The 144,179-nt window shown below is 39.6% G+C and overlaps 1 long non-coding RNA gene across 1 annotated transcript; it reads right to left on the reverse strand.

Moving 5' to 3' along the window:
- Nucleotides 1-10,307: 10,307 nt before the first annotated feature.
- LOC114549291 (uncharacterized) lies at nt 10,308-47,618 on the reverse strand. The gene is made up of 3 exons (XR_003691524.1): nt 47,331-47,618; nt 46,658-46,805; nt 10,308-10,379 (listed from the first exon to the last, which is right to left on the reverse strand). It is a non-coding gene; the product is annotated as an uncharacterized LOC114549291 (long non-coding RNA).
- Nucleotides 47,619-144,179: the final 96,561 nt, after the last annotated feature.

Here is a 144,179-nt window from a genome sequence, read left to right on the forward strand (position 1 = left end):
CAGGCATTCATTTTCTGTCTTTCCTTTTACTGTGCAAGGTAATAATAGAAGTGTATGGAAATCTCTTGCCAATTGCTTTTTAATTATCTCTTTGCAGAACATTGTGGTTGGTCTCTAGGTTTTGGCTATCTATCTTACACAGCTAATAACTTTCATTATTTGGCACATCAGAACCAGGAGGGCTGTTTCCAATTTCTCACCTGCAAGAAACAGCAGGGTAACGTTAAGTCACAGACACCAATGTTAGTTGCTAAAGCTGAGACAACCGTCACTTCGTCTTAAAGGTCCAATATGTAATATTTGTACTGTAAGAAATCCAAAAATGACACCAATGCCTCATCAGATATTAAGGAAACATGTTAAACTGAAATACTATCTTTTCTGACAACAATGCTAATGTCAGTATTTTTTCTTTTTGAAATTTACATTCCGTGACGGAATTTATGTTTATGTTTTGATCTGTGTGTTGTTATCAACGGCCCAGTTTGACAGGCAGGCCGGGTTGCCAGATATACCTGTAAAAACTTAAACCCAGCACGCTACAGCTGTAACGGTAGTACAGCCATGAAAGCAGCAAACAAACGAACAGGATCACGGAGTTAGATTCTACATGACATAAAAAAAAGAAAACAGCATGTTTCTAACAGTTGCGTGACCAGAGACGTAACAACCCCCTGGTAAATATTGGAGATGTATTTGAAAGATGGAGACAGCTTAGATCCCAAAAGGACGCCGAGTTGGCTTATTTTCTCCTGAACAGGTAAGCATTAGCTTCAGGCTAATTTATCACAGCTACTAGGGATGGGCATTTTTTGTCATTTCAACATGTGTGTACTCACATTGAATTATATAGCTAGAGTACCCGAGTTGGTTACTCGCAAAAACAATTGAGACATAGCCAGTAAAGTGATCCCGACTGGTCCTGGCTAACGCCGCCATGCTAACCCTGCTACTGCTAACGTTATGGCCACGGCTGTTTACAACGTGTAGTTCAGCGGCTGGAGCCGACAACGGTGAGTTATTTTAAGCCACGAGAGGGGGGCTGTAAACCGCAAAGAGAGGACTGTGAGTTTGCAGTGTGTTTAGCAATTGTTGCTGTAATTCTAAGCCAATGAAGTGTGTTCCGTCGGCAAGGTAGTGGTATTTTTAGCATTTCGTATTGTAATTCTAAGCCGAGGAAGTGTGCCTGACTGGCGTGTGGAGAGGACAGTGAGGTTGTTGTGTTTTTAGCGGTTCATACTGTGATTTTAAGCCGAAAAGTTGGTTACAGAGCTCCGCGTGAGCACGGGCTTTTATGACTGTCAATATAGCCAGCATCTACCGTTAGCTACACCGCTGTGCTGTGGAGTAACGTCTGGCTATGTGAGACTAGCATCTACCGTTAGCTACTCCGCTGTGCTGTGGAGTAACGTCTGGCTATGTGAGAAAAGCGTCTAGCAACATTGTTGTGAATGCTGCGGTCTCAGCCTGGCAACCCCCGTGAATTTCGAGTCTGGGGGGGGGGGAAACGACGTATTTTGAATTGGTAGTGCAGTAACTATTTTAACCGTTAGCTGCCAGTATTACATACAATATTACATATTGCACCTTTAAATTACCACCTGCTTACAGAGGAGCATACAGTGAGAACTTTTGCTGTGGACATTCTGATTTAGATTTTCTCCTTAAGGTCACATCAGAGTAAAGTGAGGGTGTTTGTCTTGAGTTCAATTTAATATCTCCTATCAGGGATTACACGAGTCACATTATTACCCCGCTTACCCCTGGGAGAATCCACCTGTTATTGCGAAAGATAATAAAACAAAAAAATATATACTTCAGACTCTCTCTCTCTCTCTCCCATTTATGTACTCTTTCTCCCTTTAATACTCCCTATCATTACCTTAACTGCTTTCTGTCATTTCTCTTTCTCCTGTTCCTTTCTCCTCAGTCCTCACTAATGCGTTTTTGACTTTGTCTCCTTTGTTCCTTTTTATCTGCCTTGCCTTTTCCCTCTCCCCGCTCCCTTTGTCTATTCCTTTGCTTTCAGCTTTATTTCACCTCATTGTACCTGTCTGCTCTTTTCCATCATGCTCTTGGGTTTTGTATTCGTGCAACATTTAATTTCACGCATTAACCATTTTTGTGACGCTTGATAAAGGTGGATAGGAGCTCATACAAGTCAGTTCAGGTTACTCATGGGATCTTAGAGCTCTGCTCAGCTTGGCTCCTGTTTATGGAGTAGTTGCAAGGGGTATGTGCAGCTGAATAAGGGCTAAGTAGGCCATTTTTCTTTTTTATCTGCCAATGATGATGACCCATTTTAGTTAGGAATGAACAAGACACAAGAGCAATGAAGGACAACCTAGTTTTCAGTTGTTTTGAGATAGTGTCATGGTGCCATGCTCAAGTCCAGTAAAAACAACATAGTGCAATCTGTCGCTTGGAGGGGGATTTCTCTCTCACAGCTAACAAATGGCCCTCAGTGGAAAGAGACAGGGCTGAAATTACTCTAGGTATACCTCTGTCAGGTTTTTCTGTTTATCTGGACTCAGATGCAGACTCAGACTCAGTAGCGGAATGTGCAACAAGATTTTAATGAATTTTAATGAATTATGGACACAGAGTAAGTTGTTTGGGTGTTTCTTGTGGTTGGTTCGGTTGGCAGGGTTGAGGGGAATGAGAGGTGGGCTGCAGGAATCCAGAGCTGGTGGGGTGGCGTGGCAGCGGGCAGGTAAGAACTCCAATCCAAAATACACTGTTGTAGAAAAACAAACGAACAATTACTTCAAGGTGCAAGCAAAGAACAAGTAGATCTATACAAGAGACGGCCGCACTGATAGCGGAAAAACAATCTGGCGCTGGGTGTCAGGAGACCAGGAGTCTTTAAGCAGAATTGATTGGATTACCACGCACAGCTGCGCCGAAAGATCCAGGTGCCCCAGGATGACACGCCCACAACCACACACACACTCACAGACCAACACACATGATTCAAACAGAACAGAGAGAAAAACTAACAAAACAATAATTCACTGGCAGACCGTGACATACCTCAGGTCAAAGGAATGGGTCACTAAGAACAAGGGGGGCACATTACATGTGATTGGACCTAGGATTTTGAAGTGGAGGTGGACACTCTTTTAACTCCGCTGTACTTAATACGGCCACAGGCTTCCTGTCATATATCCAGGGGAAACTGATGGATTTTCTTTTGGTCCCGATATTACTGCCTCAGGCCTGGTATCCCTCACCTGCCTGTCTAAAAGCAGGGATAAAGACCAACCTTGAGGGGTGGCCCCATTCCAGCAGCTAGTATGAACTCATATCTGTTGAGGAGGCCAACGGATGTGCTCTTAGCTAGGACTAGGGCTGGCAGCTTAGTGCTCGGCAGTCATTTTTTTCCACATGAAGCCAAGAAATTAGCTCTACGGGTTATTAATCACTCATGCCTCTAATTCTACACATTTATCCTGAGGGCCTGGCACCCGCTAGGATATACATTATTGGATTCTGTAATGGGTTTAAAGTGTATGGATGGGAGTGTGGTAGAAGTCTGTCATCAGAAAAGTGAATATTTCCACTTGTGTGTGCTACAACCCTTAGGCAGATTTCTGTGAAGGTCGGTATCACTAAGTTAGAGCACAACCTCTATCACTTAGGGATAGAGAAAAAAAAAGAGATAGACTGGACTGACCTCCCAGAAATGGCTGGAGGGGATCATATAGGAGCTGCTGTGGGGTTGTGCCAGGCGCTGTGAGGGATGATACAGATGGTGCCTGGTGATGCCACAGGGGAGGACATTTCTGAGCTCCCTGCAGTGCAGATACCAGCAGAAACTGATGTTTGGCAAGGGGAATGGAGGCAAAATGTCAGTGCTGTGTGCATGGGTTATTTTAGACAGACAGAGAGAGGGCTTGTACACAGCACATGTTAAGGTCAGGACAACTTTGATGTTGATTGGATGTTGACACGACAACCTAAGTTAAGAACATTAAATACCTGATCAAATGTACCGCTGTTACGAAAGCTGAAACACTGTGACAGAATGGTTCTAGATTAAAATATATTGTGCTATCTGAATATCATTTTATTTTCCATTACTGAAAGGTAGTGTAATATGTAACAGCTTTCCAGGAGGGGATCGGCACTCCTTTAGAGGTCAACAAACCTGCAGATGCCAGTAATTTGGGACCAAAAGTGTTGCATAGTTTCACAGTGTTGCTTCAGTGCCTACAGGCTACAAATGTTTTAACTGGCTCAGTGTGATAGAGGGAAACTTTGAGTACAATCATGAGGCACGTACGTCTTTATGTGAAAAGACCACGTGTTCTTTGTTTTGAGGCCAAATTAGCCACTTGGGGGATGCACAAGATAAGGATGAGTGGTTAGGTCTCAGGCAGTGCTGAAACAGATGGTCTCAGCATGTCTTACGGGTGAGGAAAAATTATGTTATTTCTATTGAAATGATATTGTCATGGGAGCCATATGTTTGGGGCCTGTGAAACACAGTTTACTGAAGAAGCGCTCCGACTGTTTGCATTCCATTCTCAGTGATACTTGTGAGCTGCTGCTGACGTGGATTTCCTGGGGCTTCTTCTCAGTTTTGTGGTTGATTTTGTGTTTGTTTGTTGTGTGTGTGTGTGTGTGTGTGTGTGTGTGTGTGTGTGTGAAAGAGTGACTTATAGCTGGAAATATAAACAAAAAATCAAACATGTTATATATCATGTTTTGATTAAATACTTGACTCAAATAATGTAACCTTATGATGTGACAAGTGTATGACTAAATAAGATCTTATATATCTTGGTAAATGTGTGTATGAGAGTTGTTGAGTTGTTACAGAGTTTGTTCGTTTCACTGTCTTGTTCAGGTATGTTTCATGAAAAGCCTTGAGTTTGAATTGTCTATGTGTCCCCCAACCTCATTTCTCTCTCTCTTCACACACACACACACACACACACACACACACACACACACACACACACACACACACACACACACACACACACACACACACACACACACACACACACTGTCTATTTCACTTTCCCTGGTGCTCTCTTCTGCCTTCCTACTTCATTCTTCCCTTAAAACACCATTGAGCTTTCTCTCCCTCTCCTTCTCAGTCTGTTGGGTTCTGTGTTGTCTAAACACACGGACCAACAGAAACTCTGACACTGAATCAATCAGTTTAATGAATGAAGTGCCTTCTGACTCTCCACTCCTCTGAGCCATAATTTGCAGAACCCCTCCCGCCCTGTTTGGTCTTTTTCTTCTATATTTCTACTCTATGTTTAACCTGCTCTTGTGAATCCTGCCAATCTAAATTTACCACAACCAAATTCTCTTTCCCTTAGAGTGCACCCCTACTTCCCCTACCTTGGTGGCCAATAAAATATTGACTTATTCTTACTGTAATATCTACACTTGGAATCTCTCATCCCTAATTGACTGAAGGCGCACCTTCAGGGTTCAGTAAGTGCATGTGTTAAAGGAAGATGTTGCTTCTTTCATGTGGAATCCAGAAAATTGATAAATATAATCAACAAAGTTGTGGAAAAAATGACTAAAGTCAAATTATTTATCATTTAAAAGTCATTTAGTGATGATCACAATGTTTGGTATGGAGTACTATTACAGATGATTTTATATTGATTTATTGATAAGAGATTTGAACTGTTTAACCTCAGGATCATTTCAACAATGGAGCACTTTGATGTTGTCTAATGTTGTAAAGCTCCATAATGATATTGTACAAAAAAAAACAACACAAAATGCAAGCTATACGTCCTGAATAACCACTTTACAAGATCTGTGATTTGAGAGGATGTGTCAAAGTGAACCTGGGCAGTCATTTAAAGGGATTGCTGACTCACAAACCTTGACAAATTCAAAGATGTTGATATCTTTTCAGAATGCCTATTTTATCATTATTTTATTCAGTACGATGCCAGCTGTAATTGTGGGGCTCATATATGTACAATAAATAATGTTGCCTGTCTGTTTATGATTATTACACTAAAGTTCTTAGCTGCTACGAACCTTGAGTGACATGTAATTACCCAGAAGCGGGTAACACTGGCTCCTGCATTATGAACAATTCAAATAAAAGAATCAAAGGGAACTCTGACAACAACTCCCCTGACACAGCAATGATGGCCTCCAGGGAGGGCTATTTGTGATTCCCATGTTTCTCTTACCTTCTCTGCTCTCTTTCATTGGTGAAGAGAGCATAAAAGATGCTTATTCTTCTTTTTTTGTCACACTGAATAGAGCGGCGTAATCTCAAGAGATGTTTCTGGGGTTATTTGTGTGTGTGTTTGTGTGTGTGTGTGTGTGTGTGTGTGTGTGTGTGTGTGTGTGTGTGTGTGTGTGTGTGTGTGTGTGTGTGTGTGTGTGTGTTTAGGCAGTCTCTGTGGGATGTTCTTCATACAGGAAGTGTTTGAGAAAAAGAGTGTTACATTTTGCTTACCTTTCAGACCTCACAACACAGTAGCTGCACGGTGAATTTACTGTGAAGAAAACGCCTACATGAGACAGCCGTATGAGGAACGAAAGAAAGTCCACATTTTTCACGAACCTGATAAGAAGGGAAAGACACAAAACACATGATATGGACTTGACCGATTCACTTTTATCACCAGTGTTATGTAGATCAGCCTGCTGAGACTGTGCTTTCTTCACTGTCACATTAGTATCTACTCTGGTTTGGATCTGGGTTACATTGCTTTTATTCAAATAGCTGGGTTCCTTTACTAAAGCAAGCTGATTTTCTGTGGCATAACGGTACCATTTTGATTTCCCTAAATCCAAATCCTCATGCACCGTTGCCCTTTGGGAAGCCTTAAGTAAAAGTAATTGACAGATTTTCAAATGGTTCCAGGTTTTGGATTATATGTATTTCAGAACAGGGGATGGACATATGTCAGTGAGTCTGTTGGCCAATATTCAGAAAGTCCTATGTTTTGATTTGATTTTCTTTTGCCATTTTAGGCTTTTATTTGATAGGACAGTTAAGACATGAAAGGGTAGAAAGAGGGGAATGACATGCAGTAAAGGGGCTGACATGCAGTAAAGGGCTGCAGGTTGGAATTGAACCAACTGCCGCATGGACTGAGCCTCTGTACATGGGGTACACGCCCTACCAGGTGAGCTACCCAGGCACCCCAGAAATTCTTACTTTTTGAAGGCTTTTAAAAACTGATAGGTTTTTAGAGTGTATTCTTCTTTGCAGCTGTAGCATGCTGCACACTCACACTTGCTATCATCTAGTCATAGGTAGTTCAAATACTGAACAGACTTTTACTAATGGAACTTGAGTGGAGAAGATGAGGGTCAAGTGCCTTGCCCAAAGCCACTCTTTAAATCATACCTTTTCATGTGGGATAAAGAAATGCTTTTCCTCTTCCACTGTCCAGATTTCCACAGCTTGTCCAGGGATTCAAACTGGTAATCTTCTGGTCCCAAACTCGGGTCCCTAATCTTCTGGTTAGTGCTGCCTAAATTTATGTGGAAAGGGTATCAGGGTAAAGAGCGGGGACCTTTGAAATCCTCTGGCTTCAGCACCACGGAGAACTTGTGACAGAACAGCAATGTAATAACTTTGCTCTTCATAAAATATGTCCTTAGGCCTTGGCTTTAATCTTCGATCAGTATGTGCTCCCACAGATGGAGCTTTAAACTTGGCGAGGTATGAGTTGGAGAGACTTTTGAGCTTAGTTTAGGAGGTGCCTGTGATGACATGGGATTGAGTCTCAGCTGCTGTGTGCTGCCTTAAATCTGCATCCTCTCCAAATTACTTTTTTACCGACACTTCCACTCTGTCTAAAAAAAATATTATGCCAAAAATATATTGGATGTGGCTTCCCTGCCGAATAAAAAATAGTGCCAGAGACAGAAACTAAGAGCAAAAGAGAAGACTTTTTGTGCCTCAAGTCTGTTGTCATTCAAAACAAGGTGCTTAAGATGCAAACAATGAACAGCTGTTTTCTTTTTCTTTTTCAGCCAAACAATGTCTGCATACTTTGTTAACATGACTAAAGAGGAAATGCGTTGTTTTATTAGACATCAACACATTTAGTTAGTATAAGTTCAGCAAGCAAATCACTCATTACTGTGTCCCTGTCTCAGCACACACACACACACACACACACATATATTTTGAATTGCCCAACATCTGGAATAAAGGTGTTTTACAAGATGCATTAAAGATGCACTTTTTCAAAAACAAGTGTACTGTCAATAAAACCAAACAGTTGTCTGTCCACTCTCTACTATACACACTCACACTCAGCAAACCAACACATACTTGAATCTCAAATCTGTAGCTGTTAAAGTAGGATAATAAGGTTATTGCTTCTTCCACTTGATAAATAGGAGCTCTGGATTAAGTCAGCGCTCTGTGATGACATCATTACAATGAGCGGAGGATTATTTGGGTTTAGTAAGTGTGTTTGCACGAGAGACTCTTGTCTCATCATCAGCAGGGGAAAGTAATTCAAATTTGCTTTTGGTTTGGTGTAATTTCTGACTGGATTGGTCCATTTCAGGTCTGTAAATAAAAAGCATTACGAAGTCTACTTCAGTAAGGAAACAACAGGTGTTTGAAAGAGAAAATACATTGTTGTGTAAGTAAAACCTGAAGGTAAGAAGGAGATTATTAACAGGAGTTTCTTACAGCTATATTAGTTGTCAAAAATATACACTGACGAAAATGGGTCATTAAAATTTTGCATCAGTGCCTAGCGGCTTTACTAAGGACCAGGCCAGGGAGATTAGCCCTCTTTAAACATACTTACGTTACTTTATTTTTGCCTTCATTAGATAGGACAGCTGAAGGGAGGAAAGGGGGAGAAAAAGGGGGAAAGCCATGCAGCAAAGTGCCAGAGGTTGGAATTGAACCTATAGCCGCTGTGATGAGGGCTGAGCCTCCTTCTCTTCCTCTGTATATGGGGTGCATGCTTAACCAGGTGAGCTAACCAGGAACCCCAAGATTTACTTTTGGGATCTTATATTAGAGCTTGTCTCAGAGATTGTTTCAAGGTTTATTGTGTATTTCACAGTCTCTTTTATAGTATATCGTTTTTAATGAGACTTTAAAATGCAGCTCATCTTAGCAAGAGTCAGAGGGAGTGAAGGAACAAACCAGGCAGAAAGTGAAAAAAAATTAAAAGAGGAAGGAACAAAGGAAGGAAAGGAAGAAGAGAAGAAAAATATTTCTTTTGTCAGACAGAGTAGAATAGATTACCCTGCTGTTGGGGCTGGATTTAACCTACAAGCAATCTTCCTGGAGAGTGCCACATGTATGTATATGTGTGTGTGTCTGTGTATGTGTGTGTGTGTGTGTGTGTGTGTGTGTGTGTGTGTGTGTGTGTGTGTGTGTGTGTGTGTGTGTGTGTGTGTGTGTGTGTGTGTGTGTTGTACTCTCTTGGGACAGCTCTTTTATCCCTCAGCACAACATACCACACACAGTCTTCTCTCCATCCTTTTCCTTTTCTCTCTTGTATGCTTTCTATCTCACAAACACTCACACACTTACACCCACATCCACTCTGCCTCTTAAGTTCTCACGTTGCACTTTCTTACACAAACTATGCTGTGCTCTGTTTCCCTCGCAGACACATTGCATTTGGCAGAATAAGACCTCAAGGGTCATGTAATATATTCAGATTTTATGTGTATTGCAGTCTTTGACTTTGTAGATTGGGAGAATAGTCACAGAGAATCTCATTTAACTTCCATCCAAAAATGTTCTCATAACGCAATTGAAGAAATCAGATTATCAGATTAACCAAAAACATGCTTTTGAACTAGTACTGTGTCTTCAGCAATTTTCATATTTTGCCAATAGACTTTGCAGGGTCATTTCTCCAACAGAGGATAGTGGGGAAGAAGTGCAACAGGGTTCAGTATTCTAGTTTTTTAGAATCCAGAAATCTCCTTGCTGTTTATTTTCAATAGGCCTATTTGATATATAAGTAAACATTTGATGAAAATACAAAAATGCACATGCAAACTGGATTATTAAAATACAATTTGCAATGTTAGTACACAGTACTTTCACTGTTATAGGAAAGGTTGAGATGAGAAGATTGATACTACCCTCATGTCTGTGAATATGAAGCTAGCAGCCGGTTGTCTTACAGTAGCTAAACACAAAGATCAGAAACACGGGGAAAACAGCTAGCCTGGCTCTGTCCAGTGGTGACCAAACTACCAAGGTTTTAGTTAAAGATGGACCTCAAAACAAAGGAATGGAACTGGTTGGTAAGTGTAAAAAGTTTATTAATAAAGAAGCAGTGGTGGCAGGGAGCTGGCTGGCTTGGCGTTGATCCACAGAGGAAGGGTGAAAAACCTGACGTTGAAGCACAGGAGAGCAGTGAGGCACACAAGAAGACCTGTGCACACAAAAAACCACAGGTGAGTCTACAAAAAGAGCTGGAGGTCTGAAGCAATAATACATACAATGGATTGCAGGAGCAGGAGCACGAGGGAACAGAAACACAGCACACTACCGAACATGACAGAATTATCTGGTAGAGTAGTGGTGTGAGGACTGGGCTTTTATGGAGTGGGTTGATGAGGTGAGTGGAAGCAGGTGTGCCTTATCTAAGCCCGGGCTACTTGGCTACTAGTAACTGCGGTAAGAAAAACATCACTTGTAAGAAAAACATTACTTGTTTTTCTTACTGTACTTTGAGGGACTTTGATGAGAAACTTGTTTATGTCTTTGTCTCCATTTTGCTTCCACCTCCTGTTGCTAAAATCATATTCTGAGCTGTTCTCACCAATAAGACCAAGTTTACTACATATTTTCATACATTACAGCTGTAAACACGATAATGCCTGATGTGTTAGGAAACTGTGATGCCGTGGGAATAATCTGGGTATTTTCAATTGAGAATCAATAAAAACGGAAACACTAAGCCGTACATAATAAGAATTGATGTCATTATTGTTGACTTTACTTAAAGGTCCCATGGCACGTCCCATTTCACTTTATGATGTTTTTTAACGTTAATATGAGTTCCCCCAGACTGCCTATGGCCCCCCCAGTGGCTAGAAATGGCGATAGGTGTAAACCGAGCCCTGGGTATCCTCCTCTGCCTTTGAGAAAATGAAAGCTCAGATGGGCCGATCTGGAATCTTCCCTTTATGACGTCATAAGGAGCAAGGTTACCTCCCCTTTCTCTGCTTTGCCCGCTCAGAGAATTTGGCCCACCCATGAGAGAGAGACATCATGGCTTGCAAACAAGCGAAGCATGGCAGTTGGTCAAGGCCACACCCCGACCCTCCACCTTGCCCCCCTCTCTCCTCCTCAATAGCATTTAAAGCTACATAAATGGCACATACTAAGGAAAGCTCATTGTGGGACTGGCTCTAGTGGCTGTAATTCTGCACCAAGGCTGAATTTTGGGAAAGAGACTTCAGATACAGTATTAGGGAACCACTAAGGCATATATAAAAGCATCCAAAAAGCAGCATGTCCTGGGTCCTTTAACTATGTATCTAACTACCAATTTATTTTTCTCTCCACCCCCTAAAGTATAGTTTTTCATTCCTATCTCTCCACTTGGCTGGCTATCCCTGTGACTGAGGCGACAATGTCAAATCCTCTTTATTGTAGAAATCTAAGAAAACTTAGATTTATATACAAACTTTTAGGAGTTTTTAGCAGGATAGTTAAACCCCGTCAAAAGTGTTTTCTGGCTCTTACTTCCTGCTTGAAAGTGTAATGGAAAATTTGGCAGGTCAGTAGTTAAATGTGCAGTATATGCTGAATTACAATTACTTCTTTCCATGTGTTCAATAACAGTTCAATGCTTGTTTCGTGATTCTGCCCTGAAGGTATTTAGAACAACATAACACACACAAACACACATTATAATCACTCAGCGTTTTCTCTCCGGTAGTACACCAGATGTTTTTTTTCATGTCTTTGATATATGATATTAATTAGGAAAACAATGATGCAAGGAAATGCTTGACTGACTGTTTGGTTTTTTAATTCATAATGTACTGTAGCTGACTGACTAGCTTGCAGGGGGAAAGCTTTGTTGGCTGTCTTGATTGACAGACTTGCCTGCATTGCTGACTGTCCGGCTGCTTAGGTAACGCACCAGCAGCTAAAGAATTACAAAATCCTGTACCAGAGAAAAAATCAATAGCTATTGAGGATTCTGTAAATAAAAAGCAGCTTTTAAAGTATGGATTGCTTTTTCTCTCGAGCCATGTTCTAAACAAAATACATGATAGAGGGTAATAAAAAATGTTTACTGAAGCAGCATGAGAACATGGTAATGAAGTATTAAAGCAAAGTACTTGGCAGGGATCAGACGCAAAACTATGAGCTCAATTATCCAAAGCACTACTATGCCAACAAAAGGATTCTTTAGCAGAGTGACGGAGTGACTCATTTTCCAGGGTTACAAAAGGCTAATATCAAAACTAAGGTGATCTGAACAAGTAGTATCATTAAAAAAATGAATGAGGTTGAACCTAAAAGAGTCTGACACAGTAAGGTGTCAGATATTCTGTTTAAGGATTTCCTTAAACCAGGAAATCCAACAGCTGTGAGGCTCTTGTTGGTGTGTTTTTATCTGTCAGTGGGCTGCTGGACCGTCAGCTGTGATAGAGCTTTAAGGCTATAGCTCATTGTTTAATTGAGTGAATAAATTAATTTAGTTCCCAAATGGTTGGTCATGTAGCATACTCTAGAATACAGATTCAAACCAATGCAGTGTGTTGGTGAATCAGCTCATTTTTTCAGGTCCATTCTCATCTTTCTGCATTGCCATACATTTGAAAATAAATAGCCAGAGTCTTGGATGAGATGGTATATAGAGGGTCAGATATAAATGCCAGATTTAATGGAAGGTGAGCAATTATATTGTCTTACATCACAGCTGCTGTGGCTTTTGGATGTAATGTCATGTTTGCCAGTCACCAATGGAATATTTTGACAGTGACCAGTGGAAAGTACAATATTCATTGTACTTGTCAGCCTGTCCTGCACTGAACCTTCTCTACTGGCTCCATTTCTGACCTGGAGATGGATCATCAACACAGGTCACTGGACACGGGTCAACTCTTCGAAAAAGACTACTGACCTGATGCAGGTCAAGAGCTTGGTGTAAAAAACTCTAATAGAATGTTTTTATTGGACCTGCCATTCCAGCTGGATGATTGGCTGGCTGGTTTGCAAGCTGACCAGCTGGCAGTTCAGTTACTTCATCAGTACAGGAAACACACTGTATTGCTCAAAAGCAGAAGTCTGAAAATCAGTTTCTTTCCCCACACCTGGATGTCAAGTGTCAGAAGCTTTACACAACGTATCCCTCCCATGGAGGTTTCAATCAACATGACAGCATTCTTGTAAAAAAAAAGAAAAAAAAAAGACATTTTTTAAAAATTATATATTTTAGAAAAAGAGAGCATATTTGGCGGAATGACCATGCCAAATCATTGCTGTCTTGCTCTCATGTGGAAAGTAAAGATTATTGAATGCTCCTGGGGTTGAACAATTTGGCCTCATCATCCAGAATTCCTCAGCTGGCCCGCCAGTAAGTCTGCCTGCCAGCTATTATTGATTCTTTCCAGTTTAGGAGCATGGCAGCAGCACAGGCTAATAATACAAGTAAGTGAATGAGAGTGAATGTTTATCTGTTTGTTTTAGTGTGCACACAAACCAGTGTAAAGAAGGGGGGGGGAGGGAATTATACAAAAAAAGAGACTTGGAGAGAGTTAGATTCCTTGGGTTCAATTCAAAAGAGCAATATCTCCGCATGTGAGGCTCCATCAATTTTGTCTCTCTGCAATTGTACAGTTTGCTCATTGCCAACTACTGAGATATTGACTCCCCACAGACTTACACACACAAAATTATCTTTTCTACGGTGTATAATTTACTTAGGGTTTTTGCATCACTGCAAGGCTCTAAACTTGATATGCATCATCATCATTGCCCATGCAGGAAAGAAGTGTGAGATCATAAGAATATTGGGAAGATGAAAGATAAAAACACAGAAGGATTGCTCTCTCCTGACTCCTGACATATGGAGAAAAAAGATGCAATATGCAAGTATAGAGAAAAAAAAATGCAATATGCAAGCATAGAGGTAGAATATGCAAGTATTATTTGTTCAAAGCATGAAGCATTGCCACTGCCAGTAAGTGCTATATTTATATCATGCTACAATTGGGTATATGCTGAGAAGAAGAAAATATAAAATAAATATATATCATATTGACATTGATGCCCTTCTCCCCACAGCTTCACAAGTTTGTTTCACACATAGTGAAAGATTTTGCTCACATATCCAAAAAATTGGGCCCATAACACATGCATGGCATATTGAGAGCGCTCAGGCAATAACAGGTGCCAGATCTGCATTTATCAGATGCAAAAGAGGGAAGTGAAAGCCGGAAAGTAAAAGGTGGAAAGTAAGCAAGTGTAGGGGGAAATAAAATGAGACAAGTCTTGATGTGGTAATATTCAGCAGACCATGTGCATGTGATCCCAGGGATAATGGTATCGGCTCATGTCACAGGAAACCTCTAATTCCAATCTTAATGAGATATCTCATCCTGGAGAATACCATGTATATGAACCAGTGCCCCTCACTGCAAAATAAAGAGTCAGAAGGATTTCTGTCTCAGCAGAAGAAATACTATTACTTTCTGCAAGTGTCACGAAAAATAATAGATAGATAGATGGATGAATGGATGAATACATGCATGGATTGATCGATTGATGAAAGATAGATAGATATATAGACATATAGATAGATTATAGATAGATAGATATAACAGGGTGAAGGCTGTTCTAAAGAGATGGGTTTTGAGAAGTGATTTGAATGTGTCCAGGTCAGTACAGTCACGGATGTGTATGGGTAGAGAGTTCCTAAAGGGAGGGGGCTGCGATGGTGAAAGGTCTGTCACCTCAGGTACGGTGTTTGGTTCTTAGTGGTGTGGAGACAAGGTTTGTGTCGGAGGAGTGGAGGTAAAACTGGATTCTGGAGAACCGGTGTGATGTGGTCGCAGGAGCGGGTGTAAGGCTTTTGCAGATAAACCATAGAGGATGCTGTTGCAGTTGTCGATTCTGGAAGTGATGAAAACGTGAATCAGATAGATAGATAGATAGATAGATAGATAGATAAATAGATACAGTCATGTATCTATCTAGAGATATACCTAGAGATTGGCATGGGGTACTTTCCATAAAATCATCTCTCAATGCAAATCAAACCAGCTATAGGCTAACTGAAATAAAACCATGCCTATCTCTAGGTATGGTGAAGGGTATGTGATGATGTGGGGGGGCTATTTTAATTCCAAAGGCCAAGGGAACTTTATCAGGATGCATAGTATCCTGGATCCATGAAATAACTGGCCTTTAAAAATCTAAATCTGCCTGCCTCTATGGAAATTTAACATAGGGGTGTACTTACTTATGCCCCATGTATTTTAAGGAAGAACATTTATTTATTTACAATACATCATTCATTCACAAAGAAAATTGGTGTCCTTAAATATTGGATTTTTTCCTCAATTTTTTAATTAAAGCATTAAGATCAATTTCCAAAAGATGATTTTTTTATTCCTCTGTTTAATCAACTTTAGCATGGGTGTCCTAATTGTTTCACATGACTGTAGATAGATAGATAGATAGATAGATAGATAGATAGATAGATAGATAGATAGATAGATAGATAGATAGATAGATAGATAGATAGATTGATAGATTAGATAGATCTTGAACTTTTTGTCCGCTGCCATACCCTATTTGTAGAGCAACATTCTTTTTCAGGTCTTTTAGGGCAATTATTGAGTTGGATGTTCAAGTAACTAACTGTAGACTGTCTGTTACTCATCTCTGTGAGTATCTACCTCCTTTGAACTCTTCCATTAAGGAGCCATTTCTGACCAGTCCTGCTGTGTGCCACATGTCTTTTGGGAGGCGGACCAATCTAGATACACACAGGACAGTGCTGAGCTTAAAAAGCCCAGCAGTGTTGCAGTTCTTTACACACTCACAACAAAGCCTGTGAATTTCTATCATACCCTGTTCAAAGGCACATGAATCTTATTTAGTTCATTCTCTCTTATTTTACAAAGTACATACAGTATAACTACCTATTTTCTCCCATTGAGTTAATATACAGAATATTATGATAGAAATATCAACATATAATGCTGTAAATAAAAATGTGAAAAGAAAGGAGCTTTTAATAAATCTTTTTAAAGTGCGTGAATAAATCCAACCGCCCCATGTCAGATTTCAGACAAAGAAGATCTACAGTGTGTTTGCACTTTCAAATAGTAAAAGATGATCCAAAGTAAGATGCAAGTTGTGGGCCACCGGCCCATACAAGAGCACAGCCGTGATGCAGTGTGCAGCGGAGCCCACGTCATGATCCATCCGCCCCAATGATCACCAAATCCTGAACACAAAACCAGCAAGCCGCGGCAATATATATGCACCGAGGCAACGGTTGAGTTTGTGGCAGAAAAACAATATGACAAGAGGATTGTAAAAAGAAGTATAGTATAGAGCTTCAACACTTCAACACTTGACATATTGTTTTATCATACAGCTGACATATACTTACAATAAAAAACAACATAAACAAAGTGATATGTAGTCAGACCGAAGCACATCACACAGCCACAATCTATTGCTCATCTTTCACAAATAGTGACAAGAGCAACCTACACACAACCCAGCCAGCAAAAGTATGCTCAAATTGGGAGAGCATGTACACAAATCCAGAAGCGCACACATCCAGTAAGCAACCACATTTAACCAGAAACGCCAAAGCCAGCAGAGTAACCATCAGACTGACAGTAAAAAGACGAGGGCCTACTATGATAACGGCTTTGTCAAAATAACCCCCAGCTGCGCACACAGTATCCTCATACACACACAAACACAATCACAAAAAATAAAATAAATCTTAAACATTATAGCAAATGTTCTGCAGGTTAAACCAGTAATAACAGTGTTTCGCAGTAATGTTGCTACTTTGAACATTTTAAATCCCTTGTAATAGCAAAAACTATTTCTCTTTTCAACTTAAGCATATAAGTCAGTTAAATTGTTTTGCTTTGGGGCATTCAATGACAGTATAGCAACATGGCATCAATCACAAAGTGCTTCAAATCTTTTTTATGAACAGAACAAATGCATATTTAAGAATTTGCCAATACCTATAGTAGTGATTAATAGATTTTGTTCATACCCCCTACATTTTTTCATATCCTACATGGCTCATGATTTGTATTGATTTCCATTTTGCCTTATGGATTAAACTCTCTTGGGAATTGTGGCCTTAAACTGCAACAATAGATTGATTCAAACACTGATGGCGACCACAAACATTTCACAAACATTAAATTGCCAACAGAACGGGCGGTTTAAGTTGAAGCTCGCATACACCCACATACACATACATTGTGGATGGGCAGGTTAAACAGAATGAAATGAGAAAGAGGCTGGGTACTTTTAAAATCCCATCTGGGATTCAGTCAAGCAGTCATGACACCAAATTAGCATTTACGGCGAGGAGCAATTACCTAGAGAAAAGCTAACTGCGCTCAGCGTTCTGCAACTGTACCTGCCTTTAATACCGGGGACAGCGTCTCTTTCTGTCACACACAAAGACCCTTGCTCTCTTTCTCTCTCTCTCTCTCTCTCTCACACACACACACACACACACACACACACACACACATATACATTTGTTCTATTGCTCTTTGACTCCTTCCTTATCAGATCAACAAAATTCCTAATTTATCACCACTTTCTTTATATGCACACATGCACATACCCATGATCCTGCCATGACATCAATTTCATGAGTTCTTCAACCAAAAGCAAAGTGAACAAGAGCAAGATATGGAAGGAGGGCAGAGAGGCGGGGAGGGAGGAATTAGAGTGAATAAGTAGCAAACGAGTAGATATGTGAGAAATTCATTTTATGCATTACGCGCTAAGCCAAGGCTCCTCATCCACGGGTTTTCTTTTTGGTCCCTTATGCATTTGGAACAATATAGGGTCACCCTCCCAGAGACATTAAGCCCCTGCTGCTTTTGTCTGTCCACTGCTGAGACAGCATATAGCCCTCCACTAGGAAATGGCAGAGTATTAAAAAGTATTAAGAAAGAGTCAGAGTGGGAATGGGAAGCGATAAGAAATGAAAGTTTACATACAGCACAGCTATCTTTGAGGTTTTCCATTGAGAAAGGGTTTAGTGAACGAGTGGGTGGCACATGTATCAAAACTGAGAAGATAAAACTGACTTATACAGTCATACAGATTTATGATAAAATTAAGCTAATCATGCTTCATCAGGGTTTAGTTTGTGCAAATGAAATGTATGAAAGCGAGCAAGACTTGAAATTGGGCTCCAAAATGTTTTCCATCAAACTGTCACAACTTGAAGTGAAGTTGAATTTGTAAGAGCCTCTTATCATCTCAAAGCAGAAGAGACAGGAAGTGCAGCAGCCGACGAGGTCCATCATAAACTCACCATTACATGGAGTGTAGGATGCAGTCATATCTTAATGCCATATGTTCTTAAACAAACTCATATGCACATAGAGTATTTTCACATACATTTGTAGTCAAAAGGTCATTTTTGCAGCCGTCACAGCAATAATACATTCTAAGGGTTTCTAATCAGGGACAGATAACATGACCAGAGCTGTGATTAGCACATGCTCAGCCATGAGTCGCCCCCTCCTTGCCATCCAGCGCTGACCACAGACTCTCTCTATTAGCAATCACCTGTGTTTGCTGTGTTTACAAGGACAAAATCTGATGCATCTGGTCATTTACATGCTTTTCACACCTTTAACTTCTGCATATATATGAGCCCATTTCCTTGCCTCAGCCCTCAATGAGTGCTCTTAGGCAGAGTTATAACTCGCCTGAGTGAATGGCAATTGGCACGCCAAAAATCTAAATCAGGACTTGGCGTTGCGGAAGTGGAGTGCTGAAGAAGTTTGCTGGCAAACTTTAGATGGGAGGGATCAAGCTTGTTTATCATTGTCAATGTTTCCAATGACAAAAAAAATTAAATGAAAAAATAAATTGCAAATTTCCTTAAGATCTGTTATTTTAGCCTTTACAAAACAATATTTAAAGTTCATACAATAATAAGCTATTAAAATAATTGTTGATGTTAATGTTAAACATGTATGTGGCACAGTGAATCCTTAAGCTTAAAGGAGAATTCCGGTCGATTTCGACCCGTAGCTCTGTTGTTTGTAAATCAGGAGTACTGTCAGTAGCGAGAAAAACGAAAACAAACGGTGCCGCCTACACCGAGTTATCCTCCTGCTAGATTTTGCACCCAACAGTCTTAAACAAGGCTTAAACAGGGCAAGTTTTAAACGCGTTTTTAGCCTCTAAACGTGTGTCGAAATGCCATTACTAGTGCTTAGCCATGTGCAGTTATTCCTTACGAGGGAACACAGCGAATTTGACGGCAGTAGATGTGACAGAAAGGCATAAAAGTTGTGTTAATCCTTACCTCTGTTTATGTACTGCTTTCCGGTCAAGTCCTCAACAATCGAGTGCCGATACAATACAATCCAATACAATCCAATATTCCAAAATGTATTTTTTCCACAAAAAATCGATTTGCCGTGGTCCTGTCCATAGTAATGAGCATGTATCAACAGGCTGTAACCTGACACCGCAGTGAAGCAGCGCTGACCTACAGTTCAAGAGTTCAGGAGCTCATTTGCATAGGTAACCTAGCAACGGCGGAGCCTGCCTGTCGGCAGAAGCAGGGAGGAGCTCACAGAGCTGACAGACGGAGCTTGGAGTTAGATCAGGACTAATATGAGAAAATGCTTCGAGTCCCCCCCCCCCCCCCAGCCAATGCAGACTCGTGGCCTACCGGGTGATTCTGGAGTGGGTTCTGAGAGGAGAGCGCCTTGGCTGTAGCACCAGAAGAACATTGCCTACCTGTGTTATAGCAGCAATCAGACAAGAGTACCCCTCCCCAACTGGAAGTTACACAGGATTCAAAGAGGCAGAGGACATTTTCTGAGTCAAAAACTATCATTTCTAGTAATACTTGGTATGGCCATTACTAGGAATAAACTAAGTAAATTGTAAGAATCAATAAATTGTAAGAATAAGTACATTGTACAGTTCTATACTTCACCTGTCTGTTACAGTGGTTTTATAATATAACAATACACATCACATTTGTGCTTTTGTGTCTTTACTTCAACAAAAAGGAAATAACAATATCACAACATTTAGTGTTTTTTTTTTTTTTTTCAAGAATTCACCAACACCGTGAAACATTTCTTCACAGAAAAAATAGTGAGAATTACAATAGCCTTGGAAAGTATAAATCATAAAGACGTTACCTCCAATTTGTCTGCAGCTGGTCTTTTCGCTTTAGGAATGGCATTTTCCTTCAGATACCGGGACTTGACGCTCTTTTCGGTGAAGTCAATGTTCGCTACAAACACTGTAATCTACGGTGGCCGAGAAGGGTCACAACACATACAAACGCCACAACAACTGCATATTCAGAAAACACCTCCAAATTCAGCAAAACACATGCAAACGCTGCCACAACAACTGCATATACAGAAAACACCTCCAAATTCAGAAAACACATACAAACGCCACAACAACTACATATTCAGAAAACACATACAAACGCCAAAACAACTACATATTCAGAAAACACCTACAAACGCCACAACAACTACATATTCAGAAAACACCACCAAATTCTGAAAACAACTTTGTCAAATTCATATCACGTAAGCTGCAAATATTCACACGACAAGTAAATAGGGAAATGAACTGCAAGCTGCAAAGACGACAACGGAAATTTTTCCAGGGGGGCAATAATCAGTGACGGACCCGCATCCATCCGGGGTGCAAAATTACGAATCCAACTATGGCCACGGCGAAATAATAATTTAAATGTAAGTATCTTTAGTGTGTCGTACATGTGTTATCACCGTTAATGTTTTACATCGATGTAATGCTTAACGCTTCAATGCTGGTACAAATTGCTATAGTAATTAGGTAGATACACCCGAGCTAACGTTAAGCTATCGTTAACAGTAGGCTGTTAGCTAGCTAGGTTGCTGTCTTTTTGTACCATTTGCGTTTTTAAAGTTTGTCCGGTGGCATTTTCATCTCTTTTATATAACGTTAGCCGAGATTTAGAAATGTGTGTTTATCAGTTGTAGCTGCATGATTTAAGGTAACGCTACACCTTATTTACTTCACTATCAACATTACATGAAGGCTAAAATATATGAGTAGTATCCCATGTAACAAGTATAACGTTGCATATAACGTTACGTTATGGAATTCATAATGGTAAACATATTTTTCTTGTGTTTGCTGTCTTTTAACAGGGACAAATGGAGGTGGTCGCTGATGATGGGAAAGCAAAAGACAAGCAGGGAGACAGAGGCCAAAGAGAGATGTTGAATAGCTAGATTATTTGCCATTCTGAAAATAAATGCATTAACTTAACTGGTTTGTCTTTGTCATTTCGTTTTTGGGTGTGTATATAATATAAACGTTTTTCAATTTCTATTTCTAACTGAATAATTATATTCAGATGGTACCTATTTCAATAACTTGTAAGGTATATAAGCTCTAAAAAGACATTAACGAAACGTGTATCTTTATTATAACATTTATTCAAACATTACTAAACTGTACACAAGTATATTCAACATGAAGCGGCGACCAGACTCAGTAGCTGATGATGGGGTTGCTTCAAGACTGCAGACAGAAGGAGAAAGCTTTAGGTTAGTCCAGTAGTTATCCAACCTGTCCTGGTAAGATTAGAATTGTATCACAAATATATTTAAGCATACTGCATATCATACTGCCTGTGGTAGGTCATTAGCTGGTAGTATTTACCTTGTAGATGCTGATCATATTTTGCACTGCATTTGTTTGAAAGCTAGAAGCTACTGGACAATGGGCTAATGTTACATACATTTAGTAAACTACGAGCTAATGTATACTTCTACTGTAAGGATAATGCAATTAAGATTAATGCAATTGCAAACATGAACTCTCACAATTTTTTTTTAATTTACTGACATGGGATAAATAAGAGAAAACGACTATTGCTTACATTAAAGCCTAACAGTGTCGGTAACGTTACCTACCTTAGCACGTTGCGGCAAAGTTGCCGACAGATTATTCTCCTCCTGCAAGCAGACTGACGCTGATTCATATTCTTCATTTCAACAAAAACATTGAACAGCACAGTTCACAGTTCCACATCCATGTCGTCCGGTGTTTTGAAATGCAGCGCGGAAGTGAAGGTGGCGAAACACTTTCAATGACGCAAGCACGAAATGACGTGCACTTGCTAGCCTGTTCCAATGTACATGTTGTCCAAATGTCTGACCTAGCCCTCTGAAGGACCCTTGACAATGAGAAACGGCAGATAGCGAGAAGACAACCAGATGGATGCGGGTCCGTCACTGATTATGGCCCCCCTGGAAACATTTCCGTTGTCGTCTTTGCAGCTTGCAGTTCGTTTCCTTATTTACTCGTGCTGTGATTATTTGCAGTGTACGTGATGTGAAATCGACGAAGTTGTTTTCTGAATTTGTATGTGTTTTCTGAATATGTAGTTGTTGTGGCGTTTGTATGTGTTTTCTGAATTTGGAAGTGTTTTCTGAATATGTAGTTGTTGTGGCGTTTGTATGTGTTTTCTGAATTTGGAGGTGTTTTCTGAATATGTAGTTGTTGTGGCGTCTGCATGTGTTTTCTGAATTTGGAGGTGTTTTCTGAATATGCAGTTGTTGTGGCGGCGTTTGCATGTGTTTTGCTGAATTTGGAGGTGTTTTCTGAATATGCAGTTGTTGTGGCGGCGTTTGCATGTGTTTTGCTGAATTTGGAGGTGTTTTCTGAATATGCAGTTGTTGTGGCGGCGTTTGCATGTGTTTTGCTGAATTTGGAGGTGTTTTCTGAATATGCAGTTGTTGTGGCGTTTGTATGTGTTGTGACCCTTCTCGGCCACCGTAGTAATCTCTCTCATGTAGCTAATGTTATCAAGGGAGCTGAAGTGCAACCAGCCATAACTGTAAAATCTCCCGGCTGAGGAGGTTGTAGACGGTGAAAGCTCAAGCTCAAATATCTCTTCATTTGGTTGCCGTAATTTTGGAAAGGCACAAACTCACTTACCTATGCAAATGAGCTCCTGAACTCTTGAACTGTAGGTCAGCGCTGCTTCACTGCGGTGTCAGGTTACAGCCTGTTGATACATGCTCATTACTATGGACAGGACCACGGCAAATCGATTTTTTGTGGAAAAAATAAATTTTGGATTATTGGATTATATGAGATCGGCACTCGATTGTTGAGGACTTGACCGGAAAGCAGTACATAAACAGAGGTAAGGATTAACACAACTTTTATGCCTTTCTGTCACATCTACTGCCGTCAAATTCGCTGTGTTCCCTCGTAAGGAATAACTGCACATGGCTAAGCACTAGTAATGGCATTTCGAACACGTTTAGAGGCTAAAAACGCGTTTAAAACTTGCCCTGTTTAAGCCTTGTTTAAGACTGTTGGGTGCAAAATCTAGCAGGAGGATAACTCGGTGTAGGCGGCACCGTTTGTTTTCGTTTTTCTCGCTACTGACAGTACTCCTGATTTACAAACAACAGAGCTACGGGTCGAAATCAACCGGAATTCTCCTTTAACTGTATCTGTGGATGGCTACCTTGGTGGCTGACTTACCTATAGGCCAGTGCATGAAGTGGGAAAAAAAAAGGTGCCGGTACTCTCTTGCATTGGCAAATCATTATGACATTTGAGGTTTCTACAGTGAAAATGTAAGTTATTTATTAACAATAATTTATTGTTATTTATTAACAACATAAATTTATGTATTTATTTAAAAAGTTGTGTGTGTGTGTGTGTGTGTGTGTGTGTGTGTGTGTGTGTGTGTGTGTGTGTGATTCTCTTGACAGCTGTTGTAAAATGGGGCTGCAGCTCCTTTAAAGCGCCCATATTATGCCCATTTTCAGGTTCATAACTGTATTTTAAGGTTGTACCAGAATAGGTTTAATTTTCTAAAAACACCATATTTTTGTTGTACTGCACAGCTCTCTCTCACTGCGGCAGATCCTCTTTTCACCTGGTTTCTGTTTTAGCTACAGAGTGAGACCTCTTTTCATCTTCTTCTTCTGTACTACCTTTGATTGCACTCGCACATGCTCAGTAGCTCAGATGTAGTTCATGTCAGCTAGCTAACTCTAGAGACAGTAAAAGAAAGCCTGTTTCTCCAACTTTGGTCAGTTACAAGGCAGGATTAGCTGGGAGACTTCTAAATGAGGGCGCAAATGTAAGTAGTTCTTTTGTAGATTATGGTGAACTTGTGTGTGTTGTAGCAGTGCTTAGCTATTGAGAACGACGTAGCATGCTAGCAACGTTACGAGCTAACGGTTGTGGTTAGCCAGCTCATTTCGGACTGTGACGTCACAGTCCGAGCCGATTTTTGAACAGCTCATTAGGAAACTGAAGGCAGGACACATTCAGAAACCGTATCTTACTAAGAACAGCATGGATGGATTTTTTTCAAAGTTTGTATGTGTGTGGAAGCACCAGAGACACAAAAGAACACCCCAAATCCCAGAAAAAGTGATTTTTTCATAATATGGGCACTTTAAGAGAGCTCAGTGGTGGAATAAGTTTAAGTGTTGTACACAGTGTGTGCGATGTCTGAAACAAACTCAACACACTTCTTTTTAGTTTCTAGGTTTTCAGCAGGGAAAAATCTGTTACGGTCAGGCTGCAGGCATCAGACAGCTTTTCCGAAGTAACGTCCGTGGCTAAGCAAACTTTTGATAGGGTGGGCAGACTGCTTGCCTTTACGTGATTTGTCAAGATCCAAGGTAAATCACGTAGTGCCATCTGGGTAGTGTAGTTTATGTAACGTTAGGGTCAATCTCTCTGACACTGATGCTTTCTCTGTCAGTGGTAGAGTACCGGCTACATGTGAGAAGTAGCGGTACGCGAGAAAAAGTGCAGGTACGCTTAAGTGTAAAATGTAGAAGTGCCGGTACTGCGTACCGAGAAGGCTACCAGCCCACTATAGGCCAGTAAGCCTAAAATCAAGTAATTTTTTTTCTTCCACAAATAGGCTGATTTATCTTTGTTAATAATATGTTGGATTCATGTCAATGTATATATTTCAGACATTAAAATTTTTGAAAGAAAAAAATACCTTCAGAAAAATTATCAAACAACAATTTTGTGGCCCCCCTGCAGTAACTCTGGGGGTCCCGGACATGGACAGTAAAATAAATGGACCAACAGATCCCGTTGCTCTGGACGGAGACCAGTGATATTAGAAGCACTTTTCCGGTGATAGCTGAGCGTTAATCAAAAAGAAGCGTCATCAAAATGAATGGCGGTCAATGGAACGCTAACGGCGGGTGATGGCTTGTTAGCATCAAAATGGCGCCATAGGAGGTACGCGTTGTGGAGAGAGGCTTACCCACTTGGTCCCGGACCCCCTCACGTCAGAGCTTGCCTCACATGCAAGCTCTGATCTTCTTCTACTTCTTCTGTGCTGCTGCTGCTCGTTGCTGGTCGAGGTATGTTGGCTGAGTTGCAGTAGCTACAACGCTGTTTTGTTTGTTTGTTCAGGTCGCTAAAAGTTTTATATACATGTCCTAATGACGTTCATCTCTGCTGGGCGAGCCGGCCCCGTGTTAATTGTTATGTATTATGTTTCCTGCTGGTTTAATCACTTTGTAACTTGCATAATGTTCCCTGGACATAGGTCACCAGGCTTAGAGATTATTTAGCTTGCTTTACTTCAATTATAACTGCTTTAAGTTTATCCATTATACTTTGTTTACCTCGGTGTTTGTCATTTTTGATTTGCTAGCATTTTAATTCTGTTTAACTTAAGATTACATTTTAGCTTTAAATATTTGTTCTTTTAAACTGTTTTTGTCCGGATCATTTTGTGTATTTAATATAGGCTCTAGGCTTATTTATTTATTTAAGTTTTTCTCTGGTTGAATATTTTGTTTCTTTCTCGTTTCTGACATCATTTTAGAACTACTATCTTAAAGGTGTTGTTTGCTCAAACTGTAATTGTAGTAGTCACAGCTGTATTTTTGTGTGCCCTGATTTATAAATCATTGTGGAGCTGAGCGCACAGGCATGAGCCTCATTTCCACTCCCACAGGTAGCTGAATGATGTACATGAATGGATGTACAAACATCTGTTTGCATATCAATAGCCCCATCACTCATTAGATCCGTCAATGAGAAGAACAGCAAAGCAAAAGTGCAATTCACCGACTGTGTCAAGGTCCTCCAACGGAGCAGCTGTCGTTATGCACGGCTGTGGCTATTTGTAATGCCCATTCCACCAATTCATCACGTATCTCCAAAGCATCTTCACCGTAATGTGTCAAACATCATCATTATTATTAAACGTCATAAGGATGATTCATTCATTGCGCTGTTGTTGAAACAGACCTTGCAAAGTGCTTCACAATTCAGGATAAAATCAAATGCTCATTAAAAGGCAGATAATGACTCAAATGTCAACACAAATGATGACATTCATATAATTTAAACGGAAGTTTACAAATGTGCCTTTGATTGACATTTTACAGAACGCTTTGTGGGAAAAGGCGAATGCATTTTTTATACATCTGGCCCCAGAAGTTTCAGTGTTTGTGTCCTCTTTGGTTTGTTTGGAATGCACACACACACACACACACACACACACACACACACACACACACACACACAAGCAATGCCTTGATCTTGTAGACTAGAGGATGACAAAAACTCTAAAACATATTGGTCATTTCAAAAAAAGTTCAGTCTCTTTTAAACTTTCAGTCAGACCCAGATCTGGCAGAGACAGATGCATCATCTGCTTTGTTCAGCAAACCGACGCTCGTCATTGAAAAACAATTAAAAACATTTGCTGCATCCTAAATCCAGACATAAATTCACTCTTTCAGGACTCAATGACTCCATTTCCTTCAAAGGCGCTGCTCTAGACATGTATTCATAGAGAATCCCAAATGGTCTATGTACTGTATAAAGGAAGGCTTTCTACACACCATGACTTTTTTACCCTTTCATATAATGACACCTTACTCAATCAGCCAGTCTACTGATTGTAATGTTTCCTTTGAGCTGTTAACACTCTTTAAGACGAGCTTCTCTGCTCTACAGCTCAAGCACCTTTTTTTTTAAGTGCTTTTTTTCTTTCTGCTGCAAATCCTAGCCACTGCAAGACCTTTACAACCTCAGTAATAGCAGTCCCCTGACTCCAGTCCCTCACTGCTGAGGTTCCCAGTGTGACGACCAGCAACCTTTTAAACCTCACTTTGCCACAGAGCGATTGAGAAGATTTATAACATCTGTCAAATCCAGCCTTTTCTCCCCAGGGATTCAGCTCAAGTCCTTGCCCAAACCCCAGTCATTTCTTGACTAGACCCCCTGTTGGCTCAGCTCCCTGTGGACTTCTGTCTGTGCCGTGCAATTCACCCATTACACCACAGCCCACCTTTCTACATTCCTCCAAGTCACCTCAATGCTGACAGCAATATAAAGGATCCGGCAGTGTGTGTACCCCCTACCTCCAGGCAATGGTTCAACCTTATATTCCAGCTTTGCACTCTGTAGTTAATAGGTGCTCAGCATTCTCTTCCCTGTGGCGACCCGGCTATCACTGCGCTCTGTCTGGACAATTCACCCTCCTGGGTCCTCAGTGGTGAAATGATCCTGCTGTCAGTAGCAAGACAGCAGAATCACTCCTTATCTATTGTGTAATAAAAACTTACACCTCACCCCAGACTTTGTCCAGCCTTCCCTTTTCCTTCTTTTTCCTTTTACACTTCCAGCTAAAACTCAACTAAAATAAATCCTTAGCAATGTTTAACAGGGTTATTTTACCATGTTCCTGAACCACGGTCTTGTCAGTTTTGTTGCTCCTTGCCCTCTTGCCATTGCCAGACTACTTCTGGTCTTTCTAATCAGTACTGCCCATAATGTTTTTGTTTTGCTGAGTTGCTGTAAAGGAAGGGGCTGGCAATTAGGGATATCACCATACCAGAAATCTAGTAGTCGGTACCGATACCACCAAAAGTACACAATACTCGATACCAATGTCAATACCACTGTGAGTAAAAAAGATAAATAATTAAATTTAAAAATAAATTTTTTGTTTAAAAGCGCTAAAGTTAGCTAATGTCAGCCATCGGAGCTAACATTAGGCTGTGACAGACAACGACAGAGAGAAATAGAATTCACTTGCGGTTTGCGAGCTTCAGGTGGAGTGGGGAAAGCCATTGCTAGATTTAATGTTGTAATGTACCTACGGTACTGTAGAAAAACGAGTACCGTCAAGTTTTCAGAATTTTGGTACCGAAGTACTGGGTCTCGTGACATCCCTACTGGCAATATGTTTTATATGTAATTGTATGTACAGTATGACATCATGTGGCCCCCTCTACTTCCCCACCCAACACACAACACCGACACACACCATGCTCCACCAGCTCTCTTGCTATCTCTGCATGGCGTTTGTGAATATGTAAGTGGCAGACAGACTGGCAGGCAGATTCACTGAAGAGTCACACAATGTGTCAGACAGAAGGGGCTCTCTTATCAGCCTGAGCATTTATTATTATTTTATGAGAGCTCCATATGCATTGAAGATGTAGGTCTTTTATTTTATGCACGGTGAATGCGTCTGTATCATGTAGTATGCATATATTATGTATATTTATGTACAGGGTATTATGTCAGTCAAATCTCTGCATATGCAAGCACCAAGACTTACAGTAACTGGAAGGTAAATCATGACAGCGATGTTTGAAAATCAAAAATGTAAAGTGTTGGACTGTTAGTTGATAAATATTTCTCTTCTTCACTTCATGCAATTGTTTTACACCGCAGTAAAGACTGCAGGACAGCTTATTTCCCAAATGTTAGTCAGGATTAGGTTAAGAACTCCCTTGTCATCGTCAAGTCAAAAATATGTATTTGCTTCTATGTGTGTGTGTGTGTGTGTGTGTGTGTGTGTGTGTGTGTGTGTATGTGTGTGTGGTTACTCATGCCACAGGATTAAATAAGAGAAGGCATTCACATCCATCCCAGTCCCTTCCCATCGCTGGAGATGACAGGCAAAATGCTGACATCGCCCTCCTCTCAAATTGAATTTGAGCTATAATATATTCCTGTTTTATTATGAGTGGTAAATCATGTGGGAATAACTGCACTCGATCACTTTTGTGCTCTCTCTCTGTTCTTCTGGATCAGTGGGGTGTGTATGGATGGATGAATGGAGATGTTAAATGTGATTTGATACAAATCTTGCTTTCTTTTTTGTCACATGCAGACCAGCAAACATCAGTACACCGAGAGATACACAGTAAATTCTGTCCAAGCCCATCTCCTGCATACATTACAGCTTGTTTTGGCCCTCCCTGGCTTCATTTGTCTGAGCTCCACTACACTCCATTTAGACATTTAAAAAAAAACTTGCATTCTCTTAAAAGGTTGTTCTTCATCACATCGCAAAGACTAGCCAGCTGACTGCTGCACTTTCTTTGCAGAGAGTTGGACTACAGATGACGGAGGGCGCTGTCATGTCTTTAAGCTAAATAAGAAGCAACAGCCCAGGAGCACTTATCTGGCTAAACGGAGACTACTACTGTTTGGTCCCTATCAAAAATAATCTAGCGCATTACCCCCTTAAAATAGCAGTTTATACCATTTTGTTTTTGTACAAATTTAACAAACAATGCTCAATTAGTGAGCTTTAAAAGTGCTGGAAATCAGATTTTGTTACCTTTGAACAATGTTAGGCTAGCTGTTTCCCCCTGTTGCCAGTCTTTGTGCTAAGTTAGCTGGCTGCTGGCAGTAGCTTCATATTAAGCGTACAGACACAGGAGTGGTAACGCCTTCTCACCTAATTCTTGGCAAGAAACAAATATGTGTATTTCCCAAAATGTAAAACCTTTCCTTTTAACTGTGTATGTGTGACAAAGTTAAGATTGGCTATGTAAATCTTTGCATTTGTGTTGTTCAGTGATTAAGTTGACTGAACAATTAGTCAGACAGCTCCCTCATTGAGTGCCTTTGCCACTTGTTCAACATGCTCAATTGGCATATAAGGTGCAAAATACGATCCAACATGTGCTAACAGTGCCACTGCAAAAACATAGGTATTGGTTGGCCAATGACAATGGCCTAACAGCACCCAATGGCCCACTCTCAGCTCGGTGTGTGAGAGCTAGAACAGCTTAACAGCAAAACCAGGACAGACAGACAACAGCCCTGAGGTGATAATACCTTCTCTGCTGTGCCATCAGTCAAATTGACACCCAAGAGTTTAAAATGGTTTGACTTACTTATTTGCTCAGAATTGGGCTATTTATCACAATTCATATAGGCCACAAAAAGCCATAAATAATTGAGAGTAAAATATAGAAAAGAAAACACAATAAAATGCATATCACAAATGAGGCATTTCCATTCAGCCTTTATGTACTTTTCATGTTCAACGGGGAAATCGGTGAACCTGAGGAGCTTAATAGCAGCATAATGCTTTAAAATTCTAAAATCAATTCATTTGACAGCACATATTAATGTTCTGTACTCCCGAGTCACACTCAGGATGAATGAAAATGACCCCTTTCTGCAATGTGTCGGATTTTAATTCTTACCTCCTGGCAATTGTTTTCCTTTCTTTTTTATATTGGCACTGAATCTAGAGAGCTCAATCATGTACACAAACACTGTATGCACACACACACACACACACACACACACACACACACACACACACACACACACACACACACACACTGCAGAGATGAATTTGAATAATCACACTTGTTCATACATAAAAGCCCCCCAGCTAATGCCCCATAAACACATCAGTGCTGAATTTCTTATGTGTGTTGTGATAATTGCTGAAGGCAGACCGTGTAGTTTAGCAGCGAGTCAGAAATGTGATGTGGCCTGCAGTCTTACCTGCCATTCATTGCTCTCAATAGAGCTTATGGAGACATTAGGCAGAACTCATTAACTACAGCATAGACAAGGGGAAATGGGGAGGGAATCCAACTCACTTACTGAGCTCAGTGCCTGAAATAAAAAGGCACTGGTGCATGAGGAAGTGTCTGTGTTTTCTGTGTGCATGCAAGTGTGTTTTTTAATGTATCTGTGCATGCATATACAGTGGCCACTGTGTGTGCATTTGTACATTAAAGAGGAACGGAGAATGACTTTACTGTATGCTTGCATCTGAAATTTGTATCCATGATTCAAACTATAAAACATCATAAGCTATGTTTTTTTTATGCTCTGATGCCCTGCAGGACAGTGATGAGAACTGTAGGATTCACTTAAAGAAAAAAAAACCCTGCCTGCCCTTGTGCACGCTGACAGCGCTCTACACTTCAACATTCTTTATTCAGTCTTTTAAAATCCAAATAGAGATGGTAGCGTCTCTACACATGTCAACATATGCCAAAAACATTTGCATTTGCTTTCATATTCAAATCTGTCCTCCATGATATGCATTTAAAGGAGAAAAACAGCTGCATAAACAACATGTTGCAGAATATAACAGAGATCTACAGTATGTCCCCGTGTTTACTGTAACCTCTGTTTTCATGGATGTATTTCATTACATTCAAATGTATTGTACCTATCAGTGAGTTGCAGTATTACAACCATTTATATATATATATATATATATATATATATATATATATATATATATATATATATATATGTATATATATATAAGGGTAGAATAAAAACACCCAGTGGTGCAATTCAAAACCTTTCAGTTGCCATCGCTATTTTGCACACTTTTCCCATATGTTAAGCCTGACTTGGTTTTATTCTAAAATAGTTAGAGTATTGGTTAGTTAAATGGTTTTCTTTTTCTGTGTGAGAGTGTGTGTGTGTCTGTGTGTGCATGTGTGTGTCTACCAGTCCAAAATGAGCAAGGCTTAAGAAGCATTTATCATGATTAGTCTTTCATCAGTGGACCAAAAGAGGCCTTTAATATCATTGACAGTCGTTCCCTGCTTTTTCCATCTTCATTTTTTACCACACCCGTCCCTGATTAACTCAAGCTCTGCCTTTCAGAGGCTGTTTTCATCAAAGAAGCTCAATAATCAGCAACCGAAACCCCACCTTCTCCACCCATCACCTCGGGTCTATAGGAGCACTCATTAGCTTGACCTTGCTCGATGTTTGGGCGTAGGGGTGAGGGGTTCTTATTCATAATCTCACATCGCAGAGTCATCTGAGCAAGCTTACATGATACGAAGATCGACAGAGAATTTCTCTCTAAGAATCAAGCTGGGAGTGCAAGACTGGAGGGAAGTCTGTGCAGAAGAGAGGATAACTGCCATGTTTTCTATAAATAACAGCAAACAGTATCAAACTAATGCAAGTTATGAAGATTGTACCTGAAATCACCTATGCTGTAAGATATAAAAATAAACAGAAAAATCTCGACACATTTATTTAATTATCATGAGATGCAGTAGACGAGGGCTGCATCTTTATTTCCATTATGGTATAGTGTTTAAACTAATCGTTTGTCAGAAAACAGTAAAAACTAAAACTGCCACAAATTCCCAGAGACCAAGATGATGTGTTGAAATAGATTGTTTTGACTGCCACAAATCCAAAACCCAAAGAGAAAGACGGTCATTTGATCAACTCAATTACTTACTTCTTTAGCATCAATAAATAAAGAAATTAAAGAGTTATTATCCTAAGACTGGGCACACAATATTGGGTTAAACAACGAAAAACATAACAAAAATCTATATATGAAATATAAATGGTTAAGATCTATAATTTCATCATTGTGAAAATCAGATCAAAACAGTTTCGAGAGCAGACTTTTATTCACCAGATAAGACAAACTGGAAAATCCCACAATGACCTCGTCCAAGGCATTAAAGGAAGCCCACCTTCAATTTATCATCACATCACTAGTTGAGTGAAGTGGCAGGACGGAGCCCTATAAAGCATGGGTCCCTGTTCTCTCTCAGCATTGAACAAGAACAGCAGTAGCTACTAGCACTGAGCCCTTTTATGTGTCTTTTAACTACACCGTATCTGTCTAGTTCACTTTTGATCTCCAGCGAGATAAAGGGGAGGTAGAGAAATGCTAGACAGTCATTTCTTACCTTTCTTGGGGGGCTGAGAAAATCAGGTGCGGTGTTAAATCTGATCCTGTCAGTGCAGTAGACGGTTAAAGGGTACTCTGTAAGAGGCTTTATTTCTGCTGTGGATCTGTTGTCTGTGGGATTTTTCTTTAAAAGTTAAGGGGAAGACAGAAAGTCTTTGAGAGCTCACAGTTTAAACAGAATTCTTTTTTTTCTGTCTGGCAAAAAAATCTTGTTTGATTTTACTTTGTAGTGTTTGGATTATGACAACAAAAGACACTGCATACACTTGCTGCATACGGTATGGGAACAACCTAAACACATGCATACACCCAAAAAAACACACAGAATATGGTATGTTTTTTTTCTCCTTTTGGTTTTGTTTACTGTAAATGTGTCCTATCCTTACAAATATTAAGAATCAGAAAAAAAAAGTATCAGCTCCACTTTAACATTTGATTAATGCAAAAAGTTAAGTGACCATGCCAGCGATCATGCCTACTTATCTTGCTCCACTAGTCTTCAAATTGTTACTAGTTATATCAGAAAATGTTTTACACCATTCTAGGGTTGTCCTGGTGAAGGAATTTTGATCTTTAGAAACAATTTCATTGTTACTCATGCTCATTGTGAATTTAATTAGCATTCAATACATGGCACTGAAGTGTAAAAATAGAAGGGCCTAGCCTCATGAAGAAAAAACAGAAACAAAGGTTGTGGCGGTTGCTTTCCATCCTCTGTGGTTGGCCTGTTAACAGATCGTTATTGCAATATTGCAGTTCTCGACAGCCCTACACCTTTCTCTAAACTACTGCACCTTTTTCAAGCTTTCTTGAATCCTATCTTCAACCAAGAAGAGATAACATACTTGGCAGGGTCACCTGGCTTTATATCTGCATTGCATCTGCTCAGGTTATACTACACTGGCTGGCCAAGCTGGCATGATGACCAACTTCTTCTGGATTCCATGGTCCGCTCAGGTGTCCAACCACCATCATTGTATAACTGGTTCCAGCAGTTTGAACAATAGGCACAAATTTGCAACCCCTCTGGTATGAGAGTGTTCTTTAATCATGGAGGTAGGTGTTACGGCCACAGCAAACAAACACAATTTAAATATGACCGCCAACATCTAATAACACCAAACCCGAGGACAGTTAAAGTAAATTAAGGTTTATTCACAAAATAACTGTTATTGATTAAACCAAAACTATGGGAGTCTGGAGGTCTGGCCAAAAAGAAGAAAAGAAGGGAAGAAGCCTGAGCCAACCCATCAAGGGCCGTCGGACCCAGAACTCCCCCCCCCCTAAACTAAATAGGAGGCTAACTAATAGAAATAAAGCTGCGAAAACTAGACTACCAGACCTCCATCCTCAAAGCAATGAAACACAAAAGAAGATAACAAAGAACAACGATGGTCAGTGCTGCTTCAGTCTCAGCCCCCAGAGGTATGTCTCCCAGCCTCTCTTATATCCAGGGGCGGGGCCACCCTCAATCAGATATCAGGAACACCTGAGATGAACAGAGGAAAAAGACAGCAGGGCAGGGAGCACGTAACAGTAGGCTACCTTGACCTAGGACTCCCTAAAAACTTGGTATTTCGGCCAGGGGCGGTGTCTGGCGTCCTGCATCACACATTGTTGAGTGCCAGATTCACAAACTCGCTTAGGGTTGTCTCGTCACTTTTTGGCAAAGCTAGCAAAACCGTAACCCAAAAAGTTAATTAAACTAATATTTGTCTTAACCCTAGGAATACCTCACACCTAATTGTAACTTCTGACAGATATGATTTTTATTTTTTTTGTGATCATTGATTCACGAAGTTACACTTCCAGAAGTTACACACCAGCAGCAAGGAGATTTTTGCTCCTTGCTGCTGGTACAGCTGCAACCGCGATAAGACTTCCCTGCAGATTTTCAAGACTATAAAACCCCCCAATCTTAATAGATTATTGTTGGACATGTTAGTGATGTTGGTCCATCTAAATGTCAATATGTTTTATCACTATACACACACTTTAGATGTAGCCTACATGTTTTCTAGAGTAACGGTATGATGGTGAATTTGAGAGGTTATCAGCAGTCAGGTAAAAGTCAAGTATCTTGCATCAATGGATGTCCAGCCCAAAATACGGGCTTTTAAAGGAACACGCCGACTTATTGGGAATTTAGCTTATTCACTGTAACCCCCAGAGTTAGACAAGTTGATACATACTAGGGCTGGGCGATATGGTTGAAAACTGTATCACGATATAAGTTTTTCATATTGGTCGATATCGATAATTATTGATATATTTTATGACCTATTTAAAATAAGGACCAGGAGAAAAATATATTAAATTTAAACATGTTTATTTTAAAAACTTAACCCTGCTCTGATTATAATCCCCTCAGTTATAAAAGCAGAAATGTCAACACAACCATGGAAAACACTCAAATAATTCAAATGTAAACAGGTCTAAAATCACAATGAACACTTAACAATTATCTCTTAACATTAAGGTGCAAAATTAAAGAGTAAAAAAGTAAGTAAGAAATGCTTAATAAAGTGTCATAAAATAGTGCAAAGTGTTAGCTAAATATAAGAAACCTGAGAAGAAACTATTTTCTGCAGGTTTAGTGCTAGGTTGGTAACCTGGCTTCTGGACAGTGCTCAGCATGTCTGCCTCCGTTATTTCTTTGTAGCGTTTAGTAAGGCGCTGACTCTCCATGGCGGTCTGCTGCTTGTGCCGTGTTGCAGTTGCAGATGTTGTTGGACGTTGATGGACGAATACGGCTGTGCTCGAAAGTGTGAGCGCGGCTAAAGTGGTAAAACAAGTTTATGGTATTACCAGTGTTGGTGGGGACGACGGTCTGACGACATTTGTCTGACTATGGTCAGACTTATAAAATCCCCAAAACTGCCATACTGACTTTTCCTGTTTTATCAACGATTTCCTCGCTCGCTGCGGCACTCACTTTCCACTCCACGCCGGTTCTGTTATTGAAGAACACGAGACAGCGATGTGGCGCAACCAAACATGATACTGTTACATGATTGGCTGTTAGAGTGTCACTCCCCACGTTGCTAGGTTGCCAGAGAGTGAGGGCCTTTGTTCATGCAACCAAACTTGATTCACAACCTCTGGTTTCTTCTGATGAAGAAAAACAAGTTATCGAACGTTTTATTGACCGCATTTTCTATTGATATTGATTATGTGTCTATCGCGATACATATCGTTATCGTTTTATCGCCCAGCCCTAATACATACCCTTCTCATCTCTGTGCGTGCTGTAATGCTGTCTGACGGCTCCAGCGGCATGAGGCCAGCACAGAACCTGCAGGTAATGGTTCCAGTAATCCTACTGCTCCGAATAAGTGACAAAATAACGCCAACATGTTCCTATTTACATGTTGTGATTTATAGAGTCGCAGTGTGTACAAAAAACAACGTAACATGAGACACAGCCGTCTTCTAACTGTAAACAAACCGAGAACTATATTCTCAGGCGGAAGAATATAGTACTTGGGCGGAGTGATATGCTCGCAGCAAGCCTGTCTGAGAATATAGTTCCCGGTTTGTTTACTGTTAGAAGACGGCTGTGTCTCATGTTACGTTGTTTTTTATGTAAATAGGAACATGTTGGCGTTATTTTGTCACTTTTGTCACAATTCGGAGCAGTAGGCTAGTTGGAACCAGTTACCTGCAGGATCTGTGCTAGGCTAAGCTAATGCTGGAACCGTCAGACAGCGTTACAGCACGCAAGGAGATGAGAAGGGTATGTATCGACTTGTCTTACTCTGGGGGTTACGGTGAATAAGCTAAATTCCCAATAAGTCGGCGTGTTCCTTTAAGGCAGACTATTAGTCTGACACAGTAGGTGTGAGACAAATGATAGGAAAACATGAATGTTCTGTATGCCTTCATACTTGACATGCATCAAATAAACAGATCTCATATTGTATGAGGTTGCCCCAGGCCTTCTGTTTGGTGGAGGCTTGGTGGTCACATGTGTGCGAGTGTGCGTGCATCTCAAGCCTCACTAGGGGGGCCATTACAAGCCGGGTGACAGATTGTCCAGACAATTGCTTTTAACAAGCTGGAGGGAAAGTAGGGCAGAAATACTAATGTCTCGCGTCACCGATCCATTCCACCTCAATATATATTTTCTTTCGCTCTCTATAATTTATAAGTGGAGGCTTCTTCCTCACACACGTACATGCTAAGGTAAACATACATAGACACGGCAAGAGCACAGAGGAGAGCGCGGCAACAGACACACACAGAAGCAGCAGGTATGTGTCTCTGACTGTCTGCTGTCTGTCTTTTTATTTGCATACTATTAAACCCCAGGCCATTGTGACCGTCTAAAGTCTTAGCAGAGTGTGGAAAATGCAGGATAAGATTAGCCAGTGTAGGACAACTAATCAATTAGAAACCAAATGGATTTAATGTCAGCTCCCAGCTGCATGAAATATGGTCAAAAAGGTATGTCAGTCAAATAATGTAATGTATGAGAATGGAGAAAACAAAATAGAAGAAGGAAACGGAGAAGGAAGAAATGCAGTTTCCTGTAACAAGTAGAGTGCCAGGAAGGCTGGGAAAGTATTTTCTCTTGTTTGTTCTACCTGGCAAAACAGGAAAATTAGATATTGACTGCAGGATAAGGTTTTTCATTTCAATGAAAACAGAGGCATGCTGGTAGTGAACATGCTGCTGCTGCCTTAAACCTTTACTAAACACACATTTACACATGTCGGGTGAATACAGTACATGTAAGAAAACATCTGCAAGGACATCAGGTTACCCTTTGGACTGAGGCAAATTGTGACATCTAGCCTACTTATTTAAGAATCCATAGTTGTCTCAATTAGTACTTCAAAAGGTAAAAGGCATTAGAGCTACATGTATTCTAACGTGCTGCTGCTGCAATAAATGAAAATAAATAGTTTGCATACTTTTCCACTATGAGGCATAAAAAAATGTTTTGTTTGGTTCCGGTTTCCGACTGACCCTGTCAATTTATGTGCGACCCAAATTTATGTTATGAGAGTGGGGAAGAAATAATACAAATTAAATAAATACACAAATAAAAAGTTTGAGGCGAACTATAATTATTCATCAGTCGTGCATGAATACCTGCAGCAGTGTTTAACACTGGAAACACACAGCTCAGTTCAGCGTTTACTTGCAGCTCTGCTGCAGTAGCAGATAACCTTTAACGTTACCTGCTGGTCACATCGTCTCTAAACAGTCCGCTCACGGTGAAGTCCTGCACGGATCAACAGAGGTTAGAGTCCGGCGGCTGCTCGCTCTGTTTGTTATAAGACGCACACCGAGCAGATTAATGCGCTCACAGAGCCAATCTTTGCAGATGTTACCGCTCGGTGTTTGGCTAATAAGCCGTTAGCCTGTTAGCTTGAGCTTTGTCTGAAGGCGCCAAGCGACCAGCCAGGCTCCGACACACACCGACACATTCCGCACATCCTCCGCTCAGTTTAACCGCTAATACCCCGGTACCGGTCAGAGAGGCGTGTTTACTTTGTGTCTTGGTCCTCCGGTGCGTCCAGCGACAGGCTCAGGTCAGTTTTTAATTAGCCTACATTAGTAAAGGTTAATTTTTGTGTGTGTGTGTGTGTGTGTGTGTGTGTGTGTGTGTGTGTGTGTGTGTGTGTAACATGCTGGGACACACAAGGTGGTAGAGTACATGTAGTAGGCTACAGGTAGGCAATGTTATGAAAAAATATCATTGTTACTGTAAAGGAAAATAAAAAAAATCCTACCTATCCCTTGCTGCAACTGGGAAAAAATAAAAAATAAAATAAATTCCCTACCGACCCATGACCTCAACTGACAACCAACAGGAACCAAACTCTTTTTTTTTAGGCCTGATATAGCATTCCATACAATTAATACACTGCTCATTAGGTGCATAATACACAATGGTGTGCTAAATAGCATTCAATCCAAAATCACATTAAATTGATAAAGTATTCTTCTCATTTCAATCATGTAGTCATTCATATATTTCTGAGCTTTTCATTGTCCAGCAGCCAATTAGTATTGTAAAGGCTGCTAATGAACACAATCACATAATCATAGCAGAACAGTGGCTTCAGCAGTGACATCAATGGAGTGTATTCAGACTAGCGAAAAAAAAATTTGAAGTAGCTTTTATTAGGGTGCCAATAAAAACTGAAACCCATGGTGGAGCTCATTTGGAGCATTATTGAAATGCATAATTTGACCTATAATTATGCTTATAATTCGTGCTCTTTGCAGAACTCTTGACAATATGCTTGCAGAACTGTTCACTGTGGAGCAATTATCAAGAAGTTATTCTTTGTACGAAGAAAGGGCCAAATTCACTCTGCTGTTGCTAGGAGATTTACGGTAAAAAAGGTGCTGCAGTATAGCCAAATGCAAAATTCATTAATTTTAATACATGATTTATAGAAGGAGCGAGTGATGTTATCTTTGAACTGTCCAGCATGGGGTCATTTGTCAAAATCTCCAGAGTTTTGTTGTTGACTGAAAAAAGTAATTCAAACTACACTTGTTACTTGGGGAAAAATAAACTGTGTAATTGTGGCTACAAGCTCTAAGTGATGAATCTGTTTCTAAATGGGAAAAGAGAAGTATGAGTTACTGGTAACATCCAGCAACATGCACAAATGCTGCTGAGCTCTGGGCCAATGACAGCGCTCTCAGGCCAGTTAATGTGGAGAATATTTGTAAAATCTCACTAGTTTTACTATTTAAAAACAAAACAAAAACGTGTGACGAGCTATTATTATTTCACTCACAAATTTTGACTTCTTCCTTGCATTCGCCAACTTAATTAACAAACAATGGTCATACACTGTAAGAGTTATTCCGGTTAATTAACAATAAGGCAATTGCTTTCTCTCACAATAAAAAAAAAAAGTTTCTTTCAAAAAAAATGACGTTCCATCCAGTCCAGTCCTGCTCATGCAAAGTCTGTTGTGATACATTTGAATATGTATATATTTATAAATATTAATATTTGCTAACCTCGAAGTCCAGTCCTTATCTGTTGCTGTTATGCATCTGTCTCTGCTACCTTCCTCTTTCTCTCTGCCTCTCTCTCTCTGTCCCTGGTGTGCTGTTTTAGCTGAGGCAAAGTATCAATCCGTGCATAAATGATTAGAGAGTTTTGTAACAAAAGGATTATCATTTCTATCCCTCCTGCACAAGTGCCTTTGATCATGTCGTATACAACAACACACACACAGACGCATGGGTATACATTCACACTTTTGAGTTGCAGGGTGTGCACATGCATTGATCTGTGGGACTCTGCTTGCCATTGGTGGTCAAAAGTGTGTGTGTGTGTGTATGTGTGTGTGTGTGTCTGTGTGTCTGTGTGAATGTGTATGTCACAGGATCAAAGGTACTTGTGCGGAGGGGATAGAATAAATAATCCTTCGGTAACAAAACTCTCTAATCATTTATGCATGGATTAAAACTTTTCCTCCTCTAATGTTGCATCCCAGAGAAAGAGACAGAACTCTGACATTATTAATATATGGATTAATTTTAAGCACCACAGCTGCAAACGCTGCTGAGAAGATAACCAACTTCAAAGACTAAGATATTCCCAAATAGGAAGAGTATGGGTCCTTTTCAAAACTCAGACTTTGAGGTTGACAACTATATAGAACTTTAAGATGTGTAATAAAGCACATGCAATTTGGTGGGGGAATTTTAATTCAAAGTACTTTATTGTAAGAGCATGGAAGTAGGTATGGTCAGTAAAGCAATTTGTTTCTTTTTCACTTAAATAGTTAACTTGACATGAAACAAAATGCTCTTATTGCCCTTTTAAACAAAATTTGCATTGGCATTTTCAGACTTATTGCAAACAAATCTACTTATTACCACATTATCTCTGCTCAAACTCTTGCCCTTACTGTTATTGGGCTTTATTGCAAATCAGCAGGCATATGAACAGTAATTTCCTCAAACCTGATTTAATCTGCTCTATAATGGGAGAAAATATCAGTCCATGTGCACGACTTCCACCTGTGCAGAAGTCAAGGATCATTATTGTGTGTGAGAGTATGCAGTATGTCTATGCATGCTTATTCCACAAAAACGGAAAGATCTGTCTTTTGGCATTGTTTTGAACTGCTATATGTTGACACTTTGAAATGCATAGTCACATCCCTGCTTGTAACCATCCATAGACATTTGTGTCAAATCTGGAGTACTCTCTAAGTACTAAGTAAGTTTCTTTTCTCTTTTTTTTATCCAAGATGACAGGTTTACTACAATGAAGCCAGCTAATTTCATCCATTTTTCTTATTTTCCATTTGAGAGAAAATATATTTTAATAATTACACCAGGATCAATTTGAAAATAATTGTATTGCATTGTGGCTAATAACAATGTACCTTCTTGTCCTCCGCAGCTATTAGCAATGTTTCATCACACTTAACTGCACATTATTTAGAGCACAACAGTGTGCAGACCTCCGTTTGTGCCCTGATCTTACTCTAGCTCCAACGATCCACACAATATGGATTTCCACTATTGGGGTTTAGCGCAGCCTTGGGTGGTTGTGATTGGTTTAAAGCCGAGATCTTCAACAGGGGTTTTGGAACCCATAGGGGGTCCTCAGAGTTACTGCAGTTACCAAATTATTGTTAGTTTTTTGAAAGTAAAAAAAAAAAAGAACCTAAAATGTCTTAACACGAATCTAACATATTATTAGCAAATATAAATCAGAATATTTGTGAAATAAACACCCACTGATGATAGGCTTACTGGCCTATAGGTATAAGTAGTCATTAAGGTAGCCATCCACAGATACATTTAATCCTAAGGATTCACTGTGCAACATGTTTAACATTAAAACATGACATGGCAACAATTATTTTAATAGCTTAGTATTCTATGCATTAAAAAGGTATTTGTATAGGCTTTAAACTCTACACGTTACTGTAGGCAAAGTTTAATATGCAACTTAATTAATACAATATGTGTAGTAGGGGGTCCCTGCTCCATCTCTCTTTCATTTAAGGGGTCCTTGGCTTAAAAATGTTGAAAATCTGTTATAAAGAAATACAAACACGCCTGAGTGCTTTTTTCCCCCTATCCCAGAATAGATAAGTGGTGCTAGACCTAACATGCTCACAATGACAATGCTAACATGCTGATCTTTAGCAGATTCATCTTAGTATGTTAGCATTCATGCGGAAATGTCAGGGGATCACCACAGTCACTAGGATCGCTTAGGAGCCATGCATATCTGTACAAAATATTTTGCCAATCCTACAAATACGTTGAGCTGTATTGACTGGCTAAGTGAAGAAGTTGACCTGGTGATCAACAAAGTTACTAGGATTTATTGTTTGGGAACCATGAATATCTGGACCAAATTTAATCACAATCTATCCAATAGTTGTCGAGATATATTTTCAGCATGGACCATAATTGAGGACCAACCAGCCAACAGACAATCACAGAGCCATGGCCGCTAGCATGTGTCCATGGCATGTACACTACTTTGTGAGCTCAATAGCCATTAAGTTTTGAATTCTACTGTGTGGTGTCTAGTTTTCTGTTTCTTTATTAATCATGATGATGAAAGCTCTGTGAAAGCTCCTGCACAGCAAGCTTGAATGATCATTAAATCACGTTTCCCTTTTTTTCTTCGAGAGCACTGAAAACTTGAATCCACTGAGACTATGTCCCTTTGCTGTCAGTATCAGCAGATGAGAGGAAGGGAAGGTGAGCTTTATTATAGTAATACAGAAAACAAGGAGAGCTGCAAACTTGGAACAAGAGATGGAATTTGAATATTAGAGGGAAGAGTTCAGAGTGTAGGATGGGGTGCACAGGAGAACAGAGGTGTGTAAGGATGATAAAAGAGATGCAGGGTAGAGAGTGATTGGAGGGAAGAGAGAGTGAAACCCTGAATAGAGGCCCAAAAATACTGAAGTGCTGACTTAGCACATGACTTAACAGCCAAAAGCTATTCAGTCCCAAACTCAGCATACACAGTTGCTATGCTCCCTGTCCTTGTATGCTCAGATCCACTTACAGTCTGTAAGTGCACTAAAGAAAACTGAAATCTGTGATTTTGTTTTATTGGACCTAATTAATAAAGCAGATGAAATGCTTTTTCCTCCTTCAGCAGTAATATACTGTACATCTTTGTCGTATACTGTAATACTATTCATGCAAAGAATTCTTAATATTCTGGCAGAAATTGATATGTTCTAACATGCACTTGAGATTTACACAATTATGTCTATGAGTGTAGAGATGGGAAGAAGCCTGATGAGATAAAGACACTAAATGTAAGAAGAGGGGAAAAAATGGTGGTGCTGTACCTCTTTTGGTTTTGTTATACTGTTTGTCTGGAACATGAGATAAGTGAAAGAATTGAGGTGTGGCAAATTGCAGACATGTTGCACTCCTGTTATAAGTGTTCACCAGCGCTGGCTAAGCCTGCAATCCAACTGTGTTATTGAACCTTTATATCCACAGCACACACATACTATTTTTGGTACTCCCTTCCACTCAAGAACTAGCTGTATACTTCAATACGTCAATAAAGCGAAGCAATAAAGGTTCATACCTGTGGTTTATACATTTTAGCGTATGATCTACAAATTGTGTATACATTATGTTATAGCTGAGTATTATCCAAACCGTACCGAAAGTTTTTGGTTTCATTTCTGACCCTCCTCGCAGGTTTTTCCGAGGCTGGCAGCTTTCCTTTTAATAAACACGATTGAGTCAATACTTTTTACCTGGCTGTCTCTGGTGGCATTTCTCCCATGGTCTTGGCTACTCTTAGGGGGCATTATAAACTACCCTCTCTGCCTCTATGTGAAGGATATACTGTATAATAGGTTGTGTGCATTTGTATAGATCAGTGAGGAGGGCTTTTTGTATTCTTTGCACACCTCTCCTAACACAGATAACATGCTGTAGACATGGATCAATTCTTAATTTTAATTTGGCCATGTACTGTCCCGGTTGAGCCAATGATTAGTTTATAATGAACTATGAAAAGGCCATAACACCAGCATCAGCAAATTGGAGCAGGAAAGATTTCACTGTGGGCCTTCATGTTGGAATTTTAATCGCACCTTATCATTATTTGGGAAAACACAATTAAATGTGTCCCAGAGCATAAATAAAGTGAAAAGCTACGCCGGAAAATAGTTAGTTTTTTCTCGATGGAATGCTTATTTGAGTTTTGACATGAAGCGATTTTTGTACAAGCTCCACATCAAATCTTTTCAGCCGCTGTGTTCGCAAAGTTGGTCTATGAGTCCGTGTTAATGGAGCAATTTCAGGTTTTAGTCCCTTGGCTTACTTGAGTTTACCCTAAAGGTACTTTAAACATGTTTTTTTATTTATTAATCAGTGCTGAAATTTACTGGATTGAAACCATGACATTAAATGTGATTTTGGATCAGATTTAATGGCTTTAACAGTAAGGTTATGATCTTAAATATTGTAATATTCTAAATACCTGTAGGGGCATATAGGTGTGCAAAAAGACAATTTCACATTTCAAATGACTTGACTTTGACTTGATTTGAAGCTTACATAAAAGTGAATAGTCTATGGACCTTCACACGTAATTTCCTTGCATGTCAAACAGGTGCTTTTGTAATTTGGAAAGTTGCACTGTTTGCATCTGTGTATTGGTGTCAAAAATGTTGGCCTTCTTGTGCGCGTGTATACACTCTGTTTGTGTGTGAGCAGATGTGTCTTGAGAAGGGTTCCCTATGGCGGTGAGGTTTAAATGAAAAACAGATGTCTCCAGTTGGAGAGAGAATGAGGAAAGTACAGGCTGTCAAACACAATTAATAATAACAAGACAACACACCCACACACACACACACACACACACACACACACACACACACACACACACACACACACACACACACACACACACACACACACACACACACACAACCAGTGAAAATGTGCTGTCTCTCTCTGTTTCATTGTAAGTAAAGTGTGACCGAGTTCACTTTGTAACATTGCCATGCTGACTTGAATGAGTGTATGTAGTTAAGCTATACAAATTCCCCAGAATCACTCCATCATTACTCCGTATATAAAAAGCCACTGGAGAAAGTAATTTGCGGAACACCGCAGGTAGAGGAAGTAGTTTCAAGGGTAAAGCAAGGTGAAAAGAGAGTCCCTCTCTGCGTCGCTCTCTCTCATGCTTTTCCTGTGTGACTTTTATGGCTGATGAGAATTTCACTGCCTCCATCTGCCCATCCATCCAATGATTGTGGTGCTGCCTTGCTAACAGCTAATTGTTATTTGAATAAATAATTACATCTATCCAATTATGCATTCAACAAAAAAATAAACAACAAAATAAACCAAACTAATACCATTAAAACAATCAGAGCAGTGTCTGCTTTCATGCCTACCAAATGAGCTTTTCATGGATTTGATGTAGTTGACCCACTGCGTTGCTTTGGATGTGTTTTGCACAGTTGAACCTAGATCTGGCTACTCTGTCAGTTTACTTATACTAATGAGTCAAGTGTTTGTTTCTGTTGGCATTGGTTATTCCTTTAAGTTTATCATTGAGCCATCAGCATTGAGTGGCAGCGCTGCTGGCTGCGGGTCATTACCTCATTAGATCATTGGACTTAGCCACTGACATCCAGCATTGGTAACCCAACAAACTGAGTTACTATGCTGCAATGAAGTTTCCCCATGGACCCCAGTTTTTGTCAAATTCTGTTGACAATGCCAGCAGAGATAGTGTTATTGTGTGTAATGGAGGGACTTAATTCTCAAAGAAACAATCACTTCTGTTATAAACACATGGGCAGTTCTTTAAAAAGCCTATAATAAAAATGTTATTAACAATGGATATAATGGACATGACTACTTATAAACAGTATATAAAACAGGGTTACTTGCAGTGACAAACTCTCAGAGAATTATCACCCGACTCTGCAGTCCCCCTCATCTCCTTGGACCGTTTCAACAACCATGTCAGCACGTACTTAACCTATATCACATGCTTAACTTGATTTACACATATAACTTAACGTAACAAATGCAGGCCTACTTATATGTGCTTTGAGTGAAAGGTGTGTTACCGTCACAGGAGGCGAGCATAAACTGTTGGCTTCATTCAGCCCGTCTCAGCTCCATCCACGCTCTCTCTTTGCCCATATTTGGACTAGCCGATGTCAGTCACTACCAAGTTAGCGACTGCCAAATATCTGCGCTAGGTCTATTTTTGACAGAAATGCGTGACGTTGGACAGGCCGGACGGTAAGTGGAACGACTAGAGCATCCAGTCACTTTTCAAAATAAACAACCTTTGCAGTCTCTCGAATCATACGCAACATCGCTACACTATTTTAACAACCACAACACAGCAACAAATGTTTTTGATCTATGTCGTTCACAACTAGACTAAATGGAAGAAAAAAAAACATTTAACTATGTAGACTACTTACCTTTATGATAAAAGCATTAATATCCAGGAAAAAAGTCAACTGAATCTACAAACAAAATGCTCTGATTCTGAAACACTCCCAGTGTGGTGTGAGGATGAAACAAAACCACGGCACAGCCAGAATGCAGCGCATCTGCACCTGGTGGAATCTGCCGATAAAAACAGAGAGCAAGGGAATGTTGGAGTTACATTTATCAGGTGGCCATAAAAAATCCTTAAAATGAATGCTAATGTTGCCTCGCGTCTGCTGGATGCGTAAATAGGCAAGTGTTTGCTAACAAGTTTGCATACAATTTTTATTATGCCAGTTGTTGTGTATAAAGGTTGTTTCTACTGCTTCCATGAGCAAACGATTCTGTTAATGCACGTTTAAGTGTTTCTGTACTTTAACACGCTGTTTGTGCTGATCCAATGTTTGCGGCCTGGTTAACAAGCTAATATAGGCATGTTAGTTGTTTCTACTGTCTTAACTACTGTTACGAATGACTGCTGGCTCGTTAAAACCATAAAGACCACCACTGCTACTAAAGGTTAGCCTAGCCAGTAACAAAAAAATCCCTCTGTCTCCTTTTCCCTACGTGTTGCGTTCAAAGTGAGTGTGAGACTTACCAGCCTGGGTGAGTGCAACACTTTTCCTACTTCTGGAGGGTTTGTGTTGTGTGTCACTGACTCACCTCAGACTCTGCATCGTTTGTGTTCAGAAGACGACGGCTGCCCCGGGGACCGCTCCGGTTGCTTAATTGGCTCCGTTCCGTCGCCGTCCTTGCCAGGTCGACCCCGCTCCTCCTTTATTGTAGCAGTTCAGATTTTAAAAGGTGTATATAAAAACTTTTGTAGTTGGGGAAACAAAAAGTATTTTGGTCCTTTGTCTTCCATAGTGTTCTTCATCTAGTGACCTCTGCTCTACAGCCGTTGACTTGAGGCCCAGCCTTTTCGACTCACCTCCAGCTGGAAGCAACCTTCTCCCCATGTAACGTCAGTCTGACCCTGCCCACTTCCTGAAGGACCCCGAGTAATTAAGTAAACACTACACAAAAAGTAGCCATTGTTTGGAGATTTTTTTATTACTTAACTTTTCTGACTGAAATCAATAATATGTTCAGCTGACAATTTAAGATTAAAATAACAGACAATAACGATGGTACAGTAAATGTTTCTTTGCGTCTCTTTAAGCCTCTGCCACACAGCGCCCCAAATCCTCTGCCAGCAACTGAGGCAAATACCTTTCTGCTTAGCCAGAGCTGGGTTTTTTTTTGTTTTTTTTTTAGCTAACACAACACATTTCACCCCGACACACTGTTGAGAAACTAGATCCGCCAACAGTACATAATCTCTCCCTCTTTATCTGTCTCTCTTTCTATTTCTTTCTATTTTCTCTCATGTATTTCTACCTTTTCATTTTTCCCATTTCTTTTTGCGCTCTCCCTTTCCTTATTTAAATTTTCATCCTTAGCCTTTTTCTCTTTTGCTCAATAGGCTGCTTTTAAGGTGTGTGTGTGTGTGTGTGTGTGTGTGTGTGTGTGTGTGTGTGTGTGTGTGTGTGTGTGTGTGTGTGTGTGTGTGTACGCACGCACCTCTGGGTAGTACTGTGTGTATGTGTCTTTGTTTGCTTGCAATGTGTGCTTTCTTCTGATAGGGGTTTCAGTCATCTGTAACGGCTGAAATTGTATTTGCTAATGGAGCCATTTTGGGACAAGCAGGCTCAGACAGAAACAGAGCTATCTGACCCAAGATAATACCTTTTGTTTGTCGCCATTTCTTCCCATTGCTGCACCTCATTCATCAGGCATTTGGACTGTGCTAGTTTATTCTCTATAAAACTCACATAGCATCGGTATACAGTTCAGTTACACTACATCTTGGTGTGTTTCTAAGATCAATTGTATCAGTCATAACCTGAGATCCCTTGAGCAAGGCACTTAATGCTCCCATTCCTCCAGCAGTGCTGTTCACTCACTGACAATACAAAACAGATTTTACCTAGGTTTGAATGTGTGTGACTGTGTGAATGTAAAACTAATGTTGTTGAGCAACAGCATGTTAAAAAAAGCTAATTGCTACATTTTAGGTGAGTTCATCATATAATTGCAAATTACTAATGTCAATCTCAGTACAGATAATGATATTTATTATCATGGGGGATAATGATGGATCATCATTTCATCAGTTCAGTGCATTTGCCATAGAAAAACATTACCACCTGCCATTAAATTGCTTGCATGTGACATCTGCAGGTACATCTGGAATTGAAAAGCAGTTTGGTATCAGCACAGCACTGTATGTACGCTACTTCCAATTGGATAAATAAGAAAATCTGTTCTAAAATGAGAAGACAATGCCTTTCACAGAAATTGATGGTATGAAATTAAAACAAAATGGTGTTTTGTTGAAGAATACACTGCTGGACCCTAAAGTCCTTTTTAGACAGACAGATGTTAGAAATGTATGTGAAAGATGCTGAATGATAATCTTTGGCTATTGACTTTTTTTAATGTCTTTACAAATGAAGTTGTCAAATACAGATAAATAATTTTGGATGGAAAAGATATGTTTATTAATACTGAAAGCTTAGCAAAATATTACAAATATAACATAATATTACATTTCCCAATCATACAGGCCTAATATTGTATAGAGTCGAGACTTCGGCAGTAGTTGATCCAATCCCGCTAGTTTTACCCCTTAGTGGCAAAATGCCTGTGGCATTAATAAAAATAATAGAACATGACTGTGGAATTATCTTGGTGTCCCAGCATCCTGATTATTATGGTGTTATTGCCAATCATATATATATATATATATATATATATATATATATATATATATATATATATATATAGTGAAATGGGTCGTCCTCTCACCTCCAAAGTAATTGAAAAGGTCTCTATCTTTCTTCAGCCCTGGTCACTTTTCCATTAGCCCCACACTCTGCACTGAAATGAGTCGTCAGGCTTCCCAACTGGAATTACCTAGGACAAGACATTACCATCATTGGTGGAAATATTACATCGTCATACTTTTAATAATAAAATGGTGTGTGGGTAAGCTGCTGGTGATGAGAGGTGGTGATAATGATATTGAAAGGTATATTGAGGTGAGTTTGAGTTCATGGATGAAATAATGAGGGTGTTAGGTGAATTCATATTTTTGAGTCGGGGATGTGAATACATGAATGTAAAAGGTAGCTCTTATAAAGTCCTACCTACCAAATCTATGCATATTTTAAAACGTGAGATGGCTTGGTTAAATCTCAGAGGAAAATATTGCTGTAATATTGAGAAGACACGGGCGCCCATTACCTTTTTTATGCTATTGAGTAATGTGCCCATTATTAAATGTAATTGTGAAAGTTGCACTCTCTCAAAGGGTTCAAGTTTAAGTTCAAGGGACTGAGTGTTATAATATTTTTGAAAAGGGACGATTATTATACTGCAACAATACACGGGCAAAATCGGATCATTTTGCTGTTTTGATTCAGGATCCTTAAAATGCAGTATTTTCCCATGAAAAAGAGCAGCCAGAAGCATTATTGACTTTTTTCTTATGAGCATATTTTCTTCGTTTTACGCTCATTCTCAGTCAAGCAAGACACATCAATGAATAACATAACTCTTTTGTGTTCAAACCTGTATTTGTTGACCTCAAAACGTCAGTTAGAACAAAAAGATTATAAATTATTCAATTATTCATCCATGTTGTTGTAATTGTCGAGTAGGGTCAATGCAATGTGAAAAATTGGAACAATACTGTAAGGAGTGCATGCATAATGTATTTAGTAGAAAGTTGTATTAGCTACACTGGAAAGATTTGGCAGAAGGATGCAAGAGGAGAGACTAGGTGTGTGTGTATGTGTGTGTGTGCTTGGAGGTGGGGGTTGTGGGATCCAGGAAGACCTGGGAGCAGGGCATGGGATTCTAGAATTGAAGACTGTAGCAGCACAAAGGCAAAAGGGCAGCTGTCCATATTTGGAAGTAGCCTGCAGACAGCCAATCATCACGGATTAGGAGGCATTACGACCTTATAGTTTCCAACGAGAATTAAAATCTGGAAACAAATAGTGCATACACACACACACACACACACACACACACACACACACACACACACACACACAGACTTCCTCGCTTAGAAACACATTAGTTGAGAGTAAGGACAAACTGGTAAAGAAAGCCTTGGATTTGCTACTATAAATCCATTTTATGGACGAATAGCCACCACAAACTGAGAAAATGCCTTAACAGCAAAATCACAAACGCTGAGGGCTAGAAAGAGCAGGAGAGTCTGTTTTGGACTGTGGGTGAGAGTGATAAAGACTGGAGCTGTGTCAAAAGAGGGGAGGCATTTCAAGGAAGAAAATAAAGCATGTGGCTCATGAGAGAGATTGGGATTTTCCTTCCTACCTTATTTTGGGTAGCCTAGTTTGGAGTTATGCCATGGCCTCTCCACCTTATCCTCAAGTTGAGGGAAAACCATCCAGATATTTAAACAAGACTCTCCAACCATACTAGTTTTGTAAAGCTATACTTTAGGTACAACAGTGCTTTTAGCTAAATGCTAATGTTGGCATGCTAACGTACTTACAATAACAATGTTAACATATGTTTAGCAGGTAAAATGTTTACCATGTTCACCATTGTAGTTAGTTCAGCATGCTTACATTTGCTAGTTAGCACTAAACACAAAGTACAGCCGAGGCTGATTGGATTTGCATGTATTTGGTTATAAACCAAAGTATTGGCAAATTTTGAATTCTGACCTGATAAACCCACTACCTGGAAAGCTAAGGGATCACCAAAGTTATTACAATTCATCCTGATGGGGTCATGAATGTATATACCAGATTTGATTGTATTTCACCCAATAGTTTTAAGACATTTTTCTCAAAACCACAGATGTCAAACTTATGGTGGTTCTAGAGGAAAAGTAAGGGATCACGTAAGTCATTAGGAAACATTGTCTTGGAACAATGGATGTCTGTACAAAGTTTTACACCAATCCACAAAGAAGATGTTGAGATAATTCTCAATATAAGTGAAAACCTTGACCTGCGGTCATCCTATAGTTGACGTAATGCCATGAATTTCCTTACTCTTCATTTGAATGTGGGACATCCTCATTCAGATCTGATGGTGATCAGCCCGCTAATTCCATTTTAAATAGCCATCTATTAGTGCCTTGGCCACACCTGCTTGGACACGCGCCACCGCGCCGCCCCCTCGTTAGGGGGAGAACATTCCATCATTAACGAGACGCCCAATAACCACAGTGACCTGGCAACACATTCCCAAAACATTCCATCAGTCAGTAGAGCATGTGCATAAGATCGTTAACAGAACACTCATTAATTACAAGGCGATGGGATTGGCTGGGTTTGGGGTTGCTGTGGCACTTGAGATGATAAAGGATATGGGTAATGTGATCAGTCATTAGCATTTAACAGTAGGCAACTGAGATGAAACATGTTTTATAATCATCTCATCTCATTCGGTGAAGTGAGTAGAACAAGGTAACGCAAATATGCAAACTTCTGTTGGTGGAAAGTATTTAAATGAGAAGGATGGGAGGTATGAAAGCAGTGAAGGAATGGAGGAAGGAGAGAAGGAAGGAGGGAAAGTTAATGAGCTCAACAGCTTTTTATTATTCAAGCTCCTTTGCAGACATTAATGTTCTTTACAGGTCTCTGGCTCAAGCAGTTGTCCTTCTTTTTATGACACACTGAAAATGCAATTAGTCTTTTTCAATTTTCCTGGCCCTTCTTCTCCACTCAGTCATAAAGCGAGACCAGTTAATGTCCAAAAATGTTGCTTTATAAACATAATTGGATCCCTGCTTTCACATTTAAAAATGCCAAAATGCAACCTAGGATCTTTTTGTGAATGTACCCAAATCAAACTTTTGTTTAAAAGCATATTTAGGACAGAATTGGCACTTTTAAGATTTACCGTATTTTCGTTTTTCAGTCAAATGGCTTTTTGAATGGGAGTGATAGGGGCACTTTTATGCTAGCCTCAAAATCGCTATTTTTAAAACACTAAGAAGGCTCGACACAACATGAAACGAAGTATCTCCAGGGGCTCTACACCTTAACGAAAGCAATGACAACATTGACTACGTTTACAAGCTGTCAATTTTCGGGTTATGGTCGGGTTAAGGTCACTATTCGGGTTTCTGAAACATTCGGAATAACCCATTTACATGCGTGAGCAGAGAGAGTTACTCCTGTATACATGGAATTTGTAATCAATTGGCAATATCCCGATGTAAACGGCGACGCGCGGTTAGCATCTGGACGTACGGAAATCCTTAAGACGCAATAACTTTTCAGTCAACTTCTTATAAATCTTACTATCTCGGTACTTTCTGCCGTCAACAAAAGAAATTATATTCATGGTTTTCACCACACTAATAAAGAAATTGGTTTCAGTGGTGCTGTGCTGCGTCTCGCCATGTTTACCTCTACTTCTTGTTTACTTCCGGTATAATGCGCGCAGGTTTTCTGCATTGACATATATATAACTATATTATTATAGTATATAATTATTATTATAACTAAGTTTTCTGACGCATACAAGAAGTTCCTCTACTCAAAAGACCAAGATTCCTTGCGAATAGAACATGCGCAGAACACAAATCAATGTTCCTTTTGATGGGGATATGCCAATACGCGTTTACATGACCAAAATTTCGGGTTAGAAAAGGGGTAACCCAGGGATCATTTTCGGGTTTTTAAAAACCAGAATATGAGCATATTCATGTTTTTGCTGGTGTTTACATGGCCGTGCTCAACCGGGTTATTGCTAATATTCCGGTTTTGAACGGGTTATTGGCTGCATGTAAATGTAGTCATTGTTTGTGTACCCAGAGTTTACTAAAAAGAAAGGTTTTGAACAACTCACCGTAGCTCTTGTTGTTTCCGGCCGCTACCACCTCGGCAGGTAAAACGAGTCGATATCCAAATGCGAATGAACGGACTCCATATGAGGCTCCTTTTTCAACTACAAAGTCAATATTGTTTTTCAATTACGACAAAACAAGAAATAATCCCTGCAGTTATATGGAATTAAGCTTTAGGTGCTTTCCATCTTTACTCTCCTCCCTGTTATGTTGCATTCGGAAATCGATTGTTTTTGACTGATAAAATGGCTGCAGCCGGAAACAACAAGAGCTACCGGTGAGTTGTTTAAAACTTCTTTTTAGTAAACTCTGGGTTCATAAACAATGTGGTCAATGCTTTCGTTAAGGTGTAGAGCCCCTGGTGATACTTCGAGCAAAGTTTAATGTTCTGTCGAGCGATTTTGAGGTTAGCATACAAGTGCCCCATTCAAAAGGCCATTTGACCGAAAATACGGTAAATTTTAAAAGTGCAGATTCTGTCCTACATATGCTTTTAAAAGAAAGTTTGACTCAGGTACATTCACAAAAAGACCCTAGGTTGCATTTTGGTGAGAGTTACACTTAACTGTAAGAGATAAAAATCTATTACTTTGAGCTGAGTTGAACTGACAAAATATCACAGCATGCTGGATGGACATAAGAGTGACAACTTTGCACACACCTCCAGACCAGATCAACGTAGGCATTTAAGAAAGATTTAGTCACCAATACACAACCTACAGTTCAATCAGTGACTCCCTTCTGCAATCTGCCTGTTTTAGGAACACCCTCCTAAGTAGACGTCTCATTTTCCAAACACAACTATAGCGTTCTCCTGCTGCTATGTCTGCATAAAGTATTTGTTTGGTTGATTCAGTTGATTCAATGTACTGTATGCTCAATACAATCAGTCTGCCATTGTCAGTTCAGCATATCAAAGGCAAAACGTAGTGACATAAGACTGAAAGGGGGGGAATGTGGAAATGTTTTATGAAATAGAGGAAATTAAAACATTGCCACATGCACATACAGTATATGGAGCCAGCCGGCTGGTCTAGCAGTGGGACAACCTTTAGGCCATGACCTTATCTGATGCTATTTCTTTTGTTGTCTGCTTCTCCCCCAAGGGTCTGTGGTTGGTCTCCTTGTAGCCTTCAGTACTGACTGCACCTGTAAAGGAGAATATCAAGCTCACTTACTAGCTGACTCTCACTCTTCCAGCATACCCATCTCATGGCCTTGTTCCTTCCTAAAAGATTGAGCATCTAGGCCGTTTTGGACTTTGTTTTGTTCTTTTGCTTGCTGGATACACTCCTCATTGTGCACATGCCTGTCCAACCATGCAACTAACACCTACAAAATGGGAAGTTAAAAGCAGCTGCTGTGGTTAAAGAAAAGTCTGGCTCCTCAGTACATCACCCTGCAACCAGTGGGTAAAGACTGGCAGTGTCTTACACATCCCCCATCACCCATGTTCTTCATGACAGTACCTGTGAGATTTTTATTGGTGCAAACTCAGTTCAGTGCCGAGCAGAAAATGACTGCGAGCACACCACTGACCTGCGGCTATCGTCTTGAAATCACAGCATATCTGTTTCTTTGTAGGTCTTAAAGGAACAGTGTTCCCCTTGCCTACAAATTGCATCAGAAAACGCTGATTTGGACAATCAATCTTATAGGGAGTAAAAATCGGAGTCTTTGTATAGTGTGGTCTAGACCTGTAAAGTGTCCTATATATAAAATAACTATAAATAAAATTGAATTGAATTGACTCCATCCAAAATATGTCTTTAGACTTGGCCCAAATGCTTGAGTTCAGACCCAAGTACTATTTGTTATAACGGACTTACAACGTTTAGACATTAAACTGATTCATGATTTTTTTACATGTATGTAAATACTGTAATCTCACACATTAAAACAATCACTTTATTTATAATCTTCAATTAAGGCTGCACAATTAATCGCAATTCTATCGAAATGGCAACAAGGACTAGTGCAATATAAAAATATACTCCAGTAGTCACTGACTTGAGCAGATGTCCAATGTTGAAACCGTAGCGTTCAGAACAGTTGGGAATCTGAACGTTTTAGCTCACTGGGATTTCTCTGAAATACGTTTACCTCATTATTTAAGTTTAGAAATTATAACATTATAGATGTGACAAAAAACACCTTTAACAAACACCCTTTATATACATCAGCACTATTCTATAGATGTACAAAAGCATCACCTAAAAAACATTTTCATTATCTGTGCTGTATAGAGTATAATCATGTGAAAGGATGCAGCCCACACGTCAACATAATCATTCCTGTAATGAGATAAAACCTCAACTTGACTGGACCAAAATGCTATTTATTCTGCCAGCTCAGAGCCCAGTTTAATCCTGTTTTTCTTCTTTTCTTTAATGTATTTGCCTTGCACACATAATGTAGAAATACACATATATCCAGTACTAGTACCACCACATCCCACAAAGGGAGAATCAGTCAGTCAGTGAATAAGAAGCTTAAAAAAAAAAGAATCTTCCTTGCAACATTAAAACAGCCAAATCTCCTAAAACTTCCATTCATGTGCAACCGTTTTACAGTGGTAATTATTTTATCCGGGAAAGCCCCCAAATGTTCTCAGCAATCATTTTTGACTTGGTTACTCATAAAACATTTGTGCATGGGAATTAAAGTATGGTTTAAGTAACTATGTGTTTATAATTCTTTGGTGATTATAGTTTCTTTAATAGTTTTCCAATGTACAGAAGAGGATTAGGGCCAATGTGAACAATATATTTGAGTTCTGAGTTTAAAGTCAGAATTCTGACTTTATTTTCTCAGAAATCAAGTACATTTTTCATATGTGGCCCTAATGTTTGTTCGTGAAAAGAAAAAAGAGACCATCCCTGTGAAAATGGGTGCAGTTTAAGTGTTCCTTTCTATTATGTCTAAAATGTAATTACTAATGCAGAATAGTTTCACATAAACATAGTTTTTATGAGACCAGGTTGAATCGAAACTAAGGCAAATCAGCCATTGAGGTAGAAACTCTGGCCATCCATTTGAGACATGAAAAATGCCATAGTCTCCACTTGTTACATTGTAGCACTGAGCATTTACAGTGTTCAGTGCTACTACAAAAATCAGCCCTTAGTCGGGTGCTAATTTTTACCCGGCGTGTGCTGGAGACAGCCTGTGAATGTAAAGTAGATTAATTTGAGTTGAGAGAAGGAAACCTTTTGTGTGGGTAAGAGGAGGACCAGGAATGAACAGCAGACTTAACTGAAGAGATAAGCTAACTGATCTCAATCGGTTGTTTTACTCCCTGCTCTGCCTCTCTCTTTTCCCTTCTTCCTCTCTTCCCCTGCCCCTCACTGATTCCTTTAGGCCCATTTAGTTAATTAAGGCCATGAAATGTTTCAGAAACCAATTATGCTGTGACATTATTAAAAGACCACCCTTCCTTGTAAGTGCAGATTGTGTCCGTCTCTTGTCTTCCAACAGAAAGGAAACTTGGCTGACCTAAGCGGCCATTGAAACAGGGTTTGGATTTATACAGTGAAATGCAACATCAGCAACTTTCAGTTTCCTTTGTGTATTTTCTGTTTCACCTCACTTGTGGATCCACATTTTCTTTTATTACTATATTATTCAAGAAACTCTTACGTGGCAGTGACAGACCTCGACATTCTTTGCAGCTGGATTTTCAATTAGGGATAAGAAGGGCCTGACATCAGATTACAGTGCTTGGGCACTGATAGGATCTCTTGTTAATTTTTGCGGGATATGGCAGGTTGTAACCAGTAGCTGGAGATTTTTAATAAATCCTCTTAAGCACTGCCGAGACTGAAAGGGGAATCCATCTGACTCAAACCATTAAAACTGAGTACATGGTTTTTACACACAACCTTTTGTTTTCTCATTTAAATGTTGCCTTTTGAGGGTGGTAATGCTGCCCCTTAACTACTACAGTGGTCAGTGCATCTATTATGGTGGAAGGCACTAAAATACTGTTTAATTTAAGAGAATGACATCATACCTTATCCTACTGATATAATTGAACATGTACTGTGCTGTATGTGGGAAATGTTCGTGAAAAGACATAATCCATTGTTGACTAGGAGCTCCAAATTCCGTGAACACAGAGAAAGACAACAAATGTACCAAGACAGGGATGACTAAGGAATTTTCTCATGCTAATCAACATACTGCATAAGCTACAGTGATTTGTACAACATGCTTAGTGATTTGTTTGATTTGTATTGCAGTGATATGATGCGTTTGAAGAGGGAGAAGCAAGGAGAGTTTTACATGAGTGCAGATACTTCTAGTGCTATTTTGAGAATATGCAAATAATCCCTGGAATGATTGACACCAAAGGTCGTTAATTAACATAAGTCAGTTTCACTGTGCTTCTTTTGGAAGAGAAATGTAGTGGCATTCTACCTCTCTCCCAGTACACGTACAATGCAAATGAAAGGCAGACACATGCACTATATAGCAAGCAGCAAGTGCAATAAATTGAGAGCGATGAGTTTGACTTTATTTTCTAATTTTAGATCTCAAATACTATGCTACATAGTAGGCCTACATATGTAAGGTAACCTTACTAAGGTTGATTATAGTCCATCCACCCATTCATTTTCTCAACTGTTCATCATGTTTAGGGTCATGGGGGGCTGGAAACTTTCCCAGTGGTGTGAGAGGCGGAATAACTCTTGGACAGTTCACCACAAATGTAAGTGTATAGAGACTTTTATGTTTTCTTTCAGGTTCATACTTAAGTGTGATAAATTCAAGCTTTGAGGCAATTGGTCTAAATGGCACATTTATTACAGGGCTTGCAACAACAGATTGATGCAGAACAGAATTTTGCTCATATCATGTCTGGTTCTTTATTTTATTTTTCACGCTTCATCGTTTTAGAATGTGAAACACTTATACTGTTGAAATTATGTATTTAAGTATTATTTATCTAATAATAATAATAATAATAATAATAATACATGTGAGCATTGGGCAAAGTAGCTAGTTTACTGTATTATATTATATTATATTTAGGGGAAAGGTGTGCGCTGGAACAGTCATTTTGCAATTCAGGAACTATTGCACTGATTCATTACTGTCCAGGCTGTCAGGTGTGCAATGGTGAACACAAAGATGAACTGGAAAATAACAGTTCAAGGTACTGTCATAAGTCGACTCTGTTGTTTTTAAGTTAAAGAGAAGGTAATGCCAACATTACCTTAGCTACCACATCTGCTAAGCTTTTATTAGCTGGAGCATAGCTGGAGTGCTAGCCTCTTCTAAGTTTAGTGCTAAACATTTTTTTTTTCAGGCTTCATTAATAGCTTTGGACTCTCAGATAACAAGTAAGAGATTTCAGGTCATTTGGGGTTTACTGAGGAGTAGCCTATTTATGTTTTTTTTTATAGAGTTTAACATTTTATCAGGGAGTTGAATAGCCCAAGAGCTAACGTAACACAACATTTTATATTAGTTAGCTAGCTTACACATGACATTGGTAATTTTAGCAGGTCTAATATTACCCTTATTATTTCTCACTGCGGACACTTAGCTAGCTAAAGTTGTCAAACACAGGTGTAGCAAATCACATTAATAATAGCCGCATTCAGGTGTGCCAGTTAGGGCTCTATAACGTTAGTGATACTGGCTACTGGCTTATTAGCTTATGTAAATGGAAACAAGCCAGCATTTATTAGTTACACATGTGCTTTTCCTGATATGGTGAGTCAAAAAGTTTTCTTAGAGTTCAGCCAGATGTTACAGCTGAAAGACGAAAAGTGACAGGGAAAATCTTGTGTTGGTCGTAATATTATGATCTAGGCCTAACGTCACGTAAACTGACGTTAGCTAGACTTGGCCTATATTTTCCGTCAATCCAGTCTGATAAAAAAGCTTTTAGTGCTGCACTGTAGGCCTATTGGTAACAGTGAGATATGTCTGGTGCTGAATTTAATAAAGAGCTTTTACTAGCCTCTACCTTGCTCTGCCGAATTTCTGAATAGCAAATGTTCTTGACAGTCAAAACGTTTAATAAAGTTGAATAGACATGTGAGGGGCAAACTGACGAGGCTATGCAGTTTTATGGCAAGATGGAGCTAGCTCTCATATCACTGTAGCTATAGTGTCAGGACTCAGGAGGTATCACTTCATGTGCAGGGTGTACATCTGGACATAATTACATTAGGTTTATGATTATTGGAGGTTATATTTGCCCTTCTATCATTTAGTAGTTGGTAATGTATCTCACAGTGAAACTATAATTATTTATCAGACATTATGGCTTTTAATTGCTTTTACTTTTATATTTTGATCAGAGTGCAGGATGTGAAGTTTAGAGAGACACTTTAATGATCCAGAAATGCAGTGATTCTTGAAACTTTGGCAAAAACATGTCCCACTAAGAAAAGTGCCAACTCTGTTGGAAACATGTCAACACCGTTGACCGTCTCTTTTGTATAAAAAGTATTAGATTAGATTATGACATAAATGTATACTTTTTAAGAAGAGGTCTGAAGTAGCTAGCAATAGAGGGGAAACAACTCATGCATATCATGTGACAGAGTAGGTTTTTGTCACCACCGTCAGACGTCAACACCGTCAGGTTTTGGTGGATATCCTCACGGCTGTGGTTCAACCTTGAGGCTGCGGCCGAACCACAGCCGTGAGCCCGTATTTATTGTGATCAACAATTATATTCAGGCCTCCCTTAACGACTATTTGGAGGTTTTTGTCACCACCGTCAGACTGGACGTCACAAAAAACCTGATGGTGGTGACGTCTGACGGTGGTGACAAAAACCTACTCTTTCACATGATATGCATGCTCAGGATTGTTATTTTTTGGACCCAATAGTTAAATGAAGTTGTTAAGCAAGAAGCCATCTTGTGTGGTATACATTTTGGAATTGTATGTTGTTATGAGGCCACTGTCACCAGATTAGTGTCACCACCGTCAGTTCTAAAGTCACCACCGTCAGAGGGAGTTTTATTTGTTTTAAATGAATATGCTTACAATATGTTTCTTCAGTGCTGTTGAGTTATTAAAGTAAACGTCTCTTTTAATACAAATATATGTTTGATAAATAAAAAACATTACTTTTTTCTATTTAGGCTTAAAGTAAACGTTGTATGATGTTAGATCTTTTAAAGGAGTACACGTGAAACAGTATAAAAAAATCAACAAAAGTGAAAAAACATTTAACAGCATATCTATGTACTACAAATGTCAGATAATGATTTAAAAACTCTAAATACATATTAGACTAAATAAATAAAACATAATATGCTTTTTATTGTGTCTGACGGTGTTGATAAAAACAAAGTAATAACTGGAAAACCGTCTATTTTATGAAAAAAACACAAAATGAGGAGGTTGCACCAGTACATTGCTGAACAGCCAACACTTTGGTCTATAATGATATAGCTTCAGATTTTGTAATTTAACTAACTTTTTATTTTCAAAATTAAAACCTGTTTAATCCCAATTCCCAAGAATCAGTGAGTGCCTACATTCTAGGGGAACTCCAGAGGATCTCTGTCCAGCTCCTCTCAGGGTGGTTGACATGATGAATTGTATTGCTTTCCAATTTGAGCCTTCTCCCTCTCTTGTCTCTATCACCATCACTTAGCCTCCTCTATCCTCTTCCGTTCTCCAGTCTATCTTCTCCCCTCTCTTCGTCACCTTTCCTCTCCACCTCCCCTCTTTTCTCTTCAATCTTCTTTTCTTTCTCCACCTACTGTCCTCTCTCATTCCTATACTTCTTTTTCAATCTCTGTCTTCTTTCCAATGTTTGTTCATGCTCAGCAATTTCACAGGCAACCGTTGTGAGGTGTTGATACTGTAACTGCATGGCTGTTTAGCCAGTTGCATTTGCATGTGTGATATTTTAACACAGCTACCTGTTTAACTGCAAATAAACTGACATCTGTTAAACTGCAAATGACATGACGCAAAATTAACATGAATGCAAGTTGTGTTTTATATAGAGATGTCTTTGACGTGTTTGAAAAAAAATTGCATGTTATTTTATGTAAAAATAAAGTTAGTATTACTTACTTTATGAGCTCTATGTTAGCTGTTTTGAAAGTATGGACCTTGATTTGAGGACTTTTTGTGTAGTATTAGGGGGAAATGGATGTAGTTTATAGTTTGAATGAACTCAATGACAATAAATGTCCAATCATGTTATAACATTATAGTGTTGCTTTTAATTATCAGTGTGGTGCCTCAGAACTTCTAAGCTCACCCAGAAAAGTGACAGTCTAACTGGGATATACCTGTGAAAATAAATAACTGCTAACTATGTTTGTATGGGCAGGTCAAGGAACAAGCTGGCATATCCACACACTACTACTGATCTAAAGTATGCAGACGTCCAATCAACAGCAACATTGTCTACGTACAACAAGACATCAACTCTGCGTCCTGCTGTCTGGCTGACCTTGTCTAATAAGGTAAGGACATGGATAGCTAACAAAATGATGACTGCAGTGACAGCATTGCTCCATCTTTTGTTATTGTTAATGCAGAAAATTACATATTGTGCATTTAAGATATCCCCATGTCTGATATAACATACAGTATGACAACTGGCAGTTGTAATACCATCCAACAAATTCATAGTATTGTGCAGGGGTATTGTTTGTGAGATATTGCAAGAAAAATCTGTTAAAGCCCTGAACTACGATTTTAAAAATAACACATCTGCTTGCTATGGAGCCTTTGAGAGAATGCTTGACCTATTTAATCTTTTATGTGTCAGCTTTCTCTGACCTAAGAAAGGCTTTTTTTTTCTAGGAGTGCTATGTTTGCATCATTTGACTTCCCAATGGGCCATTCCCTGTGGTTTAAACCCAGTAGGATTTGGTGGTTGTTCGTGTCTGCCACCAAATGAACCAGAGATGGTCACTTAGACAAAACATTTGCTTATCGCACTTCGGAAAAGTAGAACCTCATATCATACATAAAGGAACTTCCCTTTTATTGTCAGTAAGATGGGTTCTGTCTTTACATCTAAAACGAATTAAGCTCGTACACCATGTTAAACTGGAAGTTTTGTCCTACCCTGTGACTGTGTTTGCCACAATAACTCAATAATAGGAGTTCCTGATGAAATTGTGGAGGATGGATGCTTGTGTTCCTTTTATTTTACTTTCCCCCACAGCGGTGAATCACTCTATAGACCACTCCTGAGTTCATCCCTGGGGTAGCAATTTGGTCACATCATTCTCCAACCCTCCGATTGTATTGGGTATTTCAACAATGAATTCCCTTTCCACCTTAGACCACTTACAGTACATTGTTTATCCAATCCTTTCCTCTCCAGTATATTGAATATAGTACAGTGTTTTACCTTCATTGAGATTCTACTTTATTGCGCTGAGTCAGGATCTGTAATAATTCACGTTATCACCACAGTAATTTCTACTCTTAAAACAGACCACAGATTCTTATCTAAGTCTTGTTCAGGTCTCTCTAGAGAAACTCTACTTGGTGAACTGTTTAGCGCAACAGACATTTTCTCATATTGTTTGCAAGAGATAAAGTCGGCACCTATTCTAATGATCCCACAAACATTATGTGACATCAGCTCAGAGCCTTATTTTCTCTATCCTATGGTGGGTAGATAACCGCAGCGAGTCAGCCAGGAAAGCCGCCTTCTGTGAAATCGCTCCTTTCCCACAAGCTTTACTTAACAAAACAGCCTTCCTCGTGAGATACATCACTGCTGTCATCAACTTTTTTGTTCAAAATCTATGGGCCATCAGTCATCACTGTTTTTTATGAGATGAATAATGGCTGTAAATTACCATGTATGAAATATTGACAAACCCATTTGCAGTCCTTGTGGGGAAAGAGCAGTGTCATACAGCAAAGTGCATCGTGGAGGGGTGGATTGAGTAACCAACAAGCAGAGGAGGGAGACTTGGGGAAACTGACAGAAACAGACAACAAGAAAGAGAAGAAACTGGAGAAAAAGATGTAAGGAAGCACACTTGATGTTATGGCTCTATGGATGACAATTTCGGTCCGTCAGGTACCCGGTCGGCTACTTTTGTCTAGACTAAAGTATTTCAACTATTGGATGGATTATCATGGAATTTGGTACAGACATATTGGTCCCCACAGGGTGAATTGTAATAGCTTTGGGGCTTCTCTGACTGTTTTCTCTGCCACCATCATCATCAGAATGTTAACTTGTCCAATACTTTGGTTTAGGACCAAATGCTTACAGAAACTATTTGCATTCCCATCTGCCTCAGCTGTACTTACTAACATCCTAACACGCTAAACTAAGATGGTGAATATTGTAAGCATATTACCTGTGCATGCATTCAGCTTAAATACTATTGTATCACCAAACCACTAGTGTGGCTGTAAACTTTTACGCTGGCTTTATTTTTGACACATGGCATTGATGGGATTCCTGCCGTACTTATGGCGTAGGTTTTGATTTAAAGCTCAGCACTGGGTTTCACCACCAGCTTAAGAGATGGATGTATTTTACGAGATCAGGCAGTATTGTGCTTTAACTAAACTTAGCACAAAAAGTAAGGAAATTTGTGTTTGGTAGATTATTTCTCTGTGGTAACAATGCTTTTTGGCAATAAATCTTATACCGTTTGAAAGCCTGTTTAGTTCCCTTTCAAATGGTGCCCCATTTGTAAGGAACATGCATTTGTGGGATGAGCAGCAGCGCTGAGTATGTGGGTTGCGCCCATGAGAAATTTGCCAAATCTTCTCTGCCAATACCAAACAGGTTATTCTGCCATTGACTTGGTGGATTGGATGATTGAAGTTTGAAGAAACAAGACATATTGGCAATTTAATGATTTATTCATTTCACATACAGGAGCCTCAGTAGCGTGTGGAAGATCCATACACAGCCACAACAGCCTGGCACCTCCTTCTCATGCTGGTCACCAGCCTGGTCACACACTGCTGTGGGATGGCATCCCACACAGTCCTGACCTCAATCCCATTGAACACTTGTAGGATCAGCTTGGGCGTGATGTTCGTGCCAGAGTGACCAACACAACCACGTTGGCTGACTTGCAACAAATGCTGATGGAAGAATGGGATTCTGATCCCACAGCAGTGTGTGACCAGGCTGGGTGGAGTCGAACCTATATGTATATATATATATATATATATATATATATCATATATGTATGTATGTATGTATGTATGTATGTGTGTGTGTGTGTGTATATATGTATGTATGTATGTATGTGTGTGTATGTATGTACAGGGCTCGACATTAAGGCTTGTCCGCTTGTCTGGGACAAGTGGATTTTTTGTAGGGCAAGTGGAAAACAAACTCACAACAAACTAAAATGTCATGTTAGTTCACGTTATGTGCCAATCATTACGTCTATGTTACCGATTTGAAACGATAATTTCTTTCCCCGCAATCCCGGTCAGCGGACCGCTAACGTTAGACCCAGCCCGCTGTTCAGCTCGTTTTCTGGAAGCAATGCAGCATGAAAGCACGGTGAACCTGCCGGTGTTAGTTAGCTAACGTTAGCTTGCTAACTCCGCCTTAACGTTACCTCCTTGCCACATCGTTGTCAGAAAAGGAGAGACCCGGTGCTAATACGGCACCGGTGCCTTAATGACCCTTATCTACCGGACCAAATTGCAACGCGGTGCCACTGAAATGCCTGCGCTTCTCTCTGATGCTCCGAAATCGGACGTTAGAGGCAACCTAAACATCGCCGCATGTTACGCTAGTTTACACTACACTCAACAGCAAGTAACGTTAGCCTATCGTTAGCTAGCAGCTGGAGTACCGGTAAACAACTAAAATGCTGAAAGCTAAACGGTATAAAAGTGTGTCTGTATTTCACTGGAGAGGAACATATGGCAGTGTGCCGCTGCTGTTGTCGGAAAAACACAGATGTTGCGTTCACTTGAAATTTGCCCCGCCAGCGTCGTGCTGCATTCAAAGTTGTTGTAAAATACCCTTTTCCTATCCAGTGGTTGTTTTGTCATTTAACAGGAACTTACTGGTGAAAAAAGTTATTGTTATAAGTTATTGTTGTTACATTTTTAATAAATAATTTAATTTTGCCTTAGTAATAAACAAGCCGTTCTATAATATCGTTTTTTTTTGCTCCTTTTTGAAAAAAATATGCAGATTAAATATCAGCTAAAAATCAACTGTAAAGTAGCTACACCTTTTTAAAAGGATCCTTTCGGTAAATCAGCCTCTGCCGGGTAGAAATTGGTGAAATTGTATAAAAAAACACCAACATTTAGTGGCAAAATCCATTGTTATGTCTACAAAATTATTTTAGATATAGTAGAAGTTCAAGTCAACACTACCTCTGGTCAAAATATTGACTTAGTATCTCAGAATATAAACTAAGAATCTCAAAGTAATGAGAAAATGTCAAATATTGACTTAGAATCTCAATATGTTGGCTTAGTATCTCAATATATTGATTTATCTCAAAATATTGACTTAGTATCTAAATATATTGACTTAATATCTCACTATATTGACTTAATATCTCACTATATTGTTCAGTATCTCAATATATTGATTTATTTCAAAATATTGACTTAGTATCTAAATATATTGACTTATCTCAAAATATTGACTTATCTCAATATATTGACTTAATATCTCACTATATTGGTTTAGTATCTCAATATATTGGTTTAGTATCTCAATATATTGATTTAACTCAAAATATTGACTTAGTATCTCAATATATTGACTTAGTAACTCAGAATATTGACAAAGAATCTCAAACCAATAAGAACATTTAAAATATTGACTTACAATCTCAAAATATTGACTCAATATCTCAAAGTATCGACTTAGTATCTCAATATATTGACTAAGTAACTTAGAATATTGACTAAGAATCTGAAAGTAATGACAAACTTTAAAATACTGACTTAGAATCTCAATATATTAACTTCTGCACACCGGCGTGCAACATATTACTTTGTATTATGGAGTCTGGAGATCCTTTTTTCTTGTTGAAGGGGAAATCTATTCTTGGACAAGTGCCTCAAAAAGTTAATGTCAAGCCCTGTATGTATATGTATATATACATATAGGTTCGACTCCACCCAGCCTGGTCACACACTGCTGTGGGATCGGAATCCCATTTTTTATATATATATATATATATATATATATATATATATATATATATATATATATGCCTTCTCTCTCTACCAGGTGAGCTACCCAGGCACCCTGGTAGAGAGAGCGATCAAGTTGTGGTAAGCAAAAGGTTTGCTTTGCTAAATGTCAGTTACTAAAATAGAGAAGATAATGGATAATTTTTTTTCTCACTTGTAGGAGAAAAACACGAGCTGCCAATCACAGTTCTTGCCGGCCCCGCTTTAGCCCAGATGTTTATTTAAATTCTTTATGCTCACGTCAGCCTATGAACCAATAGTCAGTCTGAGAGAACTTAGTTTGGCTGAAATTAATTGTTGCATGTCTCAATAGCGACCACCAAAGTTTAATGATGGCAGAAATGGAAGGAGTCAAAGTCGGTTCAATACTTAAAGATTTCCTTTCTTGCAGACAGAAGACTTATGTCACATTCAACAGCCATAGAACTAAATAACAAGTGTAATGTATTTAGATCAAGAATATACAGTAAGTCCAGCCCTGAACCCTTGAAAGTTTTAAGAATTAATTGAAAATACCTGTTGTACTGTAAGCTTCCCAAACAGTTAAACTGTGCAATCTGGAAGCAATAAAACATATACTCAAGTTTAGTAAAAGTGCATAATCACCAACCGATGTCTCTTTACTGAGGATAGGCTTTTTCAATAAATGTGGAATCATTTCTGAAAACACTTTTTTTCTCCTTACAATTATGCATTAGAAGGTGTATTTTTGTGTAGGTATTCCAACAACCCTGAATCATGTTCTCTGCAATTCTGTGATATGATATGCCAGAACAAATTGATATACATTTCTAAATGAACGGTGTAACACAAGTACTGTAACATTGTATTAACTTATTCATACCTTGTGTTCATTTAGCACGATATATCTCTGATACATTGACAAACTAATTTGGGGCTAGCAACTGCATACCACAAAGGTTTAGTTATAGCAATCTGCCAATGATAGCAGGTAAATAAAAGAGATCAAGACCTAGAGAGTGACTGTAGGTCGTGTGTAAATTTTATTCGAGCTTTTGGTGTGAGGAAAGGAGACTAATGCATCGAGTCCAAGGCTACCACCACCTAGAGAAGGAGGGGGGCACTGTCTGGCTACAAGAAACGGAGAGACATTTAGAGAGGGAGGGAGAGAGGCAGAAAGACTGAGATAAGTTCAGCACCACGGACAGCGCACCAGAGCGCTGGAGAGGAGAAATCAGTTCAGTGGATTTGAGCTGCGCACAGTCATGCCTCCTTGAACTCCTGGAGCCTATACTGTACACTACAATCGCACCCAGTCGTGCTCGTCCTGTGCAGGTGGAGACACGGTTTTTGTTGTTTTCTTTTATTCGGGAATCGCTAAATAAGGAGGCGAGATAGCTGCAAAGAGAAGTGCGTTGCGCTTACAAGCACAGGCCAGCCTGTTAGTCGGCGCGATCCTTACATCATCTCTTTATTAGAGAGAGAGAGGGAGAGGGAGAGACATAGACATACAGGCAGAGAGAGAGAGAGAGAGAGAGAGAGAGAGAGAGAGGAGGACAGGGAGGAGAGAGAGAGAGAGAGAGAGAGAGAGAGAGAGAGAGAGAGAGAGAGAGAGAGAGAGAGAGAGGAGGACAGGGAGGGGGTGAGAGTGAGAGTGTGAGATAGAGTCCGTGCAGCCAGGCTCCTCTTCGCCAGTCCTCAACTGCTGAGCGAGTCTGACGGACCGACTGGCGTTACCACCACCCCGCTGTTTTTCTGAGTGTTTCCTCTCCCTCTCCCGTTCTGCTGCGTCCACACCGGCCGTGAAGATGTACCGGTACCGTCCTGCCCAGGGATTGACGTTGTTATTGCCGGTCGCTTTGTGGATTTTCAGCCATGCCAACTGTGTGCACGGAGCTTTGCCAACAACCCGTAAGTTGTTATTCTTAATTTTTTGAATGTGTCTCCCATGCCGCGCTGAACGGGTGAGTCTTGATATGAGCAGACCGAGTCCGTCTCTGGAGCAGAACAGTAGAGGCAGGGAGGTGCGCTTACTGGCGGGGCTGCAGGTGTCCCCACGGCGGTGCCGGCTGGGGCTATCGGGAGTTTAAGAGCCAGGCTGCACCGGGAAAAGGGTGAGGAAGGAGGGGGGGGGGGTTACCTTCTGAGTTTAGACCTACACGTGTTAACTCCTCGGGATCTCTGGTCCATTGATTTTAGTGCCCGTGTGTCAGTTGAGGTTTGCTGTCTTTTTCATTGGGCAGAGTGCATTTGAGAGACCAACAGTTTCACTAATTGCTAATTCTTTGTTTAGCCCTTTCAGGATTACATAAAAAATAAATTAGGCTATATTAAATCATTCTATTTGTTCTGAGACCATTTGCCAAGAGTAAATTCAATACAGATGTTTAGTTGAATCTCCAAATTTATAGGAAGGAGTTATGGTATAATGGACTTTGTGGAAGCCGAGTCTAGTGAACCCAGAGGCACGTTAACAATTTCAAATTTTGAGCCTATTGCTTGTGCAGTCTAATTTAGGTTGTTCATTAAGTTCCAATTCCATTTTAATTTTGATTAGTCTCTCCTCTATTATGAGGTCTGGGACTATTTTAACCAACTTTATTTTTCAGCAAACGGTCACAGGAAAACTTGGAGACAAATTATACAGTTTAGATGGTAATACAAAGGAATGATCTATCTTGCCTGATTAAAGCACATTTAAGAGTTGGAATACCCGAGGATGATTTTTTTTTAGCTTACCAAGTAGTAACAACTTGTAATTTTAGTATATATATTACTTGAAATAGCATAGCCTTATTTTGATATTCCAATTGATAAAAGTCAAAGGGATTCACGGCATTTATGTTGTATACTGTAGGCTTATTTAGCATATTTATTGTATGGTATTTACCGTGGTAGGCCTATATTTTGAAACGTATCATCTCCCTAATATTTGTAAGCTTTACTGTGCTATTGTTGTTATGTTTGGTTCTGTATTTTCCTGGAATCATCCACACTTGGTTCGGTGTCATTCCGATGTTTCTGACGGTGACTGAGCCAGTGTGACTGTGTGACTGACTCCCCCGGTGATCGCCAGGGCTTCTCGAGTCCCGGATGAATGTGTTCGGGAACGCGCCTCATTAATCATCCCGTCCGACAGACAACGGTGCGATGTCACCGCGAGCCGTTTGCGCGTGCGTGCACAGATGTGTATGTGTGTGCGAGGTCAGCGAGCGTAACAGAGGAGAAAAGAGAGACGGAGAGTAATAGGAGATGGGCAGTGCGTTTTTCTTTCACAAAGCTGTTGCTCATAAGAGCGACCTCACAGCGAATATGTGTCATAGTGACAACACTTTATACAACTTTATTGATCCTTTTATGGAAATCCTCAGTCCTCTTGCTCCCGTCAATTGGCAGGTCTGACTGGGTCAGCATCAGTGTCCCCAGAGCAAGTGGAGATTCAGTGTCTTGTTAAAGAAAACTTCAGCTGCATTGGGGCTTTTACAAGGTTGATTTAAAGACTTGTAATGAATAAAATATAAACCATTTAGACCCGTTGAATCTTTCAGAGTAGAACGGCTAGTGACTAATTACTAGTCTATGTAAATGATTTCTAATATATAAATGTATGCTACTTTAAATTTTAGGCTAGGACACAACATTTGCAAGCCCCATAACTATTTTTAAAGTGATAGTGCAAGAGGCAATAATAAGAAAGATAAAGTCACTGTAAACATAGGGTTATGTAATAAATAGTGAGGTAAAATGTATTTTTATATAAACTTATACTACATACCATTAATGCATATTTTAAACAAAAATCCAACAACATGTATCAATCACTCTGTTCGAGAGATATATTACTTTTCACACACTGCTGCTGAGAATGTTAAAAAAGTTAACCCTGCCCTTTACACAGGGAGCAATGACTTGCAATGTTGCAGTGCAGGAGAGTTCAAGGCTGATTAAAGGAAAGAAACAATGAGGTTCAAATAAACTGTTAACATTCATGAATACTGTACGACTGGGCCAAATATCTGTGCATATAAAAAAAAAAATGCAATATATATATATATATATATATATATATATATATATATATATATATATATATATATATATATATATTGCATTACAAAATATAAGACAACAATATGACACAACAGGAATATCAAAGTGCGGAGAAGGATCAGGGTAGGATTTGCAAGATGGAAGGCAAGGGAATGTGAGAGAGAGACACACACACACACACACACACACACACACACACACACACACACACACACACACACACACGTACAAACAGCATGTTGAATTGGACCAGCAGTTCCACCCCTAAGCTTAAATCTGAGTGCTGACTTTATCCCTCCTCAGGGACTAGATGTGAAACACTTGGGGGAATAGACAATGTCATTGTGACCAATGGTCTGAGGCATGGACTGAAAAAGATTAACTTCTCCATCCTGCAAACATACTCACAGACCAAAAGACAATGGGCTGGTTGACCCACTGACTGTATGGAGTCTTCAAAGTGCACACTGAAAAGGCTTCTATGAGGTATTTATACCAATGAAAGAAAGAGACAGAGAGAGCAATAGAGACACAGTTATTGTGTTTTGCCCATTTGGATATGGATTTATATGCTTGTTAATTTATATGTTCATGCATGTATGGTTCCACAAATGATTGTATGTTAAACATAATCCAGGGATTTTGTTTCCTACACAAGCTTGGCCTAAAGCATCTGTCAGTTTTATTTCAGTATCACTTAATTAAAACAGTGCTATCAGTGCTGATCATCTATTGCAGTCCGGCAAAATTAAAGGAACACACACACACACACACACACACACACAGACCCACACACAGACCCACGCACACACACGCTTACACAACTGAAGAAAAATTAGATTGCATTTGTCCTTGCTCTAATGAGTTGTCACTCTATAGTATGTAAATGTGTTGTTGTTGTAGTGTGTCTGAGGCAAGGTCTCTCACCGCCTACTATGATGTCTTATAATCATCGGGACATTCATTTTACCATTTGCAATTCAAATCAACACATTTCTCTGAAGATGGTTCAGGTGGCAACTATCTGACAGGAATATCACCTTAATGTGTATTGTGGCTGTATTGTGTGACATAATGTACTTTATATATATATATATATATATATTTTTTTTTATATGCACAGATATTTGGCCCAGTTGCACAGTATTCATGAATGTTAACAGTTTATTTGAACCTCATTGTTTCTTTCCTTTAATCAGCCTTGAACTCTCCTGCACTGCAACATTGCAAGTCATTGCTCCCTGTGTAAAGGGCAGGGTTAACTTTTTTAACATTCTCAGCACCAGTGTGTGAAAAGTAATGGATGTGCCTTTAAGTCAGTGTGTTAGTGACACTGTGGGTGGCTAAATGGGATGCCCCTAGAGCCTGTCTGATTTAGAATCAGATTAGCCTTTTCTCATCTCATTAAGCATGCCAGGCCATTTGACATAGACATCAGTTTGGTTGCACCTCCAGGGCCACACAGGGCAAGACAGGGTTTCCTGTTCTAAAATATAATTCATTATATTATTATATTATTCACATTTGAAAAAACATGTGGCTGATCCAAAGCAGCCAAGACAATAATCGGCTATGTCCTCACAGTCCCACTTCATTAACATTGGTTAAAGCAGTATTTCTAATTTCTACTGTTAAACAAACAAGTCACTGTTATTATTATCATATCACTCACTGTTGGGAAAATGTCAATGGAATATTGCTATAATTTAAAAAAAAAATTAAAAAATAAAACCAACACATTAACCAACAAACCGGTAAACCTGATGCCTGTTGTAGCCCTGTATCTTGTCTGTGTATGTGTGTGATGGCTCCCAGTTGGAGGTGGTTATAATAGGATTAGAGCTGGAGGAAGCAGACTGGTTTGGCTCAGATCAGATCAGCTCAATGCTTGTTGTTTAGCGTTGTTTGGCCCCTGTGTAGTTTATGTGTGCACCTGCCTATGTTTTGGTTTGTGTGTTTGTCAACATTGGTAGATTTATCATGCATTGCTTCAAGTGAGTCAGAGTTGGAAGACAAGGTGTAGTTGTAAATTGCCATTTTTCTTGTCTGCCCTGTCCTCCTCTGTCTAAATTGCCCTCTTCTTCCTGCTTTTTTGCACTAGGGATGTCACAAGAACAGTTACTGCGGTACCAAGTCTGTACCAAAATTCTCAAAAAACGGGACGGTACTCGTTTTTTTACAGTACCGTAGGTACCGAGGGATGCAATTCTTCCGGACCTGACTGGGGCATTGTACGCCTACAAGTGTTCTAGTCTGCTGCTAAATGCTAGTGAAGAAGAAGAAAGCCGACTGACACAGCAAAACCTCATCTCTGTTGCCAATGCACGACTGCTTGACCCGACCGCAGTCAGCCTCTGGCTTTACTGTTCATCTACAGCAACGGCTTTCCCGACTTCACCTGGAGCTTCCAAACAGAAAGTAAAGCTGTCCAGCCTAACGTTAGCTCCTGACATTAGCTAGCTTTAGAGCTTGTTTTAGCGGACCTCTGTAATGTAATTTAAGTTCACTTTAACAAGCCACCAGAGAGAAACAGATGTAACTAAACATGCTTGCTGTCTCGGAGGTCCAGGTGAACTCATGGAAGACGTTACCGTACGCTGGCTGTGTGGTGATGCTAGGCTTTAGAGCAGCGGGCTGTGGGTCCAGAAGACTAGCCTTTTCTCCACATTACATGTAAATCACATTCTCCTTGGCCCCTCCTCTAAAACCTCTCCACTCCACACTAAAACACCAACAGAAAGTTGACAGAGAAGAAAAACTCACCCTGAAAAAAGAGTGACATGAAATTGTCCTCCCCCCCAAGTGTTAGCCTTGTTATCCTAAAATACACGTGGGATTTGGGACGTGTATTTTGGCATGGGATTTATTGTTTTGTTTTTGTTTATTTTTACCATGGTATCAAATTGGATATTGTGTACTTTTGGTGGTATCGGCACCAACTACTAGATTTTTGGTATTGCGACATCCCTACTCTGCACTCTTTCTATTTCCAATAAACCTCACCCATCTTTTTTCCAAAATTCTCCTTCCAGCTTCCCCTTGCATTTCTAGTCTTTATCCCTAACTACCCCTGATGATTCTTCTTGCTCCCTCCTACTCCTCCCCCTTAATCTTCTGATTCCCCCGTCTTTCTTATTATTTAATTCAGTTTTATTCCCCTCTCGCCTACTGCCCTTTTACTTGTCCCTAACTATCTCTAATTCTCTCTCTCTCTACTTGGCTCTCCTCAGTGGTTTTATCATAGGGCCATAATCACTTTCCTCCCTCTTTGTATTTTTCTTCTTTTTTCATCCACCCAGTCTCTCTCCTCACAATCTGTCCCGTTCTTGTTCCACTCCTGATTACTAATATGTTTGATAAAAAACTCCCCTCTAGCCATTTTGTAAGGGAGTAATGTGATGTGTCTGCTTGTGCATGCAAACTCTAAAAGCAGCACCTACTCTGTGTTTCCAGTGCAACACCCAGACTGACATGGATTGCAGCCACACAGACACACTGTGTTCTTCTCTTTTAGTCTCATACAGCTCTTAACATTTGCTTGCCCCATCAGGGTATGAACATTTCATCCCTCTAAAACATGGATTCATGACAGTGCTTTTGAGACGAAAATGCTTAACCTATAATCCACTGCTTTTCACTTTTTCATAACACAAGGAATGAGAATTGCTTCACAGCAGCCCATATTAAATACAATGTATTTGACTTGAAAAGGATATCTTAACAACATGCATGGTAACACTTTATGATACGACACACAAGTCAACTAACAAGCCTTCACCCTTGCACGTTTCAAAATATATATTCAAACATGCACAAAGTTAAAAAGAAAACTGCTAAAACATTCACGTTTAATGTGTATTGAGGGTTTTTCTGATTTTCTTATTAATGGCATAGATCAAAGGCAAAAATCTACTGTAATAGTTAGAAACAAATTGTCGGAGCATCAAAACTGTTTTCTTCTTTTCTATTCCCCTGTCTATTTCCAGCTTTATACTTAGTGCTGGATAGGTCTCCTTGAAGAATTGAAATTTCTCTCTTGAAAGTGAATGCCACTGCGAGGCTATCTATGTTTCATCATGGGAGCCAGGCCACAGTGATATAAATGTGCCCTGACAAGTCATGCAGCATAATTCCCTTAACAATGTCAGTAACGTAACATGCGCACACAAACACACACACACACACACACACACACACACACACACACACACACACACACACACACACACACACACACACACACACACACACACACACACACACACACACACACACACATATATAGTATGTGCATGCATGCTTCTCTGTATAAGACAGTGTTAAGTGTGTGTGTGTGTGTGTGTGGATCTGAAAGTTATTCTAGTGGAATGTGTTCTCATTAGAACCCGTCAGAATCTGTCCACCTCGTTAGACAGGGGTCTCTGAGATCGAGAGAGGGCTGGCAGGATAGGGAGAGGAAGAGAGAAGAACAAGAGAAGAGGCGGCATTTATCAGAAAAGGGAGAAGGATGAGGAGAGACAGCTCGAGGAAAAATGTTCAGGAGGCGAGGATTTTCTCTGACACCTTGTCATTCAATATAACCATTGTTATTTTAATCTGTAGCTACATCAGCCTTGCATTAGTCAGAAAATGGATCGCACTATGTAACCTTAAACTGCACTTCACTTTGGTGATACCAGTCTTTTTTACAATTTGATTGACCCTATAATAGCCTCCATAATTGCTTTTTCAATTAATGTGAATATCCACTTAAAATCCGCTTATTGTACATCTTCGTCATCATCATTGTCGTCATAGTCATCGTCCTCATTATCATCATCATCATCATTTTAAAATTTGTCTCTACTAGTGCAGTGCCTGTTCAAAACGTGCCTGTTTGGAACGGGCCAATTGCTTAGCGTGCGGTATTGCTGCTTGTGGCTTACTCCAGAACCATTGTACCCCAAAATAACTTAATATGCAACTTACCTACTAATTTACTGTATGTGTACTTCTACTTCCGAAGGAAAACGTTGCACTACTACATTTACCTGACAGAGAAATGTTACTGCATGGCGCACCGCCATGAGTCCATGAGGCAAATGTCTGTGATTACTCTACATTACTCTACATTTTAATTGTGATATTTTGTGATATAAAATCTGAATCTGCAATGCCACCTATCCTTTCTATTATAAGAGCCAATTAGCAAAAAACTGAATTAATAAACCATCAGAACTGTTTGATATCTAGTGTCGTCAAAAATATTTTTTGTGAAAGGTAGACATGGAAGAGCCAGCGTTTTTTTTCCCCTCGACCTTTATTGTGCGGCCGTTTAGTTTTATTGACAATTTATTAGTATACAATATCTAATGCTGTCCAAACTGCTCCAAATTCTAAACCCCAAGTTCATTGGGTACCCAGGAAGCCAAGTGTGAAGGAGATCGGATGAACGGTTCTTGAGATATTTGAAAGACGCACGCACGCACGCATGCACGCACAGCCACACTCTCGATTTTTTTTAGTTAGACAGGACCTACAGTATGAACACAAAGTGTCAGGGGAAACGCAATGAAAAAAAGATATTTGATCAAATAAAATCTGAATAACGGTAAACAAATAAAAGTTAGAAAATAAAAGAGCAGAAAAGTTGCTAACCTAAAAATCCTGAAATATTCAGGAGCTCAATTTTGCTTCAAGATTTGAGTTTAGAAATCCATCCAGAGTCATTTTGAGTTGGGCAGGTAAACCTGCCCCATCAGCAGACTGTAAAGAGGTTTACATTATATTGTGACTTTCCAACCTTTGAAACTTCTGAACCTTATCAACAATTATTGTAAATGTTGCAAGTGTACCATGAAGCTCATTCTGCAACTGTGTTTTTTTTGCTTCAATTTATTTATAAACCAATTTTACTAGACACATTTGATTTGACCTTTCCAAAGCGGTCACCATGCTTTCCTACGGAAAAGGATTAGGGCCACATGTGAAAACATTTATTGAGTTTTGAGTTTAAATTCAGAATTCTGAAATTAAAGTCAGAATTCTGAGAAAAAGTCAGAATTTTGACTTTATTCTCAGAATTCTGCAAAGTCAGTTCTGACTTTAATCTCAGAACTCAAATAAATTTTTCAAATGTGGCCCTAATCCTCTTCTGCACTTTCCCATGTTTGTCCATTTTTTAAATAATTTACATATCAAGTAAGGAGACACAGGACTTCAAAATTGGCACTAATTGAACCTGTAGGAAACCATCTGTATTTAGTTGTGAACTCCTTGTTTTTGTCCAGTTGATTTTGTTGTGAGTCTAAAATAGACTGAGAGGTTTTCCAAAACTGTACAGAATGGAGTTTAAGTGTTGTTTGTTTTAGCCTCTAATGTACCAGTTAAATCACTAAGAGGAAGCTAAAAGATAGGGTACAACATCCGGCCTCTTTGGGGAATGCTAGAATTGAGCTGCACCAGGGTACTGGAGGTGTCAGAAAGAGCATGCAAGTAAACCTGGCCCAAATCATCAGTGTCAAATCAACAGTCAAAAGCAGCCCAAAGTAAAACTGGACAGTCACCTCTGTCAGTGGCAGGGAGAAAGTTTAGACATACTGACTAGAGTGTAGTGTTGGACATGCTCTTGAAGTACCTCCAATGTTAGGGACCGAATCCGAGACACTGTCATGGTGGGCAAGCATTTCTAGTCAGGTGGCTTTGGTCTTCTGTTTTAAATGTCTCAGCTACACTCACCAATTGTTTACGCAACAGGTGACTGACAATGTATACTAATACTAGAGGCACTTTGTTACTTGACAGAATAATAACATCAATGTATCATTGCTTGTTTTAATTAGTATTGACAAAAGTATAGCATTTATTGAAAAAAACTGCTGCGTGTTCTAATTACAGTGGCAGTTTATTGTTTCAGTACATATTGCTGTTTTAAAGCACAACCTCTCATTAGTCATTGATTTATTTTGTATTTGACCTTCCTGGTTTTGGTGACCAGGTGTAGTAGTTTGAGTTTCCTTGCCACATGGAGGCAGTAAACTCCTCAGTTTGTCTGTTCTTGGATTGCTCTCCAGACCATTCTTTTTTGCTTTGTGATTGCTTAAAATCCAAGCTGATTGTTCCCCAGCTAACGTCCGACTGGTTTTTTATTTGTGCACTAGAATAAAGGAAATATAAGAATTGCTATAGTCATTATTTTGACCTTTGAGCTTATCTAGCATGACTGCTGTGTTCCTTGACTTGGAAAGCAAGAGTCGTCCATAGAAAAAAGTATATGCACAAAAAGGAAAGTCAGTACCTCCATGGTTCTCTGCAAGAAAACGGTGGATTGCTCCCTCCAGGTTGAGAGTGAGTTACTGCTCCAAGGGATGGAGGTTAAGTATCTCCGGGTCTTGTGAAATGGATGAGGGTAGGTAAAATGGAGTGAGATGGACAGGCGGTTTGGTGTGGCGTCAGTAGTGATGCAGGCTTTGTGCCGTTGTGGTGAAGAGGGAGCTCTCGATTTACCAGTCCATCTACGAGCTTTGGGTAGTGACTGAAAGAATGAGATCACGGATACAAGCAGCCAGAATAAGTTTCCTCCGTAGGGAGGCTGAGCTCAGTCTTAGTGATGGAGTCAAGAGCTCAGACATCCAAAGGGAGCTTGAAGTAGAGCCGCCACTCCTTTGTGTCGAAAGAGGTGGTTCGGGCATCTGATCAGGCTGATTTCTGAGCCCCTTGTGTTTGAGTTTTTTTCCGTGCAAGTCTAACTGGTAAGAGGCAGCTGTGGTTAGACCTAGAACACTCAGAAATGATATATCTCATCTGACCTGGGAACGCCTGGGGCTTCCCCAGGTACAGCTGGAAAACATTATTGGGGAGAGGGACGTCTGGAATACTTTGCTTAGCCTAGACCCAGCCCTGGATAAGAACGAAGATGAAAAGGGATGGATGGATGTTGATGGCATGGACTGATTAGTCATACATACATTATTTAGTCATATAAAGTACATTACATTGTGATTACAGTGATGTAATGAGACTTTGAGCTAAGTACATTATCTAATTAGTTATTGCTCTTGTAAAAATAATCTGCATACATTACGAAGTCATTAGCCCAGAGTTTGCCGGTGATCTAGCAATAAAAAGTTGTAATCCTCCAATTATATAGAGTTGCATCGAATGTATTGTCAGTGGATAATTAAACTGTTGCTTTTGCTTGTTTCCCTCTTTGAGTTTAACCTATATTTTAGCAACATTAACCCTTTGAGCTGACATGCCTGATGGTTAACATGATGAATCTGGGGATTACACATTAAAAACTGCAGCACATCTGTCCAGCTGTCTGCACACACACACACACACACACACACACACACACACACACACACACACACACACACACACACACACACACACACACACACACACCTCAGTTATATTGACCATTTCTTTCACTCTCCCATCTTTTTGTCACGCCATACATACAGCAGGTAGCATAGTCAAAATGTGTGTATATGTATGTGAGAGAGCTAGTTTGTGTGTTTGTCAGACAGTGCATGTACGTACATGTGCGTATGCACAAGGCCCTTTCTGTCATAATGGATGTTGGAAATCTAGCCACCAGCTCATGTGGAAGAGTGTGGTGGAAAAGGGCATTGTGCCGCAGCTAAGACAAATGTTGTTATTACTCTCAGCCTTTGCATTCAATTTGTTTTTTAAGCCGCTTGAATACCCCATTTACAGCCCAAGATTAAGTGAATTAATCTTTGGGCTACTTCCATTGAAGAAACAATTCTCCTTTTTCTCTTTAGACTCAGAGGAAAAGCACAGAGGCAGAATGGGAACATACTGTAGCCAGGCAGTCACTTGGAAAACATAACCTGTGTATTTCTGTGTGTGTATCTCTATTTCAGTATAGTGAAGCTACAATGTACAAGTGTGCATGTCCTGACTGTGTGTGTGTGTGTGTGTGTGTGTGTGTGTGTGTGTGTGTGTGTCTCAATGTGGTGAATGTATGAGTGTTTGTGAAAATGAAGAAGAAAGATATAAAATTATTTCATTTCATTTTTTATTTATTCAACAGGAAAAGATTAAAGACAATCGGGCCTGACTCAGTATAAAACTGATTTTCAGCAGGTTCCTGCAGGGGCGGATTAAGGTGGTCAGGGGCCCCTAGGCTGCTCTTTATGTGAGCCCCCCCGCCCCTCCTTAATCATTGCACTTTACTGGAAAAATTTATTTACACACACACACACACACACACACACACACACACACACACACACACACACACACACACCAATTACTACCACACCACATAGGTAAAATAAGAAAACTTCATCATAAAACTAACATTAACAGAGATGTAAGTGGAAAGAATACCAGATATTATCCTCTGCCACCACAGCACCAAAACATTTACAATGGAAATGTAACTAAACAGCAATGGATTCACAGTTCAACAGCAAGCTGGTAATCACTTTTATCTTTATAAACCAACAGGTAGGCTACAGCATCTGCATCAGTGCAGAATACCCAGCTTTACTCAGGCAAAATCACAACATCATTACCAGTGGTGGAAGAAGTATTCAGATCTTTTTACTTAAGTAAAAGTACTAATACCATACTGTCCTGCATTGAAAATGTTACTTAAGTAAAAGTATGTAAGTATCATCAGGAAAATGTACTTGAAATATTAAAAGTGAAACTACTGAATGTCGAAAAATCCTAATTTTTTTAAACAAACCAAACAAATGTATTGTCAATCAACTAGTATTTAATGGTCTCATCATCTCAGCTGACTTGTAGCCGTTATATTGTCGGCTAGTTTACTTTAGAATCAAACATCATGTGTTCTGTGTGCAGTAATCTTAATGTGTAAAGTAACTAGTAACTAAAGTAACTAGTAACTAAAGCTGTAACAGATGAATGTAGTGGAGTAAAAAGTATTAGATTTATCTCTGAAATGTAGCAGAGTAGAAGTAGAAAGTGGCATGAAAAGACTAGTAAAGTACAAGTACTTCAACATTTGGACTCAAGTACAGTACTAGAGTACATGTAGCCTACTTAGTTACATTCCACCACTGATCATTACTGAGACACAAACCACTGTGCAATACACTAAACTGTGAATCAAATAAAAATAATAAAAACAGCAGCAGCAGCAGCACATAACAATGTTATTAACAACAATAATGAAACAGCAGCACAACATGTAGGCTACATATTGTTGCATAATCATCACGATTTTTTTTTAGAATTCACATGCAGGATCCAAGCTATAGGTAGCAGCAGGGACGGACTGGGACCAATTGGCCCTGGCATTTTGGCCCAGACCACACCACAGAAGATCACAAATACCATCCGTCCTTGCTCTCCCCTGAATATGTATAGCAACTCCTACTCCTTAAAAATACTAACGCCATGTAATGAAGTGTATTAAAGATATAAAATCCTGGATGACCTATAATTTTCTGATGTTAAACTGTAACAAAACTGAAGTTATTGTGCTGGGCCCTAAACACCTCCGAACTTCATTATCTAAAGATAGAGCTACTCTGGATGGTGTTGTCCTGGCCTCCAGCACTACTGTCAGAAATCTAGGAGTTATTTTTGATCAGGATATATCCTTTAACGCCCATCTAAAACAATCATCGAGAACAGCCTTTTTTCATCTTTGTAACATTGCCAAAATTAGGAATATCCTGTCTCAAAACAATGCTGAAAAACTAGTCCATGCATTCGTTACTTCCAGGCTGGACTATTGTAATTCCCTACTGTCAGGTTGCTCAAATAAGTCCCTTAAGACTCTCCAGCTGATCCAGAATGCTGCAGCGCGCGTTCTGACGAGAACTAAGAAAAGAGATCATATTTCTCCTGTTTTAGCTACTCTGCATTGGCTTCCTGTGAAACTCAGGATTGACTTTAAAGTCCTTCTCCTGACCTACAAAGCCCTAAATTGTCAAGCACCATCCTATCTAGAACAGCTCTTAGTACCTTATTGTCCCACTAGAGCACTGCGCTCCCAGAACTGGTGGTTCCTAGAGTCTCCAAAAGTAGAATGGGAGCCAGAGCCTTCAGCTACCAGGCTCCTTTCCTGTGGAACCAGCTCCCAGTCTGGGTTAGGGGGGCAGACACCATCACTTCATTTAAGAATAAACTGAAAACTCTCCTCTTTGATAAAGCTTATAGTTAAGAAGTGAGGAGTTGCAGCGTCCGCCTAACCCGGCCCACCTGCTTCTCTTCGTAGTCATCAGATTTATTGATCATATAATCAATAATATAGTGTGAGTGGAGGGGGGCAGGCCAGTACAGCCTCTCATCAATGTTTTCATTTGTTTCCTTTTGTATGCATCCTGTCCCAGAACTGCTTGTTACTAACCTAGCTCTGGGGAGTTTACTCCCCGGAGTCCTTATGTTTCTTCTTCGCAGAGCTATGCTCTGCGATTCCCTTCAAACACCCGGCCGCGTCCTGCTGCGTCTGCTGCACCCACCCATGCTCCGCAGCGCCACGTTTCATCCCGCAACGTCCTGCTGTGACATGAACTACAACGACTACCTTCAAAGTCACTGTTCCACTATCTTTAATGCGACTATTATCGCCATCACACCCCCAACAGGCCCCGTCAGACACCGCCTACCAAGAGTCTGGGTCTGCCGAGGTTTCTTCCTAAAAGGGAGTTTTTTCCTTGCCACTATCGCAATAGCTATTGCTTGCTCTTGAGGGAATTACTGTAATTGTTGGGGCTTTGTAAATTATAGAATGTGGTCTAGACCTACTCTATCTGTAAAGTGTCTCGAGATAACTCTGTTATGATTTGATACTATAAATCAGAGTTGAGATATTAAATACTTCAAAAAAGTGCCATTTATTAATACTATAAAATGGTATACTCCTCATGAATCATAAAACAAGCCATATATGTATATATATATATATATATATATATATATATATATATATATATATATATATATATATATATATATACAATCATTTCATGACTGAAGAGGCCCTGTGCTTTAATTTGAAGAGGTCTATCATGAGTTTTTGTCTGCCAATGCAGATAGAAAAGCTACAATTCTCATTAAGAAAGTTTGCATGATGTGCAACGTTTATCTAGGATACTTTAAGGACACAAATGCACAAGCACAAGTTTAAATTTTGATGAACCTTAAGGTGGTGTTTTGCTTATTATTAAGATGTAGGCTACTTTGTTGAATGAAAGGCAGGCTAATATAGCCTATTAATAATAAAACGGTGAGAAAATGATCAGTCAACACTCAGATACCCGTGCACTTAGCCAAACTAATGCAATTATACAGTATAGCATGCCTATTTCTTTTATTGTTGTAGTGTTATCATCAACAGTTTGTCCACCACTTTTTTTGGCTCAGTTGTATCAAGGGGTTAAGTGTTTTAAGGGGAGTTGTGTTTACCGCAGCCGGTTGTAGCCTCACTCCCTCATCTCTGTCCCTCTCCTCCTGAGTCTCCTCCTCACTGTGCATGTCACTGTAGCCGACACCAGCACCACTATCATCGGCCACGGGAGCTGATGAAGGTCCTGCTACTGGCCAAAACATGTCTGTCCATTTGACACATTTGGCAGCGTTTCTTTTTCTCACGCAGCAACACACAAAACTGCATGCAGGCAGAAATCCCAAAGAGGGTGCCGTTTAAAGATATGCTGTCCTCTTCATGTCTTGGTATCCTCACCTAGCGCCACTTCACAGCTGCTGCTGTAGCGGCATGTTCATTGCTTTGGACTGTTGTTCATCATATCTTTATCCCCAACAGTAGTTGTAAAGAAAGTTTGTCATCCTTGGCAGCGTTGCCAAATACTTATCGGCATCTTTTTTCTTTTATTTGAGCCGCTCGGGTAACTTCGTTTAATTTTCGCATTTAGACTCGTCTTGCTTTGTCTCTGTTTGAGTTCTCCTGTCACTGTGTGTTTATCTTTCGCGCCGCGCACCGTTATGGACTAGTCCATTTCAATGTGAAAGTAGGGGGTGTATGGAAAAAAATAGTCTATGTGATATTTTTGAAGTGTTTTTTGGCCAGCCCAGAGTCAATTGAAAAAAAACAATGGGCCGCCGATCTAGGCCTAACACTTTTATGGGCCGAAAAAAATAAAAAAAAGTATAATAATAATAATAAATTGTCTGGCCAATCCGGGGCCCCTGCACACGTGAGGCCTCTAGGCTGAAGCCTACGTAGCCTGTGCATTAATTCGCGCCTGGGTTCCTGCTCTGCAGAACATAAACACCACATACACAACAAAAACTCCTAGACAGAACAGTAACAAACACACAGACCAGGAGAATGAGCAACAGGGCAAAGCCATAAAGCTGACTTAATGGTCACAGGTATACCTCTCCATTAAATAATGAGCAAATGTTAATTTAAATTATCTTATTGACGTTAAAGTTTTGATGCGCTGTGGAATGTCATTCCAGACTTTAGTGAGCACATAGAAAAAAGATCTCTGTCCATAACAGTTTCTAAAAGCCGGTAAAGGCAAAAGTCCATTTGTAGCAGATCTCGTAATGCGCTCGGACCTTGAACTGGGTTTTGGAACCAAAGTAGACAGAGCAGCTGCAGTGTGACCATTTAAAATTTGATAATACAGTTTTATCCCATGGCTTAATTTATAATTCTCAAATGTCAAGGCATTACACAGAGATAGTACAGTGGTGAGTCCATCCAGGAAGCCTAACATGTAGCTTATAGGCTTTGTTATAGACTCTTATTACTGGTTCAAGAATCTCATTTGTTGTGAGTGACCAAACAATACGACAAAGTGGACATAATGATGGCATGAAGATAAGTGTTTGAGACAGAGAGCAGCAAATATGGTCTAATTTTACTATAAACAAATAACTTTTGGTTTAACTTTCTGGTTAGGGTTTGGACATGCTCACAATAAGTGAGCTGTGAGTCAAGAGAGACTCCAAGATACATCCTCCTATATAAAATTAGGAGGACAAGAAATGTAACTGGAAAAGCAAACTGGAGTTCTCTGCCTTATTTAAAACAGCATTTGTGTGTGCGTATGTGCGTGCGTGCGTGCATGTGTTTTTATATACTTTATAATTTTCCCTGAACCCAATCAGAGTTCTTTAATATTCGTGTCTGCCAATAACAAGTCCAATCTGCTACTTATATTTACCTAAATATTGATTAAATATGTATCTGACACATAGCAGATGTAGCCCTCTAAATTTGCCCCCCCCTCCCCTTTTTTTTTTACTAGCTAAATTGATCCAAATACTGAAGGTCCTGATTCATATGTTGCTTAGATTAATATTTGATAATAAGGAAGGTTTCACTGAAAGAATGTGACTCCTGAAGCTAACATCATCTGCTGCACTAGAGAAACAAAAACAGTCTCAGTCAGCTCCCGATTTGACAGTGGTGTTAAAGAGTGATGCTTTATTCAACTTATAAACAATCTTTGGCAGAATATAGACACCGGCTTGCAGAGAGCACACAAACCCAACAACAGCCAAATTTAATTTTGGCCTGCCATCAAGTTACTTGCTGAATCAATCTTAATTAGCAACAACTGATATGACCTGCCGCGGCTACTGTCTGCCATTTCAGTCGCCTAAAGCGATGGACTGCACCATCTAATCATTAGGATCGGCTCTGATACCGATCCTTAGGATCGGCTCGGGACATCCCTAGTAATTGTGCATGTGTACCTCTGCTCATATGTACAATACATGTACAGTAAGTTTGGACAATTCTTGATGAAATGAAAGCACAATTTATTTGGTAAAAATTGAGATCACAATTCTCTCATGAGTCTCTGGTAAAGTGTTTGCACTTTTACATTTCTTGTCTTCAAAAGTATCCTAAAAAGAAACAAAGCAATCACATGGGCTTGTAATAACATTTGTTAAAATACCAACACGGTCAACAATGTACCTTCACGTTAACAAAACAATTGCTATACCTATCTATCTACGCATCTACATCCCCATCAATCCACAGTAGTACAATTGGTTTCTGGGAGTTGGAGAATATAGTGTCTGTGATGGATCAGGGTCAGCATACCCAGCCAGAATAATATGTTGACTAGGGCTGAACGATTTTTGAAAATAATCTAATTGCGATTTGTTTCCCAAATATTGCGATTGTGATTTAATATGCGATTATTTTTTAAGCACTTTGTTTTCTGTATTATTCAACAAAGACGAACAATAAATCATTGTATAGTATGAACAACACATGATTAGATATATTAAACAAACTGTTCTTTCCTGGAGGCCAGGCCTGTATGTGATGATGAAATTAGGTGATGCATGAATTTATATGAATGACATCTTTTATTTAACTACTTCAATCACAGTATTATATTGAGCACTGACCAAGCTTGGTGTAAACATTCATATGAAAGTCAGAAACAAATGCACCCATTAACTGCATGTATGGACTCAAGCCCGAATAAAAGCCTTCATTTTATTAAAATGCTGTACAGTTTTAAACTACAACTCAGAGTTGTTTGAATGACAGAAATCAGCTCAAGGTACGGCGTAGCGTTAGCGTGCTAAGTAGATGCTTTCTCTGCAGAGTGCGGACTGATTTGCTCTCGCGAGTCATGTGACCAAATCGCAGCCTTTGCGATTAGGATATTGCGTTGTAACATATCACGATATTATTGCAAATGCAATTAATCGTTCAGCCCTAATGTTGACTAAAATTTCGGTGATGGTCAAGTTTAGCTGTCAACTCCCACTCCATCTCACTTTAATAACGTAATAGCACGGTGTAGCCTAGGCTATTTAGCTTACTGAGTGTGTCCCCACAAACATAGCCAGACTGTGTGAGATGAGTAGAGCCATTCTATGTCTAATAGTATCTCTGGTAGAGCTAGAGAGAACATACATTTTCCAGTAACCTTAGATTGGACACACTTTGCGGCGACCCAGCCTGACGTCACAGATAGCTTTATGGCTAATTTTGTTGGTTGAATGTTAGCTAAGTGGTAGGTACAGGAAGAGTCTGTCTTAAAGTGTATTTGTGTGTGCCACAGCAGTTACAAATTGAGTACTCATTCTAAATTTGCAACTCTCCAAAGCAAATATGGCAGAATTGTTGTCCTTAAGAAATGAGATTGCGTACATGCCTGAATCGAGATTGCAATCTTATAACAATTATTCATGCAGCCCTAATTTATAGTACATAGAAAAAATAGCAGGTGACTGACAATGTATACTAATACTAGAGGCACTATGTTACTTGACAGAATAATAAAATCAATGTATCATTGCTTGTTTTAATTGGTATTGACAAAAGTATAGCATTTATTGAAAAAAACTGCTGCATGTTCTAATTACAGTGGCAGTTTATTGTTTCAGTACATATTGCTGTTTTAAAGCACAACCTCTCATTAGTCATGGATTTATTTTGTATTTGACCTTCCTGGTTTTGGTGACCAGGTGTAGTAGTTTGAGTTTCCTTGCCACATGGAGGCAGTAAACTCCTCAGTTTGTCTGTTCTTGGATTGCTCTCCAGACCATTCTTTTTTGCTTTGTGATTGCTTAAAATCCAAGCTGATTGTTCCCCAGCTAACGTCCGACTGGTTTTTAATTTGTGCACTAGAATAAAGGAAATATAAGAATTGCTATAGTCATTATTTTGACCTTTGAGCTTATCTAGCATGACTGCTGTGTTCCTTGACTTGGAAAGCAAGAGTCGTCCATAGAAATAAGTATATGCACAGCAAAAATAGCTTTGCATGTATAAGACGAAGAAAAAGAGAGAGTTGAGGCAAGATGTGGAAGTGGTCTATTAGCTCTGGTTCAAGGTGCTGTTACAGTGTAAGCTAAGATTAGTCAGACAGGGTTCACTGCTTCCTCTTTAGACCCTTTCTTTCACCTGCCTTCTCTCTGCTTTCCTCTATATTTTTCTTTCACTGCAGCTTTCTTTTTTTTGGTCTTCTTAAATTCTTTTTCCTCTCTTGGTGCCCATTTGTTGTCTGTGCTCTTCTCTCTCCTGTCATTTTTCTCTTTCATACTTTAGACTGTTTTATTCACACAGGTTGCCTCTTATTCCTACCCACTTCATTCTGCTTTCTCTCTATTAAATGCCACCTTGTTCCCATCTCTTTTTATGTTGCTCCCCCATTCATATCTTCAGTAATTTGACTTTCCTTACCATTTTGTCTCTCCTTATCTTGCTGTCTGTACCCATCTCTTTCTGTACATTTCACCTATCCCTTAAGCTGTCTAGATTATCAGGTCTAAACAACACTAACTTGGGTCAAAAGCAGCTAGCCTTGGTTTGGTGACCATGACACTGATACTGGGCCAACAGCTCCTCTCATGTCAGCTTTGCAGCATTAAGATAAAATAACAGACGCACCAGAAAATAAGGCCATCTTTTTTCAGAATGTCCTGCTTGGAGCACTTTCACAGACATCTAGAGTTGTATTGTATGTAGTGGAATATTTTCTTAAAGGAGTGAAATATCTTAGCAAGAAATCAACAACAGGCTAGCTAACTAAATGGCACAGTTAGACAGCAGTCATGCTGGGTGTCTACTCAGAGGAACCAGAAATATGTTTATATTAAATGTTAATATTTTCTTCTGTCAATAAATGTCACTAATTATAACTGGTTTTCTGTATTTTGGTGTCAGGCCATTGGCCCATTACATAGACACTTTCAGAAACTATGTCCTCGATTCCTCTTGCTTGTTCCTTTTGCTCTTTATCAATCAACTAATATTTAGAATGAGCAGTCTCTAAAAAAAATTATTCTTGTATAGTTTGCATTTGATTAGTCCGTGATTTTCATTACTGTCTCCTCTTCCTCGGCATTTACTGGTTCAATCAAATGTATGTCAGCTGCTTAGACTCTTTTAGGGTACTGGAACTGTGGCCAAAGAATTAATACATGACCCACATTTTGCATGGAAAAATAGAGTATCGTTCCTTGATTCTTGAAAGAGTTTCAGTTTCTGGGAAATTGTTTCTGTATTGGAATATACATTTCTTTTTCTGCCACCACCCCTCCTCCCACATACCATACAATCTGTTAATATGCTCTTCAGCTATACTTCCGTTAATCCTGGCCTTTATGGAAAGAGGTCAAATTACTAATTAATATACCCCATGTGTTGATCAAGAATAAGCTCAATTTAGAGCTGCTGAAAGTGTCAAAGACAATGTTAAAGACAGAAGCACAGCTGTAGTTGGGTCGATCCTTTAGCAGCTCAATTGATTCATTTGGAATTTCATTAATTCCCCATTAAACTGTTGGTTAATGAGTGCAACACATTTAAATTCACAGTGCGCTTCACATTTCCAAATTGTGATTCCAAATGGAAATATTTGGGAATTAGTTTTAATGCCATTACTTAATAAATGCTCATCCTGTCTGCTGGCAAATCTATTAGTTGTCTAGAGATGAAATGATGGTGGCCATCATAGAGGGGATTACAGCATGGCTGATCACAGATCAGTTTCAGTTCTTTAATCTGTGTCTGGGACAAGCAGAGATGCTGACTGAGTACATGGCAGAGAGAAAACACACACACACACACACACACACACACACACACACACACACACACACACAAATAGGCAGGCGGGTAGACAGGAAACATCAAATCTGATTCATAGATTTATCTACTCAGGCAGCAACCTACCATGCTCCTGTATTACAGCAGCTTGAGCAATGGATAGAATATGTAAGCATTGTGATTCCTGTGTGCACATCTGAGTATGAATGGGTTAGGGAGTGTGTGCATGTGCTCGCAAGTTTGTCTGTGCAGGTTTCTCTATGTGTTATTTAGGGAGTTCACAATCGCATGCAGCATCAACACACACACACACACACACACACACACACACACACACACACACAGTGCAGCAGAAGTCTTCTCTGCTTTTTTACTAAGGAGGCAGAAAAGTGTGCTATCGATTGACTGTGAGAGCAGAGAAGAGACAAATGCTCTTTGGCGTTCTTTGAAGGACACGGTGCAAAGTGCTGCCCTAAAAGCTCAGTGTGGGGTCTGATTCTTTGGCTGGATGTGAAGCTAGTGTAGTTTGTGCATCGAGGTGTGCAGTGCACAGTTTATCCCTGGTGGTCAATGGCATAGGCAGTCAGCTTTGCTAACAAATGGTGGTGGCCAGTAGAGCAAAATAATCTTTATTTTGTATTTGTATTGTTATTCATTGTTGTTGTTTTTAGAATAGTTCCCTTGCATTCATGGTGCTTATCCTATCAGTTGTTTAATTTAATGATCGCATTATCTTTATCATTTTATGTCAAGTTTTTCATTTTCCAACAAAATTGAACTTTTTAAATTATTCGTTGGCATTATTTTTTTTTTACATCCAACATGCTAATTCATAATGAAATAAAATAGTCTCTATAACTGAGTTTCTCAGTCCAGTTTGTTGTGGGTCAGTAACTTAATTGATCAAAAAGTCCTCTGCCCTGCTCTCCTTTTCTCTCTGTCTTCTGGATTGCTCAAACACTCAATCAGGCCATCACACTTACACCTGTACTCTATATATGTACACACACACACACACACACACACACACACACACGGAAACACAAAGTCATTGGGCTACTTTCATTTCCAAGATGAAGGAGGGAATGAGAGAGAGGAACAGAGGACAAGGGCACTGGAAGTGTTGTGTTTAGTCAGCAGAGTGTCAGCCAGCTAATGGACAGACAGGCCACAGACTCCCTGAATGGGATCCAAAACCATTAGCAACTTGCACACTTCAAAGGGTGGTAATGGGTGATCCTGTGAAATCATCCTAGTGTTGTGCATGTGTGTGTCTTATTTACCTCTCTGCATTATTGTTGTACATCATGGCTTGTCTGTGCTTGTGTGGTTCAGAGCGTTAATCCCATGACTCCCCCATGTAGACTGGTTGATTTAGACATAAATTACTAAAAATACAACAACAGTGGGGTTTTCACCTGGAATCTTCAATGAGATTGTATCGATGAGCCCACTATGTGCTAAACATAGGATGTTAAACGTGTTGTGTTTTTCTGTTTGTAGCTGCTGAGGTTATATGTAAATTGATTAGAATTAAATGGAGTGTCATCTGTAGATGGATTATTGTAAATACATGAAAAAATGCCAGTGACCTACACTCAGTACTGTGCCTGAACGCAGTCACACAGATGTGCTCACATTACGCCTCCCTTTGTGGACATGGTATTACGGCATGTCTACACAGGAAGTGTTTCAGCTCTGTTTTTCATTTTTCACTTACACTGTATACTCTTTAAACGCAACCCAAAGCACATTTTTGTATATTTTCTTCCATATTTTCTTCCATATTTCTACACTCATTACGTTGCCTAAATATGACACAAACAGAGATCTAAAGCTGCTGCTGCTCTGCTAACCTGCTGCTTGTGTTACACTTTGTGTGTAGATGTGATATAGGTCTTTATAATAAGAAAACAATGATGCTCTAATGACCTTTCACTTAAGCACTTTTGCACTATAAGCATTTTATGTAATGTAAAAAAGTAAATTTTTTGAATCTCAGCCTATTGGATGTAGGCCTACAGTACCTATATGCACTATCAGCAAGTTGCTGACTCTTTTTAAATTCTATTGTTATGCTAATGTTGGGTCCATGCAGCTGAAAAAAGAAGTTGAACAGACTGAAACTGTGTTTAACAATACTGGTTCAGTGTTTAACTTGGTCTGTGTTGGCTTTTTGTAGTAATGTGATTTCTTAAATGTCATGTAACAGATGCAGCACAGAAGGTCACTGTCCACTGTGCCCTGTAAACTCCTTAGCTGGTATAAATTGCACTCTGATCTGACACCATGGAAAGTATTTGTTGGTGCATGTGAGAGGAGTAATTATGCTCAAGTGGGATTCCAATAACAAACAAATCTGCCTAGTACATGCCAATGTCTTTCCCTTGTCCTGTCTTCGATCTTTATTACCTCTCTTCCAGCCGCCCACCCCTCCCTATCCCCCTTTTCCTTTCCCTGTGCCTCATGTTTCCTTTACCATATCTTTGTCCTTTCAACTGTATGCTAACTGACACCCATGTGAAAGAGTGAAATCACTCATATTATCTGAAATCAATTTCGCATATATCCAGTTGTATAGTGTACGACTGATAGCAGCTTATCCGCAAGAAGTTCTCTAAGAGCATCAACAGGTACATATACAGTACATTCACCATTTTAGACTCTCAGTCTGTTTACGTACACTTACAGTATCTGATGCTTTTATCCAAAATAAACAAGTTCAACACCCTAATCACAGAAAGATGATGTGATGACATGACAAGAAAATGCTACAATGGGCACAAGAATAGTTTTGAAGTGCACTTCCCTTTTCCAGCGACAACTCTCAGTACTCTTGAGCAAGGCACTTAACCTCTTAGTCCTCCAATAGATCCATTCAGTGGCCACTAGACCAACTGTACTGAACAGCTGTCAAGTGTGTGTGTGTGTGTGTGTGTGTGTGTGTGTGTGTGTTATACTCCATGCGCTGCACCTGCTGCTCCAAATTCTTACTGCAATTGTTTTTTTTTTGTGAAATTTAATTTCAGAGAGTATATTTCAGATAGAAATGTTTACCAAATGTTAAGTCAACTATATTTATAAGTCACTTATCAGAATTTGAAATGTTTGGCTCACAAATTATTGCCGTTGCCATATAAAAAATATTGTATCTGCAAATTGTCAACCTTTTAAAAACACTATAACTAGTGTTAGAGAATTACATGCTCCTGTAGAGGAACCGTCTGACCATTCATCATGATGACTTCCATCATACATACACAAATACAGGTTGTTCTCATGAACCATTTTTACATAGCTGCGAAAGTTAATGCACTGTAATTCGTATGTATTCACATATTCATTACATAATGTATGTACCACATTGACTGCTGCTGTATAAGAGCGCAGAGATCTGCATAGAGAGGAGGTCGGGGTGGATGGTTGGGACATACAGGGCTTTTAAGATGTGGGGTGGAGTTTGTGTCCCAGAAGAAGTTAAATAGAAAACACAAGACTTTCACCCAGGAAACGTGTGTCTGTGTCTCAGGAGTACTACAGTACTTAAGGAGAACGGTGTTTTAACTTAAACCACAATATTTTTTCTAATCTTAACTAGCTTTTTTGGTGCCTAAACTTAACTGTCGTCGCCGCAGGACATGACTTTTGTCAGCTAAATTCAACTGCAACGGCTGCTGAAACTGTGGCCTCTACACGGCTCACAGTAAACTTTTCTTGGCTAAATTTAACTCTAAAGACCGCTAAACTTTTTTTTGCAAACTCTTTTTTTTATTTGTGTTTTTAGCAGATTATGCAGAGTTCAAGATTGTGATTGTACAAGTATGTTCAGCATTTCCTTAGTTACAAAGGGTGACATTCAGATTAATTGTTTAATTAATTTTTTAATTTTAGGCAGGGCCACCATGGGTGGCAGAGTCCCAAAGAGAGCTGTTAATATTGCTGGAGCAAACGGCACCTGAAGAGCAGCAGATAATGTTCGGAAGATATCGCACCAATAGTTGTCTATAGACAGGCAGGACCAAAACATGTGAGGATTTTACTTTGAATTAGACCATGTTTGGTGCATAGAAGAAGTGTGAACTCAGGGAAAGAATGTCCCCCCATAAGTCATCAAAGATTTCTTCCCCCAAGTCCTGTTCCCATGCTGCGTTGACAGCGGACAACGAGGAACACTGGAGCGAAAAAATTCTCCCATACCCACGTGAAATGATACCTTTTAGCAATGGGAGCAGAAGTAAGAAAGTGTCCATGGGGAGGTCTACAGGCCGAGAGGGGAATTGGGAGCTTGCACTCCGTACAAAGCGACGAACCCGAAGATATCAAAAATAAGTTATTTTTGGTATACCAAATTTAGCTGATAACTGCTCGAAGGAGGCAAAAACGCCATCAATGTACAAATCATTGAATGATTTAATGCCAAAACTAGACCACATGGAGAATGCTCCAACTGCCAGAGAGGGTAAGAAAGCATAGTTCATAGCTATTGGGGCATGCAGTAAAAAAGTCTGCCATCTGAGTTGATTCTAGAGTTTTAGAGTCGACTTAACCAGAGTGTTTTTGCAGTATGCTGAGCAAGTTACGAGATCAGGGGAGTAAATCAAAGCAGATAGAGAAGAAGGTTTTCAAGAATACGCCTCTAATCTTAACCAAGCTGGGGCACACTGCAAAGCGTCTGCACGCAGCCAAAACTGAAGTATGCGGAAATTGGCCGCCCATTAGTAGAAGTATAAGTTAGGAAGGGCCATGCCCCCCCACCTTTTTTGATCTCTGGGGATATATTTTACGAATTCCTGGACTCTTTTTTTTTTTTTCTTCCCCAGATGAACCCTAAAATAACCCTGTCAAGTTTTTTAAAAAGGTATTTAGGGATAAAGACAGGAACACATTGAAAAAGGAAGGACAATTTGGGCAGGATATTCATTTTAACCGAATTGATACGACCAGCTAAAGATAGAGGGAGTGTGACCATCTCTCAAAGTCCTGCTATATTCAGGTGAGGAGAGGGGTAAAGTTACATTTGAAGAGATTCTTAAATTGGACTGTAACTTGAACCCCCAGATGTGTAAACTTGTCAAGAACAATTCTAAAAGGTATTGTGTGAAGAGGGTATTTGGGAGCTGCAACGTTATAAGGGAATAATTTGCTCTTATTGAAATTCAGTTTAAGCCAGAGATGACACCAAATGAATCAAGAACAGAAAGCACGGTGGGTATAGATGTATCTAGCCTAGAGACATAGAGGAGCAAATCATCCGCATAGAGCAAAACCCTCTGCTCAATGCCGTCCCTGTTCACACCAGTGATATTAGGATGAGATCGGAGCGCAATGGCGAGAGGCTATATGGCGACTGCAAAGAGCAGGAGGGATAATGGGCATCCCTGTCTCGTACCCCTAAATTGAGGGAAATAGTCAGAGTGGTTGTTATTAGTTCTGACAGAGGCAAGTGGGTGGGTGTACCATAATTTCACCCAGGCAATGAACTTCTCACTAAAGCCGAAACTTTCTAACGTACAGAAAAGATAGCCCCACTCCACTCTATCGAAAGACTTCTCGGTATTACGATTTCTGAGTTTTTTGAGCTTGAGGGGTTGTACAGAACATTAAATAAATGTCTAACATTAGAAAAAGCATATCTATTTTTAATAAAGCCTGTCTGGTCAGGGGAGATTACAGAAGGCAGGATCGTTTCCAAACGCATAGCCAGTAGCTTAGCTAAGATTTTATAATCAACATTGAGTAACGAAATGGGGCGGTAAGATCCGCAGGAAAGAGTGTCTTTGTTTTTTTTCAATATCAATGAAATTAAGGCCTGAGATAAGGATTTAAAGACCGCTATACTTAAAATGTCGTCACGTGACCGGCTGGCGGCCACCGTAATTATGTAAGATATCATACAAATTGTTGTGCATATACTTTTGTACGTTCATACGAACCCGTTTATGAGAATGTGTTAATACATGAGCACATTTTACTGCCAATGCCTTTGAATTGAGTTTTATTTTTTGTTTTTCCATATTGATATGTATACTTTTACTCCAAGGAAAGGAATTGAGTACCTCCTCCACCACTGACTGGTACTGCTCGTATACAACAGCAGTACTATAGGAAACAGTCATTCTACTGACAAGTTGTTGCTTTGTCTGGGGCCACAGTGGGAATTGCTGCACTTGATTCAGCACCAAAACATGTTTTAAACATAAATTACACTGCCAGATCACAGGCGCTAAATAATGCAACACAATTGCTTGTGGTTGTGATGTACTTGACAAAGATGTATTTACAGAATACTTGATGGGGGATATCTGAATGTTTAATGTACATTAGTGATAAATGCAATACAATGCAATGTAGGTGAAGGTACCTCCTTGTTTTCCTTCCTTCTTGTCATCCTGCATACTTTAAAAACAAGAAAGCAATTAATTGAGTGCAAAACTTCTCCAGGATCTGATTATTTAACCCACTTAACTATTACTTTCATAATCATTGGATTTATATAGATAGTATTGTGAGGGTGGAGCTTGATGAAAGGTCATGGGATCAACAAAATATGTTTCTTCTTTCTGACAGTATTAATTAATCCATCCCTTAGTCCTTGAGTTAATGTTGGTTACAAACAAACAGTTGGAAAATCATATTATCTCACTACTGTATGTGGCAGTGGTAAAATACATACATACATACATACATACATACATACATACATAATACAATGAAGTAAATTAAAAGTTATGCTGATTTAGCTACCACAAAATGCTTTCCTCACTCATTTTGGTTTTCTCCAAACTGGGGTCCTGGGCCTACATTGATTGCATTCTAGATGACACCATGAACATTTGTCTTTTTTTTTTTTTTTTTTTTTTTTTTTGTCATAGTGGAAATACAGCTTGTTTGAAACAACATTAGCATAAAAGAATCCATACATGCTGCAGTATCTGAGGTCACTGTTGTTCTCAAGACTATTATTTTTTCTTCATCAGTGTATTTAGTTTCTGGGCCCCGTATTAACGAGGTTTAAAATGAACTGTATCTCCTTTTTTTGCCTAGTTGTATGTGCTGTGATCCAGTTGTCTGCCTTTCCTTGTTAAATGCATAACATTATGTACCCTATATTGTGTACAGTCTGAAACAAGATATACTATTAGATTTTGGAGGTATATTTATATCCAACATCAATATAAATCTCCACAATTTTAGCAATTGAAAGAGAAAGTAAATCTATTTATGTCAAGACAAGTTTACACTGTGATAGCCCTTCTTCCCTCTGTAGGCATGTAAGCAATGCTCTAATAAGAGTCTTAGCTGGCTACAATTTGACTTGCATCAGAGACGGCAAAAGAAGTAATAATTTTGCCACACTTAAGCTTAAACCAGTTACAGACTTGCTGTCAAGCTCTGTCAAGCATTTGTAATCTTCATCTCTGGAGAATCAGCCAGCATTATTATTGGAAACAGTCAAAACATTTGGCGAGACCGCATTCTGCAAGACTGCAAATTTAGAAGCATTTTGGGATAAAAGTCGGTCCTGGAATATAGAAATCCTACTATATGCACAATGTGGATATCTCTGATTATAGAATTCCAATTCAGATTCTTGCTTATTACATAGAAACTACGATGTGTGTTTCCAGGTAATGACTCTGGCGTTTGGTATTTAGTTTAAAGTAATATAATGTATAACTATGAAGGTAAGAAGAACCAGGTGGCTTTGCTATTGCATGGCTCTTCTCTCTTAAGTTACCACAGCATAAACACATTATTATCTTGTTATCAGAGAACTGTAATATATATGTGAAGTGCAACCAAACCTACTAAGAGGCAAATATGAATCATGCCAAATAGCTCAAGCACACGTGCATGCATTGTCTTTGTTCAAGCTGTTTGAATGACTAACCACCATTTTAAGCGCAGCTTAACAGCAGTAGGTCTCCCCCTCGACAAAAGAGGGCCCCTCTTGACAACCCTGGAAAAATGGCCTGCTAGACAAATCCACTAAAATCCAAGTGCCTCTGCAGTGTCAAAAATGACATGTGTGGGTAACAATGTATCAATTTAAAAAAATAAAGTCTTTCACCAAAATACACCCTCAGAATTCTACTCTAGTTTTATTTAAAAGAAAAGATGGGCAGTCCACACTACTATTATTTCTTTATTGAGAAAGTAGTGCTGATGAGTAGAGGAGACACAGGAGAGGAGAATCAATCATTGGCCAGTGTGGTTCCAGAGGTAGGGCTCTTAACAATTACACAGTCTAATTTCTTTTTTCTACTATCCAAAGTTATGTTTTGTCCAGGGCCAAGTATGCCCAGGGCCTTCTCCACACCCCTGTGAGAGCTGTGAACAAAATTGTATATGGCTGTAAATATCGATGCCTTGAGAAAGGCACAGGATAGCAAAACAGCTGCAACCGGCTGTACTGTAGGATGATAATGTGAAGGAATGATCAAGGATGTTTGTCCTGCAAAGCTTTCACTGTGCGATGTAAGATGTTCTTTGGATGTAGAATGCAGTCTGTGGTTGTGTGAGAGTGCATCTTTGTGTGATGTGTTTTCAAGGTGTATAAACTAGTAGAAATACGTTCTTCCAGGCTCCCATTTATAGCAAATGGGTGGCCGCAGGTAGCACCTTTCCACTCAGGTTGTGTTTGTTAAATAATGTACCGAGTCGGGTAATTATGAATAATATATCACTCCACCTCATTGTTCCCCTTACTTTTCTTCATCTTACAATGATTAAAATGCCCTCCACCCATCAACTCTCATTTTACATCTTTCATCATCTCTTTTTTTCTAACACTCCGCCTCTTTTGCTCTCTGTCCTGGTTTCACTCTCTTTAGCACTGATTAATAACAGTTCCTTTACAGCTAAATCATCAGCAGTGTGCCCATAAGATACACCTGATACAGTGGCAAAACCTTTACGCTATGAAAAAATGTATTCTATCTATTGCAAACATAATTTCATTATCTGGCCTTGTTACTGAGCTAAAACCTTTATATTCCATCACAGTCACTTTGTCTTTTTCTTCTTTAAATCCTCTTCAAACTTTTCTTTTGTGAAAGAAACCCACTCACTGCCGCTCAATGCAGCCTCTCTCCTCTCTACCCTCACCACATGCAGCTCTCTTCTCTTTTCTTTAATTTTTCCGGATTCCTCTGCTATGTTCTTCTTCCTTTTACCACTTGTTTTCTTTTTCACTTGACACAGTGAGACGAACAAAACACATAAAAACATTCACTTGTGATCTCTCAAATCCACATGCTCACACACAAACACCCTTCGACACATGGACTGAACAGACACAGACAGAGCAGCTACAGGTTCTACTAGAGTGTGTGGTGACAAAGGACCACAGAAGAGGAGAGAAAAACTGGAGCGGAGAAAGTTATACACATATACAAACATGGACTTCAAATGGTCTAGTTTTTAATACCAAAACTTGATAATAAATATGACACTGTATAGATAAAGCGAGACAGAAGGAGCTAATAACAATGTGGGTAAAGTTGGAAAAAGAGTGACACCGAGGGACAAATTGAGAGCAAAAAAAGAGACGGAGGGACGAAAGGAGAAATGGTTGCAGAGACAGGGACAGAAACAGTACAATACAGTACTCCAACAAATACAAGCCTAGACGGAGAAAGGGATAAACTATTTTAGTGGAGAACGTGACCACCTGGATCCCAAAAGGAGTACAATATACAAGTCCCATTGCACTCCCAAACTCCAAACAAAGGACTATAAATGGTTGAAGATGTAGTTCACTAGACACATATGGCATTTCTCAATACCAAGAATGCAAACTACGGACTTGTGTTCTTGGGGAGAACGTTCTTGCTGGTTGCTCTTGGAAGAATTAACTCGCAAGTTCACAAGCACAGAAAACGCTGTTAACAGTTTGAGACGATGCATTCTTCCTGTTATTGCTCAACACCCCCAGCACAGAGGCTACCTGCAAGGCTACAAAATACCAGCTAGAAATAAAAACCACAACAATATAACCACTTTGTATTAAAACAATCTCCGGACAAGAAAACCTCATAATGCTACAACTATTGCAATAATATTGAAAAATTAAGTTAATTGAGCTTTAATTTTATTGTTTATGGTTTAGCTCAAACACCCCTTACTTATTCAAAAGAGTGGAACGCAATCCCTACTATTATTAGCATATAAGTTTAAGTAAGTTTAAATTAAACAAATAAATAGGCATATGCACTGGTGTGTCCTATGTGTTCCTATTAGTGTTATGTGGAATTATCATTTCTATATTACTGTAGTGCACTGTATATGCCCAGGGAGATGGAAATTAGAAATTCAAATTATAAAGGTTGGTGTCTCCCCTTCAGTCTACATAATATATCATAGCAGGTTACCACTTTATGTACAACTGTTCATTTATCATAAAGACTGAAACTCAACTTCTAATAAATCAGAAAACAAATACACCGAAAAGAAACTCGTGTATCTCATAGACTAATAATATACAGTCTATCTGGTATAGGTAGCTCTCCTGTGTGTGTGTGTGTGTGTGTGTGTGTGTGTGTGTGTGTGTGTGTGTGTGTGTGTGTGTGTGTGTGTGTGTGTGTGTGTGTGTGTGTGTGCTTGTTGAGTTTAACTCCGAAAAGACAGTTAACCACATCTGTTGTGATATTTACACAAACGATCCAAAACGGCGAAATAAATTTACGGAACCAGTCTAAAAGACCTCCAGGGTCCTACAGCGGGATCTCCGAGTGTGACTGTCCGAGCGCCGAGCAAGCGGCCCCGGCAGGCGTAAGCTGGCGGCCGCGTCATTTTATGGAGCTCCGAAAACTCCGAAAACTTTGGAGCAAATTGTCAATTCGGCAAAGATTTTCGCAAGACTGCCTATATTCGAAATATAAACCGTTCATTTCTCGCATAAAATGTTCTCAGAAGTGAATTTGGTGATGAATAAGATGGTGAAAATTGTTAAAATTGTCCCGTTTTTGGGCTGTCTATGTACTGGAAATCCAACCATCACTGAATGCCGAAATGAATGTTGGGATACAGGTGCTGCGAAGTTCATACAAGTTACCAACCGATGTATCCTCGGTAAATGGGCGTGTCAAGAATACATTCGGGAATTTTAATTGTTCTTGGCGAAATGCGAACTTGTGTATTGGGACAGTACTTTGGCAACACGAGATGACGTTTCACAGGGACACAAGAACACAAGTCAATAGAAGAACACAGATTGGGAAACGCCCATTGTTTTAGTTTTTTTGTTTCACTGAAAAAATTTGCAATTTTTAGATGGCCACATCAATTTAAAACAAGTGAAAAACATGTCCCCTTGCTCCCAAAAGTTGTGCTTTCCACTGCAAAAAGATGCTGACCACCATAAACATGTCCTCTCAGGTATAGAAAGTGAAGAGAAGAATTTGGAGTAAAAGCAAGAATCATACAGATATTATTTATTTTCAAATGACCTTTTTTGTGTTACTGGTGTCTGATTTTTAAAAATATTTAAAGTAAACACTGATATGGGTTGGGTGCGTGTGACAAATAAATCTTTGAGTGCTTTGAAGATAAAGCGTATTCCAGAAAGGACAGAAGATAGCGGGCTTGAAGGATAAGTTAGGGTAACTCACCTTCACATTTTTGTTTTTTATTTATGTTCACATACTTAAACCTATAAATAGATGGACAGCGACACACACACACACACACACACACACACATATATGTCATGAATAAAGAATCCATATTTTCAACAATGCAGCATGTGCTGTGTCTTGAAGCCCAAAGCTATTAAACATTCCCTCTCCTTCTTTCTCTGCAGGCTGTCTAATGAGCTTGTGTTTGAAGTGCCTTTTGTGTGTGTGTGTGTGTGTGTGTGTGTGTGTGTGTGTTATTGAGTTTTCAGGGATTTCTGTGTTTATCTGCCCACATCTTTCCGCATCAGTGTTTCTCTTCTTTTCTGTCTGTGTGCGTGTTTATATGAGTGGTCTGTGTCATGCGATTGTGCGTTTATTTGCATTTAGGCATCCAGCGTTGGGGTTGTATTCTTGTCTTATTGCTTGTTAGAACAAATTGAGGGTGTGACGCTTTCATGCGTGGACACAATTTTCAGCGGCGTAATCAAGAGTAGATCGATTTTATTTAAATAAAGCCAGAGGTTGCTGTGAGCCAAATTCATGCCTGAAGGGCTTGGAAATAATGAAGTAGAGCACATGAGAGTAGAGAGTTTGGCGTTTAGGAGACTCTTTGACTCTAGCTTCCCTAGGCCAAAGCATTGACGGGACAAACTATGTAGTGCACCGTACAGTGGAAGCTGTTTAGTTTGTAACCCTCCATAAAAAGGAGCCATTTCGTATGATCTTAGATGCCATACAGTAGATTCACTGCCATTTGATTATCTTTATAAAGGTATTAATGGGCAAATGGCTAAGTTGAATTATAGTGTATAAAATGTAATCAGTTTTGTTTCAATTACCTAAAATACACCAAAGTTTATTTATTATTTAGTTACTTTGGAAAGTTATTTTTGGCTAATAACACATCTCCAGTAGTGCTGACATATTATTTTGACACAAAGGTTACGAGCAGCTTATATTAGATATTGTGGCATTGTCTATGTCTCTACATGCAGGTTGATTTTAAAATATCCACAGTATTTCACTGAGTGTATTTTCTTTCATATTAAGTCATACGTATATGGTTTGTTTAAGTAAGCTTTTTGCTTGTTCCAATTATTTTCCAGTTGCATGTAAACCCCTCAAACTGACTCATTTTCTTTCCTGAAAATACCAATTATTAAGGCTACACTTGTGTTTTGATAACAATCTGTGTCGGCTAAATATGTTTTGTCTGACTGCTCTCTTTCTGTGTTGTATTTGGCAGTTTTTTTCATTTGTACCTGCAGCTATACATACCTCAACACTATTAAGTACAGTAGTGAGATAATCATGTTTGCAGTTAATATTACTTACTTTATTCCACTTGAAAGACATTCTTCTACAGTTACATGGTCCACTAAGACTGAATTCAGTATTTAATTGGATGGATGGGCAGTAGCAGGGGACACACATAGTGCCTTGAGTTGGCTCATCAGTAAGTTTGTGGAGCCCCAGAGCCACTCTGTGCTAAACAAGCTGGATCAACCTGAACCTGTCTAATTCACAACATCACCCACTAATTGGCTTCTGGTCTCAATGGGAGAGAATCACACTTCAAACAGCATTAGGATGCCAACGTTTGCCCCATACAAAGGGGAAGAGTGTTAGATTCCAAATCCCACTATGCTCACAGTTTATCATTTTCTCTGTAAAACTAAAATGTGTTGTAGTAACGGCTAACGTGTATGTGTTCTTTGTTGTTCTTCACTCTTGTGGTTGCGGCCCTAGCTTTGCAGTGGTAAGCTTAATTTCACGCTCAGTTCAGAAGGGAAAGTAATTCACTAATTCTGACTACAAACATATGGTGTTAATTATGTCAAAGCCAAAGTATGCGCTGTGAAGCTTTCACTGATAACTTTCAAAAATGCCTGCTTTATTCAAATTATAAAATGATGGAACATGTGTGCAGCTCTTTGTAGCCCATGTCTTTTTCTCTTTATCTTCTTTATTCTATAATCCATCTTTGATGTGATCTTGTTTCCTTGATTTCTGGTATCTCATCATGTCTGTGTGCATAACTTTAATCAAATTTCCATCTTTCTCCAGTCACTGTTGTCAGAGTTGTAAGCCCAAAATCTCTTCACAACTTCAAAGGGTGTCTGTGTCTGTGAACCCTTAAAGGCCTGTCTAAACCCAGGCTTTATCACTTTCTCTTCATGTCTGTCTACCCCTCTTACCTTGTTTCTCTCTTCCCTCGTTTCTTCAGCACTGCTCATCCTGCGTGCTCTCACTTTCTTTAAACACTTTTCAGTTTGGCTTTTCAACGTGACCACCTTACCTGTCTGCCAACCAGTTATTTGCATTGCATTTATCTGTGTATGTCTCATAGTCTTTTATCAATTTAGGCATTTATTCACTTCCCATATCCTTATTTCTTTTCTCTCCAAGTGCTCGCTTTAAACCTATGTGAACCGTTGCCATGGCAGTCAGACTGTCAGGCCAATGTTGATGGGAAGAAAGATACTTGTACATGTGTGTCTGTGTGAGTGTTGCCAAGATGATTGGGTGAGAGCAGAGCAGGGTGAGTGCTGATTGAAGCTCAGAATAACATTAAGGCAAACCTTTCTTTTCTCTGTCTCTGTCTCCTTCGCTCTCCTTTTCATTCTGTCACTCATTGGCTGCCTCATCTGTCTCATCACTTAGACCCTGTCTCAGTATCTTTCTCTCTATTTGTCGATCTTTTTTTAAAGCTGTCCTTAGCTGTCATTTTGCTGTACTTTTGTCTTTCCTATATTTTAAAATCCATGTTTCTTTTCTCACCGACATTTTCAAAGAAATGTACACATAAGTAAGATAAAATGCACTGTCTATATGTGCACAAGCACAGATGCAGATAAACACACAAATACTGTCAACATCCATCGTCAATCACTTTTGCATGTTACAAAGGCTACATTAGCAGCTGGGCAAAGGTTTTGAAGAGCGTCTGTGTGTGTTTGTCTGAGTCCGCTTGGTTAACTGTATCAATGACTGCATATTTGTTTGGTTGTGCATTTGTGTTTAAGATGGGCCTCAATTATTTTCTTTTGCTTGTGACAAATTGAAAGCAAATGCAGTTATTGCCTGTAGCTTTGGTGTTTCTTGCCTCCTCTGAATGCTCACCCTTCTATTAGCAGAGCTGTCTCTGTTAGTCACTCTATTCCTTTTGGATGACTCTATAACTGAGGCAAATATTGTTTCTTCATTCTTGTTTTTCATCATAATTATTTCTTTTTAGCTCTTTTCTGGAGATAGGACTACTGAAAACCGTGTATAGATACACACAGAGAAAAAAAAAAGCCTACAGTTCCACCCTCATAACCATTGGTAATGACCAATACCTTTGTCATTTAACTGATGCAAAGATATGGTCTCACTATTCCTTGTGCTCTTAGCTACGTTGAGCATTCATGTAGAGGCCAAATTCACAAGTTTAACATGCAGGAAAACATGCATCTATGCAAATAAGTACAAAAAAAAGGAAAGCATAATTCATCAATGATCTAGTCTATCTCAAAGAGTACTGTGAATGTAGAGAAATCATGTGGGCACATCCCTTCAACAGAATTAGGCCAGCAAAACTTCATGAAAGGCTCAATAGTATATTTCAACATCAACCACAGCGCCAGCCAGTAGTTACTAAGAGATTAGTCTGGATCAACGGAAGTACATTTGCAGGATAAACCCTGACATCCGGTGCAATGTCCATTCTCTGTGTGTTGCCATACTCAATCTCCCTTTGGGGACACAAGGCGATACACTGGTAAGAGCAAATGATGTTTAACCATGTATCCAGCTAATTTAAATGGCTCACATTACTGTGTTGTATGATCAGTTAACTTTATTTAATATTGTATGTGGTGCTTTCTAATGCTGGGTGCAAATGTTACACCAAAACAAGTTCCAAGATGCCAAGACACCGTCGCTGCGTCCAGAACTTAGCCATAGCACTGTGGAGTAAGGTCCGGCAATGCGAGGCGACTGAGAGATGAAAGAGTTAAATTCCAGCTTTGCCCACATGCATTTTATCAGATATATAATATTTACAAATTTTGTATATGTACATTTCGAAAATACATTTTTACTTAAAACTTACTTTTACTTATTTTTTACTTTACAGATTTAACATTAATCAATAGAAGAGCCTGATATTGTGCAATTTTGCACAATATCAGGCTCTTCTATTGATTAATGCTAAATCTGTGAAGTATCCCTTTAATCTTCCTTATGTAATGTGCTTATTACCTTACGTCATGAACGTTAGTATTTTAACCCAAACAATACAGTCTTTTACTGAACCTAACAAAATAGTTTTGTTGCCTAAACCTGACCAAATAATGTTTATTTTTTTTATTCACAATGGGACTCCCAGAGTGTTAAAAAGTGACGCCAAGGGCTCCTGACCAAGTTAATGAATAGATGATAACTTCTGAACCTACTAGAAAGTGTATGAGGCGGATAACCACTCATAACGCCCTTTCGATTAAGTAAGTTACATTCTAAATTGGTGATTTTGTGTGCCTGTGTTTGTATATTTCTCTCTTTTTGTGTGTGTGTGTGTGTGTGTGTGTGTGTGTGTGTGTGAGAGTGCGTGTGCGTGTTCTTCTCTGTACTGTGTAAACATCCTTTTGTGACTAATGGAAAGGCTGGTACAGAGTCCAGTTCTGAACCTGTATGTAGTCACTCCATGCTAAATGGACTCTTGTTGTCAACAGGTATCTAGTGTTGTTGGGAGGCTCATGTACTGTAACAGGGGTCAGATGCAGAGCACACCACTCTTACTTTCTCGCTGTCTCCCTCGCTTTCTGTTTGTTTTTTCCAAATCTGCTTTTTCTCTGTTTCTCCCCCTTTTACTCTTTTTTTTACTCTATTCATCCTATGTTCTGTCTGACAAATTGCCAAATCAGAATTACAAAATATATTTTTAGTTTTCATGTGATTGTACATAACTGAATTAAACCCACCAGTTAAGGACAACACATACATTTTTTAAATTGTGGCTGTATAAATACATGGATAGATGGATATGTGTTCATGCATGTTTCAATGTTGTAGGATTGTGTGTCAGTACGATGTGGTCAGCTTTGAAACAGTAGCTATCCTCAGCATGACCTACTGAACGGTCGGATTAAGCCCATCATCTGCATTCGATTTGGATTTAAGTCCACACACACACACACACACTGCCAGCTGTCATCCCCTCCCCCACATATCATTTGTAGCCACAAAATCAAAATGGATAGATGGGTTAAGCTGTGTTAAAATCACCATTCATGACTGGTCATTTGGTTTGTATTTTAGCATAATGCACATTTATTAATTTATATATTTTTGTGTCAAAAGGTTAATTGTGGCTAAGGCATCATCTCACAGAAATCATATTGATACTGGCTGAGTCTCACAACTTGTGTTAGACCTAGTTGTTATTACAGTTAAATCTGGGCACATTTACTGTAAGTATATTTAGTGCACATGATATACATGACATGCAAAGGCAATATAATAATCGGTATAATGGTAAAATAATAGTTTAAATCATTAATTTATCAAAATGGAAAAGGAATAAAGGAAGAAATACTTTTATCCTTGTTTTCATTGTACAGTATGAACTTATGAACACAGAAAAAGCATAATGGCTTTCATATCCTGGGCAAAAGTGTTTGTTGCTCTTGAGAAAATTGTAGTATGGCATCGTGATACAGTTTTCATTCACCACAGCACTGGCTTGAATTTGGCCCCAAGCATGAAATCTGTGCGTGAGAACCTTTTTTTAAATGAGGCTGACTGTCATCATTGGGAGCAGTAATTGGGGGTATGACACATGCAAAGTTCAAATTTGTGCGAGACATGTCGCTTTAGGGAGCTCATTCTCATTCTCATGATGCAGCGTATATCACCATGTACGTTGAGTATTCTGACCGTAATCGTGGAAGTATCCACTTTCACACACTTACTCTGTAGTCACACACGACTGATGTGTATATGCCCGTGTTTGTTTAGCTTAGCTCGTGTGTGTGTCTGGCACGGATGTTTGCATGTGTAATAGTCACGTTAAGCAAAGCAGCAGGCGTATGACAGTGGCCTTCCTTTGAATGCTGGTCAGACACTAGTGTGTTTGGTGGTGTGGTGAAACCGCTCCTGATGTTCCATATCAAAAAGAAGGCTGGCGTGCATGCTGTTTCCTGTCACAAAATACTGCTAGTGTGGGAGTAGTGCCAACAGGAGGAAGGAGCTGGAAAAAAGTTTTATTTCATTTACTTGGAAAAAAGATTTCATGGCAACAAACAATTAAGTTGAAGGATGAGTCTGTCTTTATGCACACTGTCCGTATGTTAAAAAATGGGTCTGTGCATAGCCATAATAAAGTGTTTTTAATGTTTGCTGCTCCCCACCTCTTTCTCTACAATCAGAAGGAGATGTGGGCTGGAGGGACTTTTACACCCGTCTCCACTGTGAGTTACTGTGAACCTGCTGGAGAGTGGGATTAGTGTTGCATGATTGCTTTCTCTGTACACGGACACACTCATGCATACACCTTAAATGAGTACACTTGCTCATTTCCATCCTAATCCTATTTGAAAGTCATGCAGTAATGAGGAAAAATGCCAAATATGCACAGTCCACGTTCTGTATCTCAGAATTAACAAGGTATGAATGGAAGAAAGCTAAGAAAAAAAAGAGGGGATGAAAAGTCCAGTCAGTAATAACCACACTTACTCTGTTCTATGTCGACGACGTTTCGTTTAGGTGATTGTTCCGGTGGTTCCGCCGTGATTTGTGTCGGAAGTTCCACCGGATGTCTCTGATTTTTGGCTGGATGTCCCTCCCCTTTCCGCTTTCTTTGTGTTGGAATTCTAAACTCAAGTCGATTCCGGACACATATATTTATCTTTTTTTTTTTTTTTTTTTTTATTCTCATTGCACACTTGACAGCCATTTTGATTCCAGAGCTCGCCTCCCTATGTGCACATGTTCCACCAAAACATGTCTGTCCCAAGGCTATTTTGCAGAGGCACCGTACCTGCGTCTGGCGCTTAGCACCACCCAAGACGATTGTGATTGGTTTAAAGAAATGCCAATAATTGAGAAGTCAGTTTGGATGACGGGATGACCCATTGTTATCGATCACGGCCGCATGTTTTACCCACATCACTGTGACCACCTGAAACGGGTATAACTCATTCTCACATCCTCTCTCCAGCTGTCCACCCTTCTATGCCCTCCATCTTTTGAGCCACCCACAGTCCCACTCTAATCCCCCAGCAGGCCCACTCTCCCTGGGACAGGATTAGAGACCTCTCGCCTACACTCATTGAAGCTTGGGGCTATTTCTCTGCGTTTGTGTGCACACGCGTGTCCTTGTGTCAGTGTGTTTGCAGCAGTATGTGTCTAGAGGTACACAAGAAAGAAATGGACAAGGGGCTAGATCTACAAGGAGGTAGAATTGAATGGGACAGAAAGACACATAGGGGGAGAGAGATAGAGAGAGGTAGAGGTGCAGAGGTATAAATCACTGGAGCCCAATGTGTCAGACGAAGGACAAAATGTCTCCTGCAGCCCTCTGGGGTACAGACTGAAGGACCCCGATGAGAGTGATGCAAGGCTGGGAGATACCATGAGACAGAAGAGCAAAGACGGTGTAGCGTAGTGTGACGCAAAATTGTAAATTGAAGGGTTAAAACTACGATTTAAAACTTGATTCACATTTTAGTTTTTAATGTAGTAATTAATTTGTTGTATCTTTGCCCATTAAGCAGTCAGAATGTGACACATTAAACCTACTGTAGAGGGACAAGAGTCAAGGTTTTTCTTTAGTAAATAATCCAAATAATACAATGATATATATTTTCTGATATAAAAGTTTAACTGATGACATCTGACTCTGTAATTGTGTCAGCTCAGCCAGAAAGAATCACGACTTATCAACCAAAATGTAAAGAAGTCTATTATTGGTTTGTGAAAAACAAATTATAGTTGGGTTGGAAAACAGTGAACCAAAAGTAAAGCAGCAAAACTCTTATGTAAGCACAAGTTAGAGGTTTAGGGGTGTGTGAACTGAGTTTTGGCTGTCTGTGACTAGTGTTGTAGGCAAGACAGTATGAGAGAGAGGGTGATGGAAAAACAGTTGATATGCGAGACAGTTCATCAGAATAGATTGACAGTGAAAATACTGGCTGTAATCCTAAATTGCTAAACAAACTGTGCAAAACCGTTGTCATGTTCTAAGTTCATAGTATATCTGACATTTGTCTTTCACCTCAGAATGCCCTGACACAACAAAGAGGTAGTTTGAGCAACAGCTTATCACTTTCCAGTCTTTGCAATGAGGTTCAAGGACTTGTTGTGCTGTTGAGGCTGTGAGACATTTATTGGTTGTATATCCAGTCTCTTAGCTAAAGTATCCAATACCATCCTTTGATCTTTGGAAAAGTGTACTTTCACACTACTGTTTCTGAAAAGGCAGGTGATGAACCATCTCTGGTGTTGCAGGCACACTGAAAACACCCAAAAAATTGCTAGATGCTTAGAACCGGCGGGCGCTTGGCGGTAGGGATCGACCGATTTTCAAGGCCGATACCGATTATTAGTGGTTAATAAAACCGATAATTGATATTTGGAATCAATATGCATATACAGTGAAAATAAAAACATTTAAGTCAAAATTAAGATATGTAGTTCTCAGTGAGTTTAAAGACTTCCGTGATCACCTTCAGCCTTTATCTATATCCTGATGATTTCCCTCGAAATCAATGATGGCTTTCATTAATGCAGCCAGCCAACAATTTGCAGAGCATGGCGTTGCTAGCTATAAGCAAACATTTTTACTCGTTTACCAAATACTTGGCTCCTATTGCTAATAAGCATCTGCTAAATGTTTACACTATGGGAGGGAAAGGCTGGTGTTGTTTTTGTTCTATAGTGACATTGCCCCTGTTTGCATTCTACCAACTGTCCCAAGACAGCGTTTTCCTCACATGTCATGATGATGGAGGGCCCAGTCCTTCATTATGCCAGCAATGATTAGCATTGATCTTTTCCATTAGCAAATGAAGGGATGCCAGGAAATATCTCCCATCAGAGATGCCCCAACACAGGGATGTTAAAACTAAAATTGTATTAAACATTCTCTGTAGTTTAAAAGCAATCCCTTTAGTAACTTGAACACTTTACAAACAGATGCACACTATGATGTACAGTACAGTACAGGGGTTCATTGTAGATCAACAGCCTGTTTTGTTTTAAATATACAGTAACTTGGCACAAAAACATCACTGGTAATACCGGGGCTTTATCTGCATTCCATCTTAAGTGAGCAATGGTTTATCAAAAGACAAACATATATGCAACAGTTAAAGTTGTGCTTAAAACAAGCACAAACAAGTAGTCACAGAGTGGAGGCTGCCTTTTCTTTTGTGTGTCTGTGCAGTTCATATCGGATTATGTGTATGTATACTGCACATATGTTTACATGTTGGTCACTGTTAACGTGTGCTTGTCTAATGTTACGGAGTAAAACATTTTGAAACATGACAGACTTTGGAGTGCAGATTATATACTTTTGCTTGTGGCCAAATGCATACCACTATATATTCTCTGAATCCACTAATCCCTCTGTCTCTCTCCATCCTTTTACATTACTTATTACTGCACTACTTTCCTCCTTTCTTTTCCTCCCACTTTCTGTCTCAATCCCTCTCTTACTGTATGTGCAACCACATGACCTGAGTCAGCAGTCTTTGCTCCCTCTGAGTGGAACTCACTTGCTCTCACGCTGATGCATCTCATGCTGTGGGATCTGTTACAGGAAGTGAATCATGCTTGTCAAGCAGTCCTGAGTTATCATGTTTCAGATGATGTTGTACAGACTAACCCTGTCTCTTGTTTTATTTATTATTACAGTGTTCTTTCTGTGTTTCTTTGCAAGTTCTTTTTTTTATCTTGCTGACCTGCTGGTACTCACAAAAGTAGATTTCCTGGAAATAAACATACACTTTTGGATGAACATACACACACTCATTCACAAACTCAATTCCCAGATTTCTGTATGCCCCATTGAGATCACAGGTGCTGCTTTTGTTAACCTAACTGTGTTGTAATTGGTAGCCTTATGTTCCACTTTACTAGCCAGAATCCTGATCAAGTCATTTTAGACAGTGACACACATAATGGTAACTGTTAAAGTATATAAAGTATATTAGTATTACTCTCGCTGCCTTGAACATGAGTTTACCTAAAATAAAGTGTGCTGCTCAGCCTTCCTGGATACTTTTAGTTTATTTTTTTATTTTTGTATTTTCACAATTATACAACAGTGTAAAACCAGAAAATTAAAAATAAATCAGATGGGACGGGAGAGGTCAAGAAACGTCACAGGCTTACATGATAGGCCTCCCCTTAACTCAATTTAAAAAACAAATAAATGCAACATAATTTACACCATACAATGAAAAATGACAAATGAGCACGAGTTCACTAAATCAGCAGACATATAGAAAAGTAAAGACAAGAAAGAATTAGACATAATTAAAAAATAATTAGACACCATGAAGATTATAGTATTACCCCAAACTATTTTACATTAAATCAGCCTTCATATTTTAAAATGTTAGCACTTTATGCTTTATTGTCAAGAAAATAATATAATACCAGCACATAGTTTCATGTTTTTCATGCTTGCCTTACTGCTGCTGTGCTGCCATATCATCCCCAAGATAATCTATTTTAAATTATAGATGTATTTATGTGTAATTGGACATAGTGTAACTTTTACTGCAGTAAAAGAGAGAACTGAAATTCCACTGTCCATAGGGATGGAAAAAAGAAAATATACATGGCAGTTCATAGATAGCATTTGATTTTTCCCTTGAAGATTTTTTAAATGTTTAATGTAGAACCCTTTGTTTGTTTGTTCAGTTGCAGCGTGAAAGGAAGTGCAAGGCCATCCAATCAATTTTTTCTGTCATTGCTGCCTAAGATACCTAAGCCAGTCTCTTCAACAATTGGTAACCGTTTTATTTTTGTCCTGCATGGAGAGAGACATATGAAAACCATCAAAACACAGACACAAAGTGCTAATGAAAGAAGGAATAACTGAAAGTACTGTTGAACAAACTTGAGTGTAATTCTGGCCTTTCTTCCTCTCTCTTTATCAGAGATGTCTGCAGAATATAATGAAAAAAAAAACTCCCGTATTTTAAAAACTAAATGTTGGCAAGTATGTAGTAGCCTATGCTGATTACTGCGTGCGTGCATGTCATTGACGAATATAGGGAGGACATTCAACTGAAGTTGCATTAAATCAGGTTGTTTTAACAAAGATTATGCTGCAAGATGGGTTTTTTCTACTACATTTAAGTTCCCTGTTATAGACTAACAGTATAACAAGCAATATTAAAAATATCCAGTTTATTCCCATTAATTATTGTTTAATCCTGTTAATTCCCATATATTCCCATTAATTCCCATGGAAAGTTTTGAATTCCCGGGCCTGACAGCATGCTTAAACTACCAGGATAACGTATGATCGGGCATCTTCCTTTCACACCTACGCACACACACAATGCACATGCATGTATATGCACACACAGTCCACACGTGTGCAACACCTACATGAGAAAAAGCTGTATTGTAAGAATGAGGAATGAGTCACCGTTATAATGTAAACTGGAGCAGACAATCTAATATACACTGTACAGAAAAGAGTGTGTGTGTGTGTGTGTGTGTGTGTGTCGTGTGTCATGTCGAGCATATATCTCCTTTTGCACATAGCCATTAGTGTGCACTTTTGCATGTGCTATGAATTTTCAATACAAGTCTGCAGATTTTGTGTGTGGACAAAGCCCTATTATCTACCTACCAACAGAATGTTTAATTGGTCAAGGCCATTGTCAAAATGACCCATTTGACCCGTCAGAGTTCAGATTTCAACTGTCTGGACTAAGAGCTTTGAACCTCAGAGGCTAGTGTGCACAAGGCCAAAAGGTTTTCCCCTCAGAAGGGCAAATGTGCTGTTTGGAAATGGGCTGAATGTAAAAGAGGGGATTCAAATTTGGAGAAAAAAATGAGACAGGGAGGCAGAGTAGCTGGGGTAAAAGAAAAGATAAAAGTTACACTCAATAGAAGGTGAATGGACATGAGAGTGTGATAAGAGAAAGACAGATCGAAAATACAAAGAAAACAAGGGGGAAATCGAGAACATTATTAACCTTTTAATATTGTATATTTGGGTGGATTGGGGACACCCAATGACTGGCGATCACATCAGGAGGGCTTTTATAATACAGATGGTAAAGTTCACTAATGTAAAGCATCTGCTGTGGGCAGCAGAAAAACACCTCCTGTCATTAACACTAATCGCTGAAAATTCATTAGAAACTCATCTGTACTTCTACGCCTACAAACAAGCCAGCAAGGTCAAACCGGGAGCACAAGCCCAGTATCTGTATATTTTTTAAGAATAGCACTGTCAGCGCATTAGCTAGTCTTCTGGTTCTTAAGAGCTTGTGGTTCATTACGCATGGGCTCTTCTAATTCACATTTGACTCAAATAATTTTCTTAGTTCAATGGATGAGCACCAATTGAAACTAGCACATTGTAGTGCATACAGAATGCAAATAATTGTATCATCCGTCTTTCTCTTACTTTTTACAAGCAGGCCATTAAAGCAACGAAAGAACTGGATTAGTTAATGGTATCGACAGGTTAGAGCCTATAGCAGTTACAGAGACAACCCACACACATTGTTATTTTCAGCCCCACCTTTTTTAGTCTGTCAGTCCTAGCTGAACCGATTCTGCTGCTGTGAAATGTGTTTAAATGAACTCAGTTCAATTGTTGAATTGATTGTATCTTATATTATGTAATTCAAATTACATTCTATTTTTCATGGTAACATGCACACACACGCACGAATACAATGTAGCCATTACAAAAGGTTGACCACGTTTGCTCCCAACAGAATTGTTTTGAATATTTAAAATGTCAGTAGTTACACATTTGTTCCTGCATTTATTAATTCACCCACTTTGTTGGCTTGGTGTCTCTACCTCTGCTCTTTTTTGGAGCACACCTGGGAAGTGTTAGTGGGCTTATCATTAATGTAATGGGACCAAAGTTATTATAGTTTAGCATTTTTCATTAGATTTTATTTTTATTTTGTTTTGACTTTTTGTTTACAAATTCAGTTTAGTTTTTTTTTTTTTTTTTTTTTTCAAAATATGTTTATTGAGCACCAACCATTAATTAGTTATTAAAGCGGGTTTGCTAGTTTAGTTTTTTTTTTTTTTTTTTTTTTTTTTGAACATGCTTAGTTTTTATTAGTTTTAATGTTAGTTTTAGTTTTTTTTTGTAATATGGGTTATTTGTCAGGGGCAAGATTCAAAAAGGTCAGGGGTCTCATTTATAAAACTGTGTGTAGGATCCTTACTATAAGTGTACGTAAGCCCAAAATGGTGTATGCCGAGAAAAATTCAGATTTATAAAACCGTGTGTACGCACACCTGTAAGCAATGTTCCCTTTATAAATCACAGATTGTGTTCGTACGTGGATCAGCCTCTTATCCCGCCCTGTACACGCCCATTTTTAACCATAAATAGTCAATGCAATGCATCGTGAATGCTGATCAGTATGTTAATGACCCTTGCAGTTGTTCTTTCATTACACCGAATCATGTGGAATCATGACGACTGGCGGAGAAAAAGCAAAAAAACTCTCGGACGCTCGGGAATTGCTGCCAATTGAATTATAATTTTGGCCTGTTGTCACACAGTGTAGGGAACCCTGATCTATAGACTACCTTTATTAATAAAATCTTCCAAAACAGCAGGCATTACGGCACTCGGTGACAGCTTTGATATACCAGACGTATATAATATATTATATCCAAACAAGCCTTAGTGATAAAGTTGAAGATTATATATAATATTTATTTTAAAAAAACGCTTAGCTGCCTGCCATTTCCCTCTGGAAACAGCCGGTTTACCCCAGAGTGGTGAGGACCTGTTTTTGGACCAGGATATGGCACGGTTCTGGTGCGTTGTCCTCTCTACTGGACCCAATTCAGTACATAGATCCTAGTGCGCAGCTATATTACTATTACAGCTATTAATAGTTAGGGAATTAAAGTCATCGTCATGGTCCCTGAAGTCTCTTTCTCTCCTGATTCTTCCATTGCTGTCCTCCTGCAGGGCAGGAGGACTGGAAGTGCCATCATGCAGCATTACACACGGGTTCACCGCAGTATTTATATGTTTACAACAATTTGTGATTGTTAACACCTTGCTAAAATCACAGCAACTAGTGGTATCCCCCACAACGAGATACAATTTGAAGACGAAATAAAGTGAAATAGGCAAACACACTTTTCTTCATGCAGGTTTTGTTATGAACAGTATTAAAGTTTGGACCGATAACGAGGACATTAAGTGTAACGATTGTGCGAGAGCTTAACGGCTGTATTTTCAGACTTTGACATTTGATGATATATGCACAGTTTTAAAGAAAGATATTTAGTTATTTAGACTGTGTTCTGCAGTTATCTAATGGTAGGGTATTTGATGCTATCCTGTATTCCATGCAGTTGGGCCATCTCCTCCTCCAGCGCTTGTTAGCGGACAATGTGACGGCGAGACAGCGCTGATTAAATATTAAGAACGAGTTTTGATTTAAGATACTTAAACATATTAAGAGTAATTGTTATTCCCACATTTACTCTCTGCAGTCTGACTTCAGTTCACCACCTCATCATCTGCGTCGCCAATTCCTATTTTGTCTCCAAAATGTGCGTACGCACGTGTCAGTTTGCGTGGAGGACCGCACATTCTCCCGTCAAGTTTGTTTTTTATAAATCACAACCTTTGCGTGGGAAGTGGCGTACGCCCATTTTCAGCCCCGTTTTGTGCGTACGCCACGTTTATAAATGAGACCCCAGAAAAAGTATTGTGTAATAATAACTCCACAAAAACATCATACGATTTTAGAAATATGTATTCACAATGTATTCAACAATAACTCCAGAACATAAAATGTACATATGATGAGCACAAATATGTAAACAGTCTCCACAAGACGCCGCAGTAAGTGCGAAATGTGTAAGTGACGTGTGCCAGGAAAAAACCTAAATAGCCAATAGACAGACATAAAGAAGACAGACATGAACAGGTGTTTTGAACTTTGGTCGAGTAAAGCGGCGAACTTTTTGAAGTCAGTCGACTCACACACTAACCAGCAGCTATCGGGTCGCCGGTGAAAGCCCTCCTGTAGTGTTCTCTGTCCTACGGTTGTCTCCGTCATGCTGCCTGGTCCTGTACCCATACTGTACATCCACGTCCTGTTCGGGGGTTAGCTTCTCTTTCAGGGAAAGGGGGCTTTCCGTTCTCCTTTACCTTGTTAACGTAAGCTAGGTTAACCTTCTTGTGCGTGCTTCTCAAATGTACTTTAAAATTCGTGGGATTTTTCCCTTTAATACATTTTCCACATATTTTACCACCTTCCACTGCAAGGCACTTGCTTTTATCTGCACAGTCATAATCAAATAGGTCTCTGCCGCTTTCTTCCGACTTTTGGTACCGCCATGATGCCAGGCGAGGAATTTCTGGGTTCCCAGTTGGAAACTGTATATGTCTACGGCATAGACTGTATAAAACAGGTCTATGGTTGGAAATATCAACTCTGAAAGATATAAAGTTATTTGCTCTATGAAAGACATTGACAAAGGACATTTACTTTTTATTATTTCAGTTTACGACAATGTTTTTTCCCACCTAGTTTTCGTTATTTCGTTTGTTTTCGTTAACGATTACATACTTACGAGACAAGAATACACAGAAAATGTGGAAAAGAAGGAAAGGATATGGAAAGGGGTAGTCTGGATCAATGGAGGTACATTGCCAGGATAATTACCTGACATCCGGTCCGTGAACCACGCGCCAGATGTTCCTCCCCTTCTGCTCTCTGTGTTGCCGTTCCTTGCCAATCCCCCCTTTAGATCTGCCCCTGTAGCACTGTGGATAAAGGTCTGGCAATGTGAGACTAGAAAAAGGGGTAAAGAGGAAAAGCCTGAGGCCATCTAAAAACATACTATACAAGCAACATTTTACAGGACATTTACTTGAACAATGACTTCAGCGCAAATACAGATTTGCAGCATACGACAAAATAGTGGTGGAGGCAGAATGTCTGTGGAAAGCAAGAGTATGATGGACAACTACTGCAGTTGATAAATGTTGGAAATACAATTACCTACTGATGAAAAGTTTGCTATATCTAATGTACTTATGACTAAAATACAGAACATACCAAAGGAAATGACTTGAGACAAGGAAGTAGAGGACATAGGTGAGAGACGGTTGGAGAAAAAGATCTGTGAGAAAAGATCTGTGAGAAAAGGCTTAGAAAATGAACTATGCATTCCCTCTGACCTAACGGTTCAGATGGGAACCATGGACATCATTTTTGAAGCAGGCCTGTTAGCACGTAGCTTAAATCTGAAGCTGTCAACTCTCTGCCTCTGCTCCTTTTGGAGCCGGGCTTCGGAAAAGCTAAGCTGTGTCGACGACAAGCAGATCATCTCATTTGATTGCACTCTGCAATGACACTGACACAAAACAGAATGACAGGGATACATAGAAATAGAGGAAAGTAGATAGATTGTGTGTGTGTGTGTGTGTGTGTGTGTGTGTGTGTGTGTGTGTGTGTGTGTGTGTGTGGAGAGACAACAAACAGACATGCAGAAAGTAAGAAGAAAAACACAGCAGCAGAAAGATAACAAAGCAAAGGATTGAGGAGGAAAACTACATATGAAAGAAATACATCTTGAATAAATCCTCCTAACCTGGAGGTGTTTATGTGGGGATGATTTAGATCTTGGCTTAGGAGAATGGAGCTTTGTCAACAAGAACTATACAGTCCTCTCCGCTTACTCTTTGTTCTGTATTCTCTCTTTCCTGTCTCCTTACACTGCTGTGTGTGTACCTGTATGACAAGGTGTTTGTGTATGTATACTGAAAATGTGACTTCATGCAGTATGTTTGTATTGCATAAGTGTTTGGTTTTCAAATGTGTATGTTCTTTCCTCTGAGACTGAGAGATGTCTGTGTGAATTAAACATTACATTCAAGCCATTGCCAAATGAGTTGATACAAAGCTCATTAAGCCTATCAGCTCCAAAAAAACTCTATGTATTTCTCAGTATGGCTATGTTTACAAAATGGTGAAGTCCGGCGACATTCGCGCGCAGAAGCTTGAGTGATGCGTCTTACGTCGCCAATGAGAAAGGACAACAGCAGCGTTCAGCTTTGAAGATAAAGAGAACATAAAAATTACAAGATAATTAACTCTTCTAAGGAGTCCATCTTTTTTTTTTTATTATTCTCCGTGTCCTCCTTTACTTTTGACGGGTTAAATGCTACTAGCAACTTAGTGAAGGAGGGGTGGTGCGCCATCACCAAATGCTTGTGTCATGTGGATGCACCAACAGTGTTGTTGTCATTACTTAGAATTCCTCATGGGGGCGACAGAAGCTACGCACTATAGCTTTAAAACAACTTTGATTGGAATGAATGGGGCGTCATCATAGCACACAGAAACCAGCTCTCTCCCACGCCAAACACACTCTTTCATCTTTTACAACTGAGATAAGTTAAGCTATGTTATTGTTTCATTCTTTGTAATTGCTAGTTCAAGATCAACTGAACCAGTTTTCTTATCCTTTACAATAAATACTTGTGTTTTCTTTAATTTTCTACTTTATGTCACCATTTCTACATTCAGCTTCTCTGCAGCAGCTGTTTTTCATCCCCCCCACGATTACACAAAGTGGTTAAGTTCAAGATACGACACTTGCGAGTGAACACTACCCACATTTTCAAAGATTTATTGTATCCACAGCCAAGATGAAACCTCTGAAAAGCTGTCAGACATTTTATCACAGACACTATTTCCTTCACTTTATTTGTCCTTTAAGTATGGGGCTGAAAATGTCCTCCTTTACAACTGCTTGCATGCAGCCACAGCTGTTAAGTTCAATATGGTCCCCTATTTGAGGGATTCTCAAAAAATTGTGTTACTATTCTTTTTCTATTCCTCTGTGGGTCGCTCCCTCGCAGGGTTCTTTTGTGCTTGTAAACTCTTAGTATGACTCATAGCTTTATCTCCAACCCCTCACAAACACAAGCCTGTGAGTGAGCATGCACACACACACACACACACACAGGGTTCTCATGGGGTTGGGGGGTGTCGCTGTAGAAATCAGTAAGCCATTCAAATGGAGTGCCTTGCTGACTCAGTGTATACGTGGCACAACATGTTTTGTGAAATTGGCAGATAATTGCGTGTGTGTGTGTGTGTGTGTGTGTTCTTTCTTTTTCCCAAGATTGAAGCACAATGCGATTGTCACTTCAAGAGTCTTGTATTGTCAGTCAGAGCGATACATATATTCCTGTTGCATTCGACTGCTTGGTATGGCAATCAAAACACTGATGTCTCAACGTTTCCAAAAATAATCCGCTTTTTCCGACACAAGTAGCAGCTGAAAAAGCAGCTGGATTGCCTCTTTGTTGTACTATCCCTCTCTAACCTCTACAAGACTTGCTTTCATATTTCAACATGTTTGTCTTTGTTGGCAACAGTTTCAGTCTCCTACTGTATTCCCCAGGCTCTACCCATTTCATCACCTCCTCCTCCCTTCCATGCACCCTCCAGTTTTTCTTTAGCTTTCTTTTGTTTTTACGGTTTATTTGCTCCTGCAGCCACATGCTAGTTCCGTACTTTGTGTGTGTGTCCATACTTGTGTGAGTGAGCAGGTCTAACTATGTGAGTGTTCACTGTATACGCCTGTGTGTGTGGTTGCGTGAGTGTTTGTTCAGTATCTGCTAAATGTCAGCCTCTGAAAGGGCAATGACATAGGTACTGTATGTGTTGGCGTGCACTGTACTTTCACACATACAGTGTCAGATAGATAGAGCAGTCTAAACCTCTGTTGCCTGAATTGTAGCAGCAAGTTTGATTGTTAGCATTTATTATCCTGGTTGTTTTCACTCGTTTTAACTTGTGACTGAGTCAGTTTTGCCAGCTTTGCGGAGCCCTGAAGCCTGATACTTGAAGATGAGAAAGCAGAAGAGAGAGGAGAAGGAAACGGGAGAGCAAAGGAGAAAGAGATCAGTGAACACTCTTGGGCCCTAAATATGACAGAATCACCATCTGTTCAGGAGCTTAACAATTTTCTCTTTTTCTACTCTGTGTTCCTTACTGTAAAGGTTGCAACAACTTATCACATTGCTTTCATTGTATAATCATGATTTTTGCCTCTAGTAGCTCCAAACACTGTACTGCTTAGGACTCTGACACTAATATTGTGTCTGTGTGTTTTAACGCCTCAGGTTTCTTTTGCAGTGCAATGAAGAATGATGAGAATCCTTTGGGAGGTGTCACTCCACTCAAATTACAGAGAATGCTTTGCTGTTGGCACGCTGCTGTCAGTCCTGTGCTGCTACAGATACAGTCAGAGCAGTGAAATACACAACTTAAAGCATCCAAGGCTATATTAACCTCATAGCCCAGAAGCATTTGATCTGGGGGCAGCAGCAGCAGCAGTAGTGGTGGTTACAGTACAGTACTAGTAGTTTTCGCATCAACCTTTACTTTGACAGAGAAACTGTGAGAACATGTTGACAGGACTCTTGTATGTATTCTGGTGGCCTGTAAATGACAGAAAGTAATGGGGTCCCATTTACACAATAGAAATACTAAGCATTAAAGAGACTGATCATCTAGCAAAAAATTTCTTTAACAACTTACAATGCAATTTTAATAATACCGGCTCATTCGCTATATTGAATTGACACGCCGTCCTACTTTGTTGAGCAGGTAAAATGTTCTGTGATGTGTGTGCAGGTGTACACTAAATGTGTGTGTGATAGAGAGAGAGTTTGCTTAATGGTGTTTGGATGTGTTTTTTTCTTACGTGACTTTTCTAAACGAGAAATCTCAGCAGAAGTGTTGAACTGAAACATTGGTATCGATCAACAACCCTATCAGCTGAAAATATGTTAAGCTCATTTTGTGCTGCAGAGTAGTGAAACATTAAAACAGTCCCTTTTTGTATTAAAGATTTTGATTTTTAATGCTTGGCACTGGCAAATAGATATTTTTACATCATTTTTCACAGGAGTAAATAAAATAAATAATAAATGAATAACTTTATTTGTATTGCACCTTTCATGGGATTAAATGCAGCTCAGAATGCTTTACAGTATGGCATTAAAAATAAAACACAATAGAGAAAAGACAACATGACATACACACACACACATACATATGATAAATAAGTTCATTTGTGAATAGACAAAAAATGCAGGAAGAATCACACACAAATCTTTTGACAATGACGGTAAATGAAAAGAAAAACAAACACAGAGGAGAGAGTCTGTCACTGTAAAATAAAATGAACTAAATGTGAACAAAAGCCTTAATACTTGATGTTTTTAATTCCTATTTGTATATCTACACTTACGTAATAATGCATTTCAGTATTCTATAGACGATTGTTTGTAGCAGTAGTAGCAGCAGGAGTCATGTTTAATGACATATTTGTGATTAGAGCAACAGAAGAGCCCTTAATAACTTAAAAGGAGTAAAATCTCTAAAAGGAGTGCCCCAGCATAAACACTCAGAAATGCAGCAAAATTTGGTGAATAGCTTCCATCAGCAGTCCAATTTACACTCTGAGGGTGAAGTCAGCAGGGAAGGATCACCTCAGTGTGAGCCTCGTGGGAAAGAGAGGGTGATATATAAACACAGAGGGGTGATGCTTTGTTTACAGTGTACAATGAAAGATCAGTTTAAGGGCCAGACGCACTGACCAGACGGCCGACCCTTGGCAAAAAAGGCAGTTGGACTGATCAGTCTCCCCGAGTTGGTCAAAAAAGTGGCTCGGAACACACCAAAGCGACGAAACGTAATACGTCTCCATAACAGCAGGCGGCGTTAATCTGTATTGTCGCCCAAAAATGAAAAAATGCAGCTGATTGGACGAACGCGTCACGTGGGTCTGGTTTCTCCGGAAATTCAAAGACTGTCATGGCGGCTTGTTCAGAATACGAGCTCATGTTGTACTAAAATAGTTCACCAAAACGTGTTTCTGAAAACATTTTAAGTGAGAAATAGGCCATGCACTTGCTGAATCTGTCTTCATTTCAGATCGACAAAGGTCAGTTAAAAAGATTTTCGTCAGATTTTGAGAGACTCTCATTCCGCTCCCCGTTTCCCGGGTTAGCACTCTATCAATCAGATGGGTCATTTGAGTCTGACTGCCGTCAGTGCCCGCCCCGCCGATTATACATACACATACAAAATGAAGGCTGACAGCCCCTTGGATGGACGACAGCACGGAACACACCAAACAGACTCGAGTCACTGGCCTCGCCAGACCGTCCAACAGCCAATTATCGGCTTGGTGTGTCTCGGGCTTAAAGCAAGGGAATGTGAATGCAATGACGAACAGAGAAGAAAGCAAGAGACAGATTTGGAGAAAGAAAGGGCTGTGACGGGAGGCCATGCAGAAGTGGAGTAGGTGTTGGATGGTCAACAGTGAAAAGCAAGTGTGATCTGAACTTACAGGAGGACAATGGAGAGCTACTTTAGAGAGGGAGAGGGAGATGTAATGAGGCTCAGTGCAGAGGGGCAATTGAAGTATGCTTTTTGAATTCAGATAGTGATTTTGCCTTTGGTCCATGATTCTCTTCTGTGTGTGTATTTGGTGGTAAGGGGTCTTTTCATTGCTGCCACATAATACTCACTCTTTATCTCCTGATGCTTTGCTAAAAGCCAAAGCGATGTAAACAATGTTTGTTACAAGTCACAATGTATTTTAAACCTCTGTGTTACACCCAGACAACTTCAATTTTCCTATATTAGCGACTGTTTTAATTAGGAATACCACACCTGCCATAATTTGTTCTACAATGTAAAAAAAAACATGCAATGCACATGCATGATTACGGCCATAAAATGTTTCACAGGTAAGAAAAAGTTGAAAAACACAACCTCCTGTAATAATAACTAATGCAATGGGGAAACATATATTGGCCCAAAATCACATTAAGTAAATCAAAAATAAAAATGTAAGTTATTATTCAATGGTACAGATGACTAGTTTGTACAAGTAAAATATTCATATGCAGGAATTATCAAAAATCATACTTCTAAAACCTGCTTGGGTCCATAAAGAGGAGAGAACACCCATCAGGGAGACTAATGATGTTTTGGCTGATAGGGGCTGACACACAGTTACATTTCTCCCTCATCCTACTTCTAAATGTTCATTAATTCCTGAATTTTTGGCAAAACACTGAATTGGCAAGAACATATACCCTAAAACACACATACAATGTGTCTGGCCTCACTGAGTGATAACCAGCTTGTCCCTAGGAACAATTTGCACAATGGTGCTGATTGATGTAGCTAATCGGTGTGTGTGTGTGTGTGTGTGTGTGTGTGTGTGTGTGTGTGTGTGTGTGTGTGTGTGTGTGTGTGTGTGTGAGTGTGAGTGTGTGAATTTGAACACGGCTTAATGTGGAAATACATAATTTTACTATGCCATATCCACAGTAGCTGAGATTATGAAACATGTTGGCCTCAAACAGGTAATCCCAAGATAAAAATAAAATGAAAACACTAGTTTCAGTTACAGGTTATACATTTGTCAATGGTCACAGTAATTAGAGTGGTAGTGGTGGAGAACCACAAACAGTAATTAACAATATTCAACTGAGGCAATTACTGAAGCTACAGTATATCTACTTTGCCATTTTGAACCAAAAATAGCAGAATTAAAACAAATCTTGGATCTTTTCTTAATACGGTAGCAGCTTATTTTGTCAAAACGGGCTCATTGCCTTATGATTTCTTTATTTTCTCCCTCTGCTACTTTGTATATACTCTATATCTTAGTTTCCCTTTTGCCTCTTTCCTTTTACCATGATTTAACTTCACTCACACCATGGACCTCATGGGATTGGCAGCTTTTATCAGGAAGGCTAAAGGTGATTGGCAGCTTTTATCACTAGACCAAAGGCTATTAGCTGTTTGTGCTTTTCCTAATGTGGCTATGTTATTTAGAGAAATAAACTCGTTGAACTTTTACACTTTGCCCTTCTTATCCAAGTTGGAATAAATTAAGGTTACAAGGGAGAAAATTTCCTCATTATTGCCAGAGTTTCCTGTTTGAATAACCACAGGTCAAAAAGGTCTTGGCTGCTGTCCCAGTAGTGCGAAAGAAATACAATATTTTATACCCTTTGGCTTTATTATTAGGTGTAATATACTTTATCTAATTCTAGTCATGTATCTTTATTTTCCAAAAGCCGTCCTTGGTTCTATTAAGAGGGCATGACTGTGACCTTTTATCTAATCAGATTTTCTATGTTGTGTCTTCATATGAAACAAAATCTGGAAAACATGTTTTATTACTCTGGATATCAAGCTATCACTTTTATGAATGAGTTTTAAGATAATTCTGTTCAAGCAGTTTCAGCTCTTAATTAGCCACCAAAAAAAAAAAAAATACATGTGACCTTTTTGTTAGATTCAGCTATAAAATTGATAGTTAAATGCACAGCATTTGTTGATCGATTAAAATTAGTCAGTCCACTTATGGTCAATAGCCTGGCTAGATGTTGAGGGTCAGGAGTGCAGGAAGAATGTGTGGCCAGACATTCCTTCTTTTTGTTTGTTGTTTATAGTTTACACTGACAAGATGTCATGACATTGTTTTGAATAAACAGGCATATTGTAATGATTTCTTAAAAGCTGAAAGCAGTCTGTTTCACCATATCTCAAAGTGAATATATCTGCAATACTGCAGGACTTCAGCAGTGTACAAGGGTATTACCACAGTGAATTAGAGACAGATCCCTTTTCAGGGCTATCAAGTTTAATGTCTTGAAATTTAAAAATAGCCTTAGCCATATTCATTATACAAACAAAACATATTTTCCATACTACACAGTGTCTTAAAGCCAAATAAAACAGCTGCAAAAGTAAGACACAGAACTTGGTGGGATTTCTTAATAAGAATTCAAAAACAACCTGCATAGTAAAAATAAAGCATCCTTTGCCAATTTGGTTCTGTGCAGCACCTTTCCTTTCTGCCACTGCCTACGGTGATCAAATTGCCATCCCAAATAGAGCTGTTGAGGAACGATAGAAAACAACTCCCTTGATTACGTCTCTGGGATTGTGATGTGTTTGTCTGTTCGTGTGTGTGTGTGTGTGTGTGTGTGTGTGTGTGTGTGTGTGTGTGTGTGTGTGTGTGTGCGTGTGTTGTTTTAGCTTAAGTACAGTAGATGTGTGTGTCAATCCACAGTTCGCCTTGCTGTTTTTCCATTCATTTATTCATTTCTTTAGCTCTCCTCTTTCTGTTTAACCTATTCACACCCACTGTTTTTCCATTCTCATTTATCCACTCGGTAAAATACATTACTTTTATACCTGGTTTTACGTCTGCTTTGCTTTTTCTCCTTTTTAATTTATTATTCACGATACACAAACACTTTTTTGAATTCTCTGCTCATTCCCATTTTTAAATATACTAAAGCTTAAGGATGAGACTGAGCCAAGTATACAGTACATTCATGCTGTTTACTTGAGTCCACCCTCTCCTCTCACTTCCTCCCTCCCACTACATCTCATCCATCCAATCACCGCCTGAGTTCCTCTTTCCATTCATAAACTTGCCCTTTTCCTCATTCTCTCTGTTGCTCATCTCGTGTGCCAGCACCGGAGCTAGACCTGCCCTTGCGAGGAGTCTTGATGACTCATTGCCCCCCCACTGGGGCATACTCAAGACACCCTCCTACAGAGCGCTATGCGCTCCAGCCTTGGAGTGTGTGCCAAACTTCACTTAACAATGTTTTCTTTTTATCTTATTAATTGGTAGCAAAGTCTCTCCATACTGAGCTCTCTTTGGTCCTTCCTCCTCTACTTCCTCTTTCCGATTTGGCATGCACTCCCTCACATGGCCCTTATCTTTAACTATCTGACACGCAGGCAACACAAATCAATACAATTCCCATCTTGCCTAGATTGATTCATAGTTATGGGACTCTTATATGGCGAGCCTTATCTTGTGATCTGTGAAAGGTAATGATGTCTAGCAATGTGTGCAATGTGTTGCTACAGGCATGGCAAGCTCTCTAACAATCAGTTATTTTCAAGGTGAGGGAGTGTGTGTGTGTGGATGTGTGTGTGTGTGTGTGTGTGTGTGTGTGTGTGTGTGTGTGTGTGTGTGTGTGTGTGTGTGTGTGTGTGTGTGTGTGTGTGTGTGTGTGATTGTGTGTGTGTGTCTAGTCTTGGTCAGAGTACTGCACGATTGCATTGTTAACCTGAATTTAAGTGATGTGTGGATATCAAAGAGACACTATTGTAGCTCTGTTAACCAGACCAGTAATGCCAATCAAATAACAACAACACTTTGTAGTTGATCGTATTAGTATTTCTCCCTATGTTCTTTTCTCTCACCTTCCACATTTTAAAGATGGTTTTCAAGTGTTAGCCTTTTGAAAAAAAAATATGTCCTGAAGGTTTCAGATTTCAAGTGGATGAGCATTTGCAATTATGGCCTCATTTGATGCTGTAGATTGCTGTGATTATGGGCTTGATTCTATCAGGGGCAACATACAAGATGCCTACATGGGCCACAGAAATCTAGAACAAGATAAGCAAGTATGAAAAAGGGTCATAGGGATGGATGGATGGATAGATGGCCTTCTGATAATGTCTCATGAACATTAGCATGAACCCTTGCTTTCAATCATTTATTAATTCACCCTCACACAGCATATTTACACACAAACACCCTATTGGCATACAAAATATGATTGTGATCAATCAGTAATAATGAAAGACCTTTTCTTAAATGCCACAAATTAGATTCAGTTTCCACATAAAATGGGACAAATGTTGACGTTCAAAATGTCAGTAAAAACTTTAAATGGATTTTAAATTGCCTTAAGCACCCAAGCTATTTCCATTATTGACATCTACATTGATAAGAGGCAAAGAGGTGAATGCATTCATATTTAGGAACAGGTTTGATAAGAACAAAAAGAGGAGTTTGCCATCCCCTTATTGACATACATTTTGTAAAATACATGTATGTGCTCTGTGCATTTAAGCTACTCATTCAAATAGTTTAGAAGCAGCGAACACTAAAAACAGACACTGACCTACATTTAGGGCTAATTACTCCAAGGACTGTAGGTGAACATTATTGTTTTTTTTTTTATAATGACTCAGCCATTAATTGTTTTTCTGATAGTGTGTGTGTTTGCATTGCAGCCATGGTCCTATAGATCTGTGCATTTCACCAGTCTGCAACACTATCAATGTCAGGGCATTGATTCTAGACCAATGATGATTATGTATACGCTTGTGCAACTGTTCTATAAAGTGACAGCTAGCAGTTAGTAGCATCTCCCTAGTGCTGAAATGGCCTGTATCCACTACACCCTCCTTACTGACTCATGTCGGCAAAAGACCAGTAATATTACAGTATTCATGAGCTTGTTTTGATGTACGCCTCTTTGGATATGGTATCTGTGTGCAATGTGCACCAACTTGACTGACAGACATTATAACCTTGTTGTATGAATGTGTCCAGGACAGGGAGAGTGGGAGGCCCCACAGGAACTAACCATTTTGATCTTAAACTACTGCCTCAGGCAACACACACACTGTAAAACACAGACTGCAGAAAAAAACACACATGCAAACATATATAATGACAAAATACATTTAAAAAAAATGTAGCAGAGAGACTGTTTAGAAATCTTTAACTCATCAAGATAATGCGTGATTGTGTCTCTGTGTGATTTTGGTTGGCGTGTGTCTGTTTTTGTGTGCATCTGTCTGTCAGTGCATTAAAGCAGCTGTGCAGTATGTGCCATGTATAGGTATCTTAGCCAAGTTAGTGTGTATTCCTCCCATCTGCCTTACAAAAGATGTATGTGTGCATACTGTAATGTTAGGTGTCAAACTCCAACCTGTGTCTGGAATTTCAATAGAATTTTATATGACAGTCTTTGGCATTGCACTTTGTTTGAATTACCGCACATGGGCACGGCTGGAAGTAACCTTCTGAGCACAGCAATTACAGCTCACGAATGTGGCCATGTGTGTTCACACATGCATGTGTTTTTAATGAGCATGCGTTTATTGTTTAGTATAAACATAGTATTGTTTGTATTGTGAGTATAGAGACAGCTTTTAAGCAGGATACTACTCTAGCCTAGACTGTAAATGTGAACAGATGGCTGTGAATTGTGTCCATTTATTGTCCTAGATCAAGAACAGTATACTGTGCAGCAAGTTTTAGTTTCTTGATTACTGGAAGAGGCATTGGAACACAGAGTTGGCCATCTGAAGTGTTATTGAGGGGTGTGTGTGTTTGTTTGTTTGTTTGTTTGTTTGTTTGTGTGTGTGTGTTTGTTTGTTTGTTTGTTTGTTTGTTTGTTTGTTTGTTTGTTTGTGTGTGTGTGTGTGTGTGTGTGTGTGTGTGTGTGTGTGTGTGTGTGTGTGTGTGTGTGTGTGTGTGTGTGTGTGTGTGTGCATTCCTGCCTGTGGTCAGAGGCTGTCAGCTTTAGACCACGGTGGCACATGACAGTATTACCCTGAGTGTTTGTCCTGCCTACACTATTAGTTTGCTCAGCTTCAATCTGGCACCATGTCATGCCAAGATCACAGATCACGCCTCCACCCCTGCAGGACCAGCTCATGATTAATGGCTATAGACATGTTTAATTTTGTGGTCTTTGCTTTATTATGTAGGGTATAGTATAGAGCTTCAAAAACCAGGTGAGAGAACACGTATGACATGTTGCAAAGGTTAGATTTTAACAAGTGTGGAATGGAGCTCTGTAGGTCATGTTTCAGAATGCCTTTGGCACCCTTGCAAATATATTTAGTGTAACAACTGTAAAACCTTTGGCCATGATCGGATAGAACATTTTTTCTTTTTACTGCTCAAACACAAAGCACAGTTTTCAGCATTGCTAGTAATGATGAAAAAGAGGTTTAGAGGGTGCAATGCGAGTTGCATAACAGTGTTTGCTCGCACAAAGTGGAAAATAAATATAAAAATATACACAAGCAATTAGCAATTGCCTAGGTTTGAAGTAGTGAATGGTCTGCGTATTTGACTCCTGACACTGTGAAACATGTTCAGCTTGAAGCTTCCAGAGCACCACGAAACGGAGGAGAATGTGCACTTGACGTGATCAAAATAACTTGTGGCATGTTAAAAAAGAACGCATCTGGTCATGGCCATATTTATTTATATAAATCAGCTGACAATTTTTGCTTTGTGTGAAATACAGACCGATAACATAATCCAAGTTTTCTAACTAGGTGATGCAATTTATGTGCAATAAACAATTTAGCTAAACTAAACCATGAGTAAATTTAGAGGATTCTTGCTTAGCCCAGTAGCGTAGACTGTGGTCAGTCTCATGTGACTCAACTAACTTGTGTTAACTTTGTCTCACATGGCTCCTCTCCACACTTGGTTTCATCTTATTTAAGTGCTGTGCCAGCACAGGATAAAAGCTTGGCTGAAGCTGTTCCCAAGTATACAGGGACAGTGGCTAGGAAGGGGGAGGGTGTGGGGGTTTGAAAGCAGGTCTGCAGCACAATTATGGGGGAGAAAGTAGAAGAAACACAACAGTGGAGAAACATGGAAAAGGCATGTTAATTAATTGGTCAACCTTACATGAATGTAGATTAAAAAAAAAATCAAAATCTACTATTTTCATGGTCAAAAATGAACTTTTATGATCACTGATCTCTATATGCCTGAACTTAGTGCTATTTTATTTAATTCTAATCTTAATCATAAAACCAAGTCTTAAAAAGTGCTTTTTTGAAATGGGCCAATTGTTAAGCATCTGGTATTGCTGCTTGCAGCCTTTTCGCGAACTGTTCATCCAAACAACTTCACACTCAACAGTGCGCTTTTCTTGGACCCTGAGCGATACACCTGCCATGACATAGTTGCTCCCCCTTGCAATGCCAGAGAATAGCATTCAGAGTAGGGTATTCATTCCAAAAGTTACATCGCTAATGCTTGACATGTTTCAGTTATGATATATTTAACATTTCCGGTCTCTTTGTCTTCATTGGTTCCTGAATGTACTGTAGCGAGCAACAGAGAACGAGCTGTTCCCATCATGATGTTTAGTGGTGTAACAGTTAATAAAGGGTCCCCTCTCATTACACTACACAGTGTATATAACGCACCACTACTTGTAAATATGTCCCGTAGATTTCAAGAGCTCACACTCGCCACTGCCCTTTCTTGGGTCCTCAGCAATACACACGGCAAGTGTGAAATGGTTGTCGAGACGCAGACAGATGCATCCTCCATTTTAGTTAGCCAAGAGCAGAACTAACGCAACCACTACCATAATACACAAATATATTGGATTCATATAGTGAATTATTATACCCTTGTGTTTCATCCCAGCTCTGGCAATTTTAGACCTCATTCCCACCACAATTGATCAGGCAAAAATTCAGATTTATTATTTCTCCTGATCGTATCATTATAAATCCCATTTTTACGACATTTCATTTAATGTTATGGGCTTTCGTGACTGTGACTCATTTGGCTATAAATTCAGCCCTCAAATTCTTTTATTTTTCACTACTACGGTTTCTCTACAGACTTTCCTGTTTATTCCTTCCTTGCTATTCTTTGTGTTATGCACTCTCTCCCTCTCTGTCTCCTCATCAGCAGTGCAAGGTTTGTTTCCGTCTCTGTATGTGAGTGGTGAGTGTTCATCGAAATTGAAGTGTTAATGTGTGTATATCTGCTATGCATATTTGTAAAGAAAAAAAGTAACAAAAGTGCCCGTGAGCTCATAACACTTGCACAGATGCAGTTTTCAACAACTATATCTGAAAAGAGATGCATGTAATTAACTGTCTTCGAGAGGGCTGAGGGACTGAGAGAGAAAGATAGAGTCAGAAAATGCAAGAGCGAGAACAATTGTGAGCACGAGAAGGATTGAGTGAAGTAGTTTCTCACCCAGCAGAAGCTCTCTTCACTATCTTCTTACTATTCTTCTGTTCTAAAACAACTAGGTCCAAAGTGCAATACGCAACTGCTGCTGCTAATGCAACAAGTGCAATTACTGTCAAACCGTGTTGCCACATCCATGTTACATTTAAAAAAAATGTAGCAGAGAGACTGTTTAGAAATCTTTAACTCATCAAGATAATGCGTGATTGTGTCTCTGTGTGATTTTGGTTGGCGTGTGTCTGTTTTTGTGTGCATCTGTCTGTCAGTGCATTAAAGCAGATGTGCAGTATGTGCCATGTATAGGTATCTTAGCCAAGTTAGTGTGTATTCCTCCCATCTGCCTTACAAAAGATGTATGTGTGCATACTGTAATGTTAGGTGTCAAACTCCAACCTGTGTCTGGTTTGTATGTTTTTTTTATTTTCTACATTTTAGTATCTGTACTTTGTGTTTAGTGTTAATTAGGAAATGTTATCATACTAACACATAATGTTGAGGTAAACATTATACTTGCTAAACATCAGCATGTTATCATTGTTATTGTGAGAATGTTAGCTCACAGTGTAGCTGCGCCTAAACACTCACAGAGCAACAAGCATGGCTGACTCTCATTCTTGTTAGATGCACTCAGTTTTGTTGAAACTGTTTTAAAGAGGTATTGATTCAACTTTACCATTTGTGAGGTTGAAGTTTGTGGTGATGTCGAGCTGTATTCCATCATACTAAGAGGTGATTCTAATATTTAGTCTACCTTCATTGATACTTGATGAGGTGTCTGCCATATTACCAATGATGAACAGTATTACCGTACTCTTATCTTATCTCATCGTTTACTGTATCTCTCTTAGCTTTTTACCTCGATCCTATCACTCACTCAACTTCACCTCCCTGTCATCTTTTTTTTTTGGCCCTCTTTTCCTATATTTTTCATCACACACCTCCTTCTCTTTATACTTCTGTGCTCCTTTCCCTGTTTCACCCCTCTTTTTCCTTTCACTTTCCTTCTCAGGACATCTGTTAAGCGATGTTTTCCAGGCTTAGTGACCTATATCCCTACTGTCCTAATGCCCTGTCCATTTATCTAGGATACATCTGGGCTAACACAGCCATGTGCACACATAAAGAAAAATGCTTGGTGAGAGTAGAGCTGGAGAGGGAGGAGTGATTGTACGTACTGTATCATACCATGATGTGTCACAGTCTCCAGTCATTCCACTTCAAAAGGGCCATGCCAAAAGTTGCCCTAAGACAAACAGTGACTAAATTGAAAAAAACAAAGAATTAGGGGGTTTTATGCAAAGCACTTTTTTCTCCTGACAAATTAGAGTAGAAAATCCCTACTCCCATAAATGAATATGTTTAAAAATAAATTTAAAAAACTGATTTGCATACATATATAACAGGAATGTCAAAAGAAATCATGCTTTTTTAGCACCCCCTACAGAGTAGTTTGTTGCCTGGATGCTGAGTAAATATGCCTTTTCTTTTCACAGCTGCAGCCACTGTAGCAAAGCAACTCCCTCCCCAAGGTTCAGGGCAAACACATCTGGCTCAGCCAGAAATATTTTCTTTTACCAGAAAGGCAAACATTTAATCTTCCATGTTGGAGAGCAGCCTTCAATCTAATGTCTTTTCCAGACATGGTACCTACATCTCCTCTTTCATTTCCATTGACTTTGTCATTTTCTATTTACCTTTTTTCACCAGAAACATATAATACCTCTCATTTTACACTTTCACACTTCTGCTATTTTCTCCATTCCCAAACACATTACCCCTAAAGTCAAATCTAATGATGGGGATTCAAAGCACAAATTATATCTATCATAAGTTGTGGCCTGGATCCTGTTTTGCATATGGTCAGAAAAACTGTCGGAAACCTGTGGAGCTATTATTGATGCAAATGAGATAATAGCATTATGCTAATAACTGTTCATTAGATTATCTTGTTGTATGTGTTAAATTAGCTCTCAGATAAACCCCTAACCTGCCCTATTTGAAATCAGAGTCTTATTGGATGACATTCGATATTGGTTAATTGAATCTTGTTTATTTAGAGTGGGAGACACTGTATGAACTTTACCTGGAGGTCATGAAGCACACACTCGCTTTTCTATCTCATGTCAAAACACATAAAGTGCAGGCAACATTCATAGCCTGGAGGAAAGTTTAATTAAAGTTCAGTGGTCTCACATGTAGGCAAGATAACTACGCTCACACCTGTATCTAAGTTTGCACATACTGTATACAAATGTGTATAGATCAGTGTGTATGAACACGAGTCTGCATCACTGTGTGTGTGTGTGTGTGTGTGTGTGTGTGTGTGTGTGTGTGTGTGTGTGTGAATTGCCACTTCTGCTCATTAAAGGTGAACTAAAGCATGGCCTGGCTGTTTGTTGGGTTGGTAATTGATGCGCACAGCTCAGTGGGATACAAGGTTTAATTCCTCAGCATTAACAGACCTCACATACACTCACACACATACACACAAACTGCGAAGGAGACATAAATCAAAGACTAAGGGCCTGACACTGCCTGCCTTACTGCAATGACAATATCAAAACACCTCTCCATTTCTCTGTTTTTCTTTCTCAATCTTTCTTTCAATCCCGGTTAATCCCTCTCCTTCGACTGCATTGACACTGTCAGTGCACATATCTCCTCTCTCTTCCCCTCCGTTCAATTCTACTTTGACTGCAATTACAATATCACAACACTGCTCTCTCTCCCCCACTCTGTCTGACTCTCTCTCCCCCACTCAATCCCTTTCAAGCTCTCTCTGAACAACAGATGGTCACCTCATCCCACCCACAGATAGAGGGATAGAGAGTTACAGAGAAGGCCGATGGGGGAGGAAGGATAGAAAGTGGAGCAACCAACTAAGTGTGTGTGTGAGAGCAAATTAGAGGTAGAGAGGGAGACACAGAGAGGGAGAAAAGAGAGGGGCAGAGAGAAATGCTGGTGTCTTGACAGACCATGTACATAAACACAGAAAACACACAACACAAACCATAGTCTTGCAGGGAATTTAAATTAGAACACACACACACACACACACACACACACACACACACACACACACACACACACACACACACACACACACACACACACACACCAGGCACGCAAATAGGCATTCCAAAATCTGCATGCCCAGATTGCATCCTTATCCTACCTGATGGCACCAGGTCAGATAATTATTTTAAGCATGATTTACATATGAATCACTAATTAGAGAGTTGGGCTGGGGAAGGAGGCTGAGAGGGAGGAAAGAAGGGTGAGAAAGATGTAGAGAGAAAGAGAAGGGTGGAAGATGAGGAAAAGGCGAAGTGGTAGATTGAAGTGCAGCGCCATGTAGGATGAGATAGAGGGGACGCAAGGTGAATTACAGCGGCACCGAAGAGGGGAAACCAGGCCAAGCTTCTGTCGCTCTCGATTTTGCTGGCTAGTAGGAATTCTGACCCCCCTCTTTCCCCTCTTTCACCCCTCAAATTGGTATTCATGGTCTATTGTGGTCACTACATAATTGAGCCGCTACCGGTGATACAGAATGATAAGAGAGGAGGAAAGAGGGAGAGCGTGAGAGGGGGAAGAGTGGTAGCCCATCATTGCACTAAATCATGATATAGGAGAGGTGCTATATAATGGCATATTGTTGCTGAAACTGCAGATTTGATTCCAGAGACAAAATTTAGTCTAATCAATGTGGTATTGTTATGGTGGAATTGCTAGCAGAACAGTGCTCGATAATAAGATGATCATTAATTCTAAAAGGTTTGGAGATGTGCAAGAGGAAAGTGCAGCGGTTTTAATCAAGGCTACCTCATTCAGAGCACCAGTAAAGTTAGGAGTGAAGTGTAACGCCCATGGGAGACAGCATTTGTCACCCTCTGTCAAGCTATGTCTTCCAACCATGGGCCTCATTATAAAAGAGATAACACACTGAATAAAAAGCAAGCACACTTCCGCCTCAGCAACAACTTTTTAACATTGGATTAGTGGTGGGAACCAACACAAAGATGCAGCAGAACAAAAGAAAGTTAGTTGCTTTTAAATGTTAATTACATTTTATATTTACATTTAATGTACTGTAGCTACAGACGTGTAACTATCGGTAAGCAGGGTAATTGGTGCGTACGGGCCCGGACCAATCAGGGGCCCGCGTGACTGGAAGATATTGATTGACAGCCGGGGCCCCCTATCGCATTTCAGTCCCACGTGCAGCCACTGACCAAGCGGGAGTGAGAACAGGTCAAATGAATTTTCCCTGTTTTCAAGACCGTTCTCTTAATACATCCATGGACGAGACACTTGTGTGACTCCAACATCTCACATTTACCTACAAAACGTAGCTACAGCGAAAACATTTCAGACCGTCCTGCCAACCTGTATACATTTTAACATCAATGTACGCCGTAATGATTTTTCACTCTAAAGTTACTGAAAGCTGCTGCGGTTTCAATCCTGTCTGCTCTGCAGTGGGCGGGGCTGCTGAGTTCCCCCCGCAACTGACGCGCACACACACACACACACACACACACACACACACACACACACATGGTGGATGCAGGAAAAACTGGAGATAAGACGTACACGTTGACCTAAATTGAGTACAGCTACGCTCGTTATTGTAAGTGCAATGATATTTTTTATCTTATTGATAACGAAATGATCAGTTGTTACACTCAGTAATGTTGTAAAACAGTGAGACCTTTCTCATGTTCAGATCATCACACTCTTTTAGACTGAGGCAAACATCTCAAGAGAAAATCCTAGTGTATTTTTGGTAGGAGGGTAATTTATTTTTTACTATTATTATGATGAAGACTGCAAGATTAATTTGTACTGCCTGAAGCTAAGACATGATGATCGGTAGAGAAGACTCAGTATTCACAGGAGATCTTTTGCTGTCACCTTCTCATATCTACAGCAAGCCTTATTGACACAGAATGATGATACATACAAGATCCTGCAAAGTGGAAAGAAGAACGACCTAATATATTTCCTAGTACTGAAATGCAGCTGCTGAATACAAATGGGGATAACATTATTAAACGAAGGACACTGCGATAAAAACCTAAATGGCAATGAAACAAAACTGCAGGTCCACTCTTAAAGGACAGTCCAATGTAATACAGCATGTAGTAAATGTCGGTCTTGTGTGGCTTGCTATGTTTTCACCGACGGGCATTTGAGAGTACAGAGGAGGCCATGTTAAACTTCACTGTTTTGTCCACTAACTCATTCAGTATGCTGTTGGGTAAAGTAAAAAGCATAATGAGAGCCTGTTTTGTGACACCAGCTAACTTAATGTAGACTTGTACTTCTTTATCTAGTGAAAACTCCTGAGTGACCTCTGGTCCCTGAGTAGGAAGATTGTCTTTCTTTTCTGGTACTATGCCTGTCCCCTTCTTTGAAGCAGCTAAATATATTGTGAAGCCCTTTTGTATAATTTCCATTTGAAATTACAATCTATGAGTACATTATTGGTTTCATTTGCAGTACGGTACCCTCTATCAGCTTTGTTTACATGGTTTAAATGCCCGATGTTTGTTAACATTCTTAGGATTGTATAATGAATTATAACCGGTTATGGAACATCCAAACACCATCTATAAGTCAAACTTGTACAGTACAGGCCAAAAGTTTGGACACACCTTCTCATTCAATATGTGTCTTTATTTTAATGTCTATTTATATTGTAGATTCTCACTGAAGGCATCACAACTATGAATGAACACATATGGAATTATGTACTTAACAAAAAAGTGTGAAATAACTGAAAACATGTCTTATATTTTTAGATTCCTTAAAGTAGCCACCCTTTGCTTTTTTGATAACTCTGCAAACCCTTGGTGTTCTCTCAATGAGCTTCATGAGGTAGTCACCTGAAATGGTTTTCACTTCACAGGTGTGCTTTGTCAGGGTTAATTGATGCCTTCAGTGAGAATCTACAATGTAAATAGTCATGAAAATAAAAAGGAAACGCATTGAATGAGAAGGTGTGTCCAAACTTTTGGCCTGTACTGTATGTGAATCTACTCACAATTGAAATACAGTGTTGAAGGCATGGGCCGGTATGAGATTCTGACGGTATGATAACCTTCAGCAAAAATATCACGGTTTCACAGTAACAGCAACTTTTTTTCCATTTAACACAACGTATTTTATACAATATTTAGCATAGTTGGTATATTCGGAAATGTGTAACATGTTAAGATAAAATAATCAAATGAATCAAAGGATGCCTCTTTGCTCCTGCCCTAAAAAGAATAAAAAGTAAAGACAGACATGTTACTTCAACCTGACTCTGTAATGACAGTTAACTCTGGTGCAAAAATGTGTGTGCTTTGGTAATAAAGTATTAGATTTAATATTAATTTAAACAAAATATTACATGATCTAATTGCTTTTATGTAAAACATATATCCCCACAATTGCTTCTACTATGAATAATATAAATTATGCTACAATATGATTAAATTTTTCTCAATGTTTATGCACACACACATATGCAGAAAGGGAGTGTGTTTGTGTCTGTGTGTGTGTGTGTGTGTGTGTGTGTTTGCATGTCGAGTCCTGTGATACTGTGTACACACACACACACACACACACACACAAAAACACATGCTCTCTATGTACTGTTCAACACAGATAGTCGCAAAACCAGATGTGATACCAGCTCAATGTATTTTAACACTACACTAAAAGTACTCAGAAATGTGTACTTCTCTGCTTTTCTCCACTCTATGAAGTTATGTTAAGGAGGAAACTAGCTGACGTTAGCCATCGGTAGCAGCCTGAAGTATTTATTTTAATTCACGTTAACACACAGCTCTCACAGCTGGTTGCAAACATCCATTTAAGGCAGCGTTATGTTACCTTGAAGTTGGCCGGGCCTTCTGTGCTTTTCGGGTATCTGAAAAATTCCCACATAGCCGACTTTGTCTCTTTAGATGGGGGGAAAGTTCGGGGGTTTCATCATGCACAGACACCGACTGCTCGCACCAACAACCGGAGGGGGAAGGGTTGTGAGACTATGCTGCACACTGGCAGGCAGAGGGATTCCTGACTGACACTTTCTGTCCGTGGCGACTCATAAAAAACAGCTCATACCGCAGGAACGGTATGACAGAAAATGTTAGTGGTTTTGAAACTGTAACTTTTTCATACATTGGTATACTTTGAAACTGGTAACCGGCCCATGCCTACATTGTTTGTTGTTTCTTTAAGATCTGCAATGAACCCATCCAGCATGAAAACATACTTTCCAAATCTTGTTTTGCTGAGACACATTCTGGCAGACATTCAGCACTGAGGAAGAATAGTCTCTAAAGACAGCAACAGAAGTACTTCCAGAAACTTACCCTTGCACATTTCCCTCTTACGAATGCAACATTGCATTGAATTCATTTAGGAAATCTGCCAGAATTTCTATAGTGCTTACCCATCTTTAGAAAACTGCCACTGTCTACAGTGTTCATCAGCAGACGTTTGATCAGCAGAAATGACTTTATTGCTGATGTCAGTTTTTGAGTTATTGCTGCCTGATTGTGTTCAATAAAGAATCTATAGGGACTAATTACATGGGGCTGAGATTGGGTATTGATGAAGCTCTGTGCCTAATGATGTGTGAGAAATTGTGATTATGTTTGTGTTTGAGAGGTGGGGGAGCAGGTTTTCTGCTTTCTAAAGTGTGTGACATCATGCATGTGGGTGTGTCTGTTTCGCTCCTGTTCTTTAAATAGTTGGGTTTTTCTAAATCCATCCTTCATGATGGACAGTTGGAAGTGAAAAAGGCCAGTTTTAATTTGCTGCATGGATACCCTCCTCGGCTCTCCCAGGGACTCTCTGCTTACCACCTCTCCTGTTAAAGCAACACACTCTCAGCAGCACACACACACATGAACACACTTACGGTATATCCCCACAGAAATCAGCTACACACTGACATACAGATGCATGCACACATTTTTTTAAGATAAAAAACACACCAGCATGCAGATGTGTGTTTGTACACACACAGAGAGGGATCTCAGGAGGTGCCCTATTTAGATTAAATGAGTCACAGAGATCTCGTTACTACTGTCTAGACTCTTTATCGCTTTTTAGTGGATATGCTCTGCTTGAGAGCAAGGATGAACCAAAGAAAGGAGGAAGAAAGTAAAAACATGGACAGTCTGACAAAACCAGAGTAGAAAGTAAGAGGAGATTAAGTAGGGAGAGAAAAGACAGGTCAGAAAAACCGACAGAGAGTGGAAGAATCATAATGAAACCCAAAAAAACGGAGGAGGGGTAGAGAAGAGGAAGGGAAGCTGTGCCACATACAGTAGACAGTCCTGTGTCAACTTATCTGCTTTATAGCCTGTCTGCCTTCATTCATAGTAAATCTCTCTCCACATTTCTTTCATAATCACCTAGCGATAACATCACCATAACATTCATTTCTGGAGTTCTGATCTGAAAGCATTCTTATCATCCGACCAGGCATACTGTAGTGCATAACATTTAGCAGTAGATGTTTTGTGGTCGTCCTGTTGATGAGTTGAAAACTAAAACCAGTACTCCCTGTATATAGCTTTAGGGGTGAAACTAAAGATCATTTTCACTATTGGCAGATCTAATGATTATTATCTCAATTAATTAACAATTTTGTCTCTAAAATGTCAGGAAAATAGTTGCAGGAAAAAACCCTGTTATAATTTAATGTCCAGGGTGACAACTTCTATTTTAGTGTACATGACAAATAGTACTAAAGCTCAGATTTGAAAAGCTGAAATTGAAAAATAACTAAAACAATGAATAGATAAAAAATAATTGCCATTTAACTTTTAATTATCGTTCCAGGGATACAACGTGTATTGGTATTATTACCACTGAAAATACTTCTGCTACTGTTACCAATGCAGTCCATACTCCTGTTACAATACTACGAACAGTGACTACTTTTGTATCTACCACTGATGCTACTGACTATACTAGTATTACTGTTTTATTGTTGTTATGTTACTGCTACAACTTCCAACATTTCCAATTCTAGCAAAGATGCTACTACCAATCCTGTATTTTTTGTTATCTGTGCAGCCACAACTGGTCCTGAGAACATATCAGGACTATGGACAGTTCCGGTCCTGCTGAATGAGTCGTTTGTAGGTTCAGCACTTTGGAGAGCTCCTTAGTTGTTCACTGAAGGCTAATTCAGCCTCTCTCTTATCCCGCCTATTTCATACTTTTCTCTAATAATTACTTTCTCACACGTCTTCTCCATCTTCATTCATTTTATTTTGCTCTCTACTTGACTTTCCGCATTTCCCCATTCTTCCCAAAGGGCCTTGGAGTGGTGGGAAAGCATTTCAAAGCAGCGCAACGTTGAAACAGAAGTAGATACATTGTGGCCTAATTAAAATGCAAAGCGCAGAAGCCTGGATATGTGGCAAAGATCAACATCACAGACAATTTTTGGTATGCTGGTTTGTGCTGTGATGTTTCTTGAGACAAGCTGAGGTGTGTGATGCAGTACAATGCCAAAATAGCTGGAGTGATTTAAATTATTTAAACACCTGCAACACACCATAGAGAAGGTTACTATACCCTATCTGCACTTTTCTCTCTATAGGACCACTGAGGAAGAAGGTATTTGGAGCATTGTTACAGCAGGAGCCATGTTCATCATGTATATCCAAAGTGAAGTATGGGCTTGTAACATATTTGCTCATACCCATGCATGTGTCTACCTTTGTGCAGGTGGGTTTTTGGAGTGCAAAAACTATTCTGGAAGAAAATAAAATCATTTTACCCAAAGTGACACACACACACACACACACACACACACACACACCCCTTTACGAGATCAGGAGATGCTAAGTGTAGGGGGTAATTGCAGACAGCATATAATTGGTTTTGGGAAGAGAACAGATGTGAGGATTGACACAAAGAGATGGAGAAAGACGCACCAAAAGATGAAAGGGAGAGACATTAAGATGTAGACGTGGATAGAGATAAAGAGATAGAAATGGACAGATGGAGAGATTGAATAGGAGATGGGGAGAAATGCCTAGAGATTGAGAGATGATGAAGAGAAAGGTGGAAAGAGGGTTATGAGTTTAGAGGAAAGTCCTTTGAGGGTAAACCTAGACAGGCTGTTGAAAGCAGGACTGTCTAACTTTTTTTTAACTCTCCAGTTTCCCTGCTTACTGTATGCACTTCTTTCTCTCTGTTTGTTTTGGACTTTGTCTTACCCAATCTTGCATTCCCTTCCCCACTGATCCCCGACGCACCCTACAACACACCTTCCCGCACACACGTACATGTACACGCAGGCACACACACTGTTCCTCACAGCATTACCCCTTCTTCACTAGAAGCTACTCGGGATTCTTACTATCCATTTGCAGGGGGCTTGCATCATGCCCTGCTTCCTGTAACCCAAGGTCTTTGCAGCTCCACATTCACAGCAGGGGGAAAGCCTTGATGAGCACCCGCTGGCCTTAAAGGTGCTTCCGCATGGGAAGGGAAGACCATGTCTAATTGGCACTGTTTAAGACTTTGAAACCTTGTTGGTAGATTATTCTGAAAATAGCATTTGCTTAGCTATTCAGTCTAAGTCCACTGCTTTGGGTGGTTGTAATTGTGCAAGGTTATACATCCTGAGGGGGAGTTAAGTCCGGAACAATAGGTCACAGGTTAGGATTCTTACACTGGAGGTGCAAATACTCTTCTGTCTCCTTCCCCTCAAAAACAAGTTACTAGGCTCGTTCGAGGTGAGCTGCGCCTTGAATGTAAAGTGGACGAGAGCAGGCGGCAGCAGCCGGGGGCAGTGTCAAAAATCCGCTGTCAAGTCGGACAGTTTCTGGCCATTTCCAGCAGCCTTCAGGCTGAACAGGAAGTCACAGATACACTCACACCCTGTTAGGTCTGATTCCGATTTAATAAAAATGTTATCAGACCCATATCAGCTTGTACACAAGTGTCCAGTTGTTTTTATTATGACAGAGTAGCTCTCAAAATGCTCTACATGCGAACTGTTGCTGTTTTTAATTAACAACAGACTGTAGATGATCAGTAATCTGAACAGATTTAGTCTCTCTGACTTCTAAATGTAACTATCAGCCACAAAACATGGGGTTTGTACAGAATACGCCTTTAAATCAGACAAATAGCAGTTAAAATCCCTCCAATTCAAAATCAGTAAAAAGTTTAAAACATCATCATGTTGAGTCAATTCTGAACCAATCAGGCCGGTGTTTCCCAGCATGCCCTGGGTCCACCTGGGTCTTGCAGTCGGTGAAAAGCAACTGGGCTGCCTGCGTCTCAAACCTGCGGCCGCCTTGATCTTGTGAGGTTATCGTTGCCCACGTGTGCATGACGTCAGAACAAGTCGGGATCAAGTCGGACACAACTCTTTGTGCACTAATGCCTCGCTGTTGCTCCACTTGCCAAATGGAACGCCCTACAGTATTTGGATATTTCATGATACTATTCACGATACTGAATGATGATGATACTACTGGTTCTGTTAAAAGTTGTCTTGTCTTTGTAACTTTCTATACAGAGGCCCGAGCACATGGTCAGCCATACAATACATCCCCCAGAATGGCTTGTCCAAGGCCACCTCAGGAGAATGTTTCAGTTGCCCTCTACTTGAAAATCTCCTCTTATTTTGTCACCTTGCTGTCAAAAATCGCTGCACTTGCACATTTTGACTCTGCCTTCAAAATAAGGCTCAAGGCTTGTCACTGAGGCAGTGCACGATGAAGCTGAATACACTGGGAAGGGAAGAGTTCAAGAGAACATTATTTGATAAAATGTGGCGTTTATACATTCATAAAACCCTCCAAACCTTTGGTGCCCTTTACAGGATGTTAAGGTCACGTTCTACATCCAGTGTATCAAGCAAATTCTGTCAGTATGTGTAGACTCTCCCAAGAGCAAAGAGGTCAAGATGAGAGAGGGTGGGGTTGGCACAGGGCTGAAATTAGGGTTGGAAAGTATATCTGGGATGTACAGCCTCGATCTAAAGAGAGTTCAGCACATCTAAGCAGAAAGGCCAAGGGAAAATCAGTCTTTTGAAGTGTGAATCGCAGCTGTAATTTTCCAGCAATTTAAAGCATTAGACTTTTTCCCTCTCATATAGGACTTGATAAAGAACCCAGCCCCTCTGAATCACAGCGTAATACTTTCATCCAAACTATCCCTGCTTTAACGTTGTTCTCCTACTAATGAAGGGTAACTTCAATCGAGACCTGGGCCATTACTCTGCCAAAGTGGGATTGACTCTAAGCCTGCGGGTGGAGGGCGGTACAAAGACAAAGCACTCGCATACACACTGTTTGTGTTCACGTATACGGTCATACGTTCCAACTCATCAGATGTTGTTCTCCAACAAATCTGGCCTCACACATCCTGTATCAGCTACGGTATGCACACACACGTATTTAAAATTAGATACACAGTCACTCATATGAGCGGACGTGCATACAGACACTGCAGACTAATGTGAAGCCTGTAGTGTAAGCAAGGCTGATATTTGGATTGAATTATTTTGGAAAATAAGGAGATATTTAAACTCATATATACTCCTAGTCCGAAGTTGGCTGCAGCTGTCAAACTTTGAAGAATAGTCTTCATAAAGTAGTTGTGCCCTCGTCACCCTGAGTCACAGTCTTCCTTGCGACCCAAATACTATCGTGTTATTATCATTTCCACCAGACAGTTGGATAGAGGGCTTTCAACCCCGGCTTTTCATTCTGATTATGTCGGCACTGTTTCACTGCCAGCCTGTTCTTCTGAAGATTCAAAGATGTGTGTGTGTGTGTGTGTGTGTGTGTGTGTGTGTGTGTGTGTGTGTGTGTGTGTGTTGGTTTTTATGTTCCATGTGTGTTTTATCTCTCCAGGCCAATGTAGAAAGAGAAACGGCATACCATATATAGTTGTAACCCTGTCTGTATTGCCTATTATGGCTACACTGGCTAGGTTAAGCATTTATATAAAGATTATAAAAAATGAGGCGGATCAAAGAGCGTATTCGTCAGCGAGACAGTGTATTAATAAATCTGTCTGAACCACTAAGATACAGTATATCATATGAACTCTTGAATCAGAATGTAGTTGGATTTTCTTCCAGACAAAAAATTACATCCTCCTGGAATGGTAGTCCCTCGTGGTTCTAATGGTGCCTTATCTCATTCAAACTGGTTTTGGTCAGGATCTAATTTGTCGCCTCCCATATGAGAAGGCTATACATTTTGTATGGCAGGTCAATCCAGGGGTACTCA

The sequence above is a fragment of the Perca flavescens genome, chromosome 22, assembly GCF_004354835.1.
Source record: "Perca flavescens isolate YP-PL-M2 chromosome 22, PFLA_1.0, whole genome shotgun sequence".
NCBI lineage: Eukaryota > Metazoa > Chordata > Actinopteri > Perciformes > Percidae > Perca > Perca flavescens.